The 139,273-nt window shown below is 53.3% G+C and overlaps 1 protein-coding gene across 1 annotated transcript; it reads left to right on the top strand.

The window, feature by feature from the left end:
- The first annotated feature begins 75,742 nt into the window (after positions 1-75,742).
- RXRA (retinoid X receptor alpha) lies at positions 75,743-119,523 on the top strand. The gene is made up of 9 exons (XM_054393301.1): positions 75,743-75,967; positions 81,734-81,884; positions 83,634-83,813; positions 97,869-98,038; positions 102,937-103,066; positions 108,908-109,040; positions 110,788-110,879; positions 112,496-112,601; positions 119,376-119,523. The coding sequence occupies exons 1-9, from the start codon at positions 75,758-75,760 to the stop codon at positions 119,521-119,523; spliced, it is 1,320 nt and encodes a 439-aa protein (XP_054249276.1). The 5' UTR covers positions 75,743-75,757.
- Positions 119,524-139,273: the final 19,750 nt, after the last annotated feature.

The raw sequence follows: 139,273 nt of genomic DNA, 5'->3' as shown, positions 1-139,273 counted from the left end.
TCAAGCAGTAGCTCAGTGTGAGCTGGGGAGGGGGGGAGGAGCTGTCCCTTCTCTGAGCCCCTGTGGGGTTCCCAGCCTGTGCCCAAGATCTGGACAGCAAGGATGAGTTGCTCCAGCAGGAAAACCTGCTGGAGATGGGGAAAACCTGCAGTAGAATGATCTGTCTGGCCTGGAAAACCAGAGGCAGGAGAGGTGGGCAATGGGGTGGGAGCCCTCCACATGCCTGGACTTGCCACCTCTCAGCAGTGGATCCTCTCATGGACTGCAGAGTTTGTGAGATACTATCTGTGTCTCCTTGAAGTGAACAATAAGTGATCCACAGATCACTGACATTAATGAGTTTGTGCTTAAAACAACAACAACTACAAAACCCCAAACCGTGACCCTGTGCTTGATGGGACAGGTGTGTGATGGAGCTCTTGCCACAGCCCCAGGGCTTAAGAATGACTCCCTGAGCTCTTCAAATGAACCTTGAACTCAGGCTTTAGAATTAGAGATGAGGCTTTGTACCCTGCTTTGGTGGCTGGGGAGGAAAGCAAAGCTGACATCAGGGGGTACCTGCTCGCTGCACAGCCTGGTAGGCAGCAGCAGGGTCTGTATCCCAGGGATGTGCTGGGCTTCTGGGTGAGGATTTTGGAGAGACCATCAGTGGTCTTGGTGTTGGAGAAGCATGTTGTGAGCCTGGAGCATCCTTGTGTGCAGGGAGCCTTTGGGGCACTTGGCATCTGACAGTGTGTGGTCATGTCTCAGTGTCACCTCTTGTTCCCCTGGCTGACAGTAGGAAGCTGAGGCTAAAACTTTGGAGGTCATTTGGGATGTCACAGCTGGGATTTAATGCCCTGACCCTTGGGGAGGGCTTTGGCAGAGCCTACCTCCCTCTGGTTGTGTTTGGAGGGAGGGAATGCCTCCTGAAACTCTTGGAGAGAAAGAGGAGCAGGGGATTAGCTCAGGGCACTTGTGAAGGAGAGCAGCCAGCAGGGCCCTGTCATGAGAGCAGGTGTCAAGGAATGAGGAGCAGATTCCTCAGTGGGTATCTCACCAGGAGGGAAAGCCCTGCCTGCTGGCTGACCCCAAAGTGGCCACTGCTGCCTGCTGAGGGGCTGGGGAGGGACCAGTGCTGAGTCCCTGCTCCCATTCATCCCAACAGAAATGAGCTGATGTGGAGGGTGAGGCAATGTGTCCTGTCCTCATAGAATCATGGAGTTGTTTGGGTTGGAAAAGTCCTCTAAGATCATCAACCATCGACCCAATGCCACCATGGCCATTAAACCATGTCCCAAAGTGCCATGGCCACAGGTGTTTCTTGAACACCTCCAGGGATGGGGACTCCACCACCTCCCTGGGCAGCCTGTTCCAATGCCTGATCGTTGTTTCAGTGAAGAAATTGTTCCTAATACCCAACCTGAACCTCTCCTGGTGCAACCTGAGGGCACTTCCTCTCCTGTCCCTATCCTGCTGCTCCAGCCAGCATAAAGGAACTGGCCCTAAGGTGCTTGGCTTCACAGAATCCCAGCATGGAGTGGGGTTAGAAGGGACTTCTGAAGACCATCTGTCAACCCCTAAAGCAGCACACCTCTGAGGGGAAGGGAAACTGAGGCACAGGGCTGATGTTGTGTCTTTGTTTTGAATGAGTGCTGAGCACATGCATGGTGGCTCCAGGTCCCTTCTCCACCTTCTCCTACCTGCAGCCCCTGGGTTGGTGCCAGGAGCACACAGCGAGTTTGGGGAGTGGGGAGGGTCCTTTGGCTGTCCCTAGCTCGGTCCCCCTGGCTGCAAACATCTTCCCAGCAAACATGAAATCTGCTGAGCAGATGGAAAAACAGAAAAAAAAAAAAGGAGAAGGAGGGGGGAAAAAAAAGAAAAACCCAACCCAATAATATGAGGAAGAAATGTTGGTGTGTCCTGGGTGGATTAGTCGAGACTCCTCGCTGGATTCCTCCGAAGGGAGGTGCTCGTGCTGGAAGCTGGCCACCAGCTGGGCCTGCCACATTTTTCCTGGATTCTCTTACCATTTGGGGACTGAACTTTGGTCTGGAAAAAAAAAAAAGAAAAGAAAAGAAAAAGAAATGTGTTTTTTAACTTGGTTGTGTCTGAAGCTTGGGCTCAGCGTTGGATTGCTTGGCCTTCTTCTGACCCGAGGTGAATGTGCTGGGAGGTGAGGACCCATCTGAGCCTTCAGATCAGATCTGGAGGAGGACAAAAGAGAAGGAAAACTTCATTCTGATGAAAAAGAAATAGTTTGAGGAGGTGCCTCCAGCTTGGCTGTCATGTACACAAGCTGGAGCGTGGAGCAATGGCAGTGGGGCGTCAGGAGAAGAGCAGCAGTGATGGAGGCGTTGGTGAGGTTGAGAGAGTGAAGGGGAAAAAGGAAATGGAATAAAGAGAAGGGAAAAGGGTTGAAGAGAAGGGAAAAGGGTTGAAGAGAAGGGAAAAGGGTTGAAGAGAAGGGAAAAGGGTTGAAGAGAAGGGAAAAGGGCTGAAGAGAAGGGAAAAGGGCTGAAGAGAAGGGAAAAGGGTTAAAGAGAAGGGACAAGGGTTAAAGAGAAGGGACAAGGGCTGAAGAGAAGGGACAAGGGTGAAGAGAAGGGACAAGGGCTGAAGAGAAGGGAAAAGGGCTGAAGAGAAGGGAAAAGGGCTGAAGAGAAGGGAAAAGGGTTAAAGAGAAGGGACAAGGGTTAAAGAGAAGGGACAAGGGCTGAAGAGAAGGGACAAGGGCTGAAGAGAAGGGACAAGGGCTGAAGAGAAGGGAAAAGGGCTGAAGAGAAGGGAAAAGGGTTGAAGAGAAGGGAAAAGGGTTGAAGAGAAGGGAAAAGGGTTGAAGAGAAGGGAAAAGGGTTGAAGAGAAGGGAAAAGGGTTGAAGAGAAGGGAAAAGGGCTGAAGAGAAGGGAAAAGGGTTGAAGAGAAGGGAAAAGGGCTGAAGAGAAGGGAAAAGGGCTAAAGAGAAGGGAAAAGGGCTGAAGAGAAGGGAAAAGGGTTGAAGAGAAGGGAAAAGGGTTGAAGAGAAGGGAAAAGGGCTGAAGAGAAGGGAAAAGGGCTGAAGAGAAGGGAAAAGGGCTGAAGAGAAGGGAAAAGGGCTGAAGAGAAGGGAAAAGGGTTGAAGAGAAGGGAAAAGGGCTGAAGAGAAGGGAAAGGGGCTGAAGAGAAGGGAAAAGGGTTGAAGAGAAGGGAAAAGGGCTGAAGAGAAGGGAAAAGGGTTAAAGAGAAGGGAAAAGGGCTGAAGAGAAGGGAAAAGGGTTAAAGAGAAGGGAAAAGGGTTAAAGAGAAGGGAAAAGGGCTGAAGAGAAGGGAAAAGGGTTGAAGAGAAGGGAAAAGGGTTAAAGAGAAGGGAAAAGGGTTGAAGAGAAGGGAAAAGGGCTGAAGAGAAGGGAAAAGGGTTGAAGAGAAAGGACAAGGGTTAAAGAGAAGGGAAAAGGGCTGAAGAGAAGGGACAAGGGTTGAAGAGAAGGGAAAAGGGCTGAAGAGAAGGGAAAAGGGCTGAAGAGAAGGGAAAAGGGCTGAAGAGAAGGGAAAAGGGTTGAAGAGAAGGGAAAAGGGCTGAAGAGAAGGGAAAAGGGCTGAAGAGAAGGGAAAAGGGCTGAAGAGAAGGGAAAAGGGCTGAAGAGAAGGGAAAAGGGCTGAAGAGATGGGAAAAGGGCTGAAGAGATGGGAAAAGGGTTGAAGAGAAGGGAAAAGGGCTGAAGAGAAGGGAAAAGGGTGAAGAGAAGGGAAAAGGGTTGAAGAGAAGGGTAAAGGGCTGAAGAGAAGGGAAAAGGGCTGAAGAGAAGGGAAAAGGGCTGAAGAGATGGGAAAAGGGCTGAAGAGATGGGAAAAGGGCTGAAGAGAAGGGAAAAGGGTTGAAGAGAAGGGAAAAGGGTTGAAGAGTAGGGAAAAGGGTTGAAGAGAAGGGAAAAGGGTTGAAGAGTAGGGAAAAGGGTTGAAGAGAAGGGAAAAGGGTTGAAGAGTAGGGAAAAGGGTTGAAGAGAAGGGAAAAGGGTTGAAGAGAAGGGAAAAGGGTTGAAGAGAAGGGAGAGGAGCTAAAGAGAAGGGAGAGGGGCTAAATAGAAGGGAGAGGGGCTAAATAGAAGGGAGAGGGGCTAAATAGAAGGGAGAGGGGCTAAATAGAAGGGAGAGGGGCTAAATAGAAGGGAGAGGGGCTAAATTAAAAGCCTTGTAGCCTCCAACATGCAGGACTGATGGACCTAGATACATGATTCCCTTGGACGCAGCCACTGAAGGGTGTGATATTTGTCTCTCCTGGCATTTGTTCCCCTGCCAGCCATGGAACTCGGCCACTCAACCTGGCCCAAGCTGCTCCTGCACCCAAGCCTGGCTCAGCTGGGTAGAGGCCATGAGGTGGCTGCCGAGGACTCCCAGCTCCACGGGGGCTGGCGATGGGTGGCAGGTCCTTTTGTTTAGGGTAGGCTTGGTGGACGCAGCATGGCTCTGGGGGGTTGTGAGCTGGTTTGCCTTGCTCAGGGATGGAGCTTGCCCAAGCCAGCAGGACAATCTGGGCTGTGTTTTGATAATTAAACCAAAATAAACCAAAGCCCTGCGCCGCGTTGTTTACAACCGGAGGAGATTGGAGCTGGACATTGTTTCCTCGGAGAGTTTCTTTTCCCTTTGTGGCTCACACAGCAGTTTGTTGTTGTTGGCTGCTCCCAAGGCTGTGGTGTCGTGTGCTGGGGCTGCCCAGGGAGCTGGCGTGGGGTGGCTGGGCTTGGGCTGTGCCTGTGGTGCCAGTGAGGGGTTTGTGCCTGGAAGGGTGGCTGAGGAGGGAAGCTGTGCAATGGGGAGGTGGTGGCTGTGGGGTGATTTATGTTGAGTTATGGAATGGTTTGGGTGGGAAGGGAATCTTTAAAGCTCAGCTAGTCCAACCCCCCTGCAGTCAGCAGGGACAGCTGCAGCTAGAGCAGGTTGCTCAGAGCCACTGACAGCCTGACCTGGGATGGTTGCAGGGATGGGGCAGCTCCCACCTCTCTGGGCAACCTGGGCCAGGCTCTCACCACCCTCAGCATCCAAAATTTCTTCCGTGTTCCTAGTCTAAACCTCCCTCTTTTAGTTTCAAACCATCACCCCTTGTCCTATCACAACAGCTAAAACCTGTCCCCAGCTTTCTGCTCAGCCTCTTTAAGCACAGAAAGGCCACCAGAAGGTCTCCCCAGAGCCTTCTCTTCTCCAGGCTGAACAACCCCAACTCTGTCAGCTTGGCCTTACAGCAGAGAGGTTCCAGCCCTCCCAGCATTGCTGTGGCCTCCTCCATGGATGTGATTGAGTCCCAGCATTGGCTTTTGAAGATCCAGCTGGGCCATCTAATCTAGACCATGCTTGTCCTAGGAAAGCTTGGAGCAGGCAATTCCAGCCTGGAATTGTGTGGTGTCTGTGCTCACCGTGTTGGCAGGTTCTTGCTGTGCTGCTTCCTGGCTGGGGATGCTGTGGGAGAGGGCTGTGTGCTGGTGGGGGGGATGTCATGGGGGAAGGTGAGTCCCTCCCCTCCCAGCAAGCTGCAGGCAGGCAGGTTTGCATGGGAAGCATATGGCAGGTGACCCAGGGCTGGATGGGTGTTTGCTTCCACTTCCCCAGCTCCTGCTGAGCCTGTGCAGCTCCTGCACACGCAGCTGGGCACTGCTCAGTGCTGTGACTGGACCCTCATGGAGGACAAACCCCAAAGCCACCCCCGGGGCTGAGCAGGGTGCTGGTGGCACAGCTCAGCTGTGCAGAGACACCCTGCAGAGCATCAGCAGTGCTGCTTGAGCACACACCAGCCCCTGGGACCTAGCAGGGACACGGCTTAAAACTGGGCTTAGCAGGTCAAGAGGTAGCTAATGAGTTAATTACAATGAATTAACTCCAGGGCACTGCACTTTGCAGTTAACTAATTGTTTTGCTGTGTGTGAAGTCCCTCCAATTACCCCACCTCCCAGACTCAGGGTGCTGAGGCGTGAAGCAGCTGTTGCACCCCAAGGTCAAGGGATGTTAGCATCAGGGCTGTGACTAGAGCTGGGGCCTAATTCTGCTCCTGTGGATGTGGTGAGCAGCCACTTGGGGTTTCAGGATCAGATCCCACCACAAGCTCTTAGCTGCAGCTCTGGGGAGCAAACTGCACTCCACAGAGTTTGGAGCCTGAGCATCTCTTAGCCTGCTCTGTCCCCACGGGTGGCTGCAGGGGATGCAGCTGAAGCTGTGATGCTCCTGGCAGCCACCACCCACACTGGCAATCTTCTGCCTGTTGGCTTTTTTACTGTGGTCCTCAGAAGCAGCAGTAGCCTCTGAGAAGCATCATGGTGAGGGGTTTGCAGAGGGAGAGGGGCTGGGGGTCAGGAGGTGGGCAGCAGGGTTTGTGCAGGACGAGGGGGAATGGCTTTGAGCTGGCAGAGGCTAGACTTAGATTGACTGTTAGGAAGAAATTATTTCCAGGGAGGGTGGAGAGGCACTGGAACAGGTTGCCCAGGGAGGTTGTGGATGCCCCCTCCCTGGAGGTGTTTAAGGCCAGGCTGGAATAGGTCTTGAGCAACCTGGGCTGGTGGGAGGTGTCCCTGCCCATGGCAGGGGGGTTGGAACTGGATGAGCTTTAAGGTTCCTTCCAACCCAACCCATTCCATGGTTCTAGGTACAGCTCTTTTTAATTCCCTCAGGACAGAATGGTTTGGCCCTGGTGTGTTTACTGTTTGTTGCCTGAGAAGTTTGTAGAACTTCTGCAAGCAGCAACTTATTTTGTCAGCTTTATGGGAAAGGCAAAGGATTTAAATCTCAAGAGGCCCATTGTGTGAGCAGGGCTAATTTTAGGTCTCTGATCTTAAAATAGAAGAAAGGAAAAGGGAAAAAAAGGAAATAATGAGGTGTCTTCCCCTGGGCCAAGGGAAAACAGGTGACTGGTGCTGGCTGACTACCTGTGAGGTGTCCCCAAGGAAGAGATGTGGCTGCTGCTGGCCAAAATCAACACAGGAGGTGGATGGGGCTGGGAAAGGGCACAGCAGAGAGACACAAGGATTAACCCCCTGGCACCCATGGAGACAAGGGGTAGTGCAGTGCTTAGATGGATGCTGGGGGATCCATGGTGCTGAGCAAGCAGCTGGTTGCAGCTACCCAACCTGATGACTTGGTGCTGGTCCAGGTCCTCCTGGGGAATGATTCCCAGCCAGGCTGGGCAAGTCTGGTGTCCACAGACTCCTGTGGTTGTGTCAGCCTGTGCAGGAGGTGATCCAGGTTCCACCTCAGCCTCCTTCCCCCTTAACATTAAAGAGACAGTGGAGAAGTGTCCTGGTGAGGGGCTGGCTGCCATTGTAGGGCAGGGGTAGTCATCCTGTGAGCAAACATTCTAGCTTGGGATTTTCTACCCAGTTGTGCAGTGCCAAAACCCAATCCAGCAGCCTCCAAAAACCAGCTGTCCCTGAGGATTCTTTGTTCCTCTTGCCAGAAGGGTTGATGAGGTGGTAGGTTCAGGTGACTCAGCCCAGTGTGACCTGACGGTGACAGCTTGCAGGGCGTCTCGAAAACATCCTCTGAGCTTTTCAGCACTTTGTCATCTCTTTTCTCCCTTCTCCCCTGGAAACCTCTTGCAAAGGTGTTGACAAACTCCAAGGATGAGCGAGGTTAGAATGGTAGAATGGCTTGAGTTGGAGGGGACCTTAAAGATCATCCAGTTCCAACCCCCTGCCATGGGCAGGGACACCTCCCACCAGGCCAGGTTGCTCAAAGCCTTCTCCAGCCTGGTCTTAAACACTTCCAGGGATGAGGTGTCCTGGGGTGCATTTAGAAGAGTGTGACCAGGTCAAGGGAGGTTCTCCTCCCTCTCTACTCTCCCTTGGTGAGGCCACATTCGTAGTATTGAGTACGGTTCTGGGATCCCCAGCTGAGGACAGACAGGGAACTACTGGAGAGAGTCCAGTGGTGGTTCTAAAGATGCTACAGCATCCCTGTGAGGAGGAAAGGCTGAGAGCCCTGGGGCTGTTGAGCCCGGAGAAGAGCAGCCTGAGAGGGGATCTCAAAGCCTCATCCAGCCTGGTCTTAAACAATTCCAGGAGTGAGGCATCAACAACTTGAGCTGTAGCACAGGAACTGCATGGTCCCCCCACAAGCACCCACCAACCCCTCCTGCTGCTACCAAGGCTTCTCCTCACCCAGGAGAACTTGGCTGGCTTGGAGGGGATGGAAACCTGCTCCTAAAGACTGGGAGGGAATAATTCTGGACTCTGCAAGCTACGTTTGGGACTGCTGGAAGCAGCAAAAATGCAAGGCATGTGTTCAGGCAGAGCTTCAGGGCTCTGGTTGTGTATTTTGGAGGCGAAAAAGAAATACTAAAATAAATAATATATCCACATACATATATATATATATATATATATATACACACAGGGCTGTTTTCTTTTGGTTAAAACCTCTCTTGTGATTCCCCTCTCTCTTTTGGCTCCCTCTCTGAAGCTCAGCAGCTCCTGCAGTAGGTGGGTGTTTGTGCTTGGGAGATGTTTTTCCATATGCTTCCCATAGCTCCGCTCGCAGGGTTTTTTTTTTTTTGCGCATGGGATGGGAGAGAGAGAGAGGTAGGCTGCTTTCAGATCATCTGATAACATCAAATTAGCTCCACTTTACATAAATTGAGACATTCAGACACTTTTAGACCTGGGGAGGGTTTGCTGGGAGGGTAGGGGGGAGAGGAGGAGGGGTTGGTTCCTGTCCTTCTTCCCCCTTGTGCTCAGGGTGGGAGCTGGAGCCTGCATCTCTTCCATGCATTGCTTGGCTATTTTCTCCTGTAATCCTTTGCCTGCAGAGGGTGAATTCCAACCCCGTGGTGGGGAATTTAGGTCAAAGGTGCTTTTAGTTCAGTGCGACAGGATGAAATTAGGGCTTTTTTTTTTTTTTTGGTGGTTGCTTGTGTGCTGTGTTTTGGGCTTTTTTTTTTCTGTTCGTTTGTTTTGTTTGTTTGTTTCTCGGAGGGATGTGCCTGGGTAGGGCTGTGCTGGGAGCTTGGCACAGAGATGGTCACATCCCGGTGGTCTCAAGCTGCTTTTGCCCACAGCAGGGTTGGGGTTTCAGTTGGGAAGGTCAGAATTGGTCCAGAGTTGGTCTTAGAACCAGGGATAAGTTTCTGACCCTGCCTGGAAGGGAGAGGGGTGGGCATAGCTGGCAGAGCTCCCAAGTGTGGGGCATCCCCCCCTGAGTGCACCCCTGGTCTGGGAGGACTCTTATCCCTTGGGAAAATAGAGAGCATCCTGCTGGTTGTGAGATAGGAGGTTTCCACTGACATCCCTGTGGTCCTGGGGAAGTGTGGGGAGGTTCATTCCTGCTCCTCCATTGCCCCAGCTCTGCTGAGAAGTGCTGGTGGGCTGCTCCCCCCCATCCAGCACCACCCATGCTGGGTGTAGGATCCCCTGGAAGTTTCCTCTGATCCCACTCATGCCATGGGTCAGGGTGGGCTTGGCAAGGTGCTGGGCTTTGCAGAGCGTGCTGAGCCCTTTGCAGGATGGATGCTCCAGCCTGAAGGCTCGTGGTCCTGGAGCAGGAGGTGGCAGCAGGGAAGCAGAGGGGAGGGATGGATGTGTGATTTGAGGAGCAGCTGCTGCCTGCTCCCTTCCTGCTACCCCTTTGCTTGTCCTCTGAGCTGATGGCCCAGCCCTTAGCATCACTTCCAGCCAGCTTCTGGTCCCCTCTGTGGCTGCTCCATCGCTTGAGGCAGCATCGTGCTGGCTGTGCTCTGGGCTGAGAAACAGTCAGGAGTGGAGGGGAGGCACAGGGAAATCCAGCCTTGGCTGGGGCAGAGCCAGGAGGAGGACAGCATTTGGGGTTGTGGTTAAGGACCTCATCCTCTGGGACCTCTTCATTGAGAGGGGATGGTCGTAGTTGTGCCAAAAATCAGCTGTTGTGGTACTGGGGCAATAATCTGCTCTGGGTCATCTCTGCAGGGTAGAATCATGGAATTGTTTTAGTTAGAAAAGACCTTTAAGATCATCAAGTTCATTCTCTTAGCTCTCCCAAGTCTGGTGCTGAACCATGTCCCTCAGCTCCACAGCTCTGTGTTGTTTAAACACCTCCAAGGATGGGGATTCAACCACCACCCCGGGCAACCTGTTCCAGTGGCTGAGAACCCTTTCAGTCAAGAAGTTCCTTCTCATACCCAACCTAAACCTCCCCTGCTGCACCTTGAGGCCACTGAGGATGAAAGCATCCCTGCAACCCTGCACCTTCTTGCAGCATGGCAGGGATGCAGGGGATGTGCCAGGGGGCATCTAGTGCCAGGGCACTCAGTGCTGCAGCAGCTCTGCTCGGTTCCACCCCTTTGAAAGCGTGGGGGCTGAGCCAGCAGAGTGGAGATGAAAACATCTCCCTGCTGCTCAGACCTCTGGGCTGGCTAATAATAACCTTCCCTGGGGCTGCTGGCAGTCTTCATTCATGAGTGTTTGCAGAGTGCCTTCAGGTCAGCCAGGCAGTGCTGGCTCACCCTTGCCACCAGCCATTGCCCACTCAGGGAGCGTGGCCTGGTGGGGCTGGCACCCACTGAGTCACAGGGGGGGTGAGCCTGGCTGGGCTGGTGCTGGCTCCCATTCTCATCCACCTCAGAGCTTGCTTGTTGGGTGAGAGCAGGGGAAGAAGGAAGGGGCAGGTGTGTGTGGTGCATTTGCAGGTCCTCCCTGCAAATAGCTCTCCCCCAGGAAAGACTTTTTAAGTTGTCATCTGCTGGCTCAGCCAAGCTGCTGCAACCTCTTAAAACCTGCTTGTTTTCCCATCCCTGACATTAATGCAAGGTCTAAAAGAAGAGCTGCAGTTTCCAGACATGGTTTGGTTTGTTTTTTTTTTTTTCCTTTTAGCTATTAGTGATAGGCAAGGAGTTAACCATTCAAGCTGAAATTAATTGTGCTGTGCTGTGTTGAGGTTTGGTGGTTTTGGTTGTTTTTTGTGTGTGTTGTTGTTTGGTTGTTTGTTTGTTTTTCTTTTTTTTTTCCCTTGTGTGTTTTGGTTGGGGTTTGGGTTTTTTTTTTTTGTCTTTTTTTTTTTAATTTTTATCTTATTGATGCATAATGTATGATGAGAAAAAGTGAAAGAAGAAAAAAAGAAATAATTAAAGTCTGAAGAGCGCTGCATGGATTCATTCATTATGAAATCTGGGTCAGCAGCCGGAGAAGGAAAACAAGGAGGGGAAAAGGGAGGGGGGGGGGCGGGGGGGGAAGTTGATGCTGCTGGAGTGGAAAAACAGGACTTCAGAAGCGCTGCAGGCATCAGAGGAATTCAGGAAAGGCCCTTTTCAGGCAGCTTGGGAAATCCAAAGTCGCATCGTGACTGCCCCCCGAGGAGCAGGGGAGGTGCTGAGGGGCGGAGGAGCAGGGCTCTGCACCTCGCTGCTGAGGGGATTCCCTCTCCTCTCCCTGCTCTTGCCTGATGAAGGGTGGGGGCAGGTGGTGCTGTGCTGAGCCAGCAGATCTGTGTGGAGGTGACTGAGGGGAGAGCCAGGAGAGGGGGGAAAGGGGGAGCTGGGTGTTTACAGAGCTGGGGCTTGATGGCAGTGTGTTTGCAAAAGGCTCTGCCTGCAGTCAGCATCCCTGGTGTTGCCAGTATCCCTGTGCCATGGATATCCCTGTGCCAAGAGCATCCCTGTGTTGCCAGTATCCCTGTGTCATGAGCATCCCTGTGCAGTGAATGTCCCTGTGGCATGAGCACCCCTGTGCTGTCAGCATCTTTGTGCCATCAGCAGCCCTCTGCTGCCACTATCCCTGTGCCATGAGCATCCTGTTCCTGCCAGCATCCCTGTGCCATGGACATGCGTGTGCCATGAGCATCCCAGGGCTGCCAACATCCCTGTGCCCTGAGCATCCCCATGCTGCAAACTGGTCCACCTGGAAGCTTTCCAGTCCTGGTTCACTGAGGAGCTGGCTCCGTGCAGGTCTCTCAGGTGGGCAGGTGAGCTTTGTGGACAGGCAGATGTTAGACTGTGACCATGGCCAGTTTAGAACCTGCTTTGCTCACTGGGCTGTCCTGGGGAGCAAGCAGCTCCCAGATGCCCTGTCAGCACTAACCAGCCAGGCACACACCCAGGAGCCCCCTTTTTTGGTGGTGGCAGCAGGGTGCAGGTCTCCAAGCAGAAGAGCTTGGAGAGTTGCAGAGGTAGGTTTGCAGGCAGCGATGGGGATCAGAGGTTGGACAAGGCACAGGCTGTGGTTATCCTCCTGCATTGCCATGGGCAAGTCACTTGATTTTTGGTCCTTGTCTAGGACACAACTAATTGACTTGCAAAGAGTGTGGTTGAAACTTGGAGTCTTCCCATTGGCAGGAAGCACAGAGGATTCAAACTGTGCTTTTGTCCTGATTTTATTGTGGGGGGTGGAGGGAGTGGGGAGAGTGCAGTGCTTTGGGAATTTAATAGCAAAATGGAAACTCTCCTCTTTCCTCTTGCTCTGGCCACAGGAACTGCAGCCCAGATTGATCAGACTTTGCAAAGAGTCAGCATTCATCCCTGGGAAATGCTTCCATCATAGGAGCATTCATCCCTGGGCAATAATTTTCTGACCCAGGCAGATTAAGTGCTCTTCAGAGTAAGGACTCTCCATCCCCAGTGCCCAGCAGAACAGAGATGTGATCCCACTGGGAGCTTTTGGGCTTTCCCTTCAAGCAAATATTAATTCTAGCAAAGGGGTGGGGGTGTGGGGGGTGGGAGGGGTAGAATTCCCCTCTTGTTTTACCCCACTAAAGAGCCACATAAACCTCAGATGCTTGCAGCACTAAACCAGGATTCAGACACACGCAGAGGCAGCTGCTCTGGGGGAAACCCTCCGGTCTTGCTGATGCACACAGAGGTTTATCTTCCTCTGAAGATACATTTCCTGCTCTCTCACAGATCTCCTTGTATCATGTGGAGACCATAAATAAATTGATGTTGAATTTAGATGCTTGTGTTGTAGCAGCAGAGGATGATATAATCTCGCACGCAGCAGACATGGCAGGATGGGGATGGGTTTAAGGATGGATATAAATGTCTATTGATCTCCTGGCTGCTGTGGTGCATACAGATCTGCCTCTCCTTCCCCAGCCAGCTTCCCCAGGGCTGCTCCAGCTTCCTGGAGGGCTGTGGTGGTTGCTCAAATGGGATGGTCTATCCCTGTGGAGAAGAGCAGCAGGTTGGAGCTGGTGGAGTTTCTCTAAGGTCCTAATCAGTGGGGCTGCAGGAATCAGGATCCAGGGGTTCTGCCTGGATGCCCACAGCAGGGGCTGATGAAAGCTGTGGAAGTTGCATGAGTGGGATGATTTATCCCTGTGGAGAAGAGCAGCAGGTTGGAGCTGGTGGGGTTCTTTCAAGGTCCAAATCAGGGGGGGTGCAGGGATCAGTGTGTCCAGAGATGTCCATGCTGGGGGCTGGTGAGAGCTGTGATGCTTGCATGAGTGGGATGATCTATCCCTGTGCTGAAAAGCAGCAAGTTGGAGCTGGTGGGGTTCCTCTAAGCTCCAAATCAGTGGGGCTGCAGGGATCAGTGTGTCCAGGAATGCTCATGCTGGGGCCCAGAAAGGGCTGTGGTGGTTGCTCAAATGGGATGATCTCTCCCTGTGGAGAAGAACAGCAGGTTGGAACTGATGGGGTCCTCCAAGGTCCAGATCAGTGGGGCTGCAGGGAGCAGTGTGTCCAGGGATGTCCATGCTAGGGACTGGTGAGAGCACTGATGGTTTCATGAGTGGGATGATCTATCCCTGTGGAGAAGAATAGCAGGTTGGAGCTGGAGGTGTTCCTCCAAGCTCCAAATCAGCGGGGCTGCAGGGAGCAGTGCATTCAGAGCTGCCCATGCTGAGGGCTGGTGAGAGCTGTGATGGTTGCATGAGTAGGATGATTTATGCTTGTGGAGAAGAGCAGCAGGTTGGAGCTGGTGGGGTTCCCCTAAGCTCCAAATCAGTGGGGCTGCAGGGAGCAGTGTGTCTAGGGGTGTCCATGCCAGGAGCTTCTGCTGTTTGCCTTCATGGTCCTCCTTCCCCAAGCAGCAGCATCACTGTGATGCCTGTCACACTTTCTCTCCAAGCATCTGCTTTCTCTCCCACTTCCCTCCTCCAAAGGCCAGCCCTGATTTATTTCCAGGCTCCATCAAAGGGTAATGCTTTGGGGTGGGGAGTGCTGGGCAGAAATGGTTAAAGTGGAGATGCTGGGATGTTTTCCCACATGGTGAATGGTGGGGAAACACAGAACACGTATTGAATTGGAGGGAAGTAATAATGCTCCTAATTTTCCTGTGTGATTTAATAAAAATGTAAATTGACTCCGGGTGGATGACTCACTATGGAGGGTGGTGTCGATCAAGATGAATTGGTGGCTGTGCAAAACCAGTTGGGCTTTGTTCCTTCCCCTCCAAGGGCGACTGGAATGGCTTTGTGGTGGTGGGGAAGTGGTGGCCTGGCTGCCAGACTGATACCCCTGCCAGACTGATACCCCTGCCAGACTGATACCCCTGCCAGTTACCCACCCCTGCCAGTTACCCCTGCCAGTTACCCCTCCCAGATAGATACCCCTGCCAGATACCCCTCCCAGACTGATACCCCTGCCAGTTACCCCTCCCAGACTGATACCCCTGCCAGATACCCCTCCCAGATAGATACCCCTGCCAGATACCCCTCCCAGACTGATACCCCTGCCAGTTACCCCTCCCAGATTGATACCCCTGTCAGATACCTATACTATCAGTTACCCCAGGCAGATACTCCTAGCAGTTACCTCTCCTACCAGTTACCTCTCCTACCAGTTACCTCTCCTACCACTTACCTCTCCTACCACTTACCTCCCCTACCACTTACCTCCCCTACCACTTACCTCCCCTACCACTTACCTCTCCTACCACTTACCTCTCCTACCACTTACCTCTCCTACCACTTACCTCTCCTACCACTTACCTCTCCTACCACTTACCTCTCCTACCACTTACCCCAGCCAGATACTCTTAGCAGATACCTTTACTATCAGTTACTCCATCCAGATACTCCTAGCAGATACCTTTACTATCAGTTACCCCAGCCAGATAACTCCTACCAGATACCTCCCCTACCAGATTCCTCTGCCAGATACCCTCCCCAGCATTTTGGGCCAGGAGGACATGGAGAGGAGTGTTGTGTGGGCAAACTCTTGTGGCATCATCCAGTCTCTTGGCATATGCCCCCAAGCATTGGAAGCAGGGGCCCAGTGAGGAGGCAGGTCTCAGGGCAGGAAGGAGGTTGGGGCAGGATTTGGCCCTGATAGAGGAGGGTCTTCATCCACCCACTGCTGCTGGGGTGAGTGCAAGTGTGCCAGGATGCTGCACTCTGACCTGGGTTCAGCTCTGGACACTAATAGATTACAAATAACAATAATAAATGACAGGAGATGGGATAATCTACCTACTGTAATGTTGTATTAGCATGGCTGTTAGTTATATATTAATGTATAATTGTGTTACAGGAGCTACATATGCATGGGCCTCATGCTTCAGGGCCCCAGCCAGCCTTTAACTCTCTGTGGTTCACAAAGAATCAGGGAATGGGTTGGGCTGGAAGGGACCCTGAAGATCTATCCTCATTCCAACCCCACTGCCATGGGCAGGGATGTCTCCCACCAGCCCAGGTTGCTCAGGGCTTCATCTAACCTGGCCTTGAACGCCTCCAGGGAGGGGAGATCCACCACCTCCATGGGTAACCTGTTCCAGTGTCTCCCCACCCTCACTGGAAAGAATTTCTTCCTACTTTCCAGTCTACATCTCCCTTCTTCCAGCTTCCATCCATTCCTTCTCATCCTGTGACTCCAAGCCCTTGTAAAAAGCCCCTCTCCAGCTCCCCTGTAGCTCCCTTCAGGTACTGGAAGGCTGCTATAAGATCTCACCAGAGCCTTCTCTCCTCCAGGCTGAACAGCCCCAACTCTCCCAGCCTGTCCCCATAGGAGAGGTGCTCCAGCCCTCTGATCATCGTCATGGCCCTCCTTTGGACCTGCTCCAGTATTTCCATGTCCTTCCTGTGTGGGGGGCACCAGGAGTGGACACAGTGCTGCAGGTGGGGTCTCACCAGAGCAGAGCAGAGCAGAGCAGAGGGGCAGCATCACCTCCTTCCTCCTGCTGGTCACATGACATTTGATGCAGCCCAGGACACAGTTGGCTTCTGGGGTGCCAGTGACCATTGCCAGGTCATGCTGAGTTTTTCATCAACTGACCCCTCCCCCCCCCTACACCCCTAAGTCCTTCTCCCCAAGACCACTCTCAAGCCACTCCTTGCCCAGCCTATATGTGTGCTTGGGATTTGTGCAGGACCTGGAATGGGGCAAGAAACTTCATCCAGGGCAGGTTATACCCACTGCCAGCATTGGTGCCATCCTCTGCTGAGGCATCTTTTGTGTTTTTCCAGGATCACTTCTACCTGGTGCCCTGCTGCCCACCCCTGCTGGGGGTAACTCACATCCCTAGCTCCCTGAAACACAGATGGAGAGAAGTGGTCCCAGAGGAGGAACAGGGATGGAAAGGCTGCTGGTGGGTGGAAGGGATCTGCACGTTTTGCAACAGCAGGTTGCAAGGAGAAGGGGAGGACAAACCCCCTGCAGCCCCCTTTTCATCCACTCAGCTTCACACCTGAGCAGTGCCAGGGAGGGCTGTGGCGTGCAGTGCTCTGATTGCTCCCCAGCAGATACTTGGCATGACCAAGACCCAGTTCTGTCGAAAGTAATGAAGTGAGAGCCCTTCCCTTCAGTTATTTTTAATGTGCTGAACCCTGCAACAGCTCTGCTCAGGCTCTGGTGAAGCCAGGAGAGCTGCCTTTTGTCTGCAGAGCCTGCAGGTCGTTTGTTTGGGGGTGAATGACTCGTTAGGGTGTGAGGTTGGATGGACTCTGCTGCCTTTGGGTTTGGGCTCTCCCCAGTTTGAGATGCTGGCAGCAGTTGGATGCTTTAACAGTTGTGTGCAGGGAGATGTTAGGTTATGGTTGTACTCAATGTTAAGGTCGTTTCCATGCAGGTGATTCCATGATTCTATGATGCTATGATTCCATGAGTCCATGATTTCATGATTCTATGATTCCATGATTTAGTGATTCTATGATTCTATAATTCCATGATTCTATGATGCTATGATTCCATGATTTAATGATTCTATGAGTCTATAATTCCATGATTCCGTGATTCTATGATGCTAAGATTCTATAATTCCTTGATTCCATGATTTTGTGCTGCTATGATTCCATAATGCTATGATTCTATAATTCCATGCTTCTATGATTCCATGATTTTATGTTGCTGTGATTCCATGATTTTGTGATGCTATGATGCTTTAATTCCATGATTCCATTATTTTGTGATGCTATGATTCCATGCTTCTATGATTCCATGATTTTGTGATGCTATGATGCTTTAATTCCCTGATTCTATGAATAACCTGGGGATGGATGCTTTCCCCCACTGCTGTGACTGGGATTGAGGGTCTGTGGATCCAGCCTGGTGCCTGTGCTGGGGCTGATGCCTGGAGCAGCAGGCAATGAGGGCCTTCCCCCCTTCTGGGAGGGTTTTCCAGCTGAGGAGAAGGATCTGGGGGCTCTGTCCATGCCTTGCCAGGGGCTTTTAACAGCTCCAGCCCCACTCTCTCTGCTTTTCCTGGGGATGTTAATATGCTCTTCACTGGTCCCCATCCTTTGCCCAGCATCCAGTGTGAGGGATGGGAGATGAGAATTCCTGCCCTGCTCCTTATCCCATCCCAGCCTTCCCTGCTGTTTCATTTTTGATCCCTCTCTGCCCTCTTCTCCTGCGAGCGCGAGCAGCAGAGGCAGGAAGCGCAGCCTGCTGCCAGATGGCTCGAAATGTAGCATCTGTAATACTTGATCAGAAGAAATTACAGCCCAGTCCCTCTCCCTGATTAAACAGCCTGGCCACATCCTCTGTCTGCCAGCTGGGCAGCCTCACCCTCAGCCACGGCAGGGGAAGTGACTGCAGCTGGGGGCATGGGATGCAGGGGGAGGCTCGGGTAGGGAAGGGGTTGGAGGGAGCCCTCCTGCAGTGGGATGTGTGTGCCTTGGGCATTCTCTCACCTCCCTGAGCATGTTCTGTGTGGTGGCAGCTCCTGCATTTTGCTTTCTTGTGGGTGTCAGTGTGGTTGAGACCCCATCTCAGGTGACATTCAAGGTCGGACTCGATGTGGCCCTGGGCAGCCTGATGTAGTTGGAGGTGTCCCTGCTGACTGCAGGGGGGTTGGACAAGATGACCTTTGGGGGTCCCTTCCGACCCAGGGCAATCTGTGAATCTGTGAATCCATGGGGTGAGGATCCCTCCCTTGGAGAGTAGGGAAAAGGAGCAGAGGAGTTGGATGTTTGCTCCTCACTCCAAGAAGGACATTGAGGGGCTGGAGTGTGTCTGGAGAAGGGCAGCGAGGCTGGTGAGGAGAGTCTTGGACACAAGTCCTATGAGGAGCAGCTGAGGGAGCCGGCCTGAAGAAGAGAAGACTGAGGGGAGACCTTCTGGCTCCCTGCAGCTCCCTGAAAGGATGTTGGAGTGAGGTGAGGGTTGGGCTCTTATCCCAAGGAACAAGTGATAGGACAAGAGAAAATGCTCTGAAGTTGCACCAGAGGATGGACACTAGGAACAATTTCTTCCCCAGAAGGGTCATCAGGCACTGGAACAGGCTGCCCAGAGGGGTGGTAGAGTCATCATCCCTGGAGGGGTTTAAAAGACATTTGGATGAGGAGCTTGAGGACATGGTCTAAGAGTGTGCAGGGAGATGTTAGATTGTGGTTGGACTCCATGAGAGCTGATTCTGGGATTCCCCCTTCCTTGTTGGCTTTCCAAATCTTTTCCCCTTTAAAAAAACTTAACAGAGTGATGCCAAAGCACCCTGTGGGCTGATGACATTTTGCTTTTGGAAGCTGCTGTTGTGAAAAATCAGAGTGTGAGGGGCACCATGGGACATATCATCCCCCCCCACACACACCTCCCAGTTCAGCTCAACCCACGGCTGGGAGATGCTGTAAAAGGACCTCGGAAAAGTAGCCAGGCAAGAAGGGAAACTGAGGCAGGGTGGAGGGGCTGTCTCTGAGATCCAAAAGGTCATCAGAAAAAGCTAGGGAGAGGCAGAGCCAGAATTTAAGCCTCTGAGCAACCTGTCCTCTGGCTCACCCGGCCTCGTGCTTGTTCTGAGCTCCGTGGCCAAAGCGGTGCTGCTGCTGTCAGTGGGCTTGGCGGAGGGACGGACTCCTCTCGGAGTTCACTCTGGCTGGCTGGGGAAGTGCAGGCGTGGAGTAATGCCACTAATTTCCACTAATGCTGGTGGAAAAATCTCTCCCTGGCACGAGCAGGGACTGGTTTCTCAGGCTGCTGGGTGGGAGGGGGGGAAGAGGGGAACATGCTGCCTTGCAGAGGAATTTGCATCCAGGCGTAGGAAGCTGTTTTCTTCCCTGCTTTGCTGCCCTGGTACTTGAAGTGATGACCAGATTGGGGTCTTTTTTGGGTTTTTTTTTGTTCCTACGTGGAAACCAGGAGGAATCTGTGCTCTTAAGTGCATGGAATTAGCTGGAGGCTGGAGGAGGTTTGTGTATGAAACACCTTAAATAGAGGGAGAGAGATTTGAGCATCTGTGTGTGAGAGGGAGAGATCTGGCATCTGAACGTGGCCAGACACGGGATGCTTTTGGCTGGTGCCTGAGCTGTGCTGCACCCCTCGTGCCGCATCCCTGTGCCTCCCCATCAAGACTCTAGGGACTAATCCAGCTGGTGCTGGCACCTGGCACGGGGATGCTCAGCCCTGGTCATCCCTCTGCCCTTGGGAGGGAATGATAGAATCGTTAAGGTTGGAAAAGACCTCTAAGATCAACAAGTCCGTGACCACTAGACCATGTCCTGATGTGCCACACCTAGAATCATAGAATGGTCTGGATTGGAAAGGCCCTCCAAAGGTCATCTAGTCCAACCCCCTCTGGAGTAAGCAGGGACATCTGCTTGCATTTGAAACACCTCCAGGGATGGGGACTCCACCACTTCCCTGGGCAGCCTATTCCAAGGCCTGACCACTCTTGCAGCAAAGAAATTGTTCCTCATGTCTAACCTAAACCTCCCTTGGTGCAGCTTGAAGCCATTTCTTCTTCTCCTGTTATTAGCTTGAAGAAGAGGCCAAGACTGATCTCACTATGGGCCAAATGCTTGGCCCAAGAAGGGGACCAAAAAAAGCACCTTTTCCACTCAAATCAAGTGAGGTTACCCAGTGATGGGGTTGAGGCCCCATCCCTGGAGGCATTCAAGATCAGACTGGATATAACCCTGGACAGCTTGCTCTAGTTGGAGATGTCCCTGCTGACTGCAGGGGGGTTGGAAAAGATGCCCTTTGAGGGTCCCTTCCAACCTGATGCAATCTGTGACTCTGTCAGGTTTAGCCAAAAGGATGCAGGTAGAGGAGCAGTGACTTGAGCAGGGCTTGGGGGACGACTCACGGTCCCCTGGATCTCAGCAAAGGTAGCAGCCACAGGCTCCTGCATGGGAGAAGGATGAAGAAGCAGCTTCCCAGAGTGCTGAAACCTTCCTTCTTCTGGAGGAGGGGAACTGTACACCTGGAGAAACATTATCCCTTTCCTTGCCCATAAATATTTCAGGAGGAGATTAAAAATTGAAGCCCGAAATGAGCCCTGCCTTCGGCAGCAACCGCCTGGGTTTCAAGTTCTGCTTTAAGTATTTTTCTTTCTAATGTAGCTGTGTCAATTAGAAAATGACATTGCTATTTAAAATGCTGTTCCGTGGCCCTCTTTAATTAAGGCAGCGATATAATACCAATCTGCTCTCATTAATGAATTTTTAACAATCAAAAAAAAAAAAAAAAAGAAAAAGGGAGAAGCCGAATGACGCAGAGTTGGATTTGCAGCGCGCCTGTTTCCTCCCAGAGCCTCCTGGCTGCTGAGTTAAAGGAGCCCTGGCTGGGTTAGGAGGAAGGATGCTCCTCCTTAGGTGGCTTCATATCAAGTTGAGTGGCTGGAGGAGTGTCTTGAGTGCCCTGTGGTGGGGATTGAAAAAGGTTTTAGCCTTCTGTTGACAACCCGGAGGGAGAAAGCCCTTCTAATGGTGACACAGATTACAGAAGCATAGAATGCATTGGGTTGGGAGGGAGCCTTGAAGGTCATCCTGTCCAACCTCCCCTGCAGGGAGCAGGGACGTCTTTAATCAGATCAGGTTGCTCAGGGCCCCATCAAGCCTGACCTTGAATGTCTCCAGGGATGGAGCCTCCACCACCTCTTTGGGTAGCCTGTTCCAGTGTCTCACCACCCTGATAGTAAAGAACTTCCTCCTAATGTCCGACCTAAATCTCCCCTCTTCTAGTTTCTAACCACTGCCCCTTGGGTGGTGGCCTGGGGGTTGGAACTCGATGATCTTGGAGGTCCTTTCCAACCCAAACCAGTCTATGATTCCTGCATTCTATGATTCCTGATGTCCTGGGCATCCAGAGATGCTCCTGAGGACTGCACAGCCATGGACCCAGCTGAGCCCCACGTGTTGCTTTGTAAGAGTGTCAAAAGTTTTGCTTTGAAAGTTTTTTTGTCAAGCTGAATCACAGAATCACAGAATGGGAGAGGTTGGAAGGGACCTCTGGAGATCATTGAGTCCAACCTCCCCCTGCCAAGGCAGGACTACCTAAAGAAAATCACAGCACAGGACCATATCCAGGCAGGTTTTGAAGGTGTCCAGAGAAGGAGACTCCACCACCTCTCTGGGCAGCCTGCTCCAGTGAAATGCCCCGCTCAGAGGGGCTGGGATTCCCTCCACCTGTCACAGCTGGGTGAGTGGGCTGAGCTTTCCTGACTGGGATTTTTGTTGCCATAAGGAAGAGGATTGAAGCCTGGAAACCATCTTGTGGGTGATGGGAGGAAGTGGGAATGTCTAGGAAAACAGAGAGAAAATAGCAGCAGCAACAATGTGCTGTTGGCCAAGCCCCTGGCACGAGTTGGTGCAAATCCTCCTGGCAGATGGGTAAAGGGCTGACAGAGTTGTGTTTATCCTTCCTGGCATCCATGTGCCCAGCACCCCTGGCATGCTGGGCTCCTGGCCAGCATGAGCAGTGACCAATGGCCCTGGGGAGTGGGCAACCATCCCAAGAGCTCCATCCATCCCCTTCGTGCTGGGAGAAGAACGTATCCATAGCATGGAAAAAAAAACCCAAACAAACCAAAACCCTTGAAAAATAATAGCAAAGGGAACGGATTCTCTTCTGCTGTGATGATTTTGAGAGGAGGAGAGAGAAGCAAAGGCAGCTTTGAGCTCCTGCCCAGGAATAGCCAAGAGATCTGCTTGGAGCCTTGCAGCCCACGGGCAGTAATTTGGGAGCTGAATCATCTGCATTTTTCCTGCTCTTCAGACAGCATCAGGAAGAAGCATCCCCAGGGTGTCAGAGGCACATTTTAAAGTGTTGACAATGGATCTGATTAAGGAAAAAAACCCCAACAAAAACCATCTCAAAGGGACAGCTACTGCTGACAGCCTTGAAGTCTGGACTCTCGTTGCTCATCTCCTCTTCAGACACCTCTCAGGGATGTGCGTGACTGTGGTGGTGTTAGCAGACAGACAGAGAGATGAGGTAGAGGAGAGTGAGGTTCCTACTCACTCAGCTGTGTGCACACATGCTAGGAGCTCTGCTGCTGGCCAGGGCAGTGGCACTGATGGGCTTCATCAGGCTCCATCAGTGTCCCATGAGCCATGTGGAGGGCAGGGTCCCCCCTTTTGTAGGGTCCTTTTTTTTTGCAGGGTCCCTCCTTTTGCAGGGTCCCCCTTTTGCAGGGTCCCCCTTTTGCAGGGTCCTCTTTTTTGCAGGGTCCCCCTTTTGCAGGGTCCTCTTTTTTGCAGGGTCCCCCTTTTGTAGGGTCCTCTTTTTTCCAGGGTCCTCTTTTTTGCAGGGTCTCCCTTTTGTAGGGTCCTCTTTTTTTGCAGGGTCGTCTCTTTTGCAGGGTCCCCCCTTTTGCATGGTTTCCTGCTGCTTCTTCTGCCCTGGCAGGCATAGCTGATCTGTGAGCTCATGCTGCTGGGTACCATGGTGAGAAGTGGCTTCTTCTGGGGTTAGTTGTGCTTCAAGCCCAGGGGTTGACTTGGCATTGCTGTGCATTACCCTAAGTGGCAGCACAGAGGGGATCTGCTCAATGCTCAGCAAGAGATAAAGGGTGGGGGGCAAGGGGATGGTGCCAGACTGTTGTCAGTGGTGCCATGGGACAGGCCAAGGGACAATGCGGACAAACTGGAATCCAGGAGGTTCCATCTGAAGAGGAGGAGAAACTTCTTTGGTGTGAGGGTGCTGGATGCCTGGAGCAGGCTGCCCAGAGAGGTTGTGGAGTTTCCTTGTGTGGAGAGCTTCCAACCCCCCCTGGGCATTGTGCTCCTGGGCAAGCTGCTGTGGGTGCCCTGCTTGAGCAGGGGGGGTTGGACTGGATGATCTCCAGAGGTCCCTTCCAACCCACACCATGCTGGGATTCTGTGACATTTGGTTCCACCTTGCCTCTCCTATGGGATGCAGCAGTGTGGTGGTGGTGGTGGGGGGATGCAGAGCGGTTGGAGCCAGCCCTCGACTGTGGGGTGATGAAAACTGATGTGCAAATTACCAAGGGTAGGGAGATGGAGCCCTGGGGTGGTGCAGTCTTGGGGGGAGGTGTGTGTTTGATTCACCTTGTGAGCAGGGTGGCCCTGATGCTGCTGGGCTGTTTGTGGGGGGCTGGAAGGGCTCAGCTGGATGCTAGCCTGGGTTCAGCAGAGCGCAGGGAAGCAGGTGGAGCGTGTGGCTGGCTGCATGCTCAGCCCCTCTGGCCATCATCAACCCTGCTCAGGTGTTTGGTCAGTTTGACCCCCAGCCAGCACAGGGGGGGTCAGGCAGCGGTCACCCCAACCGTGGCCTCACAGGGTTGGTGGCCCCATGGCCCCCTGCTGCCAGCGTGGCGGTGAGGGGCAGGTGTCCCCAGCCAGGGCTTTCCCTGCAGCAGTGGCATTGAAGCAGCCTTCAGAAGCAGTTAATGTAAGCTGGAGCACAACCCAGACCAGGGTGCTGGGGTCCAGGCAGCCAGCTGAGAACCTGCCTGCAGATGGGGCAGCACCAGGCCAGTTGAACCTGCCCTTGGCCGGGCAGCGGTGCTGGGGTGCTGCTGCTGCCTGCTTCGGGGGTGGTGCAGCCCTGCAAGTGCTTGGTGACTCATTGCTTCCATGGGAGATGAAGCAGGAGGATGGGGGTTGGCTGTGCTGCTCCTCAGGGAGCTGAGCTGATGCAGGGCTGGGCAGTGCTGCAAAAAGCAGGGCTCTGGCTGCTCCCCAAGAAGCGCTGGAGAGAAAAATGCCTTTTGCCACCCAGTTTGGTACCAGGCGTTTGCTGCAGGGCTTCCTCTGTCGTTTTGGGTAGAGTCATGGAACTGTGGCATCCTTTGGGTTGGAAGAGACCTTTCAGGTCATTGAGTCCAGCCATTAACCCAGCACTGCCAGGTCACCAGCCTGGGCTCTCCTGCTGCTCTGCATCCTCATACCTTTCTCTGAGACTCCAGTGCTCCTCCTGCCATTGTCCTTCCCTGACAGTCCACCTCCTCCTCAACCTTCTCACACCCCCTCTCTCCCAGCCAGGGAGTTTCATTAATGTACTAATTAGGGTGTCTGCACCATGTCCTTGGGAAGGTGACTTGGCTCTGTGCTAACAGTCACTGTCACAACAAACACCAGGTCCCACGTGCTGCTCATGCATCAAGCCCAGACAACCACTGCAGGGCTTTGGCCAGCACCAGCACCAGCAGCATCCTCCTGCCCATCCCATAGTACTGGAGCTGCTCCCAGCAGCATCCTCTGTCCCTGTCCCACCTGGTCCTGCCTTGCTTGATGGTCTCCAGTGCAATGCATAGGTGTTCAAGAAAGGTGTGGACATAGCACTTTGGAACATGCTTTAATGGCCATGGTGGTGTTAGGTTGATGTTGGACCTCAGAGGTCTCTTCCAACAGAAACAATTCCATGATTCCCCTTCAAAATTCCATGTTCCATATAAAACAGTCCTGTGCTGGCCAAACAGCCCCCAGATGGGACTCAGCACTTGCTTTGAGCTGGGAAGAGGCATTGCAGCTGAACAGGAAAAAAAACCCCAAAACCCAAACCCCACATTTTTCCTACTTCTTTGTACTGTGTAAGAATCTGCAGCTCTGGAGTTTGGCCTTAACCCCATCATTGCCATGTGCTCACTTTTCCCAGCCCCTCTTTCATAGAACCACATAATTGTTTTGGTTGGAGAAGCCCTCTAAGATCATCCAGTCCAACCATCAACCCCACATCCCCATGGCCACTAGTCCCCAAGTGCCATGGCCACACATTTCTTCAACACCTCCAGGGGTGGTGACTCCACCATCCTTGGGCAGCCTGTGCCAATGCCTGACCACTCTTGCAGGGAAGAATACTGGGTTGGGTTTTTTCTTTCGTTTTGCCAGGAAGTGAGGACCCACATCCCTGGGAAGCTCCAGACAAGATCACTCTTTGCCTGGGTGGCGCTTTCCGTGTCTGAGCAGCACGTTCTTGTGTTGTCAGGGAACAGAAGATGGGATAATTAAATTGCCCTTTTCCCAGCAAAATGTCCCCGTCTGGGCATGGCAGCAGCGGGGCTGGCTGTGGCCTGCTGCCAGTCACACGTGGCTCAGTGCTGGTGGAAAGTGTGAAAAGCACCAGGGAGGTGCTGATTAAAGGGGAGGGGGGAGGGTTTGGATGGATATTTGTTGTCCCTCGGAAGGAGAGGCACAGCCGGCTGTGGGAGGGATGCTGCAGAGAGATCCGGGATGCTCCCGCCCGTAATTCCCATCCTTTAAGCTGCTGGAGAGCAGCAGGGGCTGCTGAAGGGCTTGGGGTGAGGATAATCAAGATATTCTTGGCCTTAAGCCTCTCAAGTGTTGCATGTCTTAAAAAGGGCTCCGGCTGTCGAGCCGGACACCGGCGGGTGGGAGGGGGCTGGGGCTGTCACGGCATCGCCGGGGCTGGCCTGATGGTGGAGGCTCCCTTGTTACCAGGAGTCCCATGGAGAAGGCAAGGGGTGATGGGGACAAGTTACTGCTGGGAAGATTCCTATTGGAATCCAGAGGAAAATTGTTCCCCATGGGAACAGTTGGAGTCTGGAATCATCGCCCTAGGGAAGCAGTGGATTTTCCTATGCTGGATAGGTTTAGGAGTCAGCTTGCCAGGGTGCTGGGCCAGCTCGTTTCAACTCTGCTGTGACCTGGAAAGGTTGGACCAGGTGATCCCTTTGATTCCTGGGGCAGGGGGCAGTGGAACTGGCTGAACTGAGGCTTTTCCCCCTGGCAGCAAGAACAGAATCATGGAATTGTAGAATCATAAAATGGTTTGGGTTGGAAGGGACCTTAAATGTCATCTAATTCCACTCCCCCACCACCATGGGCAGGGACACCTCCCACTAGTCCAGGTTGCTCAAGGCATGTCAGGTACCTTCAGTGCAGTTCTGATTATTTATGTAGAGGCTCAGTTAAAGGTGCTCATGGGTCTGTGGGATGGATGGGTGCAGCTTTGCTGGCTTCTGGCACCCTCCAGCAGCAGAGAGCTGGCAGGGAAATGGTCCCAGCACTGGGAATCCATCCCAGCACAGCTGCTGGGGAGTAATGGGGTTGTCTCATCACCTCATCCCATGTCTGCCTGGCTCTCCTGCCAGCCCTGTTCCCTTTTGGACTGGTGGGATGCTCCCTCCTTGGTGCAGGACAGGGCTATTTAGTGACCCAGCTCTAACGAGCTCATGGCAGCCTGATGCAAAGGCAGAACATATTTATGCTGTTTGCCCCCTTTCCTCATCTACTTTCTTCTCTTCTTTCCTCCTCCTCCAGCCTCTGCCACCCCAGGTCCTCAGATCCATCAGTGTTATTGCTTTGCCTTCAGCTATAACCCTGCTAGTTGGCTTCCCAGAGCTGGCTCTTGCTGGCTGTTGTCACCCCTTCCCTCCCCACTCCTGAAATATTAACGCCACAAATCACAAGTGACAGCCGCTGGGCTGGGGCCCCCCTGTGGCTCACACACCTCCCAGGAGGGGGTGGCAGAGGAGGGATGGCACACGTGGTGGGCTTGTGCTTCTTCTCAGGGGCTGTGCTTTGCTCCCAGGTCAGAGGAGAAGGAGTGAACTCCTCATTTGATGATGAGGAAGGTCAAAGGTTGGGGCTTTTGATGCCCAGCCCGCTTGGGATGCAAGCTCCTTCCCATCCCTCCTCGTGTCCCGCTCTGGTGTCCCTGCACGTGGTGTTTTTCCTTTCCTCATCCACCCACATCCTGCATGGCCATGACCTCTCCTCCAGGAACCCAGGGACAAGCTTTGAGGTGCAGAGCTGGGCTGGGAGGGAGTTGTGCTCCCCTGGGAACATGAGTGCACCCCAACCTTCTCTGCATGGGACCATGGTGGGCAGTGGTGGGGAGCTGAGGTGCTCAGGTTGTGTGGCTGCTCTGGCTCTGGGAGGTGGTGAGGTTGCTCACATGGGGATGAGCCAGGAGCAGCAGATGCAGAGGGGATTATAGGCTTCTTTGCACGCCTGTGTGCATGTACACAGCAGGGTGGGCAGGGCTGGGGACCACAGAGCATGCAGGAGCATCACCACCACCCCACCAGCCCCTCCACCCTCTGCAGAGTGGGGATAGAAGCAAATGGAGAAGCAGAGGAGAGATGTGGGCATGGGGCTGGTCTGTCCAAAGCTGGTTTGGGGCAGCACTGAGGGACACAACTCTTCTTGCTGGGCTTGGCAGCACTCCTTCATGGGGCTGCAGCCACCCAAGGGTGAGTTTTGCAGAGCAGAGGGAAAGGGCAGGGATGTGGGGCAGCTGCTTGGACCCTGGTAGGGTCTCCCCATGCCTCAGTTTCCCCCAGCAATGAAACAGGAATGGGATGGCTGTGTCTGGCTGGAAGGGTGTCTGCTCATGCTGGATGCATCCTTGAGCACCAGATCTTTCTGAATTACATCCTTCTGAGGCAAGCAGCATCCTGGTTCCTCCTGTTCCCCCAAACCTGCTGAGAGGTGGGAGAGCAGGAGCTGAACCACCTCTTTGGCTTTTGCAGTGGAAAGCATAGAACCAGGGAATCATTTTGGTTGAGAGAGACCATTCAGATCACTGAGCCCAACCCTTAACCCAGCACTGCCAGCTCACCCCTGAACCATGGCCCTCAGCACCACATCTCCATGGCTTTTCAGCCCTTCCAGGGATGGGGACTCCACCACTGCCCTGGGCAGCAGGGAAGAGGAGAGGTGGAATCTGAAGGGACCAGCAGTGCTGTGCAGGGTGAATCCTGAGGTGGCTTTGCTGCTCTCTCACCTTCCCCCAGCCATGCATGGAGGTTTATTTGTGCATGCAGAGAGCTCTGCTGAAGCCACCCCCCTGAGGACAGACTTTGGGAAGGGCTGTGGCACGCAACAGTCACTGCTGTCCCCGGGAGCAGCCATCTCCAGCTCTGCAGATGACCTTCCCTCTCCGCTGACCTTCATGCCCATCAGCCTCAGCTTTGCTGCCTTTCAACATCCTCAGGATGCCAGTGGTGGCAGCGGCTGGGGTGTGAGGCTGATCCCGTGGGATGCTGCCAGGGCGCTGGGGGGGGCTCAGCCAGGGTGAGTGGTCTGTGGGCAGAGCTGGAGGGAGCTGGGGTGGGTGCACTGGGCTGGCTAATGCAAGGACGTCAGCTCAGCTAGCAGAGGTTAAAAGGGGAGTGGTGTGATCTGTGGGGGAGAATCATTAATGATGACCTTTGCTGGTGGCACTGCTCTTTAGCTTCCCCCTTGCCCCATCCCCACCCACCTGCTTCTCTAAGCAGAGGGAGGAAACCACTCCAGGGGAAGAAGGGGAGGATGGGGGGGAGGGTATCTGTGCCAGAGCTGCCTGCTAAGGAACAGCCATTCCCTGTGTCCTGTTCCTTAAGGAAATAAAGATTTCACTGGTGTGGACAGTAGGTATGGATTAGGTGTCCCCAGAGGTCTTGGAGAGGGCTGGTGCTCACCATGGGGAGGGGGCTGCTGTGCCTCCTGGTGCACAGGGCAGGTTGTAGGTGGCAGTGTGAAGATCACAGAATGGTTTGGACTGGAAGGGACCTTAAAGATCATCTAGTTCCAACCTCCCTGCCATAGGCAGGGACACCTCCCACTAGACCAGGTTTGCTCAAGATCCTTGGATGCATGGGATGGCTGCTTCCCAGGATCTCCCTACCAGCTTCCTTCAGCTCTAAAGACCTCCTGGGAGATGTTTTTGATGTTACCAACTGCCATGAAAGCCACAACCACTGCATGGTCACCAAAGAGCTGTTTTGGTAGACAATGAGGGGGTTTGCCTTCTTTACCCTATTCCATCCTGACTTCATGCCACGACGTGGGATGGGCATCACCTGGGCAAGAGCTGCAGAAATGAGCATGGAGCATACAGGAAGCCCCTCAGCTGCCACCCAGGCATCACTGGAGGGGTTTGGGCCCAAAGCACCACCAGCTGCTCATCTGGAAGGAGCCTGAAGCATCGCCGGAGTGGAAGCATGCCCCAGCCTCTTCATGGTCCCTTGAGCCATCCCATTCCCACAGATGTCCAGGGAATACTGGCAATGCTAAAAGGAAATGGGTGGCAAACCAGCAACACTGAGGTCTCCCCAGTGCTGCCCCCAAGGCATGTGGCACATCCTGAAGTGACACTTGGATTTTGGAAGCCTGGAACACACCAAGCTGCTGGACGGATGGATGGCTGAGCTCCCCATCAGCTGGATTACAAATGGGAATGGCCATCAGCCCATCTGGGATGCCCCACTTTCCATGAGCTGCCAACGTGGAGGCATTTGTAGGGCTCCTGACTCAACTCATTGGTGCTTCACTGCTGTGGTCTCTGCCCCATGTCACCACAGAGTCACAGAATGGGTTGGTTTGGAAGGGACCTTCAAGATCATCCAGTTCCAACCCTTTTGCCATGGGCAGGGACACCTCCCACCAGCCCAGGTTGCTCAAGGCCTCATCCAAGCTGGCCTTGAAGACCTCCAGGGAGGGGACATCCACAACCTCCCTGGGCAACCTGTCCCAGTGGCTGTGCCTGGGCCAGCTCCATTTCTGCCCCACGTGCCAGCTGACCTGAACCCTGGAGTGATGCTCCAAGAATCCCTCCTGATTCCCTGTGGTTGTTCACCTCTTTGGACACGCTCCAAAACCCACCAACAGTCCTGGAAGCCGTTCTCAGTTGGCTCCATCTGAGAATAGAAAGTGCTGGAATGCTGCAGGAAATGCTGTTTTTCCAAGATATTTGCCTGGGCCAGAATTGGGGGGGGAAAAAATTCCCTGATTTTTGGTGACAAGCCAGTTTGCTCCTCCTGGGCTCAGTGAAGTTCATCTCACCCAGGAACCAGCCAGTGTTTGGGCACCAAATGAGAGTGAGTGGCCCTGAGGGAGTGGCTCAGCATGGCCATGGCTGCTACCATGCCCTAGCCCCAGCCCCTTCCTGGGGTGCAGGAGGACTGTGGGATGAGTTTTGTTCATCTCAAACTTTGCCTTGGGCACCTGTGTGCTACCTACAGCAACCTCGCGGGGTCCCTGGGAGGCACAGAGAGGTGGATTTTGGCTGCTGGGGACCTGGCACACTGGGAGGAATGTGTGTGGTGAACATGGCAGCCAGCTTGGGGTGCATGGGGGAACCCCACACTTGTTTGCTGCAGCCAGACCAGGGCTTTGCTCTGCAGACTGGACTGATGCTGGGTTTGTTTCTGCATGTGAGCACAGATGTTGTGGGGCATGGCTGACTTGGAGGTAAATTCCCTGCTGCTTGCTTCATCTCCAGCTCTGGGTCCTTTCCTTGGCTCACAGCAAACATCCCTTTTTATCCCACTTCAAGTCCATTATCCCCAGTTTATAACTGGACTCCCATGGGGACTGGCTGTGCAAATACAGCAGTGAGGGAAACAGCCTTGGCTGCAAGATCCCTGCTGGGAGCAGTGGCTGTGCTGCTGGTGCTTCATGCTTCTGCCCAGTGGCTTTGCTGTTCACCAGGGCAGCTGGATGTGCTGGGGAGTGTCACCCCTTTGCCCAGGGCACCCCCAAATGGCTTTGTTCTCCTGAAGACAGATGGAAGTCGTGTTATGCAACGTTCATAGGTGTAATGTAGGTATTTATATCCATTGCATAAGGGCTGCATGGTGAAACTGATGTTGCTGGGTGATCTGCAGCCTGGCTCCTGAATGGCAGGCTGGTGGAGGACCAAAAAACCACTTGCTGGTGTGACCTGGTCTGACTGGAGAAGAGGAAGCTGAGGGGAGACCTCATTGCTCTCTATAGCTCCCTGAAGGGAGGTTGGAGCAAGGTGGGGATTGGTCTCTTGTCCCCAGTATCAGTTAATAGAAGGACAGGAAGTGGCCTCAAGATGCACCAGGAAAGGTTTAGGTTGGACATGAGGAAAGTTTTCTTTGCTGCAAGAGTGGTCAGGGATTGGAACAGGCTGCCCAGGGAGGTGGTGGAGTCCCCATCCTTAGAGGCATTCAGAAGACATGTGGCCATGGCACTTTGGGGCATGGTTGGATGGCCATGGTGGTGTTGGGTTGACAGTTGGGTTTGATGGGCTTAGAGATCTTTTCCAGCTGCAACCATTCTCTGAGTCAATGACCTGGCACTTGCAGTGCTGTGACCTGCTGCCTGCTGAGGTTTGGGCTGTCTGTGGGCAGGTGGGCTGTGCTCACTTGAGGGGACATCTGTGTTGTCCCAGCATGTCCAGCAGATACAGGATGTATGTCTGGAGACTGGGGGGTTGCTGAAGACCCTCTCCAGATTGCCCACCTGGGTGAGAGTGCACAAGGGTTTCTATGGTGACTTCCCCATTGCCCCCTCCCTCCCTTGATGAAGAGAATCCTTTCCCCAAGTCCACACTGCAGCTCCCTGCTGAGCAACCCAGAAGCTGAGAGAGAGGCAGGTGCAGGGGTGCTCCCCATAGCACCCTACATGAGGTGACTCTTGTAGCACCTGGCACTGGGGTACCTCCTATGAAGCACCCTAGAGAGGCAGCTGCAGAGGGATGGGAGCAGATGGGTGCCCATCATGGGTGTGGGGCAAGGACAGGGAGAACCCTCTGCTTTTGGCTTTGCCTTCTCTTGGTGGTTGGGCTTGATGGTCTTGGAGGTCTTGTCCAACCTGAGTGATTCTGTGATGCCATCTTCTATGGTTGTATGATTCTGTGGTTCTGTGTTCTATGATTCTGATTCTGTGAGTCTATCTTCTATGATTCTGTGGTTCTGGGTCCTATGATTCTGGTTCTATGAGTCTGTTTCCTATGATTCTGTGGTTCTGTGTTCTATCATTCTGATTCTGTGAGTCTTTCTTCTATGATTCTATGGTTCTGGGTTCTATGATTCTATGGTTCTGTTTTCTATGATTCTATGTTCTGTGATTCTGTGTTCTATGGTTCTGACTCCGTGAGTCTTTCTTCTGTGGTTCTATGATTCTGTGATACTATCTCCTGTGATTCCATGAGTCTGCCTTCTATGATTCCATGAGTCTGCCTTCTATGATTCCATGAGTCTGCCTTCTATGATTCCATGAGTCTACCTTCTATGATTCTATGATTTTATGAGCCTGTTTTCTGTGATCCTATATTCCTATATTCCATGATTCCCCCTTAACTGGGGTTGCAGACAGGACTACAGCAGCATCATTGCTGCTTGAGGAGGAAGATGTTGCAAAAGCAAAACAGGGACCAGCAGCAGCCACCACCCTTCTCCTCTGCCTGATAGCTGTGCAGGGAACCTGGCAAGGTGGCCAATGCCTTCCCTATTCGAGAAGGAGACAAAATAATAATAATCTTCACTCCAAGAAACTCTGGGAGCTGCTGGGAGCTTATTCATCAGGGTAAAGCAAAAGGCTCTGTCGCCTGCTTCTCCTCGGCGGCTGTTTGTCGCAGGCTCCCACGAGGGGATGGAGAAAACGTTGCACGTGTTGGGTACAGCCATCGACCCTCACAGAGTATAAATGAAGGGCTTGTAGATGCAAGAGCTCCTGAAATAAAGCACCCATGAGACACCCAGGCACACACAGACAAAAGAGAGAGCAGCTCCGTGTCGGCCCCGGCACGCTGCCGTTCCCTGGCTAGCCCTGCGTCCCGGCCGGCTCTGGCTCCCGTTCAGGAATTCCACATTATCTCCCAGCCTTTCCAGCTTCCTCAGCAGGGAACAGCTCTGCTTCTGTCTTCCTGCAGCCACATCTGGAAAGTGTTAGGCCGGGGTGTCAGCCGTCAGAGCCGGGTGGCTGGCATCTGCTCCCCAACTCCTGCCGCGCTGCCTGCAGCCCTGCCAGCTTCCAGCTGCCTGCCCCGGGGGGGTGGGGGAGGGAAGGCAGGGGGGGCTACAGGGATGAATTTTATCTGTCGTGGCATTTGGGGGAGTTTTGAAGGAGCTTTTGGAGCTGCTGTGGGGATGGAAGAGAAAGATGGAACTTGCAAGGGTTGATGATGGAATTCCAGACTGGTTTGGGTGGGAAAGAAGGTTTAAAGCCCACCCAGTCCAAGCCCCTGCAGCCAAGCAGGGGCATCTGCAGCTGGAGAAGGTTGGTCAGAGCCCCAAACAACCTGATCTGGAGTGTTCCAGGGATGGGGCATCTCCCACCTCTCTGGACACCCTGGGACAGGCTCTCACCACCCTCAGTGTCAAAAATGTCTTCCTTCTCTCTGGTCTGTGTCTCCCTCCTTTCATTTCAAACCATCATCCCTTGTCCCATCACTGCACTCCCTGGTGAAGAGTCCCTCTCCACCTTTTTTATCAGCTTCTTTAAGCACTGAGAAGCCACCAGAAGGTCTCCCTGGAGCCTTCTCTCCTCCAGGCTGAACAACCCCAAGTCTCCCAGCCTGGCCTCACAGCAGAGGGCTTCCATCCTCCCAGCACTGCTGTGGCCTCCTCTGGGTCTGCTCCAACAGGTCCCTGTCTGTGCTGTGCTGAGGACTCCAGAGCTGCCCCAGCACTGCAAGGGGAGGGGTGGGGGGTTGGGTGTGTCTCAGCAGAACAAGGGGGAGTCTCAGCAGAGCACGGCAGAGGGCAGAATCCTCTCCCTGCCCCTGCTGCCCACACTGCTGGGTCTGAGCTGTGAGCACATGGTGCTGCCTCATCTCCAGCTTTTCATCCCCCAGCACCCCAAGTCATTCTCCACAGGGCTGCTGTGATTCCATCATCATTGATCTCGGCAGGCAGGAGCTGCTGCAGGCAGGGATGCTCCACTGTGGTCCTCAGCTCTGCTGGGAGGCAGCAAGGAGAGATGAGATGTAAAATGCTCCTCTTTGCACGCTCTGCAGGCACTCCCTGCCAGCTCAGCGGGAGCCTTTGGCTCCTGGCTCCATTTCTGGGCTGGCAAAACCTTCAACCCTGGGCAGCAAGGTGCCCAGGGGTGTGGTACTGCATCTGCTAAATGCTGGGGGTTAAAGAAGGGAGCTCAGGGGAGGGTGGAAGATGTGTGGTTCCCTAGTGCTGCTGGAAGTGTCTGCACCAAGAGCTGTGGCTGTGCCTCCTTGTAGTGACTGTGGGTTTATCTCACTGGGATTTCTTCATGCTGGTAAATATTCCAGCTCCATGCCTGTGTCATGGAGTGGGGTGGCCAGCAGGAGTGGGGAAGGAGTGATTGTCCCCCTGTGCTCAGCACTGATGAGGCCATATCTCAAAATTCTGGGTTCAGTTTTGGGTCCCTCACTCCAACAGTGAGGGGCTGGAGAGTGCCCAAAGAAGAAGGGCAACGAGATGAGGAAAAATTTCATTGCTGCAAGAGTGGTCAGCAGCCCTCCGGAACAGGCTGCCCAGGGAGGTGGTGGAGTCCCCATCCCTGGAGGTGTGGACATGGTTTAGTGGTCATGGTGGTCTTAGTTGAAGGTTGGGCTCAATGATCTTAGAGGTCTTTTCCACCTGAAGTGATTCTCTGATTGTTTGATTCCGTGTCTAGGAGGAAAGGCTTTGCATTCTGTGATTCCATAAGGGGGTAGCTGGGTGTGTAAAGGAGCTGTCAGCACCAGGAGAAATCCCCACTGCTTGTGGGGCACTCCCAGAGGTGCTCAGCCAGCTGCTTGCAGCAGGGCAGATGAAAACCCAAGAGCTGCCTGCAGCACCCTGGTGTTTGTGGGTGCCCTCCTCGGTGCAGGATGTGCCTTGGGGTACCCCAGCCCCTCTCTGTGGCTGTGATGGGGGCCAGCACGCAGGGAGCAAGTGGTTTGGGGATGGATGTGCCCTTCAGAGCAAAGGACAAGGAGAAAGCTGGGCTCTTGGTTGTGAAATGGGGGTAATGACAGTGACCTGGAAGCAGGCGTGCGTGCCGTGATGTGCAGTACACCAGAGGGTCTTTAGCTGGGGGGGAATGGTGGAACTGGTTAAATGTACCCTGACAGGAAGCAGGGAGGGCTCCCTGCAGTTGACTTTTGCCTTTTTGCCCCCTTTTTAAAATTTTTTCTTTTTTTTTTTTTTTTTCAAGGGGCTCTTACTTTTAAGCTTCCAGGTCCACCGGGATGGGATTTGAACATTCAAGGAAAGAAAAAAAAAAAAAAAGGAAAGAAAGAAAAGGAAAACCAAAACAAACCAGGAGGGGGTTTTATAGACCCTCCAGACTCATCTGGCTCCAAACTGATCCCAGATGCAGCTCCACTGTCAATAGTGTCACACGAGGGATCAATCCCCTTCATTGTTTTACGTGGCCTCCACAGCATCATCAGCTAATTAAAGCTAATGGGTCCCAGAGCAGCACTGGCAGCGGCTGATCCTATCAGCCCCGGCAGCCCTTTTAGCTTGACTGGGCCACTCCAGAGCTGGATCCTGCTCTTCAGCCCCTGTCAAAAGCCTGTATTGACTTGGGGGATCAGGCTCCAGATCAATGGGAGCTGTTGTTAAACAAACATCGCCGGATTAATGTCAGCTCCGCAGGGGGAGGAGGTCGATGGCTGCTAATCGAAAGGGGTGGGAGGGGAGGAAGGGGACTCGGTGACAGCAGTGACAAGGGATGGAGGGGGAGAGGCTGAGCTGTTAAAACGCTCCTGGTGTCTGTGGCAGTGCCTCAGAGTTTGTCAGTCTTGGGTTTGTCATCGCCTTGGGTGGGAGGCTCTGCTGGAGAGCAGCCCAGCAGTGTCCCCAAAGGCTCTCAAGGTGCCTAACTCATGTCGTGTGGTGCCTCAGGGTGGGCTGGGGCTTTGGGCAGCCTGACCTAGTTGGAGGTGTCCCTGCTGAGTGCAGGGGCTGGGGGAGGTTGGACAAGATGACCTTTGAGGGTCCCTTCCAACCCAATGCAATCTGTGAGTCTGTGAGGTGCTTAATTCCCTTTGCTTTGTGCCTCAAGGGTTGTGAGGTGGTCTTGGGCTGCAGGGACCCCCCTCCCCCCCCCAGTCATTTTTGCATGCTGGCCTTGGTGTGTGAGCATCTCCCCTGTTTCCCAGGCTCAGATGTGTCATCACCCTGGGTAGGAGGCTCTGCTGGAGTGGTGCCTCAGGGTCCTAAATCCTTTGCTTTGTGCCTCAAGAAAGGTTTGGGCTGTCCCCAGAGGGGAGAGGGACTCCTGTGTCCTCTCTACATGCTGGCCTTGGCATAGAGCATCAACCCCACTGCAGTGGAACACCAAATCTTGGGTTCCTGCTTTCCCTTTTCTCGTGGCTCCATTGTCCTTTGGCTGGCTCAGGAATTCCCAGGGATACAGGTTGGGAAGGTTTCTATTCCCACAGCTGAACCACCCTGTGCTGCAGCTGGTCTGTTTTGAACTCTCTTCTCTTTTTTCCTTCTTTTATTTTTTCTTAATTTATTTTTTCCTCATTTCTGTGTTGCCAGGGAGGGGGAGAAGGGATGGAGAGGACAACTGGCAAAACCCCACCCATCACTTGGTCTGGTCCCACCACAGAGCAGGCAGGATGAGGAATCTCTCTTTTGAAGAGTTATTTTTGAAATCTCTCCCATGATTACTCCATGGTTGAAGCCTCACAGCCCTGCTTGGATTTCACAGCCCTGGGTCTTAGATTTCTTCGGTTGCAGCATCAGGGCAGCACACAGCTCAGCTGGCAAATGAGCTGTTCTCTGCCCTCTGCAAGGCAGATTGAGAGGCCTCCTGCCCATGCAGACATGAGGCTGGCTGGCTCCATGTTCCTAGTGATGGGGGGGGTCCCTGTTCCCCATGAAAATGGGCAGCCAGCTTGGCTCAGAAGCAGCAAAGGGACCCTGGCATTCCCAGCTCTCCTGCTCCTTGAGGGTCCTGGTACCTACTTGGGCAAATAGAGCCCTGTGGATTTAACCAGGGACCTTGGGCTCTGCCCAAAGACTCCATGAAAATCAAATGCCCTAAGATGAACTTTTTTTTTCCTGCTTGTCCTGGCAAGGTGGAATCCATCTGGGGGAATCCTCAGGGATTTGCAACCTGTTGCTGTCTCTTTGGTTCCCTTTGCAGCCCCAAGCCCAGCTGGTGGCACTGGGAGGCAACATCCAGCCTGGTGAAAGGGAGAACTGGAGGAGAGGAGCAGGCTCCCAGCACTTCCCTGCCCCATAAAGCAAGTTGATAATTAAATCCTGCAGCTTTTATATGAATTCCAGGGCATTTTCCTTGGGCTGCAGCCCTCTGTACCCCACCCTCCCTCACCTCTCCCTTTTGCTCTCCACAGCTTAGGGTTTTTTTCTTGCTTGGTGTTAGGTGCATGTGGTGCTCCAGGGTGCAAAGAGCTGCAGTGCCTGGTTGCAGCAGTGCAGCCCCACTCTGTGCAGCTTTCTGCTGGTCTCCAGGGCCTCATCCTGCACCAGCAGCACCCTGCAGCCCAGCTCTGGGCTGCTTTCCCATCGTGCAGAGCCTGCACATGCCTGGCTGACTCTGCACCTCCCTGGCTGCTGCCAGCCTGAGCTTGTCAGGAGGAAATACCAGCCAAGTGTGCCAATCTTTGTGTCCACTCCTCTCCTGCAGCAGTGTGGGATGAGGCCATCAGATGCCCCCTCACCAGCCCCATTTGCAGCTATTTCTTCCTTCTCTTTCCCAATTCTTACCAGGTTGGGGCTGTGTTGGGGTGCAGAGCTCAGCCCCACATTTAGACCACAGGTGGTCTCACAGCTCCCTGGTTGTTCAGGAAGGTGTTGGCTGCATCTCCCCATGGCTCTTGCTACCTCATCTTCCTCCTTCTCTTCCTCTATGAGGTGCTCAGGAGTGCAGCACTGGTCCCCCTGGACCTGTGTCTCCTGGATCAGCTTCTCGTAGAGGTGGACCCTCCCAGGCTGTGTCCTTTTGTTGAGCTCTGGGGTTTGGGATCTGGAGTAGCATTTCCAAACGTGCTGGTAGGTTGTAGACATATCTTGAAGCCCCTGAGCTGATGGAGGATGCCTCAGTGCTGGGAGCCTTCCTTTCCAAAGAACTTTCCCCACAGAGGACACCAAGAATCTCTGGATTCAGCACAGAGGAGCAGATGTTGCTCAGAAAGTCTTTATCCCAGGTAGCAGGGCTGGGGAGGGTCTATCCTGTGGGAATCTCCCTTGGCTTTGGGCCCTGCATTCCCTCCATGACTCCACGAAGCGAAAAAGCTCAATGAAGGCTCCCTCCCCACCACTGCTTTTTCATCCCCTTCATCCCCTGCATCTGCTTGTGCTGGGATGTCTCCTGAGCAGGCTGTTCCTGCTGAGGCTGGTGGGAAGCTTTGAGGCTGGGAGGAGGCGGCAGGGAGCCTGCTGGAGCTGTTAGCAGCTGACATCTGGGCGCTCGACAGAGCCTGTGGTGTCAGCACAGCTGAAGGCAGGGGAGGTGGGAAGCCCCAGACACCTGCAGTTTGCTTAATAAATATTTATTTGGAGGTGACAAGTCTTCTTCTGGCTGAAGCCAAGTGAGCAGAAGGAAGATTGGGAGGGAGTGACAGGGTGTGCTTTTTTTTTTTCCCCCCCCTTTTCCTCTGAGGGTTTACCGTGGGGATGGCGAAACCGGCGGCTGGTCGCCCGAAGGATGTTGAAATGCATTTCCCAACGTGGGCTGGGTGACGTCAGGGGACACAGGGAAATGTCCCCCCATCTCCCCTTGGTGAGCAAATGCCAAGCATGAGGCACCCTGGTCCTGCAGGGCAGTGATAATTCAGCTGGGGGATGGGGTTGGCCCCTGCCCCAGGGTGAGGTGTGATGGCAGGGGTGGGGAGCTGGGCAGGGTGCAGCAAAGCTGTGGGCAGTGTCTGATGTGGGTGAGGAGAAGGCTGAAGTCTAATTGTTCCCCAGAAAAGAGAAGTGAAGGGAGGAGGGGAGGTGACCCAGCCTGGGATGTGGGTGGTGGGTGCTGTCTCAGTGTCTCAGGACTCCAGTGGATCATCAAATCACAGAATGGTAGGGGTTGGAAGGGACTTCCAAGTCCAAAGCAGGATCACCTAGGGCAGGCCACACAGGACATGTGTCCAGATGGGTCTTGAAAGCCTCTAAAGAAGGAGACTCCACAACCTCTCTGGGCAGCCTGCCCCAGGGCTCCAGCACCCTTGCACCAACGAAGTTTTTCTTCCTCTTGAGGTGAACCTCCTGGGGTCCAGTTTGTATCCATTACCCTTTGTCCTATCACAGGACATCATGGAAAAGAGCCTGGCCCTTTCTTGACAGCCACCCCTCAGATGTTTAGAAACATTGATGAGATCTTCTCTCAGTCTTCTCTTGGTGCTTGGACCCAGGCACTAACTCCATCCAAAGCTGGCCCAGTCCTCCTGGGGAAACAGGAGAAGGTGCTTTGATTTCTCCCCTGGTCCCTCTGTGGGTGATTTGGGGAGGGGAAACTTCCTGTATTGGCACTCTGGGGACTTTTGGGGTCATCTGGGGACTTTCTCTGTGTACGGTAAACATCCAGTGGGGTTTCCCTGGCTGTTGGGGGTGCTGAGTGCTGTAGGCAGCAGGGATGAGCTGATCTGCTGGGGGTCTGCTAAACCCTCCCTGCTCCGTGGTGGGCTCAGCTCAGCCTTGGTCAGCAGCTCTTCCTCTGCTCTCTTGTTCCTCTTAGCATGCCAGCATCTAACCCTGATACCCATCTCTGTGGTTAAAGCTCACTAGAGAGGAGGTGTGGAGTGGTGCTGGGCTGTGGGAAGCCCAGGGTGGGCTGAGGGCTGGTGGCTTGAGAACCTTCCCTGTCCTGAAGCTGCTGTTGCTGAGCTTTGTCTTGCAAACCTGCTCGTGGTACCTCCAGCTGCAGAGGACAAGCTGGGCAGCTCTGTGCCAATGACTCAGTATCTTCTGGCTTTGCAGGAAGCTGCTGCTGGAGCTGCTGGTGTGTGTGTGGGCTGGGCCACATCCTGCAGCAGCTCAGCCCCACGCCACGCTGGAGCAGCGGCTCTGGATTCAGCAGGATGTGGGAGTCAAACTCCCTGGGATCTGTGTGGCACATCGGGATGCTGTGGCTGGCATGCTGCTCCTGGGCAGCTCTAGCTTAGGGTCAGCTTAAGCAACAAGAGGTTTTGGTCTTGGTTTTGTTTGTGTGAAGAGGTTTCTAGCAGAGGACAAGACAGGCAGGGCTGTGCTGGGCATGGGAGCTGTTTGCAAGGCAGCTTGTCTGGCTGTCTTCATCCTCTCTGTGCCCCGAGGAGCTCTGTGGCTTGGCTCTGATTCTGTCTCAGTTGTCTCTCTCTTTCCAGATTTCAAAACCTGGTGGAAAGCCCAGGTGGAGGGATGGTGTTGTGAGATATGTCCCCATTGTGAGATCTTCCCTGGGGCTGGTGGCCCTCACTCTGCAGACACTGCAGGCCTTCTTCAGCCAAAGGCTTGATGTGAGCCTTCCTGAGCCAGAGCTCTTGGCTCTGTGAGCCATAGAATCACAGAATTAGAGAGTGAGTTGGGTTGGAAGGGACCTTTAAAGGTCACCTAGTCCAAACCCCCTGCACTCAGCAGGGACATCTGCAACTAGAGCAGGTTGCTCAGAGCCCCAAATGACCTGACCTGCAATGGTTGCAGGGATGGAGCATCTCCCACCTCTCTGGGCAACCTGGGGCAGAGTCTCTTAGCACTAAAAATTTATTTTCTCTAGTCTAAATCTCCCTCTTTTAGTTTAAACCATCACCCCTTGTCCTGTCACAGGAGTCCATGCCAAATAGTCTGTTCCCAGCTTTCTTATCATAGAATCTTAGGAAGCATAGGGTTGGAAGGGAGCCTTGAGTGTCTTGTCCAGCTTACCAGCCCCTCTAAGCACTGAAAGGACACCAGAAGCTCTCCCTGGAGCCTTCTCTTTTCCAGCCTGAACACCCCCAACTCTCTCAGCCTTTTCCAAGGTGCTGCAGCCAGCAGCATCCTGCCTGTTTGTGCAGCTTTCTTTCCACTGCTGGAGGCTTCCAGCCTTCACGTCCCCTGCTTCTGTAGAGTGAGGAACCCCCCTCTGCTCCACCACCACTTGCTCATCCTCGCTGTGGCTGCACATGGGAACGGGTCCAGTGAAACCAAAGCTTGGGAAATGCTCTGCCCTGGGTGCCAGAGGAGCTTTTACCCCTCCCAGGAGCAGCTGAGCTCAGCCGGGGAGCTCAGCCGTGTGCGAGGGAGCACAGAGGCTCTGTCACGCCGATGGGGACAAGGGGGGGTGTGTGGTGGTGGTGGCAGTGGCAGAGCTGGCAGTGACAAGAGGCGGGGAGGGAGCCTGCAACCTGGGAGATTAATAATAGAAAACGCTGGCATCCGTTTTAGATTAGCGAGAGAAAGCTCAGTCCCCAGCTCGCCCAGCATGTAACTTTAATGCCGAGATAATGAGCAATGATATTTATTTGTAAAAGATCTGCAGATATCACTGCCCAGGGAGCAGCCAGGAGCTGTCAGAGCCCGTCCTGGCCCTGCTGTGCTTGCTGGGAGCTGTAACCCAAGAGCTCTGCTCCCACCGGCTCGCTTTTCACGCTCCGGCTGGGCCCCGCTCACAGCCCTGCCCAAGATTTGCTGCTCCTGCCTTGGCTTGGGGGTGGTGGGGAGGGTGCAGAAAAGGTGGTGAGGGGACCAAAACATCTCTCTGGTGAGGAAGGACTGGGAGAATTGGGGCTTTCTTTTATGTCTGGGAGAGAGACGAGGGGGGAATCTCTCATCAGTGCCGGAAAACTGCGAGGGGAATCTTATCAGTGCTAGAAGACTGAGGGGGGGTCTCGTCAGACTCAGGGGGGATCTGATTGATACTGATCAATACTTCAAGGGTGGGTGTCAGGAGGATGGGAGCAGGCTTTTTTCATCGGTGCCCAGGGACAGGACAAGGAGTAACAGGCACAAACTTGACATCAGAAATTCCATCTAAACACGAGGAGGAATTTCTTTAGTTTAAGGGGAGCCCTGGAGCAGGCTGCCCAGGGAGGTGGTGGAGTCTCCATCTCTGGAGACATTCCAAACCTACCTGGGCCTGTTCCTGTGTGCCCTTCCCTAGGTGACCCTGCCTTGGCGTGAGGGTTGGGCTGGATGACTTCCAGAGGTGCCTTCCAACCCCTACCATTCCATTATTCTGTGGTGAAGAGATGTTTGTCTTGCAGGATGGGCTAGAAACATCCCCCAGCAACTGCAGGTGAGGCTGCTGGGATGGGGGTTAAACCCATCTCTGAGCCTTTCCTTGACTGCTGTCCCCTCTCTTGGCACTGAGGTGTACCCAGGGAGGGCTGGCAGGAAGGATGTGGGATGTGGGGAGGAGGTGGCACTGCATTAACCAAGCCTGCAAGGAGGGTAGGGAAGAGCGTGTGAATAGGCTGAGCCAGTGCTGGCTGAGGTTTTTGGGGCTGTCCCAGGGAGTTTGGGGGCTGACAGCTTTTCCTGTGGCAGGGCTTGCCTTCTCCTGGCTGGGTCCAGGATGGACATTAGGGGCAGTGATAGCTTCTGCTCTGGAGAAGCTGTTTGGTCTTGTGGGCATCTGGGCTCCTTCAGACCCCTCGGTCTGTGGAAGCAGTTGGATCTCCTGGGCATCTGGGCTCCTTCAGACCTCCCAGTTTGGAGACAGGGCTGCTCCTGCTCCCCTTTCTCTGCCTGGTTTGGCCCAAGAGGGCTGAAGGATGGACCCCCCACCGTGCCCAGCGCTGTGTTGTGTAACTGTGCAGGAGGCAGGCTTAGGCTGTATTTGGCAGGTGGGTGTCCCTTCCTTATTAAGCCATCTCCTGGGTAATTACTGGGTTAAGGCCTGATGAGATAATGCTTCATTATTTTTATGCTATTGGGGGATTAGGAGCAGTGGGATTTCTCAAAGGCTTTATCTCCACTAAGGTCCTTGGGCTGCCAGGCACGTTTGCAGGTGGGGAAGAGGACCTGGGCTCTGCCCAGCACCGCTTCCCTTCTTGGGGGGGTTACGTGCCAGAGGCTGGGGGTGGTGGAGGTGAGTGATGGGGAGTCCAGCACAGGGTGGGGGCTGCTCCAACCCAAGCTCCAGCAGACACTGGAGGGGTTTTGTGGTGAGGAATCTCCTTTTGATGCTCTTGCAGCCCCATTCATCACCGTGCTGGGGCTGCGTGCCAGCAGCGGGGGAGGAGGTGACAGTCACAAATAAACAGGGAGGTGGTGGTGTGTGCTAAGGCAGGGAGCAGGGAGCAGAGAGCATCCTCGAGGGGGAGGGGGGGGTTTCTCCCATGATTTATGGTCCAGATGACATGGAGCTATCAGCATGGTCTTTAGAAGCTGTTTACTAACAGTGTCTTCTGCTTGCCGTGGGGGTGCACAGGGCAAAACATCAACCCATGCAGCCCTCCTGCATCACCACCAGCTTCCTCACTTTGAGGGGGATGGAGCCCTGGAGCAAGCTGCCCAGAGAGGTTGTGGAGTCTCCTTCTCTGGAGACTTTCAAAACCCACCTGGATGCTTTCCTGTGTGACCTGTCCTAGGTGATCCTGCTTTGGGGTGGGGGGGGGGGTGTGTTGGACTTGGTGATCTCCAGAGGTCCCTTGCCAACTCCTAACATTCTATGATTGATTCCAGGCTGCCCATGCCCTTCCCAGAAGCTTCAATCCCTCTGGGAGTGCTTTTATGAATGAGTTTGGCTCGTTGGAAGCAGGAATAGAGTCAAATGTGCTCAGTGGGGGGCTCCTGCCCTCCCCTGGCACCCCGGCACAGCCAGCCCTGGAGCCGGAGGGCCGGAGCTGGCACCGGAGCAGGGAAGCAGGCGGGCTGGCCACGGGCCAGGCTGTGCACTTGATCCAAACACAGCTGGAGCTGATCTGATGAAGTGAGAGGTTAAGAAGAGAGCATCTGTTATCTAAAGGGGACACACAGTGGGAAACTGTAAGCTCTTTATTCCCCCCCCCACCCCCCCGCCTTTTTCCCTGCTCTGTTCAGTGCATCATCCCTGAGTTGATTTCTGTGATTTATGGAGGGAGGCTGTGCTTCCGGGGCTGTAATTAAGTGCCACTGTGTGAGCTTTTGATAGCAAGTGAATGATATAATGGCCTGCACGTTGGCCTGCTGCTCAAGTGCTTTAGGATCTAGAGAGCATCAGGAGGGAGTTCTTCAACCCACCAGGGAGCTGTGGTGCTGCTGGGGCTGAGTCATGGCGTGGCTGCACTGGAGGAAGCATGCAGGCTGCTGGTGGCAGGATGAGAGGGAATGGATGGATTGAAGCTGGAGGAGGGCAGGTTTAGACTGGAGATTAAGAAGAAATTCTTGGCAGTGAGGGTGGGGAGACATTGGAACAGGTTGCCCAGGGTGGTAGTGGATGCCCTCTCCCTGGGGGTGTTCAGGGTCAGGTTGGACAAAGCCTTGAGCACTCAGGGAGGTGTTCCTGTCCTTGGCAGGGGGATTTGAGCTAGATGATCTTTCAGGTCCCTTCCAAACCATTCTCTGAATCTGTGAGACACTTGGCACTGCAGTGGAAGCTTGGTTCAGGAGGGTGTCCACCACCAAGTCTGAGAAGGGACTTCAGATTGGATGTTAGGAAGAAGTTCTTCACCATGAGGGTGGTGAGAGACTGGCACAGGTTGCCCAGGGAGGTGGTGGAAGCCTCATCCCTGGAGGATTTTGCAGCCAGGCTGGATGTGGCTGTGAGCAACCTGCTGTAGTGTGAGGTGTCCCTGCCCATGGCAGGGGGTTGGAACTGGCTGAGCCTTGAAGTCCCTTCCAATCCTAACAATTCTATGATTCTATATCCTCACATAAAACCATCACAGCCTCTTTACAAGCTGCTGGAGACTAACTTAGGTGTCCACTGTCCCAGATGCCCTCATTCTGTACCAGTCTCAGGTGCTGATGGAGGTGGACAGGGGATCACAGTCCCCCTCAGGTGAGGCTCCCACTGTGGTGCCATCCCTGCCCTGGGATGTTTGTAGGATAGAGAGGACTTGAGCAAGATGCAGCATCACAGACTGGTTTAGGTTGGAAGGGGTCTTTGAAGCTCATCAAGTCCAGCCCCCTGCAGCCAGCAAGGACATCCCCAGCTAGAGCAGGCTGCTCAGAGCCCATACAATCTGACCTGGAATGGTTGCAGGGATGGGGCATCTCCCACCTCTCTGGGCAACCTGGGCCAGAGTTTCACCACCCTCAGTGTCAAAAATGTCTCCTTCTCTCTGGTCTGAATCTCCCTCTTTTAGTTCAAACCATCACCCCTTGTCCTGTCACAGCAGGTCCTGCTAAAATCTGTCCCCGTCTTTCTTCTTGGCCCCTTGAGCACTGAAAGGCCACCAGAAGGTCTCCCCAGAGCCTTCTCTTCTCCAGCCTGAACACCCCCAACTCTCTCAGCCTTTTCCAAGGTGCTGGAGCCAGCAGCATCCTGCCTGCTGGGCAGGTTTCTCTCCATGCTGGAGGAGTTTGCTGGCTGCCTGCTGGTGCGGGGCCAGGGGCTGGGCAGTGCTGGCCAGCAGCATCTCCTGCTGCCTCAGCCAGCTCCTGGAAGGAGGCCAGTCCTCCCAGCCACGTGCAGCTGGAGGTGCCACCAGCATTTCTCTGGAGCCATGTCAGCCTCTGCACCCTCCTGCAATCCCTTGCACGTCACCTCCACCCCTGCAAGGTGCTGCCCTCCCTGCACGAGCAGAGGCTCCCAGGCAGGGGTGGCCTTTCTAGGCAGAGGTGTAAAACAGGATTGTAAAGCCAAGGGGAAGGTCTTCTGCTCTGTACCAGTAGCCTTGGGCAACTGGTCCAGTTTGCATTCCCACTGGGCATCATCACGTGCCAGGCTACCCACTGAAGGGTCTCTGATGGTGCTGGCAACTCTGTCCCTGTCTCTGTTGGTGCCCCAGACCATGCTGGCAGCTGGTGGTCACTGCTGATGTCTCTGACTTTCCCAGAATTACAGAATGGTAGGAGCTGGAAGGGACCTCTGGAAATCATCTAACCCTGGGGCTCAATTCTCTCTGTTCCCAGGCTGGCTGTGGAACCTCTCTTTGTGCCCCAGCAGTGCTGCTCCAACACCCTGCTCACCCACAACTGGTTTTGTTGTTTTATTTTTTTTTTTTTTTTTAGGCAGAAATCAAATTCCTTTTACTGTAAAGGACCTTTTTTTTTTTTTTTTTTTTTTTTTTTTTTTTTTTTTGCTAGATAAACAGGATTATTTTAGTTAGCTTGGCCAACAGCCACAGGAAGAGCAAGCTCAGGGTCTGGAGCAGTGTTTCATACGTGCACATTGACTTGCTGCTGGCTGGAGGAGGGAGGAAGAGGAGGAGGAAGAGGTGAAAAAAAAGAAAACAACCCATCCAACTCCTAACCCTACATGTAAATAAACTTCAAAATCGTAATAATAACGAAAAAAAAAAAAAAGTGACAGAGATTATTTGCTGCTTAATGAACTAAAATGTCCAACCTCCCACCCAGCAGCAAGGTTGTTTATAAACTCCAGAGCAGGCTTTATTTTAATGGGCAGTAAATCCCATTCATCCCCAGCCCTGGCAGGCAGGAGCATGCAGGATGAATAGGCTGGAGGCAGCCTCCTCTCTCCTACCCCTCCCCACTTCAACCAGCTTCACTGAGTATTTTTGACCCCCCCTCCCCTCCCCTCCTTCTTCCACATTGCCCATATTTGCTGTTTTTCTCCCTAATCCTCTCTGGGGTGCTGATAAGGAGGTTATCTGGCCAGGAAGAGAGGAGGAATCTGTCCCTGTGCCTCTCTGCATTTCACATCCGCTCTGCTTTGTTTATTCACTTGAAAAATGCCTCCCCCCCCCCCCAGCCCAACCAACCAATTCCCTCCCCCCCTGCCCATTTCTGTCTCTGGGTGGCAGCTGGAGAGTGGCCCCAGATAATCACAGCCTTATTTTTTATTTATTCCTCTTAAATAAAGCCTCCTGTAGCCTGCAGGCAGATTGTGGGCAGTTGCCCTCGTCCTGCTTCCCTGCTCCTTGCTCTGCAAACAGGGATGTGGGTGATGGTGATGGGAGAAGAACTTCAGTGCTAGGGGCAGATCCCCCCACCAAGGATCCTTCTCACATGGGACAGGGTGGCTCTGATGGGGAACAGTCATAGGATCATGGAATGGTTTAGGTTGGAAGGGATCTTAAAGGTCATCCAGTTCCAACCCCTCTGCTATGGACAGGGACACCTCCCAGTAGACCAAGTTGCTCAAGGCCACATCCAGCCTGGCTTTGAGTCTCTCCAAGCATGGCAGGACCAGCAGCTGAGTGATGACAGGCACAAAATATCCATTGATAGTCTGTCTTGGGTAGAGGATGGCAGAAAATAGATCGAGTGCTCATGGAAATAATAGATAATAGAAAGAAACTCTTTACAGGGAGGGTGGGGAGACACTGGAACAGGTTGCCCAGGGAGGTTGTGGATGTCCCCTCCCTGGAGGTATTCAAGGCCAGGCTGGATGAGGCCTTGAGCAGCCTGGGCTGGTGGGAGGTGTCCCTGCCCATGGCAGGGGGGTTGGAACTGGATGGTCTTGAAGGTCCCTTCCAGCCCAAACCATTCTATGAACCTACGAAATGAGAGTGTCCAAAGTGGAGGAGGAGATGCCTGGGAGAGGTTTTGCTACTTTGGATCAGAAGAGACAATGAGAAGTTGTTCTGAGCTAAAAAAGAAGTTTGGGAGCTGGTGAGACCTTGCATGGCACAGGGCTGTTAGCAAGCAGGCAGCCTGGGAGGGGTTCCTGAGCCACTGGGATGTGCTGGAAACTTCTACCCCATCTTGGAAGAAATGAACATGGTCAAGGTCTGGTGGGAATTTGGGCTGTGCCTGGCTTTCCCTTGGGATAAAACCTTGCAAACTTCTGCCCAGAACCCAGGTGGTGATGTAGTTCTAAGGCAAGAAAGAAAATAGTGAAGTTCTCTGTTCCTCTTGGAGTTGGATATCCATAATCTGCCATTAATCAAACTGGGACGATAAGATCCTTACTCAGGCCTAATCAGTGCATAATGGATTATCTACAGGAACTAATAAAAGGTAATTATCTGTGCTTTGCAAGCTCCAATTACTGTACTTCTATGATCAATTAATTCTTGTAACAGTTTCACAGGTGCACTTCGTGTGACAGCATTGTGCTGACTGCAAGGCAGAGCCTCGCTGCCTGAGGATGCCAGCAGGGATCTGGTGGGCAGCAGATGCTGGCACAGCTGCCTCAGTGCAGCCCAGACTGCACTTGGTATCTTGGGGTGCATTCAGAAAGCGTGGACAGCAAGTCAAGGGAGATCTCTTCCATGGCTACATAGCCCTAGTGAGGACACATCTGGAGTACTGGGTCCAGTTGTGGGCTCCACAGCTCAAGAGGGACAGGCAACTGCTGGAGAGAGTTCACTGGAGGCTACAAAGCTGCTGAGGGGCCTGGAGCATGATCTGTGAGGAGGAAAGGCTGAGAGCCCTGGGGCTGGTTAGCCTGGAGAAGGGGAAGATCCATGGGGGATCTGAGCAATGCTCAGCAAGAGCTAAAGGGTGGGGGCCAAGAGGATGAGGTCAGACTCTGCTTAGTGGTGTCCAGTGACAGGACAAGGGGCAAGGGCACAAACTGGAACCCAGGAGGTTCCATCTGAACAAGAGGAGAAACTTCTTTGTCATGGGGGTGCTGGAGGCCTGGAGCAGGCTGCTCAGAGAGGTTGTGAAGTCTTCTCTGGAGAGCTTCCAACCCCTTCAGGCCACTGTGGGTGCCCTGCTTGAGCAGAGGGGTTGGACAGGATGATCCCCAGAGATCCCTTGCAACCCGTGCTGGAATTCTGTGCTTCTGCACTGGGAAAATCCACCCCAGCTGATCTTTGCAGGCTTTCAGCCATGCATGGTGGTCCTGCCACCAGCCCAAGCCCTTCTGCCCCATGCTGTTTCCCTCCCCAGGGTTCGGCAGCCGCTTGGCCCCCGTCCGTCACCGCCTGCCCTGTGTGCCGGGGGACGTTGCTCCTGCCTCAGCATCACCTCAGGAAGCCTCCCTGCCCCCTTCCCATGCCCCAGCAAGCAAAGGCAGCTGGCTCCAGTCATCTCCTGCTGCTTGGCCTCGTGTCCCTCTCGCTGACTTGCTGAGTTCTTGGAGGGCTGTAAAGGAGGAGGAAATGTTCCAGGGATGCCTGCACAGCTTTAGGGACGGCTCAGAACGACAATAAACTTGAGACACTTTGCATCTCCACTTGGGGCCCAGCATTGTCCTGGTAATTTGAAGCAGATTGAGTCAAGGCTTGTGGCAAATGGCAGATCTTGAATGTTAGGAAGAAGTTTTTCACTGTGAGGGTAGTGAGAGACTGGCACAGGTTGCCCAGGGAGGTGGTGGAAGCCTCATGCCTGGAGGTTTTTGCAGCCAGGCTGGATGTGGTTGTGAGCAACCTGCTGTAGTGTGAGGTGCTCCCTGCCCATGGCAGGGGGGTTGGAACTGGCTGAGCTTTGAGGTCCCTTCCAACCCTAACAATCTTATGATTCTATGATTCTAACTAGGGGCTCTGGCTGGGGATGGAGGAGGAGAGGTGGAGGAGATTGAAGGAAGGCATCTGGTTGGAGCTGCAGAGCCAAAACTTCCCAGGCTGACCCTGGATACCTCTTCACAGTGGTGCAGCCTTGACTCATGGCTCAGGCTGTGCTTCTTCCTTCTCTTTTGGGGGATTTTGTTAATCTTCTGGAGCTCAGTAATCCAGTGTCACCTCCTAGTGTCTTCAAGACTGCACCATGTCATGTTTTGGGTGAAGCTGCTCTCTTGGATTCTGATCCTAGAGCCAGGTCCTGCCCATGAGGTGGCCTTAAGTGGTCAGGGGGATGTTATCTCCTGCCTGCAAGGTTTGGATGGAGGACCAAACCCCTCCCTACAAGTGCAAAAGCATAGCCCTTGGGAGCTGAGGCCCAAGGATGTTTGAGGAGAGTATCCGATGGGTTGAATTAAGTTCTCTCAAGCTCTTCCTTGTTTGGCTGGGTTGGTGGAGAGGAGCAGAGCTGTGCCTCCAAGGAGACTGAGACACTCAATCTCCATCCTTGCTCTTACCTGGCTTTTTCTTGGTACAAAAAAGTGGGAAAGCAAAGGATAAAGAGGACTAAGGTGGTGCAGGGGAGTAGCTTTCTCTTGGGAGACTTGGAGCATGATGTTTCCAAAGGGACATGACACCTAGAAAGGATCACCTGGAACAATTTGGTTTGATTTCAGCCTTTGCAGAGAGCTTCATGTCACTGCAAAGGAGCAGAAACAAAAACTGGTTTCAATACCAAACTGGTTCTGAGAATTCCCATTGTCTCCCTCCTTCTCCTCCAACACGAACTGAATTCATCTCTTTAAGGCCTTTTTCTGCACACAGGCTTGGGTTTGTTGACATTTTTAGTTAACAAGGGGGGAAAAAGCACAGCCACAAAAATGAAAAAGAAATACAAAACAAGCTCTCCAAGCCTTTCTGCTCAAAAAAAGAAACTCCCCTCCCTGCTTGCTCAGCCACCAGGACACAACCATTGCTTTGTTCCCAGCACGCCTGACGTTGTTCCCAGCTTGCTCTGAGCTGCTTTGCCAGCTTGGGACCATCCCAGATGGGGCTGGAGGGGAAGGGGCTGTGCCTTCCTCTCTGCTGTTGCATGAGCTCTGGGGCATGGTGGCATCAATGGTGCCTGAGGGGCATTTGGGGGAGGAGGACACCTTGGTGAGTTTGCTCTGCGTGGTGGCCACAGCTGCCTGGCTTGGTGTAAGTTCTGCACCTGGGTGAGTTTGGACATGGCTGCAGCTTTGTCAGGTTGAGGGATGGAGAGGTGGATGCAGACAGGCAAGGCTTCACTCCTCCATCATTTGCAGGGGAAACTGAGGCAGGAGGCAGCTTTGATGCCAAAGCTGAGGGCACAAAGTGATGCTGAGGACAAGAACCAGCTCCAAGCACAGCCCCGGCACAGCCTCCTCCTCTCCCTATCACTGCCCTGGCAGGAGCATCCTCAGCCCCGTGCTGTCCTTCTGTGCCAATCTCCAGCAGTCTGTGCTTCCCCGTGCCCAACAGCTGCCAGCTGGCTCCTGGCCTCGTCCACCACTTCCTTTGGTTTTGTTTTCCAAGCCTTGGCCACCAGGTCCAGCCCCACCAACGCACGGCAGGGAGGAAGCTCTTGGTGCTGCTGAGAGATGCTGTCACGCACAGCCCTCCACCACCCAGCACCCAGGCACTTCCAGAGCTGCTTTTTTCTCCTCCTTCTTTTCTTTCTTTTGTTTCTTTTCCTCCTTTTTTCAATTTTTGTCCCCCCTCCTTTTCCCAAGCAAGCCACCACAGGCTCCTTCAAACCTTCCCCTTGAAGATCATTCTCCCACTTGTCTACAGCAATGCTGCAACTCCTGTTGTCCCATCCCAGCCTTCAGAGCCTGCTTTCTTTTCTTTGGCTCAGCTTCTGGATGGCAGGGCCCAAGTCTGGGCATGCCAATTCCCTTTCAATACATTTTCATCCTTTTGATTCCACCTTTTTTTTTTTTTTATTTCCCCTGGCAACCCAGAGCTGGATCCCAGAGGCGGTGCAGATGTGACTCACTGCCTCGCAGTGCATGGCTCTGGGATTTGCTGGATACTGATGGGATTTGGAGCTCAGCACCCACCTTCTGCCTGCCCCAGGTTGATTTACAGCCTTCTGGGACAACTCCTCTTGCACTAAGCTCCAGAATTGGCTTGATGATGAGGTAGCAGAGTCAAGGGGATGATGCTGATCAGGGAGCTCTGGTTCCTGATGCTGATGTTGGGTTCACCTGTGGGTTTCTGGCTGTGCAGGAGAGCAGGGATGCCAGGTCCCAGCTTCTCTGACCTATGGACCTATAGACCTCCTGAAAGCCAGTGCCAGGTTCTGACCTGTAGAGGTACAGCCCCCCAGCTCCTTCAGCATCTTTGCAGCTTCCACCATGTAATGTGGTGTGGGTGACCCTGCTCTGGCAGGGGGGGTTGGACTAGATGATCTTTCAAGGTCCCTTCCAGCCCCTGAAATTCTGTGATTCTGTGACTCTTTCCAGCAGTTCCCTTTCTCTCTAGAACTGGGGTGTCCAGAGCTGCACCCAGTACTCATCAGGGCAGAGTAGAGGGGCAGGAGAACCTCCCTCGACCTGCTGGCCACACTCTTCTTAGTGCACCCCAGGAGATCGTTTGCCTCCTTGTCCATGGGAGGCTGCTGGCTGCAGCAGGTGTGGAGTAAGAGCAGCACAGAGCACATCTGGAAGTGCCACCCTTGGTGACGTAGTCCTGCTGCTGAATCTTTGCTTGGCAGCAGGAGGAGGCCAGGGACTGTTTGTCTGGATTCCACAGGCTGTGGTTTTGGCAAAGCCTGGCTTAGCAAGGCTGGGACACAGATAGCCACACGTCATGGACCATCTCTGCCTTTTGTTTACTCCCTTTGTTTTAAGTTGGGACTCAAACCTCTTCCCTGTGGCTAGATCCTCCCAGCTGAGTGACTTTGAGCAGGGAGAAGTTGCTGAAGGCAGGGAAAGGCTGCTGGACGTGGTGTAAAGTGAGAGTAACCACTCTCCCCACAAGTGCTTCCCAACCTCTGGTAGCAAATCCATGGATGTTCTCTGCTCACCTCTCTCCATCCAGCCCCTTCTTAGTGCACTTCTGCTCCATCCAAAGTTATTTTTTGTTACTACTGCTTGCTATTTAAGTAGTGCCAGAGGTGTAAACAGCACTTGGCAGACACAAGGCAAGAAATGACCTTGCCCAGAGGAGTTTTTGTTGTCATTTGGAAGGTTGTGGTAGAAGTAATTAAGGCTGAGAGGGAATAGGCAGCACTGCAGTCCAGCAAGGCAAAAGGATCAGCTTTGAGTGGTCCTCCTGCTAGCATCTGACTGAAACCAGGGCTGCTGGTCTTGAGTGAGGTGGGTGGCAGGAGAAGTGTTCACCACACCAGGTGAAGCCATTTCTCCCTCAGGTGGGAGCAGGTCTGGAGGAGGCCATGAAGATGATCCAAGGGTTGGAGCACCTCTGCTGGGAGGCCAGGCTGAGAGAGTTGGGGTTGTTCAGCTTGGAGAAGAGAAGGCTCCAGGGAGATCTTGGAGCAGCCTTGCAGTACCTGAAGAGATGGAGAGGGACTTATTACAAAGGCCTGGAGTGGCAGGGTGAGGGGCAATGGTTGCAAGCTGGAAGAAGCTCAATTTAGATGAGACATTAGGAGGAAATTCCTCCCCATGAGGGTGATGAGGTGCTGGAATAAGTTGCCCAGAGAAGTGTTCAAAGCCAGGTTAGATGGGGCCTCGAGTGACCTCATCTAGGAGGAGGCATCCCTTGCCTATGGCCAGGGGGTTGGAACTGGATGATCTTTAAGGTCCCTTCCAACCCAAAGCAGTCTCTGATTCTGTACAGCTCTTCTGACACTGGTGAGATCTCAGAGCTTCAGAAAGGGAAGAGAAAAACAATCAAGGACTTGTGGCACCCGGTGATGCACTGACCCAATTGTGCACTGCTGTGTGAGGGGAGAGAAATTCCTTCCTGACCCTTCCACTCATCAGCCCATGCCCTGAAGCATGAGATTTGATTTTCTTTATCTGGCTTTCCATAATTGCAGATCTCATGTTTGGTACTCTCCATATCCCACCCCTCGGAAGCAGCAGCTGCTGCATTTAACTCAATGGACCTTCTCCTCTGGGAGCTTGATCCTGATTCTTTCCTGGGAAGTGCCTGGAAGGAGGGAAGGAGCCATCAGGCTCCCCAGTATTTGGGAATCTTCCCCTGGTATGTGGTGGCTGCTGGTTGCTTAGATGGAGAGGGCAAGAGTCCCCCCACCACATGATGTCAGGTTCTCCTCACTGCCCTGCACAGGGCTTGCTCCAACCAGCCTGAGAGGTCTGGAGTTTAATGTAGACATTTGTGGAGTCACTCAGGAGTCACTCTGCTTCCTGGAATTCTCTGTTGTGAGGGTGCTGGAGGCCTGGAGCAGGCTGTTCAGAGAGGTTGTGGAGTCTCCTTGTGTGTGTGGAGAGCTTCCAACCCCCCCCCTGGCCATTGTGATCCTGAGCAAGCTGCTGTGTGTGCCCTGCTTGAGCAGTGGGGTTGGGCTGGATGATCTCCAGAGGTCCTTTTCAACCATGCTGGGATTCTGTGACTTTGGTGTACCAACCCCATGGGACCCAGCCTCAGCCCTGTCTCAGCTACCAGAACATCTTCCTTTTTGCTCTGACCATTTTGGCTTGAGAAAGGAACAGGAGGGTGCTGCAGAACCCAGGGAAGCCCTGATGGACCCAGACTGAGCTGTGCCTGCTCCTCAGCTCAGTCCTGGCTGCTCCCCTGCCAAACCCTTGGCAATTCTGTCTGCCAGCCGGGAACGAGGCGGTGGAGCCTGTCCTGAAAGAGTTAAAGGCTCTGGCCCCTTGCAGCCTGGGGAAGTGGAATTAGTCACAGCCTTCAGGAGAAGTGCTGGCCAGGTTATAAAAATGACAAATGAGCACAAATCAATAATGAAGTTAGTGTTTGCTGGGAATTCCAGACCCCAGCACAGCAGCACGGGATCTCTAGGATGAGCTGCACATACCCACACCCCTGGCCTGGCCCTTTCTCCTTCCTCTCATCTTTGGCTCTCCCCTGGCACCCTTTGGCTCTGCAGGCTGGCACCAAGCACAGATACAGGCTGGGGGATGAGCGGATGGAGAGCAGCCCTGCAAGGAAGGAATCTGGGGTGGAGGATTCTACATCTCTGCTCTGCTCTGGTGAGACCCCACCTGGAGTACTGTGCCCAGCTTTGGAGCCCCCAGCACAAGAAGGGCATGGATCTGCTGGAGAAGGTCCAGAGGTGGCCACAAAGATGATCAGAGGGGCTGGAACATCTCTCCTACAGGGACAGGCTGAGTTGGGTCTGTTCAAACTGGAGAAGAGAAGGCTCCAGGGAGACCTTATAGTGGCCTTCCAGTGTCTGAAGGGGATACAAGAAAGCTGGGGAGAGGTTTTTTTGCAAGGGCTTTGTGGTGCTAGGACAAGGGACAATGGTTTGAAACTAGAGCAGGGGAGATTTAGATTGGGCAGTAGGAAGTTCTCTACTATGAGGATGGTGAGACATGGGAACAGGTTGCTCAGAGAAGTTGTGGATGTCCCCTGGTTTGAGACCAGACTGGATGAGGCTTTGAGCAGCTTGGTGTAGTGGAAGGTGTCCTTGACCATGTCAGGGGGGTTGGAAGTAGGTGAGCTTGAAGATCCCTTCCTACCCAACCCATTCTGTGATTCTGGGAGTTTTGGTGGTTTTCATGGCAGAGCTTGCTGCTGGTGCAGCAGGAAACACCAAGGAGGCAGCTCTGGGATATCAGAGATCAGGAATTGCAGATGGTGCCCTGGGGAGGCTGAGTGATGAATCACCAGGACACAGGGCAGCATTTCCACAGCACTGAGGTAGCCTTGGAGGCCACATTTCCTTTTCCAAAGGGACTTGGGCATGTCTGGAAAGGAAACAGACTTCTAATGAGGTGGCTTGAAAATCTTTAGCCTTGCTGGGTACAAGGACATTAATCAGCCTGTATTGAAAGACCTGCTCTGCAGAAATGACTTTATGATGATTGTTATTATTGTTATTTATTGGTTAGGTATGAATGAGCTGAATCCTTTCCTAGCCTGGACCCTGTTCAGAATGTGACCCAATGTTCCCAGTGCTGCTCCTTGCCCCCAGTGTCAGCTTTTTTCTGTGCACCCAGAAACCTCCTTAGGATGAATGGACATCAGGAGGAGGTTCTTTACAATGAGGGTGGTGGAACAGGTTGCCCAGAGAGGTGGTGGAGATCCCATCCCTGGAGACATTCAGGGGCAGACTTGATGGAGAACTGAGCAAGCTGCTCTAGTTTGAGATGTCCCTGCTGACTGCAGGGGGGTTGGCCTAGAAGAGCTTTAAAGGTTGCTTCCAACTCAAACCAGTCTGGGATTCTGTGACTGGGGCTGAGCTGGGGTTGCTGGGTGCTGGTGTGCAGAGGGGACAATGGCTGAGGGAGCCCTGTGTTTGCACATTTCAGGGATGATGGCTTTCCCAGTCTTTCACACATTTCAGCCCTCCAAGGGCTCCTTGGCTCCTTTACTTGACCTCTGGGTGCCTGGGCTGGGCATCCTGCTCTCTCCTTTGGGATGCAGTTTCTCTCAAGGCAATGCCCAGTGCTTGGAGCTCCATTCCCCAGCCTGGTCCCATCCCCTGGCTCCATTCTAGCCATGGCCACCATGCATAGCTTGGGCAGTGGGTGTGAAAGCACTGAGACCAATCCATGGCAGATCTTTCCCTCTGTGGTGGTCTGGATGATGCCAGCAGGTCATGAAGAGCACAGGAGGAACCCTTGATGCTGTGTGTCAGTAGGACCAAGGATGCAAGCAGGTTTTCCACCACTGTTTGTCACCTTTGCATATATGGAGACTTCAGGTGCTGCTTTTGCCTTCAGAAGCTTCCTTAGATGCATTAGGCACTTTCTGTCATGGCAAGTAACCCTGAGGAGAGGGAGCTCTCAGAGAGCAAGTGCAAGGGGTTAATGGAGGCTGAGGGTGATGGATACCTGTGAAGAGCTGGTCAGGGAGAATCACCTTCCTTCAAGGAAATCAATACTCTGGGATGCTTATGCTGCTCCTTTTCAAGGGGTTGTCTTCATCACCACTTTCCCAGTGGAGTCAGTGTGGGTGAGCTCATTCCTCTTCCCCCCTCAGCTGACCTTGCAGTGTGGATAAGCTCATACCATGCTTCGGGCCAGCTCTGCAGTGCTGCAGGGTGCTGGATCCAGAGCACAGTTCAAAGCAGAAGATCCAACTCCAAACACCCCAAGGATTTAAAAAACCCCACAGCAAACCAACTCCAACCCTCCAGGCTGCATCCTTGGAAGGAACAAAGCAATGCTTGGGCAAGAAGGTTTCCCAGTCCCTCTTGGCCACCAGCTGAGGTTGCCTTCTGCAGCAAAAAGGTGCCTGGTGCCCTCTTTGAATATGGTAGACCTCAGGAGCTCAATGGGTGGGCTCAACCTGCTCCCACAGGCAGCTGTCAGCATGCCTTGGAGTGCTCTGGCATGTCCCTGTGGCACAGTCAGGCTCTTGCCATGACTGCAGCTTCATTGCCACCAGAGCTGCATCTGTGCAAGGTGATCTCCCTGCCTTGGATCCTAAACCTCTGTGAGCGTTAGGCTGGATATTAGGAGTAGTTTCTTTCCTGCATGAGTAGTCAGGCATTGGAACAGGCTGCTCAGAGAGGTGGTGGAGACACCATCCCTGGAGGTGTTGAAGAAATGTGTGGCCATGGCACTTGGGGACATGGTTTAGTGGCCGTGGTGGTGGTGGGTTGATGGTTGGACTCCAGGATCTTTGTGGTCTTTTCCAACCAAAACAGTTCTGTGAATCTAAGAGCTCAGCCCCATGTCCCTGAGCCTGTGGTGGCACAGATCCTGCCCCCACACTCCTGAGATGCCTTCCAAGGAGAGTTAATCATTTGCTGGCCCAGCGCTGCTGGGGTGTATCTGAATTCCTCAGTGTCCTGCACCAGGTTGTTGTGCTCTCGCCCCAAGCTGCTCCACCAAGTGTTTTGCAACAACAAGAAAGAAAACCCAAGCCACATCAAAGCAGTCGAGTTTCAGATTTCATTGCAACCCCAAATTCAGGTTTGCCAAGAGTTGCAGTTAAGTTTTGTGAACCTTTCCCATGAACTTTGGGCAAGGGCCGTGCTTTAGCCTGGTTTGGATGGAACCCCCGCTGCAACTCTGTCACTTTGGAGCAACTCTTGAGGTTTGGAAAGTCAAAGGCTTTTGAAAGGAAGGAAGAAAGGAACCCAAAAGCATGTCAAGAGCTGGGGACAGTGTTTGCAGGGAGCCCTGTGCATGTACATCTGGGACCAAGGTGTAATCCCATGGGGACCCAGGACCTAGGCCCCCAGGTTGCCTGCTCCTGATAGTGCTTTGAACCCATTTGGCAGCACCACCACTAACCAACCCTTAAAGCTGGGTCAGTGATGGTGCTCTGAGCATTGCCATGGTCCTCATGGGAGCATCTCCTGCCATCTGGAGCACCTCTGCTATGAGGACAGGCTGAGGGAGCTGGGGTTGTTCAGCCTGGAGAAGAGGAGGCTCTGGGGAGACCTAATAGCAGCCTACCAGTAGCTGAAGTGGGCTACAGGAAGGATGGAGAGAGACTGTTTGCAAAGGCCTGCAGGGACAGGACGAGGGGCAATGGCTTCAAACTAGAGCAGAGAAGATTTAGACTGGATGTTAGGAACAGGTTGTTCACCATGAGGGTAGTGGAACACTGGAACAGGTTACCTGGGGAGGTGGTTGGGGCTCCATCCCTGGAGATACTCAAAGTGAAGCTTGACAGGGGCTGATCTAGTGGAGGATGCTCCTGCTGACTGCAGAGGGGATTGGACTGGATGAGCTTTGGAGGTCCCTTCCAACCCAGCCCATTCTATGACTCCCCTTGGACTGCTTTGCTTAGCACAGTGGTCGGTGAGCCTGGTCCTTGCTCTTGGCGTTGCTGTAGGAGTAACTCTGTGGAAGTCAGCAGCGTGCAAATAAATCTCCTGAGCTAACAGAAAAAAAACAGAAAAACAAACCAAAAAGAAAAAATCCAAGGTGGGGTGGGGCTGTGGCTGATTGGGAACCACTCCTGGTGCACAGCAAGCCCTGCCCCTGGCTGCTCTGTGTGATTGCCTCCCCCCGCTGGTTGCTTTTTCGGCTTTCCTTTCTCCAGCAATTTCCTGAAATAACGTTAGGGAAATGTGAAAATCTTGAACTTTTGAACCTCCCCAGAGGACGGCGTGCAAGGAGGGAGTGGGGGGTGGGGGGGAGGGTGTGTGGATGCAGGAGGGGAGGGGACACCCCAGCCTTCTGCTTGCCAGTTTGTTTTGGCTATGGGACTTGGGGATAGGGAGGAAAAGGGCTCAGCAGCCCCCCGGCTGGCTGAAGAGACAGAGCAGTGCTGCCCCTTACTAATTAATGACTTTCTCATCAGTGGGTCACGGAGACGAGGGAGGCAGAGGAAGTTTTCTTTTGCTTGCAGATGCTGGGGAGAAAGGGAGTGCCTGGGCTGGGTGGTGAGGGCAGGGGGTGACACTCGGGGGTGATGGATGGAGCCGTGGGTTTTGGGCTGGGCTCTGGACACAGGCAGCTCAAGGCCGGTGAGGAAGAGAGAAGGGAAAGAGGGAAGGGGGGATGGGGGCTGTGGGGGGAATAGGCTGAGCCTGGAAAGTACTTTTCCCTCTGATGAACTTCAGAGAAGTATAAATCACTGCCAGGCTGCAGCTGTGGAGCATGTGACGCTGGCAAATTAATGGTCCTTTGGAAACTGCCGGCCGTCGGCCACGGCGCTCCCCTGCTCCCCTCTTAAAGGCACAGCTGGGGGCCAAGCCAGCCCCAGGCCTGGGAATCAGGGGGACAGGGATGGGCTGGGGGAGCCTCAGGTGTCCCTCAGCCCCTGGGTGAGGTGAGGCTGAGGGAGGGAGCAGACACAAGGGGCTCCTTGCAGTGCTCTCAATGGTGCAACACAATTTGTGGTGCACACTAAGGTGTGGTGCGAAGCTCTCCATGGTGCCAGGCTCTCTGTGGTGCAAAACTCTCCATGATGCCAGGCTCTCCATCGTGCCAGGCTCTCTATGGTGCCAGGCTTTCTGTGGAGCAAAGCTCTTCATGGTGCCAGGCTGTCCATGGTGCCAGGCTCTCTATGGTGCAAAGCTCTCCATGGTTTGTTTAAAGCTCTCCCTGGTTCAAAACTCTGGTGCAAAGCTCTCCATGGTGCAAAGCTCTCTGGTGCAAAGCTCTCCATGGTGCAAAGCCTGCCATAGTGCAAAGCTCTCCATGGGGCTAAGCTCTCCATGGGGCCAAGCTCTCCACAGTGCAAAGCTCTCTGGTGCAAAGCCTGCCATAGTGGGGAGTTCTCCATAGTGTAAAGCTCTCCATGGTGGACATAAGCAAAAGCTATTTGACTTTGAGGGTGCTGGAGCAGGCTGCCCAGAGAGGTTGTGGAATCTGCACATCTGGAGAGATTCCAAACCCACCTGGACATGGCTGTCCTGGGCAAGCTGCTGTGGGTTCCCCCTGCTTTAGCAGGAAGGTTTGGCTAGAGGATCTCCAGAGGTCCCTTGCAATCCCCACACCACCTTGCTCCTCTTCCTCACTCTACACTCTTAAAAGCAGCAACGGAGGAAGATGGGAATCCAGCGCTGCAAGTTCTGCCCAGTGCTGCTGGAATGCAGGAGGGGGAGGGAGTTGAGCCACCTGCAGAATGGTTAAAAATTACTAAATACTTCCCTAATATAATTAGGTTTCCATGCAAGCAATTGCCTTAATTGCCAGAGGGACGTGGGGCAGTGGTGGAGGGGAACCAGGCTGGGCTCTCCCGGCGCTGCTGCTCTGGTTGGTGTTTCACAACCAAAATGCTCCATCAATGCTCAGCTCAGGCTGCACCTAGGGCCTCCTGGGGGGGAAGATGTCCCCAGTGAAGCCTGAGTAACGATTTGGCCCAGGCTGAGCAAGAAGGAAATCAAAGGGTTTAAAAAATAATTAAGGCTGAGAGCCCTGGGGCTGGTGAGCCTGGAGAAGAGCAGCCTCAGAGGGGAGCTGAGCAATGCTCAGCAAGAGATAAAGGGTGGGGGGCAAGAAGCTGAGGCCAGGCTCTTGTCAGTGGAGTCCAGTTACAGGAGCAACTGGCACAAACTGGAACCCAGGAGGTTCCATCTCAGCATGAGGAGAAACTTCTTTGGTGTGAGGGTGCTGGAGGCCTGGAGCAGGCTGCCCAGAGAGGTTGTGGAGTATCCTTGTGTGGAGAGCTTCCAACACCCCCTGGCCATTGTGACCCTGGGCAAGCTGCTGTGGGTGCCCTGCTTTAGCAGGGGGGGTTGGCCTGGATGATCTCCAGAGATCCCTTCCAACTCCCAGCATGCTGGGATGCTATGGAAAGTGTTTTGCAAACTCATTGGTGCTGGAGGCAAGCGTTGATGGGGGTTCAGCAGGATCAGTGTCAACCCCCTTGGTTGGGTTTGCTGGGAGACGAGGTTGGAGGCCACCCAACCATGCTGGGGTTTAATTCACTGTTTATATTCTAATTGCTGTTGGAGCTGGGAAAGTTGGGATTAAAAATCCCAGGGCCCACTCTGTGATTTACAGGGTAAAGGAGATAAGTGGGGATGTAAAGAGAGTGGAATATGTAACTGAGAGGAACGTGTAATGTGAGCAGGGATCCGACCAGGGAGATCTAATCAGAGGTGTGAGGAGAAGCTGGGGTTTATTAATGAAATGTCTCATCTGTTTGTCAGCTGAAGAGGAACAGCCTTTCCCCAGCAGCTGGGGGTGGAGGGGGGACACTGGGATTGCACTCAGCCTTTAAACCAGAGCAGGGCAGATTTAAGTTGGACATTAGGGTGGAGTTCTTTACTGTGAGACATTGGAATGGGTTGCCCAGGGAAGCTGTGGATGTCCCCTCCCTGGAAATGTTTGAGACCAGGCTGGATGAGGCTTTGAACCACTTGGGCTAGTGGGAGGTGTCCCTGTCTATGGCAGGGGGGGTTGGAACTGCCTGATCTTGAAGGTCCCTTCCAATCCAAACCCACTCACTCACTGGTAGCCCTGCCCCAGCGTTGCCATTAAGCCACCTTCATCCATTGGGGTTCCTCAGGCATGAGGATGATGCTGGTGGTGTCTGAAGGGTTAACCTGAGGCTGCATGCAGACTTTGGCAGTATGGGAAGAGGAGAACATTTTTGGAAGGGTCTTTCACCTTCCCAGGCCCTGGTAGTTATCTGTGGGCTGACAGAACTCTTGGAACACAGAGCCCTGCTGGACGTTGACCCATCCCTGCCGAGCTCAATTAGCCCAGGCTATCTGATTGGACTTGGTGCAGCCTAATTAGCTTTGGACTTGAACCAGGAGCTGAAACCCAAAGGCAGCTTGCAGGCAGGCCATCCTTTGCTGCAGCCTGCCTAGAGAGGTGGAAAAGGCTTTCCCAAGGTTTTCCCAAGCCGCCCCAGGAAGGGGCAGCAATCCACCGACCCTCCTGCCCATCCTTTTGGCCACACAGCTGGTGTCAAGGGGGCTTAGACCTTCATCCTGCCCAGCTTGTGTCACTGAACCATGTCATGTGAGACTGGAGGCAGCTTCTTTCTCTTGGAAAGTGGTCATGTTGTCCTAGTTTCCAGAGGGAACTTGTTTCCAGAGGGCAGAAATTTGCTTCCATTTGCTTCCACTGAGCTGCTCTGGAACCATTCATGTTGGGCAGGAATTTGCTTCCATTTGCTTCCACTAGAGGTGACCTGGCTCTGGCAGCTCCTTTCCCTATCTTGCCACTTGAGTAGTGACCCAGTTCTCAGGATCCTTCTCCTGGACCTCCAGCTTTGGTGCACCAAGTAGGTGGTTTGTCCCTGGGGCAAGTGACTCACTCTGGAGCTTGCTGCAGTTATTGGTGGAGATGTGGAGGAGCTGAGAGGGGAAGGGATTGCTGATTTGGGACCCCAAGATCTATCTGGGTTTCCAGCTCTGTGAGTGTTAAAGCCCAAAAATGCTGGTGGGAAGGGACCTCCAGGGCTCTGTTGACCAAGCTGCCACCAAGCACAGGCTGGAAGGTGGACATTTCTCCAAGGAGGCTTGGAAAATGGTGTTGCCATGGGCTTCCCTTGCACAGCTGCCAGCAGCAAAGCCTGCAGGAGGGATGGATGCTCCTGAGATGTTTTCTGACAGATGGTGTCCCCAGCAGAAGAAGGACACAGAGCTGTGGAGTGAGGCCAGAGGAGGGCACAAAGATGATCCAAGGGCTGGAGCAGCTCTGCTGTGAGCACAGGCTGAGGGAGCTGGGGGTGTGCAGCCTGGAGAGGAGAAGGCTCCAGGGGGACCTCAGAGCTGCCTGCTAGGACCTGAAGGGATCCTGCAGTAAGGCTGCAGAGGGGCTTGTCATGAGGGTATCTAGAGACAGACCAAGGGGGAATGGTTTGAAGCTGAGGCAGAGCAGGGTTAGAGTGGAGCTGAGGAAGAAATTCTTCAGTACCAGGGTAGTGAAAAGCTGGATCAGGTTGCCCAGGGAGGCTGTGGCTGCCTCCTGCCTGGGGGTGTTCAAGGCCAGGTTGGATGAGGTCTTGAGCAGCTGAGTCTAGCTGAGAGTTGTCCCTGCCCATGGTGGGGAGGTTGGAGGAGATGCTCTCTAAGGTCCCTTCCAGCCTAAGCCATTCTAGGGTTCTGTGACACCTCATGCCCAAGCCAGGCTTACAGGATCTCAGCTGAGAGATGGGAAGACCTTGCTGTCATCCAGCACCCCCTAAAACCTGTCATAACTGCTTGTCTGGAAAACTCCAGCTTCTGAGAGACCACTTAGGGGTGTTGCCTTTTGCTGGCCATGGTGGCAGCAGAGCTTTGGGGTGCTGGGATGCCAGCTGCAGGCTGGCAGCAAGCAGCAGCAGCAGCCCCTTTTGGATCAATTAAAGGCCATTATGGCAAGTGAATGACTGTAATTATCTCCAATCTGGATTAATGTACTTGCAGGGCACTGGAATAGAATCCCTCTGGCTTGTAGGATTCTGTTCCTGGAAACCAGATGTAGAAGGAGATCCATGGCTGTATCCTCCCCCCTCTCACCTCCTGCTGCCATCTCAGACCCCCAAGGATGGAGCTTGCCCCTCAGACAGATCTTGCCCATCATGGAGAACCTTTGAAAGTGATGTGGGCTGGTGGTGACTCTCAGTGCTGCTGGGAGCAGAAGAGCAGCTGGGAAGTGTGGGGGTGCCACCACTCCTGCCAGCACCTCCAGTCCATCCCTGCAATTAGTAAAACAAGGATAATGGAGAACTTGTCCCAGCATCCTGGAGCTCTGCACCTCTAGGACCCATCAGTGAGGGGGAACATGGAGTTTAGAGCTGGTGGCAAGGAGAGCAGGGAGCTGCTCCTGCTCCTCAGGATCTGGCTCATTCCAGATCTCCTGGAGGGAGACCAAAGGGCACTGCTGGGTCCCTTTGTCAGCTGCGGGGAGCTGCACTCTTTTGGTTGCTTCTGCCTCTGCCTGCTTTAGGGCTGAAGGTAGCAGCTTCCCCAGGAGGGAAGCTTGCTTAGCTCCACCTTTGAGACCCATCTCCTGTCCAGTCTCCACATCTGTCTCTTCCAATGTTTGGAGAGGGTTAGGTTGGAGATGAGGAAAAATTTCTTTGCTGCAAGGGTGGTTAGGGATTGGAAGAGGCTGCCCAGGGAGGTGGTGGAGTTCCCATCCCTGGAGGTGTTCCAGAAATGTGTGGCCATGGCACTTAGGGCCATGGTTTAGTGGCCATGGTGGTGTTGGGTTGATGTTTGGACTGGATGATCTTAGAGATCTTTTAGCAGCCAAATCAATTCTCTGATTCTATGATCCTCCCACCCAGAGCCCAGCATGCTGATGGGACCCAGGTGCTGGGGGAGGGAGGGGGGAGCAGGTGGGATATGCTGGGTCAGTGTGTGATTTGGGCTCACCAGAAGCCTGGCACATGCCACCTGTGTGGCTCATTTCCATGAGGTCCTGGGGGAGCTCCACTGTGAGGTGAAACTTCTCCTTCTGCCAGAGAGAGTCTAATGCTTTCGAGCTGCTCTTGTGCCTGGCTGGATCCTGCTTGGTTTTTGCATAGCTCAGAGCCTAGCACCCCCTCAAGGGCAATTAGCTCACTTCCAGTTTGCCCATAAGCACATAAAACTGCAATTGGCTGTAATTAAAAGGCCATAATGAGCTGCAGCAACCTGTGGGACCACTGCGCTTCTGCTCTCACCCTGCTCCTGTTGGAGAAGAGGATGGAGCCAGGGAGGCTGCGAAGGTCAGCGCTTGCTGGGAGGTTGAGGGGCTCTGAGCACAGCTCCTCAGCTCCCAGGATGGTGAGACACTGGCACAGGTTGCCCAGGGAGGTGGTGGAAGCCTCATCCCTGGAGGTTTTTAAGGGCAGGCTGGATGTGGCTGTGAGCAACCTGCTGTAGTGTGAGGTGTCCCTGCCTGTGGCAGGGGGGTTGGAAGTGGCTGATCCCTGAGGTCCCTTCCAACTCTGACAGTTCTCTGATTCTATGATTCTGGGGGATGGGTGGATGTGGGGAAGCAGCCAGGTGCCACCACTGCCATGTGCCCATGCTGATGATGCCCCTCAGGGAAAGCTGAGGAGACCCCTGGGTGTGACCCTCTGCAGAACAAGGGAGCATTGTCCCCTCTGCTGCCATCTTCTGCTGCTGATTCAGCTTCAGCGATGTTCTTTGGAGGCAGGAAGGGTGCCAGCAGGGACAAGTCCCCTCTTGGCATGGCCAGGTTTGCTCCTGGCTATGTTTGGGTCAGGTTAATGGCAGGGGATGATCACATGGAGGGTGGCTCAGTCTTTGTGCTTTGCAGTGTGGTCTGGGTCCCTCCAACCTCTCTTTTCATAGAATCATAAAATCATCAAGGTTGGAGAAGACCTCCAAGATCATCCAGTCCAACCATCAACCCAACACCACCATGGCCATTAAACCATGTCCCAAAGTGCCATGGCCACAGGTTTCTTGGAACACCTCCAGGGATGGGGACTCCACCACCTCCCTGGGCAGCCTGTTCCACTCTTGTAATAAAAAGTAATTTTTCCTAATACCCAACCTAAACTCCATCTTTAAGGGTGCAATGGGTCACCTCTGAAGATGGAGAGATACAACCCCAAGCAGGGTTTGCCCAGGGGCTGCTAACATTGTCCTGTTCAGGGCAGAGAGCTGGGCTGGGGACAGCTGCCCCCATCCCCACTGGCAATGATTTGGGTTGGAAGGGACCTTAAAGATCATGCCATGGGCAGGGACACCTCCCACTAGACCAGGTTGCTCCAAACCTCATCCAGCCTGGTCTTAAACACATCCACAACACCTCTGGGCAACCCATTCCAGTGTCTTACCACCCTCATAGTAAAAAAAAAAAACAACTATGACAGGCACCCCGAAAGCAGAAGGAGAAGGACAAGAACCCCTCCCCACCCACACACACTTTGGGGGGCTGCTTCTGACCATAACGACCCAAGCTCAAAGGAGCCCCTGCTTTGAGTCCTTCAAGCAGTCCCTGGGCTGGCAGCAGCCTCTTAACACTGCACCTCTTATTGCCTGTTCCTGCAGTGGGTTCCCAGCCAGTAAATTCGGGGCAGTGGCGGAGCTGCTGACAGCAGAACAGAGCACATTGTACCGGCAAGGACAGCGCTGGCCCTTGAGGGCTGAAATCCGAGCCTGTAATTTCTCAGCACTGTTGTGACATCTTTGCACAAGCGTGTGATTGAGTCACATTTGCTTTATCAGCAAAATCCTTGTTTGCCTGGGTGCACCCTTCCCCCCCCTACACCCCCTCCCTCCTCACCACTTTCCTCCCCATCCACCCACCCGTCCCTGCTGCCAGGCTCGGGGAAGAGGGGGTTAGGGGGAGAGCTGAGCTGGGCTGCCCACTCCCCTCCCCCTGGGCTTTTGCTTTGCCTTTTCCTTCTCTCCCAGGGGCTCCTCACACTTTCCATATGTCACAGCTCAGCTGCTTGCTCATGCTTCCTGCTTTTTGCCTTCTCCCCACACCGCCCCAGCTCCTGCCGTGGGGAGCTCGGAGCTCGCCCCACAGTTCTTGGAAACCAGAAGAAGATGGGTGGAGGGTTCTCCGTGGGTAGAGGGTGCTCCATGGGTGTGAGGTCCTCCATGGGTGGAGCAGTGGATGGTGATGGGGGGTTTCCATGGGGCAGGAAGCTGGAAGTGCTGGAGGAAGAGATGTTTAGAAGCGTTTCCTCCAGTGACAGGCAGCAGAGCCATGGGGAGAGTGCCTTCTGGAAAATTCCTCTTCTGAATCCTTCCTCCTTGGAGATGGGAAGAGCCCCTGCAGGCTTCCAGCTCTGCCCGTGGCTGTCCAGCAGTGGGCTCCTGAGAGGGTGGGATGAGGGGTTTTAAGGCAAAAAAAAATGAGATAAAGTGAGCTTCCATGCTGGAGCTGAGCGTGCTTGGTCAGCCCAGATGGGAGGTCTGTGCCTTTCCAGCACACACATGGCCACAGTGGGGCTGCCTCTCCTCCTCCATGCTAGCTCTGAAGCATCAGGCAGACAAATCCCATTTTTTGGTGTCTGTGGGGTCACCAGACCTCTGGGCATCCAGGCTGTAGCAGATGATGGGGTGAGTGTCTCCCAAAGGTGCCCTCGGGGGGCTTAAGCTGGGCTGCCATAAAATGGGAGCAGTGATGAGCAAGTTGCCTGGAGGGAGACCCCCAAATGCCACCCAGCACTTGCCATCCTCAGCCCATGGTTGTAGGCATAGAGTTGTCCTTCTCCTTCACCTCTGGGGAGGTCTAATGTTACCTGCAAAGTTGTGTCTGAAGGAGAGAGAAGAAGATAGAACAGGAGAGAGAGGGAGAAGGGGCATTGGAGCTGCAGGGTTGGAGGTGTCTCAGTTCTGCCCCAGGGATAGGGAAGCTGCCAGCTCCATGGGGAGGTTTGGAGTGGGTACCAGGGTGGATACCACTTTGGAGAGCCTTCATCCACCCCGTGCCATGGCTCAGTGGTGGGTTGCTTTTGCACTTCTTCATCTTCTGGGAAGAGAGCAGAGATTTCCCTGAGCTGCAGTGATAGGAACATGGCTTGGGGGAAGGAGAGGCTGGTGTGCAAAGTGCCATGGCAAAGCTGCTGCTGGGCACTGATACCATGCCAGAACCCATCACCCCTGCAAGGTGACATGCTGATTGATGACCTACAAGGGACTGGGATGGCAGCAAGCACAGAGATGCTTCCAAATTTCCTCCATCCCAGGAAAGCCCCTGGAAGGGGACCCCAACGCTGGTCTTGCAGCCCCAAAATGCACCTCTGCTCCTGGCTGGCTTTGGCAGTGGCTGTGCCAAGAACTCTTGCCATCAGATTTCAGCTGGCTGGGGCAGGAGGGGGAGGGGGGGAGCTGGGGCTGAGAGGCTGTGTGGCTTTGAGGTTTTAGCTTGGTCAAAGTGAAACCTGGCAGGAGGAGGAACCCACCCAGAGCAGACAGCAGTTTCTCACCACCCCCGAGCTGCTCAAACCACTGCGGCGTCACCCAGGGGAAAGTGAAGTGCTGAGCGTGGCTGAAGGAACTTTCCCAAGCCTTGGAGCAAGTTCCTGAAGAGAAGCTGCAACTGGTGATTTTTAAATGTTTCCCCCCCCTCCCAACAGACCTATTTCTGTGTGCTGTGCCCTGTGCAGACTTTGGAGGGAGGGCAGAGAAGGATGTTCTTAGGTTTGCCTTTATACTCAGGTCTAGAAATGGGGAAAGAAAACCAATTCAAGTGACTTTTTTGGGGCCCTGATCTAGTTGGAGATGCATCTCCTCATTGCAGGGTGTTTGGACAAGGTGATCTCTGAAGGTTCCTTCCAACCTATGATTCTGTGGTCTTCTGTCCATGGCATGCCTCTTCCATGTGCCTGGCAGCCACCAGGAGATTGGTTGCCTCTCTTCCTCTCCTGTAAATGCAGTTTAATGTGTTTGGGCCACAAGATGATTCTTGTTTCTTGGCCCCACAGGTGATTTTTTTTTTGGAGTGACAGCCAGATTGCACCATGCAGATCATCTCCCTGAGCTGGCCCAAGTCTGGCACTGTCAGGTCCTTCAGCATTGGAAGGGCAGCAAGCAGGTCTTGCTCCATCCTTGCTCCAGTTCTCAGCTGTGTAAATTGAGAGCAAACTTACTCAAGACTGTCGGCCAAGGGCTATTTAAATTCTTCTGCTGTAAACATTCTGTTCACTCCAGTTTTTGATGAGGGACAAAAGTGAGGACCTGACCTCTTGTGGTCACTGTGTTCCCATGGCAATTTTCACCTGAAAACTTCAGTCCAGCCCCCATCTCCTGCCCAGATTTGCTGCTCCCAGGATCCCACTTCCTAGGTGGGTGCAGGCTGTTTGCCACCAGTGCTGTGTTGGCTGTACTGGTGGAGGCAAAGGGAAAGGAGGAGGAAAGCTTCATCAGTTGAGGTTCCTTGGATGGGAAGCACAGGAGGAGATTTCTGTCCTGCTTTTGAGGAATGAGAGTAACTGGCAGGTGACTCTTGAGTTTGTTTAGGGGAACTCACCACCAGCAGAGGCACTGAAAGAAGGAGAAATGTTCTCAGCACTCCATGGCTCGTTTTGGGTGTCAGAGGTTTAGACCTGGTCAATACCAAGATGACAGACTGAGAGCAGAGGAGGAGGAGGAGGAGGAGGAGGTTTCTGAAAGCCTGGTTTGAGCTGTTGGTCTCCATCCCCTCCAAATGTGGCCCCACAGCCTGAATGCAGAGGACTGGCTTAAGGAAAGGGAGGGGCAACCCAAATTTAGAATTTCCTGCTGTTTCATACCCAGAATTGATTTGCTTTCTGATTAAGAAGGAAGAGGTGCTGAGAAAAGGGGGGGGGGGGGGGGGGGGGGGGAAGAAAAAAAAGGCCAAAAGAGGAAAAAAAAGAGAAACAGAAATGAGGGGGTGCAAGCAGCTTCCCAAACCTCAGCAGGCACCAGGTCTGGGTGCATGGTGGGGCTTTCACCATGACAGCTCCCCAGAGCCCCATAGACCCCTTCTGATGCCCCTGGGATGGGCCGTAGGGTTGTCTCCTGGGTCTGCAACCCTCCTCAGCAGCAGAAGAACACAGCTCTGGGCACTCTGTGCCTAGAGATGTGTGGAGAGGTTTTTTTTTTGACTTGCCCTCTCTCAGAAGCAGGCTGTGGAGCCAGCAAGCTCTGCTGAGTAAACTCCCTGGATATCTGAGGGCAGGTTTTCCAGCAGAGCTGGGTCACTGTAGTTTTACTGGCAAAGCCTCTTAAACATAAATGAAGATTATACTGCTGAAAGCTGTTGCTGGTACAGTTTATTCTGGTACAAATGAGCTATCCTGGGGAACAAAAAAGAAAATAAAATAGAAAGAAAGAAAATAATGATAATAAATAAATGAGGAAAAAAAAAAGGCAGCAGCAGTTCTGTGCTGTTGTAATTGTTTCTGCTCTGGGACATTTTGTGGTGGAGAAATGTTAAAATCACAACCCCTCTTGATATTGCCCTGTCAGCAAAAGCTCTTCTTAGCTGCTGGGCAGCTTGCAGATGTACCCTGGCCAAGCAGCAACACTTCCAGAGTCCTGTGCACTGTGGGTGTTAAAATGCAACTGGGAATAGTATGGTGAGGGCTGGGGGGAGGGGGTGGAGTTGGATGCTTTCAGCAAGAGCAGCTCCCAGGGGGTCCAGCCTGCCCATCCAAGCTGCATCCAGACATGGATCATAGAATTGTTTTGGTTGGAAAAGCCACAGAATCACAGAATTATACCAGGTTGGAAAAGACCTTCAAGATCATCAAGTCCAACCTATCACCAGGATCATCAAGTCCAACCATCAACCATCTTTGCAGTGAGGGTGCTGGAGTCCTGGAGCAGGCTGCCCAGAGAGGTTGTGGAGTCTCCTCTGCAGAGCTTTCAGCTCCACCTGGCCATTGTGCTCCTGGGCAAGCTGCTGTGGGTGCCCTGCTCTAGCAGGGAGGTTGGACTGGATGATGCCCAGAGGTCCCTTCCAACCCTCCCCATTCTGTGGTTCCCTCCATGCCTGTGGTCTTGCAAGGCCAGGTACCTGCTAAGGGAAAGGGCAGCAGTGAGCAACCTGCCAGAAAAAACAGGACCCAGGCTTTTTATCTGGAGACCAGATCATCACCCACTGGCTCTGGTCTTCATGTGATGGTTTCAGCCCTGGTGTGTTCCTCAGCTGTGGAGCTGAGCTGAAGGCAGGGAACCAGCTCCCTGCTGCCACACAACTCAAGATTGCTTGAGATGGATCATGTGGCCCTGCCTTAAATGTCTTATTTTTTTAAGGGTGGAGGTGGGGGTGGAAATTCCCATCCAAATCTTGTGGCTGGCTGGTTTAGAGTTGAGAGCAAGAGATGGGGGGAGGGAGGGGAAGAAAAAGGAAAAAGCTTCATTGCAAATTCTTTAGCTGCTGAAGAGCTCTTGTTTCCCATCCCCTGGCTGCCATGGGGCATCTGATGAGCTAGATGGAGGTTGTTGTGCTTAAACAAAGGATACACAGAGAAAATAGCTGCAATTTATGGGTGGGGCAGGAGGGGAAATGCTTTGAGAACTCCTTTTGGTGGTTGTTTTTTGTTTGGTGTTTTGTTTTTTTTTTATTTAGAAGCAGGCCTGGAGTTTATTTTGGTCAAGAGAGAGTCACACACAGAGCAGCTTTGCACGGCAGAGCTAGGCAGGAGGAAGGGACAGGCTGACACTGCCTGAGCTCAGCAGGCAGCTGGGAGAATCCCTCCTGTGTTTGCCTGCACTCAAGAGATTTGTTTGGGTTGGAAAACAGCTCCAGGCCAACCATCAACCCAGCACCACCATGGCCATTAAACCATGTCCTGAAGTGCTATGTCATAGAATCACAGAGTGGCTCAGCTCGACAGGAACCTCAGAGATCTCCTTCAACCTCCCCACCATGGGCAGGGACACCTCTGAACTAGACTCAGCTGCTCAAGGCTTCATCCAGCCTGGCCTTGAACAGCCCCAGGGAGGAGGCAGCCACAGCCTCCCTGGGTAACCTGTTCCAGAGTCACCACCCTTGGACTGAAGAACTTCTTCCTCAGCTCCACTCTAACCCTGCTCTGCCTCAGCTTCAAACCTTTCCTCCTTGTCCTTGTCCTGGTCTCTAGACACCCTCAGGAGAAGCCCCTCTGCAGCCTTCCTGGAGGATCTGTTCAGCTATTGGAATGCCCAACTGGTATCCATAAGTTTTGGGGCTTATTTTTCTTTCTTTTAAGGGCATCTCATCAATCTTGGCTTTTTTTCGTTATTTTAAATTTATCTCTCTCGTTTGTTTTTTTTTTTTTTTTTGTCTCTCCTTTACAATTCCAAAGTCCTTCAGGATGTTTGTGATGAGAGCAGAGGGTGGGCTTCTTATTTCAAGCTCTGGATCTCTCTCTCTCCACCTTGAGTCCTTAGATCTAGGTCTAATGAACCTGAAGCAAACCTGCTTTAGGAGGGGGAGGTTGGACTGGATGCTCCCCAGAGGTCCCTTCCAACCTCCACCATGCTGGGATTCTGGGATTCTGTTTCCCACTCTTACAGCAGGATTTAAAGCAGTGGAGGAGGAAATGTTTGGATGAGGAGTGGAAACATCCCAGTGTCTGGAGGGGTTGCTTTGAACCAGACTTGGGAGTCATGATGCTCTGAAGGAGTTCAGGTCTGGTTCAGGTTTCAGAGTGTTTGGCCAAGGGGTTTTGGGTGGAAACACAGCCAAATGTGTCTGTGCCTGCACACACTTCTCCCCCATGGGCTTGTTCAGGGCAGGGTTCCTCCTCCCCTCGCCTCTTTTCCTCTTTGTTGTTGTTGCCTGAGTTATTTTCCCCAGACCAGCCCTTACCACACACACCCAGTTCCTCACTGGGTGCCGGGGATGGTGTCTGCTGGGAAAGCAAAGTGTGTAAACAGGATGGGTGAGGGGAGCTGGCTGGGGTGCTGGGGATGGGGAGCTGCTGTGGTACCCAGGGGATGGGGCTGTGGGGAGAGGTGCCAGCCCCACACGTGCTTTGCTTTCTGATGTGCTTGAGTAGACTTGGGCTGGCTGCCAGTGACCTGCCTGTGACCTCTCCTGCCTTAAAGGGTCAGGATCTTTTGAAAGGAAGGACTGTGCTGGCAGGTCAAGTGCCTGTTTCCCCTGGTCAGGGATCCACTGCATCCTTGGAAGAGCTCCATCCATCACCTTGGCTAACAGGGCCTTTCTTGGAGGCCCTTCAGGGAAGGGCTGGCTGGGACCCTGGACCCAGAGAGAGTGGCTGCAGAATGAGCTCCTCCCTGTCTCCTGGGACCTGGCATGATGGTGGGAACAGAGCCCACATCCCAGCACCCAGCCCTGCTCCCCCTCCCAGCCCTTTCATTCACCCAGAGAGCCAGGAAGCACCATCCTGGTGTGCCAGACCCCAGGAGCAGAGCCCAGAGCCATTAGGAATTTCTGGGGGTTCCTTTTGTGTCACCTGTGTGTCACTCAACCATGGGTGAGGTGGTGGCCAGTGGCTGTTTGCTATCAACATCCTGTGAGAGCTGATGTGAGGTCAGGCCCTGTGGAGAAGGAAGGCCAGACCCTGGGGACAAGGATGGCCAGACCCTGGGGACAGGGAGAGCCAGAGCCTGGGGACAAGGATGGCCAAACCCTGGGGACAGGGAGAGCCAGACCCTGGGGACAAGGATGGCCAGACCCTGGGGACAGGGAGAGCCAGAGCCTGGGGACAAGGATGGTCAAACCCTGGGGACAGGGAGAGCCAGACCCTGGGGACAGGGAGAGCCAGAGCCTGGGGACAAGGATGGTCAAACCCTGGGGACAGGGAGAGCCAGACCCTGGGGACAGGGAGAGCCAGAGCCTGGGGACAAGGATGGCCAAACCCTGGGGACAGGGAGAGCCAGACCCTAGGGACAGGGAGAGCCAGACCCTGGGGACAAGGATGGCCTGACCCTGGGGACAGGGAGAGCCAGACCCTGGGGACAGGGAGAGCCAGACCCTGAGGACAAGGATGGCCAAACCCTGGGGACAGGGAGAGCCAGACCCTGGGGACAAGGATGGCCAAACCCTGGGGACAGGCATGGCCAGACCCTGAGGACAGGGATGGCCAGACCCTGGGGACATGGGTGGCCAGAATCTAAAGGGACATGGATGGCCAGCCCTTGGGATGGAGATGGACAAACCCTAGAGGCAGGGATGTCCAGACCCTGAGGAGATGGATGGCCAGGCCTTGGGAATGGGGATTGCCAGACCCTGGGGATGGAGATGGAGAATCCCTAGAGACAGGGATGGCCAGACCCCAGGGGCAGGGATTCTGTCCTCTGCCATGGGCACAGTGACACCTGCCAGGGCCAGCAGTGCCAGCACACAGGCTCATTTCAGCCTCCACAGTGGAACCTGGCTGGAGCACAGGGTCTGAGCACATGGGACAAGACACCCATGGCTGGCAGTGCTCCAGCCCTGCAGCCTAATCTCCTTTTTTGCTTCTTCTCCTCCTCCTGGTGGGATACTGGGAGCAGCATGGGGATTCTGGGTGCAGTGTTGGAAATTTGGGTGCAGGAATGGAAGGCTGGGAGCTCTGATGGGACCCTGGGTGCAGTGTTGGAAATTTGGGTGCAGGAATGGAAGGCTGGGAGCTCTGATGGGACCCTGGGTGCAGTGTTGGAAATTTGGGTGCAGGAATGGGAGGCTGGGAGCTCTGATGGGACTTGTGCAGTAATGGGACTCTGCGTGCAGCAGTGGGATATTGGGAGCTGTGATGGGACCCTGGGTGCTGCAGTGGGATACTGGGAGCTGTGATGTGACTCTGGGTGCAGCAATGGGATGTTGGGAGCTGTGATGTGACTCTGGGTGCAGCAATGGGATGTTGGGAACTGTGATGGGACCCTGGGTGCAGCAGTGGGAGGTGGACTGCATGGCTTTGTAAGAGGAGCATCTCTACCTTGCTGGACCTTTGCTTCCTTGAGCTGGGGATTCCTTGGTGGATCTCTAGGGAGAACATTCTTGGGGCTGGGCTTGCTGTGGGTTCAGCAAGCACCTTTCCCACCATGTAACATTCATATGCTGATGGCTCCAAAGTCCTGTGGAGAGAGCTGACCCCTTGCAGGTGACTGAAGACAGCATTTTCCAGAAATTAGATAACTTTGGGGTCTGTAGCCAAAAGCAGTGGCTCCCAAACCCCAGCATGACCAGCCCCTGGGCCAAGCAGCCATACTGGTGCCTCCCCCTCTCTGGCCCTGTGTTTGCTGGTGTAAACTGGGAGGTCCTGGTGGGTGTTGGGGTGAGGGATGGTGATGGTAGGGCCCCTGCCCATGCTGCCTTCCGTCAGCTTCTCCTCACAGCCCAGGGGCCAGGAGCCAGCCCCTTCCTCACTGGGGATTGTTTTGCAAGCAGCGTGACAGGATGAGGAGGAAATGTGCCAGGAATGGCTCCAATGGCTCCATGTCTCCTCTCAGGAGAAGCAGAGGCTATTTTTAACCCCCCCTTCCCGCCTCCCCCACCCCTCCTCCTGCTCCCCAGGGACCATTGCTGCTGCTGCTGCCTGCTGAGAGCTGCTCCTTGCTCCCTGGGCAACTTCAGTCACCTTCCTCCTCACCAGCACACACAAACCTTCCCCACCACAGGCTGTGTGCCCTGGGTGGAGACACAAACCACTCATGCAGATGCACAGAGGTGGTCCCACCACCAAACTGCTCTGCAGCTGGGATCAGACTGATTTATCCTGCAGCATGGAGGGTATCTTGTCTGCTGCCATGGTAGGCTTGCTGCCCACCATGCTTCAGCTGGAGCAGCCATGCTGCTTAGGGCTGGGGTACAGCAGATAAGAGAGGTGGAGGAGGGCAGGGATCATAGAATCACAGAATGGTTTGAGTTGGAAGAGACTTTCAAGATCATCCAGTTCCAAACCCCTGGCCATGGGCAGGGACACCTCCTGCTAGACGGAGCTGCTCAAAGCCCCATCCAGCCTGGTCCTAAACACTTCCAGGGATGAGGTGTCCCCAACTTATCTGGGGAGTGCGTGGCTCTCAAGGTGGAAGTGCTCTCAGCACCTGTCCTAAAGCCTCTGTAGATGCCCCAACAGAAGGTGGTTTGGAAAGAGGGAGGCTGCCTTGGGACTTTGGAGGGCAGGTCGAGAGCAGCAGCCCCTCGGCAGGGCGAGGAGCGGAGGCTGCTGTGATGAGATGTCAGAACCTAAGCCCCAGGTGGGAGTCTCAACCCTGTTTCTCTCTTTCCTCTCTTACAGATTTCTCCAGCCAAGTGAATTCCACGTCCCTGAACTCCCCCACGGGCAGGGGGCCCATGGCCACCCCATCCCTGCACCCTCCCCTCGGGCCGGGCATCGGCTCCTCGCTGGGCTCCCCGGGCCAGCTCCACTCGCCCATCAGCACCCTGAGCTCGCCCATCAACGGCATGGGACCCCCCTTCTCCGTCATCAGCTCCCCCATGGGCCCCCACTCAATGTCTGTCCCCTCCACCCCCAGCCTGGGATTCGGCACCAGCAGCCCACAGGTAAGGGGGAGGTGGTGGGGACGTTGCTGCTGCCTGTTTAGCCCTTGGAGAAGCCAACCTCCCTGGGGTACCTGACCCAGAACCAGCTCTGGTCTCTGTGCTGCCAGCCCTGGCAAGCTCAGGGAGATCAAACTTCATCTCAGGCACTGAAGGGAGGCAAAAAGCAGAAGCTTGATCTTAGAAAGAAGCTCTTCACAGAAAGAGAGATTGCCCATTGGAATGGACTGCCCAGGGAGGTGGTGGGGTTGGGGTCCCTGGAGGGGTTTGAGACTGGATGAGGCACTTAGTGCCATGGTCTAGTTGATTAGTTAGGGGTAGGTGGTTGGTTGAACTTGATGATCTTGGAGGTCTCTTCCAACCTGGGTGATTCTGTGAAGCCCAAGGAGAAAACTAAGCCAGAGGCATCCTGCTGCTCTGGCCAGAGCTGGATGGCTTCAGCCACCTTTGGGGCTGCCCTGGATGGGCTACAAGGGACCAGCACAGCCTGGGTACAGCCATCCATCACCTCCCATCACTTGTCACCTCCGATCTTGCCCTGCCCGTCCCCAAGCTGGGGGTGAAGGGAGAGCATGAGAGCACTGAAAGGGTCACTTGGGGGCTTCTGTGGCAATGACAATGTCCAAAGCCACCCTAGGACTGCCTCCACACTGTGCTGCTGCTCACCTGAGCAGTCCCATCCCCTCCCTGGGAAGCAGCACAACCTCTCTGGGGGCAGCTCATGGTCCCTAGGGCACACACCGAGGGGTCCCCTGTCCCTTTTTTTTTCTGGCAGGGGAAGGGCTGATGTTCTCTGGCTGAAGACTATGGGGGGGGGAAAAAAAAAAGCTCCAACTAGGGAGAGATAAGCTGGGGTTAAAAATAGCAGGCTTGGGGCTCACTGGCCAGCCCCTGCCACCTGTTGCTGGCTGCTCCCAGGGTATGTTTAGTAAAAGGGCAGCTTAAGGAATTGGGCACCACCTGCCACTGGCTGGGGCTTTATTTATTCCCAGCCCTCCCTGGGAGTCCAGCACCTGCCAGCACCTTTATTTTTAAATATTGGCCTGATTTATTTCCAGAGATAACAGTTTTGGTTGTTGGGGTTTCTTTTTTTCCTTATCTACTCAGGGGCTGGGGAGGGCTGGGCTGGGCTGGTTGCCATCCCTCAAGCAGCATCTCCAGGTCCATGCTGGCCAGAGCTTTATTTGTCTTCTGATGGGCTTTGTCCATGCAGAATGCACCCTATGACCCCCACAGCTGTGTGGGAACCTGCAGCCTGGTGCTGCTGGGTCCAGCTGGGTCCCACTCCCTGGTGCTGAAGATGAGGGAGGTGGCCATGCCACCCCCTCCCATCCCATGGCCAAGGGAAGGGGAACTGAAAGAGCCCCTGGGAACGAGCAGCCAGAGCAAAATTAGCAACCAGAGCACCAGAGTGGTGGGGAAGGAGTGGGAAGGGGCCACATGAAGCACCACAGGAGTGAGCCACAAGCAGGGGAGAAAATGGGGAAGGGGTGATGCACCCCCAGCCTCCAGGAGGGCTTGGCTGTATAGGAGCCAAGGGAACTGAAATGAAATGCAGCCATGGGGCAGAAAGGGGAATTGAGAGCATGGTCAGATGGTGCTGGGGAGCGAGCTGGCAGCTCCAAGCCTCTCATCCCTTTGCTCAGGGACTTGTCTTAAGTGGTTTTCCTAGAGGTGACAGTTAGGAGGTCTTCAGCCTAATGGCTGCTGCCATCTGTTCCCTGTCTGGGTGCATTAGGTCCTTGTCCTCATCCCTGCAGAGATGCCTACCTGGGCTCGCTGAGGAGCACGGGAGGAGGAGGAGGAGGAGGGTGGTGCAGGCAGTGGGGAGGATGCTCAGAGGGGAGCACAGCCCCCACTCTTGACACTGCACCAGTGGGCAAAGCTCTGGGGGTAATGAGGCATGAGGCCCCCGTGGCTGGGCAGGGGTGGCACTGATGGAAGGTGGTTTGAATCAGCTGGCAGATGCCACTTGCCATCAGGCCATGCCTCATCACCTCTGGAGAGCCAGCAGAGCAGAAGGGCACGGGGCATGCCAGGTGTGCTGGGGTCTCCTCAGTCCCAGCTCCTGCCAGCACAGGGGTGGGAAACAGCCAGCAGATTCCTGAAAGCTGGAGCACTGCCCCTCTCCTGTTGGGTCCAGCAGAGGTGAGGAGCCAGCAACTCTTGGTGCCAGTGCTGGAGGATGCTCAAAGCACTCCCACTGCCCTCCCCCCAGCACTGTGTGCACTTTCCAGGACCTTGCATGGTGTCCAAAAAGCAGCCCCAAAATCACCTCAAAATCAGGATGTATCCTAGGGTGTATCCTCCTGGAGGAGGGGATCCTGGTGCTGAGCTGGGCAGGGAGTGAGGAGGGTGTGTGACAGGAGCTGGGTGAAATCACCTCAAAATCAGGATGTATCCCGGGGTGTATCCCCCTGGAGGAGGGGATCCTGGTGCTGAGGTGAGCAGGGAGTGAGGGGGGTGGGTGTGTGTGTGGCAGGAGCTGGCTGAAAGTGGGGGTGGTTTGCAGTGCTGAGCAAGGTCCCAGGCAAACCAGGAGGCTAACCCCAGCAGCTCTGCTGCTCTCTGGGGTTTAACACAGATCTGAACCTCCTTACCTAAAAGTATAAGGAGAACGGGGGGGGGCAAAAAGCAGGATTTTTCAGTCAGATCTGAAAGGGAGGGCTCCATGTGGCTCACAGGGCTGCCTTGGCTCAGCTGCCCCAGGCATTGCTGGCAGCAGCTCGGGGTGCCCGGGGCGAGCGGGCAGAGATCAGAGGCAGGATTAGGTTGTTCCAGAGCTGTTGTCCTCTCGTAGGGTGCCTGGGGGACCCAGGAAGGGGTTGAGGTTGGGATTTTTTTAGGTTGTTTTTTTTTTTGATAGCAGGAGGAATAAAGCTTTGCGTGTCAGAAGGGACAGGATTCAATCCCTGGTGCAATGAACCGAGCTGGGAAGGGAGAGGAGCCGAGGAGCCCTGGGGAAGCAGACAACTGGTTCCTCCCTCATCCCTGCTGCCTTGCTGAGTTGTCCTGTCCTGGAGCAGAAGTGCTGTGCCAAGGGGGGGTTGGGGAGTGGGGGCTGCTGCCTCCCCTTCTGCCTCCTCCCTCCTGCACGTGCTGCCAGTTTGGCTGGGTGGCCGCCAGCCAGCAGGGGAAGGGGCAGGGCAGGCGCCAGGGCGGTGTGGGAACCGTGGGTGCACGTGGTCCTGCCGCTGAGATTTGGGGCTGGGGATGTGTGAGAGGAACCAAGGACTTCCCCCAGCCCAGCCCAGGGCTGACTCAGCTCTGACTGGGGCATCCTGCTGATGCATGTGGCCAGGGAGGGTGGTGGGACCCCCGACACTCATGAGCTGGTGCAGGGAGAGGGTGACCCTGTCCTGCTCTGCCCATTGAGAAGGGCAACAAAGCTGGAGAATGGTCTGGAGAACTCCTGTGGGGAGCAGCTGAGGGAACTGAGGTTGTTTAGTCTGGAAAAGAGGAGGCAGAGAGGAGACCTTCTGGCTCTCTACAACTACCTGAAAGGAGGATGGAGTGAGGTGGGGCTTGGTCTCTTCTTCCAAGGAACAAGTGATAGGAGAGGAAATGGCCTCAAGTTGCACCAGGGGAGGTTTAGGTTGGAGATGAGGAAAAATTTCTTTGCTGCAAGAGTGGTCAGGGATTGGCACAGGCTGCCCAGGGAGGTGGTGGAGTCCCCAGCTCAAGGAACCTGTGGCCATGGCACTTGGGGCCATGGTTTAGTGGCCACGGTGGTGCTGGGTTGCTGGTTGGACTGGATGATCCTGGAGGTCTTTTCCAACCCAAATGATTGTATGATTCTGTGATATTCTTGGGAGGCTGCTTGTGTGGCTTCTGTGGGCTGCTGGGACTGGAGGAAGTAGTGGGGAAAGGCTCATCACCTTCAGCAGGCAGCTGCTGGCTTCTGCCCTCGCTCCCATGTGGCAGCACCTGGTGACACCATTGCCACCATCTGCACCTGGGAAATGGTCCCAGGAAATGTACTGGGAGGAACTGCTGGAGCTGGTGACCCTGAAGCCATGGAAGGATGAGCTGCAGCAGTGCTGACAGCCCCTGGAGCCCTTCTCTCCCCACAGGCAGAAGCTCTGTGCCTGGGGACCCACAGATTCCAAAGAGAGCTGCTCCTGCCTGGGGAACTGCTCCTCCCTTCCCTCTCTGCTCTATCACAACCTAAGCAAACAGCAGCTGAAGCCCAGGAGCATATCCCTGGGTGGCACTGGGTTCCTGGCTGCCTTTCATTCATCAGCTGGCACAGGCAGGGAGGGAGAGGGAGGCAGATCCATCCCATTTCTCCAGGGTGGGTTTACCTTGTTCTGTTCTGCAGTTGTTAGTCATCAGCCTGCCAAATATTCCCCAGCAGCCTGCAGACTGTGAAGGCAGAGGAGCTGCTGTGCTGCTCTAATTGACAGATCACAAGCCCTGGGACTTCCCTGAATTAATTTGTGACAAGTGCAATTGCTGAGAGTGTCTCTGTGAGAGGATAGAAACACAACAAACCAAGGCACAAATCCTGTGCATCCAACCTGCTTTTAGCAGTTGGCAGGGATGGAGGCTCTGAGCTAGTCCCTGCCAGGCTGGTTCCCAGGAGGTCACAGCCAGCACTGCATCCATCCTGAGCTGGCCAAACACAGCTCCTCCATCCACTCTCAGACCTCCTGGGCTGGGCAGGGTTGCTGTGAGCTTGTCTCCTTTATCAGTCCCTTATCAATCTTCTGTTTTTATACCTCAGTTTCTCCCTGTAGATTTGGAATAGAGTTGGAACAGGCTGCCCAGGGAGGTAGTGGAGTCCCCATCCCTGGAGGTGCTCAGAAATGTGTGGCCATGGCACCTGGGGACACAGTTTAGTGGTGCTGGGTTGACAGTTGGACAGCTGGATCTCAGAGGGCTGTTCCAACCTCAAGGATTCCATCATTCTGTGACTAGCAGCCCTACCTTGCTGCATGGGGTGATGTGGGAATCATCTCAGGAATCCTTCCCTCAGTACCAGCTCCACAGGGCCATGCCAGCTCCCAGCTTCCACCCAATTCTCCACTTTCTTCACCGTCTCTTGGGGACTAAGCTCACCAGGGAGGGAAGGAGAGGTGTGTGGACAGGCTGCTGGGAGGAAGGCTGGAGGTTCCAGCCAAGCCAGCTCTGGAAAGCCAGGCCCTGTTGCATCTGGGATCTATTTATTTGCTGTGAAGCTTTCCTTTGGCGAGCTGATGCTGAAAGGATGTCTGTGAATTGCAGAGCTAAAGGCACAGTGGCCTGCTCCTCATCATCAGTGTGAGTGCTTGCTCCCAGCCAGCAGCTCTCCCATGAACCATCCCTGCAAATCATCTCCCTGGTGGCTTGAAGCCAAGGTGCTTTGTGAGCATGGGCAGGGGTCTGGCAGTGCAGGAGGAACTCACTTACCCTTCAATCATGCAGAAACATCCTTCCTGGGGTGGGCAGGATCAGCCCTGCCTGGCTGCTGGCAGTGCACAAGGGACTGGCTGCATCCTTGCTCCTTCTGCCCTGGTGCCAGCAGCAAGAGCTGTTGGCAGCAGGCTGCCAGCTCAGAGCTGCACCAGCTTTTATGCCAGGGCAGAGGATGAGAGCTTGTGCCTTTAGCCTCTGGAGTCATGTGCCCAAATCACCCTCTTGGTTCAGCTTTGTGAGTGGATGTTTTAAGTGACACTTGGCCCCTGCTTGGCCCTCCTGCCCCATGTCTGGGTGCAGGGGTAAGCCCTGCTATGGGGCACACCCATGTGCCCTGCCTCCTTGCTGAGCACTCTGCTTCTCTCTTGACAGCTCAACTCGCCCATGAACCCTGTCAGCAGCTCAGAAGACATCAAGCCACCCCTGGGACTCAATGGAGTCCTCAAAGTGCCAGCACATCCCTCAGGAACGATGGCCTCCTTCACCAAGCACATATGTGCCATCTGTGGGGACAGATCTTCAGGTAAGGCTGAAGGCAGAGCCCAGGAGGGGCTCACAGCAGCAAGCTTGGGCTCTGCTCAGGTGTGGATGCCCTGGGAGAGCATGGGGAGGGTTTGCATGGCTCCCTGCACACTGCAAGCACAAGCAGGGACAATCCACCTGGGGAGAAGCTGCCCACATCCTCAGAGGAGGAGATGAAAAGTCCCTTACTGATCAGTCTCCCCCAGCCCATCTGGTCTGGGGCAGGCTCTGAGCTGAGCCAAGAGACCCCAGGTGTCTGCTTAGCAGTGGTGTTAGATCCACAGCCTGTCTGAAGACAAGACATCAGTGAGTGTGTCACTCACTCCATCCTTTGATCCATAGTGATGTTGTCACACGGTGCCAGAGAAAAAGCTGTGCTTCATGTGGAGTCTCTCCACTCCTGGGAGATAAAGGTGTGCTGATTCCCTCTATTCCCAGGCTGGTCTAAAAGCTTTCTGCTCCAGAAGTGCTCTGCTTGTCTAGTTTGTGAAGTCTTTAGGGACACCTTCTGCTCCAGAGGTGCTCTGCTTGTCTAGTTTGTGAAGTCTTTAGGGACACTTTCTGCTCCCACTGGGCTCTGGGACTGGAAGAGGAGGGTGGCTGCATGGTGCAGAGCAGGCTGGGTCCTGATGTGAGGACTCTGAATGGGTCAAAGAGGGTACAGGACCTCCCCTGTTTCACTGCTGCTGTGCACCATCACTGATACAGGGCTGTAAATGATGAAGGCTTTTCCTGGGTATAAGGCAGGTCATAGCCCATGGAGGATGTCCTGGTTTTATGGAAGTCAAGTCAAGGTGAAGCTGCTGCTCTGGCTCCTGCTCTGAGAAACACTCAAACACTAGAATATGCTCCCCAGGGAGGTGGTTGAATCCCCAGGGAGATGTTTAAGAGGCAGAGCTGTGGTGCTGAGGGCCATGGTTGAGTACCAGCCTTGACAGAGTTAGGGAATGGTTTGACTCAATGATCTGAAAAGCCTTTTCCAACACAAAAAGATTCTCTGATTTCCATAGCCCTCTGCTTCCCTGCCTTTCATAGGGATCTTGGCAAGTCCTGATGCTCTTTGTGATGAGGTGGAGCAAGAGGGGGGAGCTGGTAGCACTTGGGACCCTCAGTGATCTGAAAGGCCCTTTCCAACCCAAAACAATTCTGATTCCATAGTCCTCTGCTTCCCTCCATCTCCCTTTCAGCTCATGGAGCTGCTGGGAAGACCTGATTGTCTTTGTGATGAGGTGGAGCAAAGAGGGGGGAGCTGGGACCTGCAGTGACCTGAAAAGCCTTTTCCACCCCAAAACAATTCTCTGATTCCATAACTCTCTGCTTCCCTCCCTCTCCCTTTCATCTTGAAGAGCTTCTGTCAAATCCTGATGGTCTTTGTGATGAGGTGGAGCAAAGAGGGGGGAGCTGGGACCCTCAGTAATCTGAAAGATCTTTTCCAACCCAAAACTATTCTGATTCCATAACCCTCTGCTTCCCTCCGTCTCCCTTTCATCTTGAAGAGCTTCTGTCGAGTCCTGATGGTCTTTGTGATGAGGTGGAGCAAAGAGGGGGGAGCTGGGACCTGCAGTGACCTGAAAGGCCTTTTCCAACCCAAAACAGTTCTCCGATTCCACAACCCTCTGCTTCCCTCCCTCTCCCTTTCATCTCGCAGAGCTTCTGTCGAGTCCTGGTGGTCTCTGTGATGAGGTGGAGCAAAGAGGGGGGAGCTGGTAGCACTTGGGCCCCTCAGTGAAGGTTTCCCCCCCTCCTGCAGGTAAACACTACGGGGTGTACAGCTGCGAGGGCTGCAAAGGCTTCTTCAAGCGCACGGTGCGGAAGGACCTGACCTACACCTGCCGGGACAACAAGGACTGCCTGATCGACAAGCGCCAGCGCAACCGCTGCCAGTACTGCCGCTACCAGAAGTGTCTTGCCATGGGCATGAAGAGGGAAGGTAAGGCACAGGGTGCCTGCCCCAGCACCCCTGGCTGCTGCTGACTGCAGCGTTCTGCCCGTTGGGCTGCGTCGCACCCGCGCGGCGCCACGGGCTGGGGACGGCCAGGTGGAAAGGGATCTGGGGGCGACTGGTTGGCAGTAGGCTTGAAGGGGAGCCAGCAGTGTGCCCAGCTGGCCAAGAAGGCCAATGGCATCCTGGCCTGGATCAGGAAGAGTGTGGCCAGCAGGAGCAGGGAAGTCGTTCTGCCCCTGTGCTCAGCACTGGTTTGGCCATGCTTTGAGTGCGGTGTCCAGTTCTGGGCCCCTCGACTCAAGGAAGATGTTGAGATGCTGGAATGTGTCCAGAGAAGGGCAACAAGGCTGGGGAGGGGTCTGGAGCACAAGCTCCATGAGGAGCAGCTGAGGGAGCTGGGGGTGTTCAGCCTGGAGAAGAGGAGGCTCAGGGCAGACCTTATTGCTGCCTACAACTACCTGAAGGGAGGTTGTAGCCAGGTGGGGGTCAGTCTCTTCTCCCAGGCAACCAGCACCAGAACAAGAGGACTATCTCAAGCTATGCAGGGGGAAGTTTAAGCTTGATCTTAGAAAGAAGTTCTTCACAGACAGAGAGATTGCCCTTGGGATGGGCTGCCCAGGGAGGTGGTGGGGTGGTCGTCCTGGAGGGGTTTAAGCAAAGCCTGGATGAGGCACTCAGTGCCATGGTCTAGAGTTGGGTGATTAGTTTGACTTGATGATCTTGGAGGTCTCTTCCAAGCTGGTTGATTCTGTGTGATTCTGCTGCAGGGACCTCTCCTTCCTTTGGAGGCTCCTCTCTCAGACACCCAAGCCAGCGTGAGCCTCACCAGAGGCACTGCAGATGTGTTGTGTCTTGCTTGTCATTTGCTTTTGCGCCACAGCCAGGGCCTCTGCTGGCCTCCAAGACCCATGGAGGGTGGGGAGAGGTTGGCCAGAGAGGTTGGAGATGCCTCATCCCTGGAACTATTCCAGGGCAGCTTGTTTGGGGCTCTGAGCAATGTGCTCTAGTTGTGAGGATGGTGAAGGAACTTGAACATCTCTCTTGTGAGAAACATCTGGGGGAGTTGGGGCTGGTTAGTCCTGAGAGGAGAAGGATGAGAGGGAACCTTATCAATGGCTGTAAATATCTGAGGGGTCAGGCTCTTTTTGGTGGTGCCCAGTGATAGGACAAGGAACAATGGGTACAAGCTGGAACACCTCAACATGAGGAAAAACTTCTTTGCTGTGAGGATGCTGGAGCCCTGGAGCAGGCTGCCCAGAGAGGTTGTGGAGTCTCCTTCTCTGGAGACTTTCAAAACCTGCCTGGATGCTTTCCTGTGTGACCTGCCCTAGGTGACCCTGCTCTGGACTGGATGATCTCTGGAGGTCCCCTCCAACCCCTACCATTCTGTGATTCTGTGACTCTAGTTGCAGGTGTCCTTGCTCACTGCAGAGGGCTTGGACTTGGTGACCTTTCCAAGTCCCTTCCAACCCAAAATATTCTGTGATTGTACGAAAGCAGCTCTTAAGTCCCAGAATAGTCCCTGGGTGATGGATGGCTGCACGTTAGTAAATGGACCAGTGCCCAGAGGCACTGAGCCCAGCACTGGGGAGCAGGGATGGGCTGTGGAAGCAGAGAATGCTCCTGAGGTCGTTCACTGCCCTGCAACTTGCACTCCCAGTTTGGCACCAGCTGCCACGTGCTGGGAGCAGCGGTGACAAATACATTGAGCTCTTCCCTTTCTTTTCAGAGCTCCATCAAGCAGAGGGGTGAAAGCTGGTGTGGCTGAGTGCAATTTTGGGTGACAGGAGGGGTCAGGAAACCTGGAGAATTCTCATTCTTCCTGTCAGAGTCCACTCCTTGGGCACGAGTGCCAGGCACTGGCTGCTGTGACTCAGGAGCATTCTCTAGTTGCAGCATTACTGAAGGATTTTGCTCTCATTGAGGAGGAGAAAGAAGTTCAATCTCCTAAAAGATCTCTCTCTCTCCTTACTGGAATTCAAATGTAGGAGCCAAAACTCCCTGGCAGTGCCTCTGTTAAGGACTCTTTTTAAATGCTGACTGTGTCAGTTCTGAACTGCTGGCAGAGCAGGCTTTTACTAGATGTGAGGTGAAAATGACCCCCCTGGTGCTGCTCAGTTCTCTGCTGCCTTCTCCTCTTACATCTTCAGAGCCACACTTGGCTCCCTGACCAGCTGATAGACCAAATCCCTCAACCAAGTGGCTGTGGTTGTGGTGAGCAGCTCCAGCCTGGGCCTCTTTGAAGAGCACTTGGTCTTGTCTGGAGCGTGGATTGAACAGGGCAGTGCTGGAGTGTTGAGCAGCCCCTGCCATGCTGGGGTCACCTAAGGACCCAAGGTGTGGTCTTGGGTCTTCCAATGTCAAAGCCATCTCTGCTGGATGTGTGGGGAAGCTGCAGGGGTGTGGAGAGACTGCAGTGGGCTGGAAGGGTGAGAGCACCCAGGGGACCTTCTTGTCCCTGCAGAGCTGAACCCCAGGGTGCTTTGAAATGAAGCTTTCTGGCCCAAGGCAGGATGGGTTGCACAGGAGGCAGCAGCTGTGCCAGGTGTGGCTATAGGTAGAAACCTAGTTGGAGGGAGCAGCTGGTTAGAAGGAGTGGAAAAGATGACAGCATTGTTCTTGGTAGGAAAGGAACATCTCCAGGAAAGCTTGAGGTGCTCATGGCCCCTTCCCCACACTCACCCAGAACAATACCCCTGGCAGAGGGTTTTTCTGTGACAAAGTGAAGATGGTCCTTGGAATCATCACCACAGAGCAGCTGCAAGGTCTCTCAACTCCTCATCCTCTGCACTCTCCTCTCTCCTGCCTTTCTTGTCCTGTTTGTAGCATTTTCAGCTTGGTGGGGAAGACAAACCCTCTCGTGTTAAATGGAGAGGATGAGATGCTGAGAATGAGAGGCATGGTGCAGGGTGGTGCTTTGTGTGGCACTGCCCTGGATGCTTTGCAGAAGGGCAGAGCCATGGAGTATGCTGGATCTCACAGGAGATGGGCAGCAGGGGGAGGAAAGTCTGATCTCCAGCCACTGGGGAGACTCCAGTGGCTAAAAAGCCACCAAGAAGTCTCCAAGGAGCATTTGCTTCCCAGGGGAGAAACATAGGTGTGGGTAGAAGTGGAGCATCCCATCTCCTGTCACCTCCAGAGCCCTACACCACCAACTCTGGAGACCCACTTTGCTTTCAGCCCCCTTCAAACACCTCAGCCAGGGCCTGTAGGGAAGGCACCACCAGCAGCAATGCTCTTAAGTGTGCTGCCACCCTGCCATCAGGGTACCTGCTGCATGCCAGCCGCCAGTGGTGATTGCCTGGGCAGCACCATTAAAATTAGAGGCCCATTAATTAATTTCTAAGTGGTGGTGGAACTCCCCAGGGAGCACAGACAGTGTGAGGACTCTATTAATTCATCTTGATTAACGTTAGCACAATGAGTGCCAAATGAATTCATAACGATCAGCCAATTATTTCCAAGTGTGACAGATGGGATCTTTGTCACTCCAGAAGAGCTCTCAAGTGCTGCTTGCTGATCCTCTGATGCTGGCACTGCGTGAGGACAGCTCTGGAGAAGGGCACAAAGCTGCTGCAGTGGCAGTCAGTAGGTGTTTGGGGTGTGATCCCCAGGTAGTGCCTCCCCAGGTCCCCAGATAAAGGCTCTCTCTTGTTATAAACCTAAACCATCTCATGACAAGTTTGGAGATGTCCATCTCATGGCAGGGTGGAGATGTCCATCTCCTGGCAGGTTGGAGATGTCCATCTCATGGCAGGTTTGGAGATGTCCATCTCATGGCAGGTTGGAGATGTCCATCTCATGGCAGGTTTGGAGATGTCCATCTCATGGCAGGGTGGAGATGTCCATCTCCTGGCAGGTTGGAGAGGTCTTAGTGTTGTCCTAGACCTGGCAGTGAGGTTGGATCTCGCTGAGCTTTGATTTTTGAGCAGCTCTTGGGTTTTAGCCACCTGATTTGGCAGATGAAAGTCTCCTTGGCAAGTTGGAGATGTCCATCTCATGACAGGTTGGAGATGTCCATCTCATGGCAGGTTTGGAGATGTCCATCTCCTGGCAGGTTTGGAGATGTCCATCTCATGACAGGTTGGAGATGTCCATCTCGTGGCAGGTTGGGAGATGTCCATCTCATGGCAGGGTGGAGATGTCCATCTCATGACAGGTTGGAGATGTCCATCTCATGACAGGTTGGAGATGTCCATCTCGTGGCAGGTTTGGAGATGTCCATCTCATGACAGGTTGGAGATGTCCATCTCGTGGCAGGTTGGGAGATGTCCATCTCATGGCAGGGTGGAGATGTCCATCTCATGACAGGTTTGGAGATGTCCATCTCATGACAGGTTGGAGATGTCCATCTCCTGGCAGGTTGGAGAGGTCTTAGTGTTGTCCTAGACCTGGCAGTGAGGTTGGATCTCGCTGAGCTTTGATTTTTGAGCAGCTCTTGGGTTTCACATGTGTTAGCCACCTGATTTGGCAGATGAAGGTCTCCTTCCCATTGCATCCATCCCAGTTCACTGCTGCTGCCCATCCACATTGCCAGCCAGGAGCTTTGTCCTTGTCCTTACACCAGTCTTGCTACTTTGGAGAAGGATTTGGGGCTCAGTCCTGCTTTGCTAACTCTTTTTGCTTGAATACTCACAACACAGCTGCTTTTTTATCCTCTAGTGTCAACTTCTTGCATCTTTTAAGGAGCTGAGGCAGGGCAATGGGCCTCATTTCCCTGAAAAATATCTTGCTCTGGAGACTTAATTTAAAGCCACATAAAACCACAGCAGATTCCTGCTGGGGAAGGATCTCTCCTGTAGCCCACAAGTCTTTGTATGTCATGGAAGTGCAGTGAAACCCTCTAAACTGGAGCTCTGGTGAGAGAGTAGCTGTTAAAGGCATCCTGTGTGGTGCTGAGCAGTGCTGTGACCTGCAGAGTGATGCTGGGAAGAAGGAGGATGAGAGCCACCTTCATAGCCAGCCAGAAGGGTGAAAAGAAAGAGTCTCTGAGCTAGAAGGGTGAAAAGAAAGAGTCTCTGAGCTAGAAGGTGAAAGAAAGGTCTGAGCTAAAAGGTGAAAGAAGAGTCTCTGAGCTAGAAGGTGAAAAGAAGAGTCTGAGCTAGAGGTGAAAAGAAAGAGTCTCTGAGCTAGAAGGGTGAAAAGAAAGAGTCTCTGAGCTAAAAGGGTGAAAAGAAAGAGTCTCTGAGCTAGAAGGGTGAAAAGAAAGAGTCTCTGAGCTAAAAGGGTGAAAAGAAAGAGTCTCTGAGCCAGGATGGTCAAAAGAAAGAGCTCTTACCCACTTAAGAAGGTGATTTAGAGGAGTAAACTCAATGGGACTTCTTGGGCAGCTGATGGAGCTCTGGAAGAGCCCTGCATGGGCAACCTCTTCCATGCCTGACCAACCTCTTCCATGCCTGACCAGTCTTTCTGGAAAAATTTCTTCACAGAAACAGTGGTCAGGGATTGGAACAGGCTGCCCAGGGAGGTGGTGGAGTCCCATCCCTGGAGGGGTTCAAGAAACCTGTAGCCATGACACTTGGGGACAGGGTTTGATGGCCATGGTGGGGTTAGGTTGATGGTTGGACTTGATGGTCTTAGAGGTGTTTAGGTTGATGGTTGGACTCAATGATCTTAGAGGTCTTTAGGTCAATGGTTGGCCTCAATGGTTGGCCTCAATAATCTTAGAGGTCTTTTCCAACCCAAACAGTTCTATGACTCTGTGCTGAACACAACAAAATGAAGATCACCATCAGGGATCTTGACTACTGCAGGCATGGCTTGCACCCAGAAGCACAACTCCCTGGGCTTGATCTGTTCCTCATTAAGGTCCAAGGTGTCTGTGCCCCAGCAGCTGGGTGTTTGAGAGATTTCATAGAATCATAGAATCAGTCAGGGTTGGAAGGGACCACAAGGATCATCTAGTTCCAACCCCCCTGCCATTTCACCTCAACATGAGGAGAAACTTCTTTCCAGTGAGGGTGACAGAGCCCTGGAGCAGGCTGCCCAGGGGGGTTGTGGAGTCTCCTTCTCTGGAGACTTTCCAACCCCACCTGGATGCATTCCTGTGCAGACTCCCCTCAGTGATGCTCCTCTGGCAGGGGGCTTGGACCTGATGGGATGGACCTCTGGAGGTCCCTTCCAGCCTCTAATGCACCGTGATGCTCTGAAAGGGAGATAAAGTGGAAACTGCTGTTGGGGTTTGGGAGGCAGAGGGTCTGGGGGATGAAGGCAGCTGGCCTGCAGTGCTGTTACCCGGGGCTCACCCCGGGGTGAAGGGGGGACTGCAGCCGCGGTGGCCTGGCCCTGCAGCACGTCGCTGTCTGGCGTGAGGAGGTCCCAGCCCCGGCAGCGCTGCTGGCAGGCTGGGAGGATCGCAGAGCGAGCAGGAAATTCCAGCAGGAGCCCTTTCTCATGCTCCCAGCGGCCGCCCTTGGCCGGCTCACAGGGAGCAGACGTTGGGAACGCAGCAGCCTGGCCCCGCTCTGGCTCCAGCCTCTCCGGCCCCCAGCGCTGCCTCCGGACGTCAGCGCTTCCAGGCTGGCTCCAGGGGACCTACTCTTCCCTGCAGTGTCCTGTGGTAGGGACAACAGACACAAACTGCAACCCTGGAGGTTCCACCTCAACGTTGCTTAGCCTGCAGAAGAGGAGGCTCAGGGGAGACCTTATTGCTGCCTACAGCTGCCTGAAGGGAGGTTGCAACCAGGTGGGGGTTGGTCTCTTCTCCCAGGCAACCAGTGACAGGAGGAGAGGACACAGTCTCAAGCTGTGCCAGGGGAGGTTTGGGCTGGATGTTAGGAAGAAATTCTTCCCAGAAAGAGAGATTGGCATTGGAATGGGCTGCCCAGGGAGGTAGTGGAGTCACTATCCCTGGAAGGGTTTAAAATAAGGCTGGATGAGGAACTTAGTGCCATGGGTCAGTTGATTAGGGCTGCTGGTTGATTGGGGGTGCTCGTGGATGAGAAGCTCAACATGAGCCACCAGTGTGCACTTGCAGCCCAGAAAGCCAACCACAGCCTGGGCTGCAGCAAGAGAACCTTAGCCAGCAGGGCAAGGGAGGTGATTCTCCTCCTCTACTGCACTCTGGTGAGACCCCACCTGGAGTGCTGCATCCAGTTCTGGAGCCTCTATTACAAGAGGGATATGGACATGCTGGAAGGTGTCCAGAGAAGGGCCACCAGGATGAGCAGAGGGCTGGAGCTGCTCTGCCATGAGGAGAGACTGAGAGAGTTGGGGCTGTTCAGTCTGGAGAAGAGAAGGCTCTGAGGTGACCTTCTTGTGGCCTTCCAGGATCTGAAGGGGGCTCCAAGAAAGCTGGGGAGGGACTTTTTAGGCTATCAGGTAGTGATAGGACTGGGGGGAACAGAGCAAAACTAGAAATGGGGAGATTCAGATTGGATGTCAGGAAGAAATTCTTCCCCATGAGGGTAGTGAGACACTGGCAGAGGTTGCCCAGGGAGGTGGTGGAAGCCTCATCCCTGGAGGTTTTTGCAGCCAGGCTGGATGTGGCTGTGAGCAACCTGCTGTAGTGTGAGGTGTCCCTGCCCATGGCAGGGGGGTTGGAAATGGCTGATCCATGAGGTCCCTTCCAACCCTGACAATTCTATGATTCTGTGACTCAGACCTGCATATGAAGCCTTCAGATGTTGCACCATGAGCAAAGGCAAGGTGTCCAGTGCTGATGTGCACACCAGCAGGGGGTGGATCTGGCATTTTTGCACGTCATCCCTTGCACCTGGGCAGCTGAGGCTCATCTGCAATCCACAGCACAAGACATTTTAGCTCTTCAAGACAAAAGAGGTCACTGAGAACTGGTCTTGACAACCTGGAGCTCCATCCCTCACTGTACCACGGCCCTGGGGAGTTGCAGATGGGCTGGAGGAGCTTAAGATAAAAAAATGGCAGCAAGCAGCCTTGGGCAAGTACAGGCCAAATCAAGCAGAATAACACAAGAGCTTCTTCATCAGGTGCCATGGAAAACACAGGCTCCTGTCCTTGGCTTGGCTGAGACACCACTGAAGGAGGTGGGGCTGCCTCTCAGAGCTCTTTGACTACAACATCTTTCTTTATTTTTTTATATTTCCCTCCTCCTCAAGTGGATTTGCAAGCTTCAAAATGTTTCCCTTCTGTGAAGAAAATCAGAGTAGAAAACCTCTGGGCCACACAACTCTCCCTGAAGGAAAACAGAAGCTCTGGCACAGCCAGCAGCACAGAGGAAGATCATCTCTGCCTGGTGTCACGACAGCTTGGAGCTGCTCTGCCTGGCAGGAGAAGGATTTCTGGGTTGCAGCAAGCAAAAGGCCTGGCTCACCTCCTGCATCAAAGATGATCAAATGCTGTGCCACCCTCAGGACCAAATCAGCATTGGTGGGAACAGCATGGTCCAAAGAGTGGATTTCATCCAACACCTGCAGTCTGAGTGGTGAGGTGGAACAGGACAAGGATCATGGGCTTCTCTTGGTGGTTTGTCCAGATGATCCCATCTGCTGAGGCACTAATTGAGTGTGATAGGAGATAGGAGAGTCATGCTGGCCTTGCAGAGCCCTTGCCAGCCCTTCCTTCCTCCTGCTCTCCAGTTCTTCACCTCCTCATCACCATCTTGTTGCAGTAAGGTCAAAAGCCCCCATCTGAGCTTTGGAAAGGTCCTCATGGGTCATGCTGTCAAGTGCTTTGTTGTCACAGGCACTCTGTAGTTTCATCCTCCTCCCAAGGTCCCCTTGAACAGGAGCTGGATGTCTCCTCACCCATCCATCTGGCAGAAGGGCAGCAGTGCAGAGAAGGGCAGCAGTGATGGGCAAGAGAAGGGAGCCAGCAGCAGAACCAGGCCCCCTGATGTGGAACCATGGAACCAATTGCTCTGCTGTGTCCTTCCATGTGTAAGACAGGAGGGAGAAGCATCTTGTGGCCTCTCTAGGGTTGAGAATGTTTTGGGTTTGTGGTTTTTTTTTTTTTGGAATACACATTGTCTGTGCCCCAAGGGAGGACTTGGGTTGGAGGAGCAGTCCCAGAACCCCTCTGGTTTTGTGTCTTTAGCCCACAAAGAGAAAAATCCAGCAGAGGCAAGCAGACCCCAATGCTCTAATGATCTTTGTTTGTAAATTTTGCTGTATTACAGGGATGGAGCACCATCCATCCCGGCACACAAGACTTCTGGGAAGCCAAGAGGAACAAGGTATTCCCATTTCAATGTTACCAGGCAAGCTGCCATGCAGCTGCCATGTTTGTACTTCTCTCTCTCTTTTTTTTTTTAAGATAAATAATAATAATAATTAAAAAAAAGACACCAAATCCACAAGGAAACCCAGCTCCCAAATCAAATCTCTTTGAAAAAAGGGTTTGGTTTGGTTTTGGTTTTTTTGGTCACCTCCACCATGGCTTATTTGACTGATCCCCAGTGTGAGTGGGGAGTGGCCTCCAGGGACAAGGTCTGAGGTCTTTATCCTAGAATCCACTGGGTTGGAAGGGACCTTTAAAGCTCATCCAGTCCAGCCACCCCTAGAGTCAGCAGGGCCATGCCCACCTAGATCAGCTTACTCAGAGCCCCATCAAGCCTGACTTTGAATGTCTCCAGGGATGGTGCCTCAGTTCCAGTGTTCCACCACCCTCATAGTAAAGAACTTGTTCCTGATGTCCTGTTTCTAGGGAAGCTTTTCCTTCACACAAAGATCCCAGCTGATCTACTCAAATCCTTGCTCCTTCTTTCCTTCCCACTACCCCACCTGCTCTTTTCTCCTGGAAACGAGAACCACAGTCCCCATTTTTTTCTGAAATGGCCATGTGTCCCTCAGCATCTCCACTAAGAAGGACCTTGTCAGGTCCTCAGCAGGTCTGGGCACATCCTGATGGCAGCAAACTATAGACATCTACCACTGGGCTTCTGGCAGTGGAGAGCAGAGACCTGGAGGACTCTGCTAGGAAGCTCTTAGACACTTTTGCCTGCTTGTTGCACCACAGATGTCCTCTCAGCTCTGCTGAGCTTCTGAAGCACAGACTGCAAGTTTGGCTGCATCTGCAGGGAGGTCCAAGTCTTGGAACCCATCAGAGCACAAGAGTCTTGAATGCCAGCTGCAAATCCTTCTGCCACTGGGGACAACTTGGCAGCCCTGGAGCTGTGTCATGCTTCAGGGTGAATCTGAAACTAGGAAAGTGGAAACAACAGTTGTGAAATGAATTCAAGCCCTGGGTCCTGAGGAGTGCCACACCTGGGAGAAGGAGGTGACAGTGAGATGACCATCAGAAGGACATTCATAGGTGCATTGGCAACTGTACCCCAAGGCCAGGCACAGAGCTGTGGCAGGAGCAAACCAGTTCCTCACATGAGGAATGAAGCTGTTCCCACTTCATTCCTGGAGCTGCCCTTAGGGAGAGAAAACAGCAGCCACAACTGAGTCAACATCTAGAGGAGCTCCTGCCTTGCAGGCATCCATGAGAGATGCATCCAACAGCCAAGGCTGAACAGGTGTCCTGCATCCACAGGAGGAACAGGTCAGGTTCATAAACACCTGGTAGCCTGGGTCCTGGGAGCAGGCAGCAGCTGAGCTCCATGTAGTGAGCTTCTCACAGAGGCACACCTTGGTGAAGAGCTGGGCATGAGACAGCTGCTGAGGGGAAAGGGAGGATGATGATGTCTCTGAGTTCTGCACTGGGAAACAGTCACTGCTCCTGTGAAACCAGAGAGCCAGGGACAGGGCATGGATGGATGGATGGATGGAAGGATGGATGGATGGATGGAAGGAAGGATGGATGGCTGGATGGGTGGGTGGGTGGATGGAAGGAAGGATGGATGGATGGAAGGAAGGATGGATGGCTGGATGGGTGGGTGGGTGGATGGATGGATGGATGGAAGGATGGATGGGTGAATGGGTGGAAGGATGGATGGATGGCTGGATGTCATCCAATCTGTGGAGAGGATGGCAGTGATGCCAGGCTTGTCCTGGCTTTGGAGATGGCTGGTCTTGGAAACCTGGGGTGGCAGAGCAGGTAATGTTCTCCTAGTACTGGGGCCAGCTCTGGGCTCCCCAGTTCTAGAAGGACAGAGAACTAATGAAAAGAGTGAAGTGGAGGCTACAGAGATACTGAAGGGCCTGGAATATCTCTGTGAGGAGGAAAGGCTGAGAGCCATGGGGCTGTTCAGCCTGGAGAAGAGAAGACCCATAGGGGATCTGCTCAGTGCTCAGCAAAGGCTGAAGGGTGGGGGGCAAGAGGCCAGGGCCAGACTCTTGTCAGTGGTGGCCAGCAAAAGGACAAGGGGCAATGGGCACAAATTGGAAGCCAGGAGGTTCCAATTAAACATAAGGAAAAACTGCTTTGATGTGAGGGTGCTGGAGCCCTGGAGCAGGCTGCCCAGAGAGGTTGTGGAGTCTCCTTGTGTGGAGAGCTTCCAACCCCCCCTGGGCATTGTGCTCCTGGGCAAGCTGCTGTGAGTGCCCTGCTTGAGCAGGGGGATTGGACTGGATAATCTCCAGAGGTCACTTCCAACCCCCTCCATGCTGGAGTTGTGTGTTTTGTGGACTAACACAGCTTCCTGGAGGAATGGTCCCAGTGGCTGATCTCAGAGCAAGCAGCCACACTTTGCACCTTTATCCTTGACACCTGCTGTGGCTGTGCATCAGGCCCGTGGCATTTGAGTCATTTTCTAAGATTCCCATTTGTTGAGGGTCTGCCTTTCTCTTTGGCTTTTCTCTTATTTGGGAGGTGTTTAATCTCTTCTACTGCTCCCAAAGGAGTTTTGAGGCATCTGTGCTGTTGAAGAAGGGTTGGCATTAAGCAACAATTTTTTGGTTGGGTTTTTTTTTTTCTTTTTAATGATGGAGAAAGCAGGAGCAGGGGTGGGGTGGGGGGGGCAAGGGGAGAGATTTAAGGAGGATTTTTATGTTGGCTTGAAAAAGTGAAGAGGAGATTCCATAGCAGATGGACAAAAGCCACCACACAAAGCTGAGGTGTGACAGCAGCACTTTACCTGGTTCTGGCAGACCAAGCAGAAAAGGTTGAGGTGGTCCTCTGGAGCTTCTCTAGTCTGTGAACTTAAGAGCAGTTTGCAATACCAAACAAACCAAACCCTCCTGCTTTTGGAGCCTGAGCCCTGTGGACATGCAGCAGAAACTGAAGCTGCAGCAGGAGGGGAGGCTAGGTGGTGGAAACCAGCCCCAGGTGGTTGGTGTGCTGGGGTGGAGCTTGGGTGAATGGGATCAGTGTCCACACAGGAGTCATTTAGCATGGGGCTTAATTTCCTGGGGGTTTAAGAAGGAAGTTTTCTGTTCTAGGTTTTGTTTTCACCCTTGGCATAGAGCTGGTCCCACTGATTGCCTAAAAAAGGCTTCTTGTGTTACAGCCAGCTCTGGTTTCCCCCCAGCAGGACCTGTGCTCCTCTTAACAGCACACAACCAGCTTCATGTCCAGGTGAGGCTTTGGAGTGATGGCCAATAAATCTCAGGGCTTTCACCTTACTGAGTGCCTCACTTGGTCCTCAGCAGAGAGCTGGAGGTGTTCAGGAGTTGTCTTTCATGAGCAGTGATGGAAACTTACTGAGAGTGAGAGGAGACCTGAGAGGGAGTGACTGAGAGGAGACCTCATCACCTTCTACAACTACCTCAAAGGAGGTTGGAGGCAAGTGAGGGTCAGTCTCTTCTCAAGTGCAGCAAGTGGCAGGACAAGAAGGGCAACAAAGCAGGTGAAGGGTCTGGAGAACAGAGCTGGTGAGGAGCAGCTGAGGGAGCTGGGGTTGTTAGTCTGAAGAAGAGGCTGAGGAGAGACCTCCTGAAAGGAGGATGGAGTGAGGTTGGGATTGGTCTTTTCTCCCTAGTCTCAGGTGCTAGGAGAGGAAATGGCCTGAAATTGTGCCAGGGGAGGACTAGGTTGGAGATGAGGAAAAATTTCTTGGCTGCAAGAGTGGTCAGGGATTGGAACAGGCTGCCCAGGGAGGTGGTGGAGTTCCCATCCCTGGAGGTGGTCAAGAAACCTGTGGCCATGGCACTTGGGGCCATGCTTTAGTGGTGGTGGCTTAGCAGTAGTGGTGGAATTGTGAGTGGTTGGGCTTGATGATCTCAAAAGTCTCTTCCAATCTCAACATTTCCACTCTGGTTCTCTGGTTCTAACTGTGTTGCTTGGGCTGTTCTCAACCAGCCTGGGCTGAAACAATCCTGTGGGAAGCAGTGGTGTGTGGAAAAGTTTGTGATTTTAGGGTATGGCTGAGAAAGTCAGGGGTGTAACTGTCTGCACAAAGCTGCTTTCCAGGTGTGGGGGAAATCTGGTGCTGGTTTCAAAGGAGGATCATTCATACCAATATTAGCATCTAATAGGTGTTTTTCATCTCAGACATGAACTCATCAGCATGTGACATGCTCCTGGCTAGGTTCCTCCTGCCACACAGGCTTTGGGACAGGTCTCTCCTGTCTGTTTAGAAGCTGCCCAGAGACAAAGACAAGGATGGTGGTTTGCATAGAGTGTCTGCAGGCACATCCCTGCCCCAGCTCCTGTCCCACGGTACCACCGTCCTGCCCTGCAGCCTCCCAGCAGCCATCAGCATCACTGCTGGAGCAGGGAAGCAGATGCCCAGATGACCTCCATGGAAATTCAGCATTAAAGAGCCCCAGAAGATGGTTGAACTTTGGACTTAATGCTTTGAAGTGGCCAGGTTCTCTTTGTGCTGTCCCTTCACCCATCCATTTCCTTCTCCCCTGGTGTTGCCTCCTTTGCTTTTCATCGTTTGTCTTTAACCTTTCGGTTTCCAGGACCAAAGGGGAATTTCCCAAGAGAGGTCAGGTCTGAGTGGGAGCCTCCTTTGCCCTGCTCCCACAGGAGCACACATGGAGCAGCTCTCCCAGGCCAGGGCTTCTCAGTGGCTTCCCCAAACCTTCTTGGACTATCCAAGCTCAAGACCCCCTGACCATAGCGGTGGAAGGGTCAGGTTGGAGGAGAGACATCAGATGTGATCCTACAGGTCTGAGGATGCTTTAAGGCTTTCATGACTCCCTTCCATGGAGCAGCAGTGTCCCAGCTCAGCCTGTAACACCGTGGCCAGGAGCCCTGGAGTCACACTGTCCCTTCTCTGTCCACTTCCAGCTGTCCAAGAGGAGAGGCAGAGGGGGAAGGACCGCAACGAGAACGAGGTGGAGTCAACAAGCAGTGCCAACGAGGACATGCCTGTGGAGAAGATCTTGGAAGCTGAACTTGCAGTGGAGCCAAAGACAGAGACATACATTGAAGCAAACATGGGCTTGACTCCAAGCTCGGTAAGGGACCTCTGCCCCTTGGCCCCAACCCTCTCCTGGGCACCTGGGACAGAAGGGATGGTTCTGGGGACATCAGGGCTTGACCTGGCATGAATACAGCACTGAGCCTGGGACAGAGAGGGGTTCCTCTAGTGTGAGGTGTCCCTGCCCATGGCAGGGGGGTTGGAACTAGATGATCCTTGAGGTTCCTTCCAACCCTAACAGTTCTATGATTCTATGATTCATAGAATCCTGGAGTGGGCTGGGCTGGAAGGGACCTCCAAAGGTGATCTAGTCCAGCCTGCTCTGCAACTGTCTTATGGGAAAAGAGTAGAGCTCAGAAGTGCAACTTGTGCTGTAGCTGCCATGTGTTTTTACACATGTTTTTACACTAGAGCAGGGCAGGTTTAGGTTGGACATTAGGAAGAAGTTCTTTACTGTGAGGGTAGTGAGACACTGGAACAGGTTGTCCAGAGAAGTTGTGGACACCTTATCCCTGGAAGTGTTTAAGACCAGGCTGGATGAGGCTTTGAGCAACCTGGGCTAGTGGGAGGTGTCCCTGCCCATGGGGTTGGAACTAGATGGTCTTGAAGGTGCCTTCCAACTCAAGCCATGCTGTGATTCTGTATAAGCAAAACTCTCTGCCCTTGCTCCAGCACCAGCACTGCTGCTTTGCTGACTCACAGCCGCAGGGAAGGAGCAGATAGTGTGAGGTGGAATTAGAAAGGCTCCCAGAGATTTGCTTGCAGTTAACAGAAGATACCCTGCTCTGAAGAGCTCAGAGTCCAATCAAGCCAGTAAACAGACTGTGTGGCTGAAGTGCAGAGAGATAAGAGCTGTAAAACGTGGGTGTGACTTTTCAGAGGCAGAATGATGCAGCTGCTTGGCTCTGGCTCCAGGAAGAGAACACCTGGAGGAGTTTGCTGAGAAGTTTGCTTTCAAGTTCCTTTCCCATTTAAAGCTTGAGTTATGAGGGTGGTGAGAAACTGGCCCAGGTTGCCCTGAGAGTGGTAGGTGTCCCATTCACAGATTGCATTGGGTTGAAGGGACCCTTGAAGGTCATCTTGTCCAACCCTCCTGCAGTCAGCAGGGAACTCTCCAGCTAGATCAGGCTGCCCAGGGCCACATCAAGTCTGATCCTGAATGTCTCCAGGGACAGGGCCTCAACCACATCCCTGGGCTACCTGCTGCAGTATTTCACCACCTCATTGTAAACAACTTCCTCCTACGGTCCAACCTAAGTCTAGCTCAGTTTCAAACCGTGGCCCCTCATCCTGAAACCATCCCAGGCCAGGTTGTTTGTGGTATAGTTGAAGATGTCCCTGATTTAGGAGTGGGGTCCACAACATCCCTGGGCAACCTGTTCCAGTGTCTCAGCACCATGACTGTAAAGAATGTCCCTGCAAGTACTGCAGCTCTCCAGCAGCGTTTGGTGCAGGGACACAAACGAAGGGACCCCACAGAGCAGGCTAATAGGAAGCAGCTTGGTTTGTACCTGGTGTCTATTAGGGACTGCATTTGTCTGCCCTTCCATCACAGGGCTCTCTGGGGAGGGCTGGGAGGAGGGCAGCTCCTCTGTCTTCCCTCTCCTCATCCGGTGGCCTCGTCAGGGTGAGCTGCTGATCTCATACATCTGCTAAACCTGCTACAAATGTCACCTCATCCACAGGAGCTGCTTGACAATAATGGGGCATTTCAACAAGCCTCCTGCTTCTATTTAGATGCAGCACACATCCCTGTGCACAGTAATGCACGCTGAATTATGCAGGAACCAGCTTTCAATTTGCTCCAAGAGGCTGAGGAGATGCAGTGCCAGACGAAGCCATTTATTTCAGCTCGCTCTCTGGGGTTTGTTTCCCACTCAGCACAATGCTGGCTGCAGCTCCCCTCAAGTATTTTTAATCCTGAATCAGACGTCAGAGCCTCTCCCATCCCCTTGCTCACCACAGAATCACACAGTCCCAGCATGGTGAGGGTTGGAAGGGAGCTCTGGGGATCATCCAAGTCCAAAGCAGGATCACCTAGGGCAGGCCACACATGAACGTGTCCAGGTGGGTTTTGAAAGTCTCCAAAGGAGACTCCACAACTTCTCCTTGGCAGTGCTTGGGCAGTAAGATCATAGAATCATAGAATTGTTAGGGTTGGAAGGGAGCTCAAGGCTCAGCCAGTTCTAACCCCCTGCCATGGGCAGGGACACCTCACACCACAGCAGGTTGCTCACAGCCACCTCCAGCCTGGCTGCAAAAAACTCCAGGGATGAGGCTTCCACCACCTCCCTGGGCAACCTGTTCCAGTGTCTCCCCACCCTCATGGGTAAAAATTTCTTGCTAACATCCAATTTGAATCTCCCCATTTCTGTTTTGGGGGGCAGGAGGACGAGTTTGCCTCTGCCCAGGTGTGACGCTGAGCTCCAGCAGTGTAAGCACCACCTTGGATGGGCTCCTGGCCACTGAAAGGCAAAGCCTGTAACTGAGAGCTCTTATCCCTGTTAGCTCTTAATTGGCCTTTGAGCTGCTGGTTTCAAGTCACCGTTTTCTGGAAGATGTCTCCATGCTCTGGTTTTCCAGAAGGATCAGGTGCCTGTGTGTCCTTTCATCCTGTCACACTCCGGCACCGTGCCCTTGCTATTTACTGCAGGAGGGGATTTGCTTACCCCTGCACGGGGAGGGTTACTAGAAGCACTTTGCAGACCCCCCCTGGAAACAGACAGGGTTCCTTCAGCTGCAGGCATGATACTTTCAGCTGCCTCTCAAGCTCCCTTGATTAACTTCTGCCAGGAAGCACCGTGGTGGTTCCAGGAACTGCCATCTGAGGTGTAATTAAAAGCTGAGATCCTCGCTGGGGCTTTGTCTGAAGGCTGGGGACAGCTTGTGCTGCCTGCAGAGCAACACTGATCCAGCTGGGCTAGGGGACCTGGAGCAGGGCTTGCTGCATGAGGATAAGATCATAGGATCACAGGATGGCTCAGGTTGGAAGGGATCTAATGGTCATCCACTCCAACCTCCCTGCCATGGGCAGGGATTCCTCTCAGCTGGACTCAGCTGCTCAAGGCTTCATCCAACATGGCCTTGAACACCTCCAGGGAGGAGGCAGCCACAACCTCCTTGAACAACCTGTTCCAGAGTCTCAGCACTCTCATACTGAAGAACTCCTTCCTCAGCTCCAGTCTAACCCTGCTCTGCTTCAGCTTCAAACCATTCCCCCTTGGCCTGTCTCTAGACTTATGAAACATCCCTCTCCAATGGATGGTGACAACCTGCCCAGAAGCCACCCCTGATAAAAACTTTGTCAAAACCACCTAACTTTCCCCAGCTCCCCCTTTCATGGGGCTGTGCAGGCACTTGTTGCTTCCTGGGTCAGATTCTGCTGGAGCGTAAATTGTGTCCCACTCTATCCCCATCCTGCTTTACAGGAGCTGGGACACCAGGTTATCCACCTGACTGCTCCAGCTTGCTGACCAAACTGGGATGATTTGAAGTTGGTGATGTATCTACAGCCTGAGTTACACTGGTTCCTTCTCCCCCTTCCTGCAGAGACCTCTGAATGCTGATGTTCCCTGCTTTCCAGTAAACACTTCACCCTGCAGAGCTCCTCCTCACACCCTGATTAGCTTTTTCCTGTTGTCCAGAGGAAATCCTGTCTTATCTTCCTCTCTTGGAGAAAAGCCTGGTCCCTGCTCACATCTCCTTCCCCTGGGGAGACCCCCAGCTCCCTTGGGGTGAGACCTTCCTGTCCTTGCACCCTTTGAGGAGCTGCTGGGGTCGGGCAGAGCAAGGAAGGACAATCCCCAGAACGATGCTGCCTGCTCCTCAGCAGCACTGCTGAACATGAGCCCCCTCCCATCCATCTCTGCAGGCAACAGGTGAAAATACTCTGAAGGCCCCTGAGCTTGCCAGATGCTGGTTATTTTAAGCCTGGAGAACAGGAGACATTGATCACTGAGGCACAGAGTTTGTGTTTGCTGCCAGGGCACAGGGGAGGGGACTAGAAAGGGGCTGGGGCATGGCTGTGAGGGAGGTAGCAGCATGGTCCTCACCAGCCCAGCCTGGGAGAGAGGTCTGCAGCCAGCTTGTGGGGAGGAATGGCCTTGTCCTGCTGAAACTAAGCCTTGCAGGAGGAGGAGGAGGTCAGGCTGGTGTTGGTGTCTGCCCTGCTTCTGAATTCACACTTCTCCCTGCAATCCAGGGGTGAGGTAAATGCTCCTCCTCCCATTTGGAAACTGCTCTTTTAAGGACATGGAAGAAAGAGAATCGTGCAGTCGAAGCTGCTAGAGATCAGCAGGGATTATGGGGGGATATGTGGAGGGGCTCACAGATCCCTGTCCAGAGAGGTAAACCCTCTCCAAGAGGTAAATCCACTCCACACACTAGGACTAGCAAGGTCTGTCTTTGTCAGGGTTAGACAGGCTCTTCCAGTTCCTAATCACAAGCCCACTTGAGCTGTTAGCAGTTCCTTTAAACAGGGATTTGGTGTGTTTAGGCTGACTGTCCTCCTTGAGAGCAGATGGTTTTTGTTACTGGATAATATTTCAAAGGAAAGGGGTTTTTCCTCTCTTTTTTTTTTTTTTCCCCTTCTCATGCCCCCTCTGGTGCTGGTTGCTCGAGCTGGGAGATGCTGGCACGGGGACTGTGTGTGCAGCATGGGTCTGCAGGAGCTTGGCCATCCCTGGGCTGCTTCATCAGTCAGGGTGATGGATTTTGGGTCACAGCACTCCTGGGACCTGTTTTGAAAGCTGGTTAAAAAGCATTTAAACTCTATGGTGGAGAATCCAAGCCACCTTCTTTCCCTGTGACTGGTAATGGCCATTTCTGAGCTCCTTCCCTGCAGCAGGGAGGCAACAAACTCCTTCAGCTGCTCCTCCAGCCTCTCCTTCCTTCTCTACCTTCTCTGAGCCTTTTGATCTCTGTTTTTCTTTGCAGCCCAATGACCCAGTGACAAACATCTGCCAGGCAGCAGACAAACAGCTCTTCACCCTGGTGGAGTGGGCCAAGAGGATCCCTCATTTCTCTGAGCTGCCCCTGGATGACCAGGTCATCTTGCTCAGAGCAGGTGAGTGAGGACCAACCCCACGTGGGCTCCATCACTGTGCCATGGGAGTGCTCCATCTCACCACTGACAGGTACTCCACTTAGATTTAGGTCCCAGCAGCTTGAAAGCTGTTAACTGATTCTGAGTAACAGCCTCTGATAATTCAGTTGCTAAAGAGAGTTTAAAAAGCCCCAGGGGAGGTGTTGCTAAATGAGATCCAAAATGTTGCACCAGCTGCCAATCAGCTGAGAAGAACAAAAATACAATAAACCAAAATAAATGGCCCAGCCTTCATCTCTGATGAGTGAGGTGCTCAGGGATGTGTGCTGGGTGTTTGAAACCAAAGGAGCTCCACACTCTCTTCATCTCCCAGGCTGAGGCTGGAAAGACAAATGGGCTTGGGGGTCTCCATGAAATTTCATCACACTAGGAACGTTTGATCATAATTAAAACCAGAAAGGGGAGAGAAATACATTGCCCTCCCTCTCCCACCCACCAAGATGAAAATAAAATTTCTCTGGGCTTATTTGAAATTTCCTTGTGTGGCAGGAGGTCTGCAGGAGCAGATGCTTTGGGAAGTGGAAAAGCAGTTAGCTGTGAAAAGGATCTTCTTCCACCGAGTAAATTCAAGCCCCTGCTGCTGGCAGGTTGTGCACAGGGGCCAGGGAAGGCAAGAAATCAAGAGCAGGCTCAATAAAGGCATAGAATCATAGACTCACAGAATCATTTTGGTTGGAAAAGACCTTTAAGGTCATCAAATGCTACCAAGTTTGGTCCCTCAGCATCACATCTCTGCATGAAGCTCTTTGCATAGCTCCAGTCACCAGCTCAGTGCTTAAGAAGGTTTTGGCAGAGTTTTGCTCCCTTGAGCAGAGGGGGGACAGGTGGAAGTGGCTTCCCATGAAAGACAGACTGGGAGGAGAATTCACTAGCTGGTGGTGGCACCCAGCTCTCTGCTTGGCACCAACCTTGACTCCTTAAAGCAGTTAAGGGAATTCCAAAGGGAAATGATGCAGAAGTCTGGTGCAGAGTGGAAGGTGCAGCCTGAGAGCAGGGTGAGCTCCCTGGAGAAAAACATTCTGGCACCCACACCTGAGCAAGCCAGGGACTCTGAAGTCTCTGCTAGTTTCAAAAGCTCTTTTTTTTTTTTCTGCCCAAAATACCCTTTTGTAATGAATTCAAGAGTGGAAAACCCTGCAGGGTGTGTGCTCCTCCCTCTGCTCTCTTCTGACCTCAGGTTAAAGGCCTCTGTAGACAAGACAATGCTGATCCACCTTGGTGGCAGCAGTCCTGGCTTCTTGCTGTAGAGAGCATGAAGTTGGGCAGGAAGGTTGCTTCAAGAACCAAGTGCAAGGAATTCATGACAACACAGAACATAGGAACTGCCAGAACTCTTGCAGTCCAAGGTCTGCCTAGGGTTGCTTCAGGAGAAGGTGTAGGAGAAGGTTGGTTGAGGGTAGGAGGATGATGGAGTTGGTGTTTCCCCCTTCCCCCCACCCCCACAGCTGTCCTGCTGTTTAGTATCAACCTCTGCAACCATCTGCCTTGGTCCTACCCACAAACACCCAGCTCCTCTTGCAACCAATTCATGACCTCAGTGCTCAATGGGGGGACTAAATCTCACCTTTTACTGCTTTTCCTCTCTTATGTCACTGAAAGGAGGTTTTTTTTATAGTCAACATTGCACCTGGTGGCTACAGAATGGAGAATGGGAGAGGTTTATTCTTGCTGCAGACTTGGCCAAGTCCTATGCCCTCTTTGGATGGCTCCTGCTAACCCTTTGGTGAAGGTTCTCCTCTGGGTATGAGCATTGCCAGTGGTGGTTCAGGGCCCTCTCCTGGAAAACACAAAAAGGGTCTCTGGAGCTTCTTGGGAGCATGGATGAGCAGGGGAAGCATCTCTATAGAAATCTTTGAGGGCTTTCTGCAGGTGTCATAAGAAAGAACTGGATTTGGACAAAAAATCTGCCTTTTAGTGAAGTGGAAACAAAAGCCACAGCAACAGTTCAGGGTTTGCTTTTCTCTTTTAGAAGAAGGCTGATGAAAACTGAACTGGGAGCTTTTCTGACCTGATGTTCTCTCCTTTGTGCTTGTTCTTGTTGTGACCAGCTCCAAGTGGTTCCAGTGGGCTCCCTGCTCCAAGCCATCTCCACTGGGGCCTCAGATAACCTCCCCCAAGTCTTTTAAGCAGTGGCTTTATCTATTATTGAGTGGGGAGAGTGGCCTGCTGAGAACAGCTGCCCATGAAATATTGAAGTATTAAAATTTAGCTACGAGCATCAGTCAGGTTCAGTCATGCATCCTTGGAGGCAGAATTAAGTGGAGCACACAGCTTTGGAGGAGCAGGGCTGGGTAGGCTGGCAGCAGCTTGTCTCTAACCCTGAACCATTTAAAAATCTTCCTTCTCTGAGATTTTTTTGGAAGAGAAGGAAACCCAACATCTTTGTCCTGGGTTTTCTTGTTTCCAAGCTTTCTCTGGCTGAGACAGGACCAATCTGATGTTTTCTCAGGATCACAGAATGACAGAATGGTGTGGGGGGTTGGAAGGGACCTCTGGAGGTCATCCAGTCCACCCCCCTGCTCAAGCAGGGCACCCACAGCAACTTGGCCAGGAGCACAATGGCCAGGGGGGGTTGGAAGCTATGCAGAGAAGCAGACTCCACAACCTCTCTGAGCAGCCTGCTGCAGGCCTCCAGCACCCTCACACCAAACAAGTTCTTCCTTAAGGTCAAATGAAACCTCCTGGCTTCCAGTTTGTGCCCCTTGCCCCTTGTCCTGTCCCTGGGCACCACTGAGCAGAGTCTGGCCCCAGCCTCTTGCCCCCAACCCTTTATCTCTTGCTGAGCATTGCTCAGCTCCCCTCTGGGGCTGCTCTTCTGCAGGCTCTCAGCCCCAGGGCTCTCAGCCTTTGCTCCTCACAGAGATGCTCCAGGCCCCTCACCATCTTTGTAGCCTCTGATAGACTCTTTCCAGCAGTTCCCTGACTCTCGTGAACTGGGGAGCCCACAACTGGACCCAGTACTCCAGATGAGGACTCATTAGGGCAGAATAGAGGGGCTGGAGAACCTCCCTCAACCCTCAGTATCTCTGCAAAGGGTGCTGAGCACCACATCCCTGCAGCTGCAGTTCCTTCTAGAGGCCTGGGGGGCAAAGGTGGTAGTGAGAGGCATTAACATGATAGTCACTGCTGCCAGGTGCCTTCCCTACCCCAAAGCATCCTCACAGCCTGCAGCCACTGTGTTTGAGGAGGGTGTCCCAAGAGGCAAAGAAATCTGCTCTGCTTCTCCAGAGCTTGGGTTGAAGTGCAAAAACTCTTTGGGTAGACTTCTTTGATCTCCAGCTCAGATTTCCTGCTTCTGGTCATTGCTAATTTTTCCTGCTTGCCTCTTTATCTCATCAGCTCTTTGGGGATGCTCTGGTGAAGGCAGCAGGTGGAAACAGGTTCCCCATATCAGCCAAAACATCCCGTGGGAGTTGTTCAGCTGAAGGATGCTGATCAATCCTGCACTCCTTAGCTGGAGTAAGCCCAGCAGAGATGTTGGTAGCATCTGGGAACCTCACCACTTTATTGTGTGCGTGGCAAGCTGGATAGGGCCCCTCTGGGGCTGTGCAGAGTCATGGGTCTTGGGTGCCAGCTGAGAGTCAGAGCAGAGCTGTGAAAGCCATGGAGGGACATTGGGAACCAGCTCTGGGTTTGTGCAGGTTGGAGCTGCATGGAGAGGTTGTGTGTTGAGCTGCTGTGGGTCTGTGTGTGGCAGCTGGCAGGAGGCACCAACTGCACCTTTCTGTGGGTCTGGCTCTTGAGTGGTCCTCTACAAGCACAGAGCACAGTTGCTGCAGGCTCCTGGTGCAGTTCCATCTCTTCTCCTCCATCCTCCTTGCGTTTCAGAGTGTTGCAATCCCTCTGCAAGTGCCAGGTCTCGCCCAGTAAATAGCCAAATAAATGTTCCTGGGAGTGGGGTGGAAACATCCTGTGGCCACTTAGGAAAGAGTGAACTTTATTCCTTGTCAACATTTCTGGTGGCACAACCCATCCCTGCAAGAGCAGGTAAATACAGCACACGTGGACCTTGGATTTCTTCCAGTCAGGGAGCAAAAGACAAGCTTGTCTGGCAGGAGAGGGGGTGAAGGATGTTCTTGGTGGTGGTGGTGGTTGTTGTGTTGCTTTTCTCAGCCTGGGAAAAAGAAAACAGCATCAAATGTCCTGATGGTTCTGCACCTGGCCAAGCAGCCCTGTGTTCTGAAGACCAGAACCTTGGCAAGCTGGGTGAATCAGCCACATGATGGATGTTGTTGCAGGAGACCCCTCTTGTCTTGCTGAAAATGTTGCTCCTGGTTGAATGCCACCAAAATGTTCAGCTTTCAAATTTCCCAGCAGTTCTTCTTCTTATGGCTTTGGGCATGAGGGCAACAAAGCTGCTGAGGGGGCTGGAGAACAGGGCTGGAGAGGAGCAGCTGAGGGACTGAAGTCTGGAGAAGAGGAGGCTGAAGGGAGACCTCATTGCTCTGTACAACTACGTGAAAGGAGGATGGAGTGAGGTGGGGTTGGTCTCTTCTCCCTAGTATCAGGTGATAGAAGGAGAGGAAATGGCCTCAAGCTGTACCAGGGGAGGGTTAGGTTGGAGTTGAGGGAGAATTTCTTGGCTGCAAGAGTGGGCAGGGATTGGAACAAGCAGCCCAGGGAGGTAGTGGAGTCCCCATCCCTGGAGGTGTTCATGAAACCTGTGGCCATGGCACTTGGGGCCAGGGTTTAGTGGTCATGGAGGTGTTGGGTTGGACTCCATGATCTTAGAGGTCTTTTTCAGCCTTAATGATTCTATGATTATCCAACTCTACCAGGACCACTACTAAGCCATATCCTTGAGCACCACCAGAAGCAACAATCTGCAAGCAGGAGTTCCCATGCTCCCAGGTTACACAGAATAATGGTGAATGAACTTTTGTGCCTCGTTGTGGCCTGAGCCCAACTAGCTGATAGAAAGCGGTAATAGGTTTTTAATTGCTTGGAGGCAGGGAGTGGGAGGTCAGAGGGGGAATGTGGAGCTCCACACCCACTAGGAGGTTCATGGTGAGAGAAGCAGGACAGAGAGATCAGTCATCATTGAATGGCTTAGGTTGGAAGGGACCTCAGAGCTCATCTACTCCAACCTCCCCACCATGGGCAGGGACACCTCTCAACCAGAGTTGGCTGCTCAAGGCCTCATCTAACCTAGCCTTCAGCAGCCCAGGGAGATGTTTGCTCTGGTGCCTGCCAGGTGTATGGAGGAAACTGTTTCCCTTATTAATGTTATATTGGTAGTACATTTGTTCTTTACCATTTCTTTTGCCTTCCCTGACACCCAAGGAAGGTTTGGTTCCCTGCTCCCTTCCCTGACACCCAAGGAAAGGTTGACTCCCTGCTCCCTTCCCTGACACCCATGGAAGGGTTTGCTCCCTGCTCCCTTCCCTGACACCCAAGGAAAGGTTGGCTCCCTGCTCCCTGCCCTGACACCCATGGAAGGGTTGGCTCCCTGCTCCCTTCCCTGACACCCAAGGAAAGGTTGACTCCCTGCTCCCTTCCCTGACACCCATGGAAGGGTTGGCTCCCTGCTCCCTGCCCTGACACCCATAGAAGGGTTGGCTCCCTGCTCCCTTCCCTGACACCCATGGAAGGGTTGGCTCCCTGCTCCCTTCCCTGACACCCATGGAAGGGTTAGCCCCTTGCTCCCTTCCCACATCCAGCCACACTACTCAAGCACAGGTGGCTCTCGAGTGGCTTCCTCCTCTCTTTTTTAGCACCAGGGAGGTGACTCTGCTGATTCCCAAGCCTGCCTGAGCGTTCCATGGCTCTAACCTGCAACCTTGGTTGTTTTCTCCTCTCCAGGGTGGAACGAGCTCCTAATTGCCTCCTTCTCCCACCGCTCCATAGCCGTGAAAGATGGAATCCTCTTGGCCACCGGGCTCCACGTGCACCGGAACAGTGCCCACAGTGCTGGCGTCGGCGCCATCTTCGACAGGTGGGCAGGGGGAGGCTGCCTGGGTGGGTGGGTGGGAAGGGATGGGAAGGGATGGGTGGATGGATGGATGATAGATTAGTGGGTGAGTAGATGGATGATGGATGGATGATGGCTGAGTGGATGGATGGATGCATGGATGAGTAGATGGATGGATGGGGGATGGATTAGTGGATGAGTAGGTGGATGGTGGATGGATGATGGATAGTGGATGGATGATGGATGAATGGGTGATGGGTGGTGGATGGATGGATGGATGGATGGATGGATGGATGGATGAATGATGGGTGGTGTATGGATGGTGGTGGATGAGTAGATGGATGGATGGATGAATGGATGGATGGGTGATGGAGTAGTGGATGAGTAGATGGATGGTGGATGGATGATAGATGGATGATGGGTGGATGAATGGTGGATGGATGATGGGTGGTGGATGGATGGATGGAGGGATGGATGGATGAATGATGGGTGGTGGATGGATGGTGGTGGATGAGTAGATGGATGGATGGATGATGGATGGATGTTTGGTGGATGGATGGACAGATAGGTGGATGGATGATGGATGGATGGATGATAGATGGGTGGATGGATGGATGGGTGGATGGATGGATGATAGATGGATGGATGGACAGATGGATGGATGGATCATTGGATGAATGGATGGGAACACATCTCAAGCCACCTTGCCTAGACATCCCCATCTCCTGTCTCTACACTGATCTCTCTCCTATTCCCCACAATGCCCCCTAGTTGAGGTGTTGGATGGAGGAGCCTGGGCTGAGATGTGTCCATCACACCACCTGCATGGAAACATCCTGGCCCTTACTGCAGGACAATAATTCCCTCCTCTTAAACCTGCAGAAACCAAGAGCCCAAAATAACCAGGGAAAGGGCAAATCAAAGCCTCTTTTCATGGGGTCCAGATGCCTTCTGAAGTTACGAGGAGGCTGCTCCTTTGTTTCTTTTCATCTCTAATTGGACCGAGCTGTGATTTTATTTGCACAATGAAAAAGCACCAAAAATACCCAGCAGGGTCCACATGAGGATCCTGAGGGCTCTTTAATCTCCTGCTTTGGGAAAGGGGTTTTAAAAGCAGACATCCAGGGGCTTTTGACCCACAGTGTGGCTCCAGGCGCCGCTTAAATCTCTCCTTGCTCTCCCCCAGACTCGGCTCGAGATGGCTTTAGCTGAAACCAAATCACCTTTGGAGTTTGTTTGTTTGTTTCTTTGCTTGGAGAAGCAAATTGTTCTTTGGAGCTGGGTGACATCATTTGTTCCCTATGAGGTCATAAGTGCAGGATCTAAGGGGGACAGAAATGGAGCAATCAGTGGAAAAATATTTCAAGAGCAACACCTGCAGTAAGAGCAAAGGGAGTCATAAAAATTACCAGCAGAGGAAATTGCTTTTAGATACCTATTGGGTTGTGAGGGTTTTTTTTTTTATATATAGTATTCTTTATTTTTAGGCAGCTTTCTCAGGTGCCAAAAGCCTCTTGGTGAACACACAAAGCCAATTTTTTCTGCTCCCTGTTGTACCTCACAGGAACTATTGATGTTCCTAATGAGCTATTTTTGAGGCAGGAGGAAAAATGAGGACATATCCTCAAGCTGGGCTGAGCAAAGCAGTGTCCCATGACTTCCATCATCCCTGCACTGGAGCTCACACTGGGCCTCACACCTGGGTGGGGGGTTTTGGGGGGGGTTTCCCCCTTCAGCCTGCTGATGCCTGTGATTTCTGTGTCCTTTGCAGAGTACTGACAGAACTCGTGTCAAAAATGCGAGACATGCAGATGGACAAGACAGAGCTCGGCTGCCTGCGAGCCATTGTCCTCTTCAACCCTGGTACATGCTCTTGACCTCCTCTCCAGCCCTCTCTTGCCTGATGTTGTGTCCTTTTAGCTCCTTTGCTTGCCTAGAAAAGCTCCCTTGCAGACAACCAGAGGCACCCAACCCCTGAGGACAGGGCAAGAAGGAAGGGAGGCAAGAATGAAAGTCAGATTAGGTGCTGCTCACTGCATCTGCCACCTCACAGCATGTCCTTTGCAGGTCAAAGATGGAGCTGGGTCTGTGCCCAGGGTTGCTCTCCAAGCCTCCCTTTCCAGGGGCTGTTTTCCCCTCTGCAAAGTTTCATTCTCCAAGCAAGGCCCAGCCTTTGCCAGGTCTTGGCTGCCACCCCCTGAGGAGGTGGCAAATGCTGCTTGTGGAGCTGACTCCTGCTGATAGGCTGAGTTCTCTGCTGAGCTTGAGGGGCTTTGGTTTGCTCAGTGTACCAAATCTTCCTGCTTACAGTGCTTCAGCCAGCTCTGGAAAAAGAAAGCTCTGGTGCTTGAGGCAGTTGTCTCTGAATAGGAGCAAAAATCCATTTGGAAATCCCAGAATATGGCTTAGAGCAAACCTGGAGCCAGGACCTTGTTGTCCTCTCATTCCTGACCTCCACATCCAAGGACTTTTATTAACTGTGTTTCTGGGGGTTAAAAAACAGCCCTCTGCAGACCTGGAAAGGGTGAAAGGCATCAAACATGCTCATAAAATACACAAGAACTTTAATATTTTTTTTTGTCTGCAGCTTGCTTAGTTTTACAGACTCCAGGAGGTTTCACACCACTTGCATTCCCCTCTTGGCCCCAGCTGCCCAAGGGAAGAAGAAGGTTCAGTGCCAGGAGCTGTCTCTGCTGTTTCAAACAGCAAAGCCCTGCTGCAGCACTGCAGCAGGAGATAGACCACCACTCTTGAGGGGTTCCTCTAGATTTTAGAGCTGATCAATCCAGAGCAGAGCCAGCCAAGGTCAGACCTCCACATCTGCAGCCACCCTTTGCCTTCCCTGCTCTCACAGGAGCATGGTTTGTGCCCAAGCACAGCTCTTTCCCTGGCCTTTCCCACCAGACCCAGGCCAGGGCTTATTGCCTTTCCTTAGGTTTGTTTTTCTGCTTGGCTTTTATTCTCATCCCCACCCCTCACACACTTGTAATCAGCAGTAATTTATTGTGTGTAATTTGGGATTAGCCATTTATGGTAAAAGAAGGAGAATCTGGAGAAGTTCCTGTGGTGCCTGTGCTTGGAGATATTGATTGCTTGACTGCCCCTTCCACCCTAGCAAAACCAGATCATAGGGGATCTGCCACGGGGCTTTGCATTTAACCTGTGCTGGAGGGAGAAATCCCACAAGCCCAGCACCTGAGGGGAACTTAAACCCTTTAAATCAAGGTCTGTGACCACTGGAATGAGCCAAAACCGTTGAGGTTTGGGTGTGAGGTGGGGGATGATGGCTCTGTGAACCTCTCAGGAGGGGTTAGGTACCCTGCATCCACACCATGCCCTGCTTTGGTGGTGCTGGGAAGGGATGCAGAGGGCTGGTGGAGTACACAGGGAGGTCCTTGCCTGTTTGGAAAGCCTGTTGGGGGGAAGTTTGGGAGGAGGTTTTGTTTTTTTGGGTTGATGGTTCTTTTGTTGCCTTTCAGACTCCAAAGGTCTCTCCAACCCAGCTGAGGTGGAGGCTCTGCGGGAGAAGGTCTACGCATCACTAGAGGCATACTGCAAACACAAATACCCTGACCAGCCTGGCAGGTGAGGTCCTGCTCCTCTCTTGCAGCCCCCCAGCCCTGCAAAGCCCCCAGCAGCAGGTGCTGCAGCCTGGGAGCAAAGGGTGCTGCAGCCTGGGAGCAAAGGGTGCTGCAGCCTGGGAGCAAAGGGTGCTGCAGCCTGGAGCAAAGGGTGCTGCAGCCTGGGAGCAAAGAGTGCTGCAGCCTGGAGCAAAGGGTGCTGCAGCCTGGGAGCAAAGGGTGCTAGAGCCTGGGAGCAAAGGGTGCTGCAGCCTGGGAGCAAAGGGTGCTGCAGCCTGGAGCAAAGGGTGCTGCAGCCTGGGAGCAAAGAGTGCTGCAGCCTGGAGCAAAGGGTGCTGCAGCCTGGGAGCAAAGGGTGCTAGAGCCTGGGAGCAAAGGGTGCTGCAGCCTGGGAGCAAAGGGTGCTGCAGCCTGGGGGCAAAGGGTGCTAGAGCCTGGGAACAAAGGGTGCTGCAGCCTGGGAGCAAAGGGTGCTAGAGCCTGGGAGCAAAGGGTGCTGCAGCCTGTGAGCAAAGGGTGCTAGAGCCTGGGAGCAAAGGGTGCTAGAGCCTGGGAGCAAAGGGTGCTGCAGCCTGGGAGCAAAGGGTGCTGCAGCCTGGGAGCAAAGGGTGCTGCAGCCTGGGAGCAAAGGGTGCTAGAGCCTGGGAGCAAAGGGTGCTGCAGCCTGGGAACAAAGGGTGCTAGAGCCTGGGAGCAAAGGGTGCTGCAGCCTGGGAGCAAAGGGTGCTAGAGCCTGGGAGCAAAGGGTGCTGCAGCCTGGGAACAAAGGGTGCTAGAGCCTGGGAGCAAAGGGTGCTGCAGCCTGGGAGCAAAGGGTGCTGCAGCCTGGGAACAAAGGGAGCTGCAGCCTGGGAGCAAAGGGTGCTAGAGCCTGGGAGCAAAGGGTGCTGCAGCCTGTGAGCAAAGGGTGCTAGAGCCTGGGAGCAAAGGGTGCTAGAGCCTGGGAGCAAAGGGTGCTGCAGCCTGGGAGCAAAGGGTGCTAGAGCCTGGGAGCAAAGGGTGCTGCAGCCTGGGAGCAAAGGGTGCTAGAGCCTGGGAGCAAAGGGTGCTGCAGCCTGGGAACAAAGGGTGCTAGAGCCTGGGAGCAAAGGGTGCTGCAGCCTGGGAGCAAAGGGTGCTGCAGCCTGGGAACAAAGGGTGCTAGAGCCTGGGAGCAAAGGGTGCTGCAGCCTGGGAGCAAAGGGTGCTGCAGCCTGGGAACAAAGGGAGCTGCAGCCTGGGAGCAAAGGGTGCTGCAGCCTGGGAGCAAAGGGTGCTAGAGCCTGGGAGCAAAGGGTGCTGCAGCCTGGGAGCAAAGGGTGCTAGAGCCTGGGAGCAAAGGGTGCTGCAGCCTGGGAGCAAAGGGTGCTGCAGCCTGGGAACAAAGGGTGCTGCAGCCTGGGGCAAAGGGTGCTGCAGCCTGGGAGCAAAGGGTGCTGCAGCCTGGGAGCAAAGGGTGCTGCAGCCTGGGAGCAAAGGGTGCTAGAGCCTGGGAGCAAAGGGTGCTGCAGCCTGGGAGCAAAGGGTGCTGCAGCCTGGGGCAAAGGGTGCTGCAGCCTGGGAGCAAAGGGTGCTGCAGCCTGGGGGCAAAGGGTGCTAGAGCCTGGGAACAAAGGGTGCTGCAGCCTGGGAGCAAAGGGTGCTAGAGCCTGGGAGCAAAGGGTGCTGCAGCCTGGGAGCAAAGGGTGCTGCAGCCTGGGAGCAAAGGGTGCTAGAGCCTGGGAGCAAAGGGTGCTGCAGCCTGGGAGCAAAGGGTGCTAGAGCCTGGGAGCAAAGGGTGCTGCAGCCTGGGAACAAAGGGTGCTGCAGCCTGGGAGCAAAGGGTGCTGCAGCCTGGGAACAAAGGGTGCTAGAGCCTGGGAGCAAAGGGTGCTGCAGCCTGGGAGCAAAGGGTGCTGCAGCCTGGGAACAAAGGGAGCTGCAGCCTGGGAGCAAAGGGTGCTGCAGCCTGGGAGCAAAGGGTGCTAGAGCCTGGGAGCAAAGGGTGCTGCAGCCTGGGAGCAAAGGGTGCTAGAGCCTGGGAGCAAAGGGTGCTGCAGCCTGGGAGCAAAGGGTGCTGCAGCCTGGGAACAAAGGGTGCTAGAGCCTGGGAGCAAAGGGTGCTGCAGCCTGGGAGCAAAGGGTGCTGCAGCCTGGGAACAAAGGGAGCTGCAGCCTGGGAGCAAAGGGTGCTGCAGCCTGGGAGCAAAGGGTGCTGCAGCCTGGGAACAAAGGGAGCTGCAGCCTGGGAGCAAAGGGTGCTGCAGCCTGGGAACAAAGGGTGCTGCAGCCTGGGAACAAAGGGAACTGCAGCCTGGGAGCAAAGGGTGCTGCAGCCTGGGAACAAAGGGTGCTGCAGCCTGGGAGCAAAGGGTGCTGCAGCCTGGGAGCAAAGGGTGCTAGAGCCTGGGAGCAAAGGGTGCTGCAGCCTGGGAGCAAAGGGTGCTGCAGCCTGGGAACAAAGGGTGCTGCAGCCTGGGAGCAAAGGGTGCTAGAGCCTGGGAGCAAAGAGTGCTGCAGCCTGGGAGCAAAGGGTGCTGCAGCCTGGGAACAAAGGGTGCTGCAGCCTGGGAACAAAGGGTGCTGCAGCCTGGGAGCAAAGGGTGCTAGAGCCTGGGAGCAAAGAGTGCTGCAGCCTGGGAGCAAAGGGTGCTGCAGCCTGGGAGCAAAGCCCCAAGGAACCCCAAGGATCTCAGAGGAGCCCCGTATTCTCCTAAGGAGCCCTGAGGAGCCCCAAGGAGTCCTGAGGAACCCAAGGAGCCTTGAGGAGCTCCAAGGAGTCCCCAAAAGCCCCAGGGAGCCCCAAGGATCCCTAAGGAGCCCCAGGGAGTTCCAGTGAGCTCTGAGGAGCCCCCAAGGAGTCCTGAGGAGCCCTCAAGAACCTCAAGGAGCCCTGAGGAGCCCCAGGGAATCTTGAGGAACCCTGAGGAGCCCCAAGGAACCTCGAGGAGCCCTAAGGAGCCCTGAGGAGCCTTAAGGAAGCTCAAGGGGCCCTGAGGAGCCCCATCTCCCATGGGCACAGCAGTGGGATGAGCAGAGGGAGGAAGGGGTATCATTTCCCTTTGGTAACCAGGGAGAGCAAACCACAGCACAACCAAGACGCACACGGAGTTAATTTTCGGTGGCAGATGAGCATCATTGCTGGGAAGTGAAAGCCTCAATTGATGCTCTTTTCTCCCCTCCCCTCCTCCCCCAATCCAGCTGGGAATGGGAGGGGGGATTAGGAATGCTTCCCTGGACTGTTCCAGAGCTGAGTGGGCGCATTTTCCCAGTTACAGCCTGAAGCTGGCAACTGCCAGTTAAGTTACTGACAGCCATCTGAGCAGCCAAGCAAAGCACTGGGAACTGCTGCTGGTGCACACTGCTGCTGGGCTGGGAATGTTGGGAAAACCAGTCCCAGCAACTGGCATTTGCATCTCACCTGCATTCCCCAGGTTTGCATGTCTGGAGGGTTGAATTAAAAAAAAAAAAAAAATAAAAGGATTGTTTTAACAGCAGTGGATGGAGTGGGCACAGCACTTTGCCTCCTCCAAAGGGTTGTCAAGCCCTGGCCCAGGCTGCCCAGGGCAGTGGGTGAAGTCTCCGTCCCTGGAGGGGTGTCAAAGCTGTGGAGATGTGATTCTGAGGGACCTGGTTTAGTGGTGACCTGGCAGGGCTGGACTCAGTGGTCTTAAAGGTCTCTTCCAACCAAAATGGTTCTATGATTTTGTGATCATGTCCTCAAGATGTCATATTGGACTTATTCCCCCTCCCCCCCCCCCACTTTGGGTACCAATGTGCTGGGAGATGGAAAAAAAAGATGCTTCATTGAGGGGTTTCTTGGATGTTCGTGGTTGGCTTGTGGCAGGGTGAGGTAGGAGGAAGGTACCACTGGGGCTGAAGGTGCTGTTGGGGCTGAAGGTACTGTTAGGGTTGAAGGTACTGCTGGGGTTGAAGGTACTGCTGGGGTTGAAGGTACCACTGGGGCTGAAGGTGCTGTTGGGACTGAAGGTGCTGTTAGGGTTGAAGGTGCTGTTGGGGCTGAAGGTACTCTTAGGGTTGAAGGTACTGTTAGGGTTGAAGGTGCTGTTGGGGTTCAAGGTGCTAATGGGGCTGAAGGTGCTGTTAGGGTTGAAGGTACCACTGGGGCTGAAGGTGCTCTTGGGGCTGAAGGTACTGTTGGGGCTGAAGGTACTGTTGGGGTTGAAGGTGCTGTTGGGGTTGAAGGTGCTGTTGGGGTTGAAGGTACTGTTGGGGTTGAAGGTGCTGTTGGGGTTGAAGGTGCTGTTGGGGTTCAAGATGCTGTCGGGGCTGAAGGTGTTGTTGGGGTTGAAGATGCTCTTGGGGCTGAAGGTGCTGTTGGGGCTGAAGGTACTGTTGGGGTTGAAGGTGCTGTTGGGGTTGAAGGTGCTGTTGGGGTTGAAGGTGCTGTTGGGGTTGAAGGTGTTGTTGGGGTTGAAGGTGTTGTTGGGGTTGAAGGTGCTGTTGGGGTTGAAGGTGCTGTTGGGGTTGAAGGTGCTGTTGGGGTTGAAGGTACTGTTGGGGTTGAAGGTGTTGTTGGGGTTGAAGGTGTTGTTGGGGTTGAAGGTGCTGTTGGGGTTGAAGGTGTTGTTGGGGCTGAAGGTACTGTTGGGGTTGAAGGTGCTGTTGGGGTTGAAGGTGCTGTTGGGGTTGAAGGTGTTGTTGGGGTTGAAGGTGCTGTTGGGGTTCAAGATACTGTTGGGGCTGAAGGTGCTCTTGGGGCTGAAGGTGCTCTTGGGGCTTGAAGGTGCTGTTGGGGCTGAAGGTGCTCTTGGGGCTGAAGGTGTTGTTGGGGTTCAAGATGCTGTTGGGGCTGAAGGTGTTGTTGGGGTTCAAGATGCTGTTGGGGCTGAAGGTGCTGTTGGGGTTCAAGATGCTGTTGGGGCTGAAGGTGCTGTTGGGGTTCAAGATGCTGTTGGGGCTGAAGGTACTGTTGGGTTTGAAGGTACCATGGAGTTGAAGGCACCATAGGGTGTGTTTGACTTTGCAGTGAGGAGGGGAACACAGTGCAGAGAGCAGGGGTGGTGTGTGTGGACCTCAGAGCCCTTGGCAGGTGTCCTCCCCTGCTCCACGCTGCAGCCAGTGCTTGGCTTCCCCACCACTTCAGATGCCCTTTGGTGCATGACTTCAGCCTAGTCCCCAGCCACCCACAGCCTGAGAGCACCAAAGGGGAGTTTCTTTGCAGCAGTCAGGTGGCTGGGGGGAGGCATTCCTGGGAAAAGCCCAACCATGCTGCCCTGCCCCAGCCCCAGCTCCAGCTCCCCTGCAGGGTGCCTACGTGGCAGGCAGCAGCCGTGGGGCAACCAGGGGCTGTTTGCTCTCCTCCTGGCTGCAGCCCTGGCACGTTGTGCTGCAGGCTGGTTATCTCACAGTTAAACATATCCAAGGGCTGAAGCCATCATCTGGTTTGGTTTAAAGTGAAACTTCCTGAACGGGATGGTAGGACTGATTTGTTTTTCCTGGCTGGGCTCCCACCATTCTTGCCAGCTCAGCAGAAAAAAAAAAAATAAAACCAACAGGGAGAGAGAAGTGAGCATGCATGTGAAATATCTGTGTGCTTCTGGTGTCCCTCTCTCTCTCTTTGTGTTTTCCAGAGAGTTCCCTTCCCTTCTCCTTGGGCTCCTTCAGCCTTTGCTTATGTTCAAGCCCTGATTGTGCAGCACTAAAAACAAATAAACCTGCTCCTGATCATTAAAGGGCCTTTCCCCCACTTCAAAACATCTCACAGTGCCTGGGCTTGCTGCCTGCACCCTGGGGTGTGGGTAAGCAGGGTGAGGACACCACTGGGGGGCTTCCACAGCACCCTTGGAGGAGCTGCTGGCTTTCTTCTGGCTCCACAACCTCCTGGTGCTCTCAGAGTGCAGCACACAGCAGCCCTCTCCCAGCATGACTGGTTGGCCCATGGGCTTGTCTGCTTCCCCACAGCCAGCTGTCAGCAATCCCCAGCCCCCCTGGCTCTCCCCTGCCTGGCTGGGAAGCCATCATCCAGGGTGTGACCTGACAAGTGTCTCCATTGGGCAGGGGAGGCTGGAGAGAAAGAGCTTTTGTTCAGCTTGGGGCTCCTGAGAGCTCCCACGTTGGGCAAGCGGAAGGGGAGCACCCTGTGCCCCAGCTCATTTGTAGCACTTCTTCCAGCTTATGCATCTCCTTCCATTGGATCACCCCCAAAGTGCCTCCAGCCTGGCTGCCAGCTGGGTTTCTGCTGTACCACCAGCCCCCAGGGCTTAGCAGCCCAAGTGATGGCTGCTGGAGCTGCCTGAGAGGTGGCCAATGCCTGCAGGGAAGGGGCATGGCTGAGCCAAGGACAAGAGGAAATGGCCTCAAGGTGCACCAGAGCAGGTTTGATATGAGAAAGAACTTCTTGACTGTAAGGGTTCTCAAGGACTGGCACAGGCTGAATCCCCATCCCTGGGGATGTTTAAAAGCTGCAGAGCTGTGGTGCTGGGGGCCATGGCTTAGCAGAAGCCTTGGTAGAGTTAGAGAATGGTTGGACTGGGTGACCTTAAGGTCTTCTGCAACCAGAATCACAGAATGTTAGGGGCTGGAAGGGACCTCAAGAGATCATCCAGCCCAACCCCCCTGCCAGAGCAGGGTCACCTACACCAGGTCATACAGGAACACATCCAGGCAAGTCTTGAATATCAATGATGATTCTCTGCACAGCCCTGGGTCTAGCCCCACGACTTGAGCAGCAAAAGCTTTGTCTGAATCCAAGCCCTTCTGAGCAGGAGCAGCCACAGAAGCTCTGGAGGCCAGGGCAGGAGCAGGGCCCCGCAGGAGGGCTGTCTGACGGTGTCCTGCCTCTCTCCCCCCGCCCCAGGTTCGCCAAGCTGCTGCTGCGCCTCCCAGCCCTGCGGTCCATCGGCCTGAAATGCCTGGAGCACCTCTTCTTCTTCAAGCTAATAGGTGACACACCCATCGACACCTTCTTGATGGAAATGCTGGAAGCACCTCATCAAATGACTTAGAGAACTGCTGCTGGGTCAGTCCCTGCCCCGGGCTGGGGGGCGGAGGGGAGGGGGACTCACGGGAGGCCCCTTCCTCTGCTTTCCTCTGCTGCCACCCCCCAGCCCCAGCCCTCCTCCTTCTTCGTCCCAGTGCTGGAGGCACCATCTGATGAGGGGGACCCCCCGTGCCGTCCTGGCCTCCTCCTCACCTTCCCCCCCCCTTGTCTGTTTGCTGTCACTGCTGCATCTCAAGACCTGCTCGCTGGATCCCTGCGCTAGATGTAGGCAAGTGGGAGCGGAGTGAGCTCGCCCCCCACTGCCCCAGCCCTCACCCCTGCCCCAGCCTCCCTGCCCCCTGCCATCAGGTTTGGGGTGAGCTGCTGGCCGGGCTTGGCATCACCCCACATCTGCATCCCCCACCTTGTTGAGGAGGAGGGGGTGGGACACACACACACAGAGGGACAATGCCAGCCCTTGGTGGGCAGTGGGGTTTGGACAAGCTGATGGGGAGTGGTTGGAACTCGCTGGATTTGCAGCTGGCTATTTTCAGAGGATGGAGATTTTTTTTTTTTTTTTGAAACAGAGAAGAAAAAGGAAAAAAAAAAAAAGAGAGAAAAAAAAACACAGAAAAAGAAAAAAATCTATTTTTGGTTTCTAACTGTTCTCAGTAGTCTGGGGAGTTCCATCGTGGAGGGAGAGGCCACCACTCACAGCCCCTGCCCCACGAGTGAGTCACCCGTGGCTGTGCAGAGCCTTCTCCTTTTGCTTCAAAGCAGAGGATTTGGGATGGACCTGAATCCCAGCCCCCCACACTCCCCAAATAAGGAGGTGACTGGTGGCACAGGGAGCTGGGGCACTGCCTCACCCTCTGTGCAGAGCGTCCTGCGGGCAGCAGAGCCTGGAAGATCCTCTTCTGGACCCAGAGGGCAGCTGGGGCATCGCTGCTCTTCCCCAAGATGCCTTCTGCAGCCGGTGTGGAGCTGCCCACGTGGACACCAGCCAGCTGGAGCACTTGCTTTAAGGCTGCCAGGGACTCAACATGGCCCTTCCCCAGTCTGCAGGGTTTTACTGGGACCCTTCAGCACTGCATCCAGAGTCCCACCATGGTCCCACTCACGAGGCTTGGTTCCAGCTGCTTCTCCCAGAGCCTGCTTCTACTTCAAGCATTGGAGCAGTGGAAGTTGGTGTGTCAGCAACTGCTCCTTCCTGGTTGTTGGTCCTGACCTGGTTTAGTGAGGCTGGAGAAGCAGTTCCAGTTGATGGTCTCCACATCCACCTTGTGTGCACACAACAGCCCTGGGTACCAGCAGGGCCGGCAAGCCCTGCCCTCACGTGGGGGTTTCTGCTCACCCAGGAGCCTGCTCCTGTTGATTCAGCAGCTCCCCTGCAAAACACTGCAAGGCAACAATTAGTGGGAGTGCTTGGCCAGGCTGGTAATTATGGCTTTTAATTAGTGGTGAAGCAAGAACAGAGTTCTCCCTCCTGTAAATCTCCCCCACTGGGCAGGGATGTGGGGGCTGAGAGGTCCTGGCTGGGTGCGGGGATGTGGCAGCAGCCCCTGCCCATGTGGGCACATCCCTGCCCTACCCAGGATGCTGAGAGCACCCAAAGCACCTTGGCCTTAGCATGGTCCTTTCCTTGAGTCTTGGGGTGACAGCAGGGAGATGGACAAACCTTTGGGGATTAGGGACACAGTCCCAGGAATGTGCTCACACTCCATGGGATGGGATTCCCCAGGGAGAGGAAATCAGGGAGTGTTTTCCTTTCAGCCTCATCAGGTGTCTCCAGAGCCCTACCAAAATAAATAACTAAATAAAAGGAGTTGGAGAAACAGCAGAGCAAGGAGTGAGGCATGTGGGGAGGGCTTTGTCTCCCCTTGGCAGGAGGGACTGTCCTGAACACACCATGGGGTGGGTGCTTGGAGCCAAGAACGAGGTGCCTGCAGCTGCCTGGGGCCAAGGCTTTCCCCACCACTTCTTTGTCTTCTGTGCTTTCAAACAGCAAAGTATTAGGTCCTGAAGGTATTTCTCTCCTTGCTCCTCATGAGTGGGTTTGTAGCTGGCTCTTCAACCACCTCCTTTGTGCCTGGAGGCTGGTGGAGCCATGCCTGCCCTCTCCCACCTCACTTTCGGAGCGGAGACAGTTCTCACCAGCTCATTGTCACCCCACCTGGCAGCTCGCATGCCCATCCCCTGCACTTAAGCAGGCCACCTCACTGCTGCAGAAAGGACTCAGGATATCAGGTCAGAGCTTTCCCTGAGGCTGGCCTGAAGTGGCAAATCCTCAGAGGCAGGGAAATGTTTTGGCTGTGTTTCCCCAGCAGCCTGCACGCCGCCGAAAATATTATTAAACAGCTTCACCCTGCAAGATTTTGCCAAGAACACGAGGCAGGAGAAATGAAATCTGCAAAGGCTGCCAGTAAACATGAGCAGCCTGTTCCTTGCCAGCCTGGGGCTGGCACAGGAGGTGGGGGGCTTGCAGGGAGGTTGTTCTGCTCCCAGCAGCGTGGAGCTCAACCCAGAGCCAAAGTAGCCCACAAGAGAAGTGGAAGCCCCCTTGGGAAGGAGCCTGGAGGAGGGTGGGTTGTGGAAGAGTTGGTGGAGAGTGCACTAGAATAAATCTGATGTCCTCTGTTGAGTGGAACCACTTCTTCCTGATGGATGGCTTGGAAGAGGGTGTTTGGTGCTGGGTGTGGAGCTGTGGTGGCTTGGAAGGGCTGGGGGCTGGTCAGCTGCAGCCCTGGGCACTGATGGGCTGCAGTGCAGGAGATCCCATCCCATCCCATCCCATCCCATCCCATCCCGTCCTCTCCTCACCCCATCCCTTTCCTTTCACTCCTATCCATTTTGTGCAATGCTATGCCATCATCTCATGCCATGCCATGCCCTTCCCATTCCATTCCATCCACCTCATGCCATCCCATCACCCCATCCTGTCTCCTCCCATCTCATCCCATCCATCCCATGCCAGCTCATCTCCTAAAACCCTGCTAAAAGTCAAATGCCACAAACAAAGGGGAGGGGGGGATGTCCCCAGCCAGCAGCGTGGTGCAGAGGGGAAGACTCTCAGGTCTCCCAGTCAGGACACTTGGTCTCCATGCCTCAGTTTCCCTGCTGGATCCTCAATCCATGCCCTGAGCTGAGGAAGGATTTGGTGAAAGGCTGAACTTTGTCCTGGGCTTTTCTGCTTTGGGCAGGTGTTGAGGGAACCTCCACTTCGCTGTAGCTCAGCAGGACTCTTGCTTTCAGTAAAGCTCTTCTGCTCTCCCCTGGGAGCCACGCTGGGCATTCCAGGATGCCAGCAGCCCCTAGAGCCCACACCTCCCAACATCACCAGCCCAACCCTCCTCCTCTGAAGGGGAAAACAAAACAAAACAAAACAAAAAACAAAAACAAAAACAAACAAAAAAAAGCTTTTGTGCATCCAGTCACATCTGCCACAGCAGCCTTAAAGCAATGTGTGCATGAGTTTGAGTCTTTCAGTTGTTATTCTTCTACACTTTGGGCTTTATTTTATTTATTTTATTTTATTTTATTTTATTTTATTTTATTTTATTTTATTTTATTTCTTTTTATTTCTTTTCATTTCTTTTTATTTTATTTTATTTTATTTCATGTTTTCATTTATTTTTTTCATTTTATTTTATTATTTTATTTCATGTTTTCATTTATTTTATTTTTTTCATTTTATTTTATTTTATTTTATTTTATTTGACTTTATTTTATGGTGGGGTTTGGGGTTTTGTTTGGGGGGTTTTTGTTGTTTGGGTTTTTTTTTTTTCTTTGTCCTCAAATACTTCTCAATATGCTTGTTTGAAGAGGTGAGGTAAAACAGAGGGAGGGTGAAAAACACAAGAAAAAGAGAGGCACATTTATTTGTTAGAGAGGTAGGGCTTTGATTTAACCAGGTCTTAGTACTCCTGGTTTGATTAGGGTGATTAATTTTTTTATTATTATTATTATTATTATTTCTTTTTATTCCTTTTCTTTAATTTTTGTTTTGTTTTGTGTTTTAATTGGTGGGACAATCTTTAATTTTCTAAAGATAGCACAAACATCAGCTTTTCAGCCACCTGCCTGCCACCCTGGATGCTCCCCTCTGCCTTCTCACCTGTGTAGCATCTCTCACCCAAGCTCCAACTTGGCCCTGGCTGAACCCAACGTGGTGCTCCCATGTGGGACACCTCTGGAGGATGCTGGAAGTTTCTTGAGCTGATTAATGCTGCCAGGTGGAGCTCTGGGCAAAGGACCTTCATCTCCCCAGTACCCATGTGTGTAAGGAGCTCACGCCAAGCTTCCTGAGCATCCATCCACACCCAAGAGCTGAGCACTGCTGCCAGGTGGGAGCCAAATTGTGGAGCTATGAGCAAAAGACCTTCATTTATCCATCACCTATGGGTGTAAGGAGCTCACACCATCCCCTGAGCTCCCTGGTGGCTTCCCCAGCATCCTCCCATCACCTGTGGGTGTAAGGAGCTCACACATCCGCTCCAGGCTTCACAGCATCTCACACCATGGTGTAAGGAGCTCCACCTCCTGAGCTCCCTGGTGGCTTCCCCAGCATCCTCCCATCACCTAGGGTGTAAGGAGCTCACACCATCCCCTGAGCTCCCTGGTGGCTTCCCCAGCATCCTCCCATCACCTATGGGTGTAAGGAGCTCACACCATCCCCTGAGCTCCCTGGTGGCTTCACCAGCATCCTCCCATCACCTGTGGGTGTAAGGAGCTCGCAGCATCCCCTGAGCTCCACCCATGGGTGGAGCTTCCCTAGGGCTTCCCAGCATCCTCCCATCACCTATGGGTGTAAGGAGCTCACACCATCCCCTGAGCTCCCTGGTGGCTTCACCAGCATCCTCCCATCACCTATGGGTGTAAGGAGCTCACACCATCCCCTGAGCTCCCTGGTGGCTTCACCAGCATCCTCCCATCACCTATGGGTGTAAGGAGCTCACACCATCCCCTGAGCTCCCTGGTGGCTTCACCAGCATCCTCCCATCACCTATGGGTGTAAGGAGCTCACACCATCCCCTGAGCTCCCTGGTGGCTTCCCCAGCATCCTCCCATCACCTATGGGTGTAAGGAGCTCGCAGCATCCCCTGAGCTCCCTGGTGGCTTCCCCAGCATCCTCCCCTCACCTATGGGTGTAAGGAGCTCGCAGCATCCCCTGAGCTCCCTGGTGGCTTCACCAGCATCTCCCCATCCTCACCACCCCCACCTTGCCCCACAGTTCACGGGGGACCAAGAGCTGGAGCATCACTGGTGGGGTTCAGCTCCTGGGCACGAAAAGGGTCGAAGATTGGTGGCTCAAGAGCTGATGCTGTCCCCATCAGCAGCGAGCATGCAGGGTCTGGTTTCAGTTGCTGTGTGTGTGTATAGCTGTATGTACTGTAGATATATGCACTGTATAAATACCCTCACTCACATATACAGAGATTATAACCAGAGCAAGTACAGACTTCTTGTGAGCTTCTTTTTGGGTTCAATCATTCTTTTGTCTTTTGTTTGTTTCTTTCATTTCCCTCCCCCCCCCCCTTCCTCTATCTTTATTTTGTTGTTGCTGTTGTTGTTGCTTCTTGTGAGTTCATCGTATCCCAACCCCTTTCCAAACTGGCAGATGCCAAACCTGGACCTTTAGTCCTCAAAACAAAGGAACTGCATCTATTTTAAGATGCCTTTTTAGTTTGCTTTTTTATTGGCTTGGTTTGTTGTTTATTTGAATTTGGTGTTCTTCTTGTATTTTCTTGTTACTTTTTCTCCTTTTCCTTTTTTTTTTTTTTTCTTTTTTTTCTTTTTTTTTTTCTTTTTTTTTTCTTTTTCTTTTCTTTTTTTTTTTTTCTTTTTTTTTTTTTTTTTTCCTTTTTTTTTCTTTTTTTTCTTCTTTTCTTTTTTCTTTTTTTTTTCCTTTTTTTTCTTTTTTTTTCTTTTTTTTTTTTTCTTCTTTTTTTCTTTTTTTTTCTTTCTTTTCTTCTTTTTTTTCTTCTCTTCTTTCTTGTTTTTTTCTTTTTTTTCTTTTTTTTTTCTTTTTTTTTTCTTTTTTTTTCTTTTTTTTTTTCTTTTTTTTTCTTTTTTTTTCTTTTTTTTTTTTTTTCTTTTTTTTCTTCTTTTTTTTCTTTTTTTTCTTTTTTTTCTTTTTCTTTTTTCCTTCTTTTTCTTTTCTTTTTTTTCTTTTTTCTTCTTTTTTTTTCTTTCTTTTCTTCTTTTTCCTTTTCTTTTTCTCTTTTTTTTCTGTTCTATTTTTTCTCCTCTTTTTTTCTTCCTTTTTTTTTTCCTTCCCTTTATTTTTATTCTCATATTTTTGTTGTTTATTTGGGGATTTTTTTCTCATTTTGTTTTTTTTTTTCCCTTTTTTTTCTTCTTGTTGTTTTTGGGGGTTTGTTTGTTTGTTTTGAGCAGCAGGTGGTTTTGAGTAAAAAAAAATAAATATATAAATAGCTTTAGCAATTCCCAATACCTAGCAATGGATGCCTTGGCTATGGGATGCATAGATTACAAACACACACACACACACACAAAAACAAATGCATTAAAATTTAGAATGACAGAGTGATAAAAAAAAAAAAAAAATAAAAAAGAGAAAAAAAGAAAAAATATCTAAAGCATCAATAAAGTTAAAAATCTATTTTTGTACAAATGTAATTTTATCCCTTCTGTATCCTTGGATATTTTTTTTTCCTTTCTGGATTTGTTTTGTTTCTTCTACAGAGATTGTTATAAACTTTCTCTATTATTTGGGTTTCATTTTTTCTTTTTTTTTTTGGTTTTTTTTTTTTTTGTTGTTGTTTTTTCTCTTTCTCTCTGGAAAAATTCAGCCACAGGGTCAGGGATCTGGAGAAGAGGGAGAGACTTTTGACTGCTTTTTAAAGGCTTTATATAAAACCTCTTTCAAAATCATATTTTTTTGGAATGAACTTTTTAATTTGGTTTGGGTTTGGATTGTTGTTTTTTTTTTCCTCCCCCTCAACTTCCATAAAAAACCTTTTTTGGGTTTGTTTTTTTTTTGGTGGGGGAAGAGAGGGAAGTGGGGGTAAGGAAGAGGAGGAGGGAGGGGGTGGGATGGTTTGGGAGGGTGGGGGGGTGTCTTTTTGTCACATATATCTGGCATTCCTGCAGGTCTGTTTTACTGTGAAATCACTACCCTCTAATTATTATTCACTTTAAAAAAAATGGAGAAAAAGAAAAAAAAAAGAGAGAGAATGAGAGAATTGCTGCTGGAAACGCCAGGACTTTGATGAGCAATTGTATCAGAATTGTGGGGGGGAAAAATAATGAAAAAGAAAAAAAAAGAAAAAAAGAAAAAAGAAAAAAACTAAAAGAAAAAGAAAAAGAAAAAAAATGAGAGGAAAAAAAAAAAGAAGAAAATATATGAGCATTTTAAAATATAACCCAGGCCAAGTCCTCGTTTGTTCTTTACTGCTGTGTCTTGAGTTATTCGTAGAAGCATCAGAGAATGGTTTGGGTTGGAAAGGACCTTCAGGGTCAGCCAGTTCCAACCCCCCCTGCCATGGGCAGGGACACCTCCCACCAGCCCAGGTTGCTCAGAGCCTCATCTGACCTGGTCTTGAACACCTCCAGGGAGGAGGCAGCCACAGCCTCCCTGGGCAACCTGTGCCAGTGTCTCCCCACCCTTATGCAAAGAATTTTCTCCTCATCTCCAGGCTCAATCTGCCCTCTTCCAGCTCAAAGCCATTGTCCCTCATCCTGGCACTCCAAACCCTTGTCAGAAGTCCCTCCCCATCTCTCCTGTAGCCCCCTGGAAGGCTGCTCTAAGGTCTCTCTGGAGCCTTCTCCAGGCTGAACAGCCCCAACTCTCCCAGCCTGTCCCCACAGGGGAGCTTCTCCAGCCCTCTGGATCCTCTGGATCTACTCCAGCAGTTCCATGTCCTTCAATTCATCCCTGTTGGGGAGTCTCCACATCCCCAGATGGTCCCCATTCCCAAGGAACCATCACTCATCCTCATCACGAGGCCAAGCTGGAGTAAACCCAGCCTGGGTGTAAATCAGGAGCAGGATCAGGACTTGGGGAACCTCAAGACTCAGCAAAGCAGATTTTTTTTTTCCCTCTTCCCTCAGGAATTTCTCTGGGATGAATTTCAGATCACTGGGACATCTCCAGCCACACCCTGCTGCAGACACCGTCACTCCCCTGGGGTCCCCCTCCCTCCTCTTTGCCTTCCAACAAGCAAGAGACATGGGGATGCCCTGCATGGCCAGAGCCCCAGAGGGACATGCTGGCAGGGGGTGTGGTGACCCTTCCCTGTCTGGGTGTCAGTGGGGTGACTGAGCCCACCCCAGGCACCTGGCAGGGCTGTAGGCAGGGATGGTCCTTGTGACATTGTGGTACCCAGTGGGTAGGAGGCAGAGCATCAGGGGCACCTCCTGAGAAGATGAGGCCATGGAGGCTGGGCAGCAGCCTCAGCCTGGTGATGCTGGTGCATTGGTGAGCTCCTGGGGAGCCCAATGGGCTGTTTTGCAACCCCCTCATCCTGGAGTCCCATGGGTGTGCATGGAGCAGGAGCATGGCTGCAGGGGAGGTGCTGGGAGCCTCAGCGCAGCCAGTTCAGGATCAGGAGCCGTTCTTTCAAGAGCTGGCCTTAGCTTAACCTGGATTTGTTGCCAGGTACAAACAAGATCGAACTTGCTCTTGGGTTTACAGAGGAGATAAATCCTCCCCCAGTGGCCTCAGAGCCGGGCAAATAGAGCAGGAAAAGCAGAGTTTCAATTTGGTTAGCGACGATCCAGCTCTTGGCTGCTTGGCCACAATAGTTTTTCATTTGGGAAGCCCTGGCAGGTGGCTGCTAGAGGCCAAAGGGATGTGGAGTTGTTTTTTGTTTTTTTTTTTTAATACATCTCAGCAGCAACCTGCTGCTCCCCAAAAGTGAGGCTGGCCCCGTTGCCACCCCCCACCCCCCCTTGCTCAGCTTAAGGACACCCCAGGGACTGGGAGCTGGCTGATGGCTCCCCCTGGCAGAGGGTGGCTCTGTGTCTTGTTAACCTCCAGGCAGCAGTTTGTGTTTAGAGAGTAAATATTGACCTCCCTTCCTGAGGGCTGGTTGTTGGGTTTGGGGGGTTTTTGTGTTTTGTTTTGTTTTGTTTTGTTTTATTTTCTTCTCTTTTCCCCATCTCCCAGGCTGGAAGGAGCCAGGATCCATGGGGCAGCTCACTTGGGATGCTTGTCCTGGCCCTAGGGGCTGGCTGGGTTCCTGCTGCTCACTGGCTCCAAACTCACTCTTGGCTCCTTTATTTGCTTCTATATTGTATAAAATTGGGGTTGTTTCTATATTTAAAGTTCCTAAAAACAGCAAGAAATCAAAGCCAAGCTGGCTACTGAACAGTTTCACTTTTTCTCTTGTGAGTGATTTCTGCTGTGACTGCTGCTGTCCCCCCACCAAGAAGATGTGGGAGCCCTTCCCAGCCCCTCAAACCCAGCTGTGGGGCAGGGCTCCGCTCCCCTTCCTCTGCTGCCAGAAAGGGAGGAGGAGGAGGTTTGTACTTTGGCCAACTCGTTGCTGTTTCCCCAGCTTCTGCAGGGATCAAAGTGCCTGTTTTGACTCCTGTCCTGATTCCCTGATAGCAGAGGGTGGCTGTAAGGCAATGAAACATCTCACACGCAATGCCTTGGGGCTTTTGTTGTGTCTCCGGGCTGGGCGTGCGCAGGATTTGCCCTTGGCCTGGGAGCAGCACGGAGACATGGAGCTCAGGGGTGGCACATGCAGAGGGGTCCAGAGATCCCTGGTTTATCAGGAGCTTCCTGACACCAGATTTCCTTAAAGCCAGAGCTTTTGGATGTGTGGAGTCAGGAGGGGACTTCATCTTCCCCTGCAAAATGGGAAGGGAAGGGAAGGGAAGGGAAGGGAAGGGAAGGGAAGGGAAGGGAAGGGAAGGGAAGGGAAGGGAAGGGAAGGGAAGGGAAGGGAAGGGAAGGGAAGGGAAGGGAAGGGAAGGGAAGGGAAGGGAAGGGAAGGGAAGGGAAGGGAAGGGAAGGGAAGGGAATAATTACAGTTGAAAAGACCTCTAAGATCATCCAGCCCAACCACCAACCCATCACCACCACAGCCATCAAACCATGTCCCAAAGTGCCATGGCCACGCATTTATTGAACTCCTCCACGGGCAGTGACTCCACCACCTCCCTGGGCAGCCTGTTCCAATGCCTGACCATTCTTGCAGGGAAGATTTTTTTTTTCCTAATCTCCAACCTAAACAACCCCTGGTGCAACTTGAGGTCATTTGCTCTCATCCTCACCACCAAGAGATCGAGGGTGTTGGTCATTCCTGGTCCTCCATGTGCTTGAGGGGACACAGAGTGGAAGAGGCTGTGTTGGGGAGGGGTTGCAGAGCATCCTCAGGGAAGTGCATCTTGCTTGGTGGCACCAGGCTGGCCATTTCATTCCCGTGCTGACAGAGATGGAGTGAGGTGTCAGCAGACTGTTTTGAAACCCTTAGGAGAAGGGCTGTGATCCTGGGCCTCTCCAGGCCTTGGGTTTGCACTGAGGAGGGGCTCTACAAATAAATACAGACAGATGAGCTCTTTCACTGGTGATTTGTCACTTCATAATTGCCAAAGAAAAGCAGGTTAGTTTTCTCCTCCTGACCTCTCTCAAGTAGCCTTTTCACCCCAGCTGGCCCCAGGGGCTGGGGTCAGGGCAGCCTTTCAGCCCCCCCCTCTGGGGACCACAAAGGGCACCTTGGCCTTCAGCATCACATTTTCCAAGTGACATCTCCCCATGGCATCACCAAGCCCTAGAGGCAGCCACCCCCAGGGGCGCCCCAGGCTGCCTCCACTGCCTTGCCCATGGGTGGGTGAAAATAGGACCAGCTGTGGGCACTGGGCTGGCTGCTCAGCCAGCTTGGAGGACCTGACTTTCAAAGTCAGACAAAATTTGGGGCTGCAAGGAGTGAGGACACTCCTGAGGACCCAGCTGACCACCTTTCCTTGCCCCAGTGCTCCCCTCTCCATCCCCAGCTCCCCAGGGCAATGGGTGCTGCAGCTCCAGATATTATCCTGGTGGGACTTTGAGCTGGAGATCCCGGGGTGGTTCATCTGCTGGGAGAGAGCGTGGAGGGCAGGAGGCTGAAGAGCAGAGGCTGCTTTTAGAGCAGGCTGCGGACCAGCAGCTCCAGGAGCCGGGATAATCCCCGACCCGGGGCCGGGGGGGACACGACAGTGCCTGGGGCAGCCCCGAGGGTCCGGCGTGGCCGTCCGAGCAAAGAGCAAAGTGCTGCTGCCACCTCCCGACCGCAGAGAGCCCTGCCCGGGGTCCTCTCCTTGCCCAGGCTCTCCCTTCCACTGCGGCACTCCATCTGCCCTTGCCTGACCCCATCTCTCCCTGCCCGACTCCTTCTCCCCCTGCCCGACTCCTTCTCCAACTGCCCAGCTCCACCTCCCCTTGCCTGAGTCCTTCTCCTTCTCCTCTGGTCCTTCTCCCCCTCCCCGGCTCAATGACCCTCTGCCAGGCTTCATCTTTCCCTCCCTGTCTCCATCTCACCCTCCTTGGGTCCTTTTCCCCCTTTCCAGCTTCATCTCTCCCTCCCTGTCTCCATCTCACCCTCCTTGGGTCCCTTTTCTCCTTTCCAGATCCATCTTCCCTTCCCTAGTTCCATCTCCCCCTCCCTGGGTCTCTCTTCCCCTCCCAGGCTCCATCTCCCCATGCCCAACTCCATCTGCCCCTCCCTGAGTCCTTCTCCCCCTTCTCAGCTCCATCTCCCCTTGTCTGGAGCCCCCAGGGCTGGGAAAGAAAAAAAAAAAAAAAGAAGAAAGGTGTTTTGGTTTCTTGCTCACTTTTGACAGCCTCCTGGAAGGCTGTGAAGTCCATGAAGCAAAGCTCTGCCTCCCTCTTATGCTCCCTGGAGCTGTGCATGGACCTGAAGCCTTTCCCCTAGCCTGACTGCTGAGCAGCTTTCTGTCCCTGAAAGATGCTTCCCTGTTAGTCACTTTCATTTCCTTCCCTCCTCCTTGTCCCGGCTCTGAAATTCCTCTCTGGACTCTGAAATTCCAATCCTGACTCTGAAATGTCTGTCTTGGCTCTGAAATTTCTGTGTTGGCTCTGAAATTTCTGTGTTGGCTCTGAAATTCCTGTCTTGACTCTAAAATTTCTGTCTTGGCTCTGAAAGTTCTGTCCTGACTCTGAAAGTTCTGTCCTGACTCTGAAAGTGTTGTCTTGACACTAAAAATTCTACCCTGACTCTGAGATATTTGTGTTGACCCTGGAAGTTCTGTCTTGACCCTGAAAGTTGTATCTTAACTCTGAAATTTCTGTCTTGACTCTGAAAGCTCTATCCTGACCAGGACATTTTTGTCCTGGCTCTGGAAGTTTTATCTTGACTCTGAAACTTCTCTCCTGACTCTCAAAGTTCTGTGTTGACTCTCAAGGTTCTGTCCTGACTCTCAAAATTCTGTCTTGACCCTGAAATTTCTGTCCTGACCCTGAAATTTCTGTCCTGACCCTGAAATGTCTGTCCTGACCCTGACATTTCTGTCCTGACTCTGACATTCCCATCCTGACTCTGAACTTTCCTGCTGTACCCAGGTGCCCCAATCAACAGCTCACCACCTAAACCTGAATTCCTTCCACTCCTTCCTTTTACTTTTTTCTTCCCCCTTCAGGAAACACAAGCCCTGCTTTCTCCTTGCAGCGTGACAAAGGGTTAACAAGATGCTTAAAGCAAAGCATTGCCTAAACCCCAGGATCTTTCCTAGCCAAAGAGCTTGGGATCCCAAGGCACAGGCAAGAAATCCTAGCCACAAAAATTTCACCTCTCTCTCTCTCTCTCTCTCTCTCTCTCTCTCTCTCTCTCTCTCCCTTCCACCACTGGCAGTGAAACCTTGTTTGGCTTCACAGGCAAGATTTTCCATCCCATGCTCCAAGGAGACTCAATTCCACTAAGCCCACATCTTGTTTTTCTACTGACAAAGTGAGGTATGATTCTTGGCTGGCTGCTTTGCCTTTTTTTTTTTTTTTTTTTCTTGGTTTTTATTTTTTTTCCTCCCCCTGCTTTGTGGAAGACTAAATGAAAAGATGCTTTTAAAGCTCATTCACTCAACACTCAACCCCAAACCCAAGGGGAAAGTCAGATGGAAATTCACTAAAGTTATCAGGAGGGTTCTTCTTTTTTCTGTTGTTTTTTGTTTTTGTTTTTTTTTTTTTGTTGTTGCTTTCTTTTTTTCTTGTAGGTTATTAGGCTGGAGAAAATGAAATGAAGATGCAAGGCTTTGCTAGGAGACTGGGAAAGGTAGAGCAGCCCAAAGAGTGAAACAGCCAAGTCATTTAATTTATTTTCTTACAAAAAGCTTCTGTTTGAGTCATTGTGAGTCCTGAGGACATAGCTCTTGGTGCTCATTTTGTTCTGGGCCTTTTAATTTAGAACATGAAAGCTTCCTACCTTGTAATAAACACAGCCACATCCTTCACCGTGGTGGAGGCTGCCTTGGGTGAGCTCACCAGGCAGGGAGAGGACAGCAGAAGAAGGAAGGGGAACTGCTTGGCTCAAGGTTAGCCAAGAGAGGCAGGAGCAGAGTGAGGAGAGTGCTTCCACCCAGCCCTGTCCACCCACTGCCCCTTCCCACCACCCTCCTGCCTTGGCTGCTTGTGAGCTCTGCAGCCTGGAGCCTGTTCTTGGGGCTCCCTGTCCCTTTCTGGGAGCTCAAGGAGTTGCTTTCCACTTAGAATCACAGAATCATGGAACAGGAAGGACCTTTCCAGCTCATGCAGTCCAACCCCACTGCAGTCAGCAGGGACATCTACAACTACAGCAGGTTGCTCAGAGCCTCAAACAATCTGACCTGGAATGGTTCCAGGGATGGGGCAGCTCCCACCTTTGTGGGCAGCTTGGGCCAGGGTCTCACCACCCTCAATTTCTTTCTTGTCTCTAATCTAAACCTCCCCCTTTTAGTTTAAACTCATCACCCCTTGACCTGCCACAACAAGTCTTGCTAAAATTCTGTCCCCAGCTTTCTCATCATCCCCTTTGAGCACTGAAAGGCCACCAGAAGCTTTCCCCAGAGCCTTCTCTTCTCCAGGCTGAACAACTTCAAGCCCCTCAGCCTGTCCTCACAGCTTCCAGCCCTTGGATCATTGCTGTGCCCCTCTCTGGACCTGCTCTAACAGTCCTGGTTATGATAGGAAAGGAGCAGGGATATGGAACTGTCACCATCACAGGAGGGTGGTGGGGTCCTAAGGACATGATGCCACTAGAAGGGGCTGGAGGGCTTCATGTAGATGGCAGGGAAGGTGACCTCCAGTGTCCTGATAGAGCCTGGGAGAAGATTAAGCCATACACTGCAGACAGAGGTGACCTCAGCCCCTGCAGTGTCCCAACCAGCCCAGCAGGAGGGAAAAGCCTTTCCTCACCTCTGGACTGGGAATCAAAGGGATTCTGGCCACAATGTGCTACAGGATGAGCAGAGAGGGATGGCACTGTCCCCTCCCCAGGTCTCTCACCACCAATCAGTCATCAGCCAGGGCCCATCATCCCTACCCATCCCTACTTCATCCCTGTCCCAGCACTGCTCCGTCTCCCTGCTCCATCCCTGATTCATCCTTGCTCCACCCCTGACTCATTCTTGCTCCATCCCTGCCCATTTCTGCTCATCCTTGGTCCATCCCTACCCCATTCCTGCCCCATACTTGCTTCATCTCTGCTCCATCCCTCTCCCACCCTTGCTTCATCCCTGCTCCACTTCTGCCTCATCCTTGTATCATCCCTGCCCCATCCCTGCCTCATCCTAGTTTTGTCCCTGCTCCATCCCTGCCCCATACTTGTCTCATCTCTGCTTCATCCCTTTTCCATTCCTTTTCCACCCCTGCTCCATCCCTGCCCATGCTTGCCTCATCTTTGCTCCCTCCCTGCCCCATACTTGCCTCGTCTCTGCTCCATCCCTTTTCCATTCCTTTTCCATCCCTGCCCCATCCCTGCCTCATCTTTGCTCCATCCCTTCTCCATCCCAGCCCCATACTTCCCTCATCTCTGCTCCATCCCTTTTCCATCCCAGCTCCATACTTCCCTCACCTCTGCTCCTTCTCTTTTCCATCCTTGTTTCATCCCTGCCCCATTCTTGTTTCATCCCTGCCCCATCCCTGCCCCATTCTTGTTTCATCCCTGCTCCATCCCTGCCCCATCCTTGCCTCATCTCTGCTCCATCCCTTTTCCATCCCAGCTCCATACTTCCCTCATCTCTGCTCCTTCTCTCTTCCATCCTTGCTTAATCCCTGCCCCATTCCTGCCACACCCTTGTTTCATCCCTGCTCCATCCCTGCCCCATCCTTGCCTCATCTCTGCTCCATCCCTTTTCCATCCCTCTGCTCCATCCCTGCCCACGCACTGAGCCCGAGTGAGGAGGCTGAGGGGGCCGGGCTGGGAGGGCTGCTCCTGTGTGTCCCGTCCCGGTGTGCTGCCTGAGCAGCCACAGCAGGCTGTGGGCTCCTGGGCGATCCGAAGACATGACCTAATCCCCTGAAACCGGATCCTCCTGTCAGCCTCCTGGTGGATGAGAAAAGCTTGCTCTGGCCTGTCTGTTCCAAAAACCTTTCCCTCCTCATGGCAAAGAGCTCTGCTCTGCACAATTTCCTGCGGTCTGCAGGGTGGAGGTGGGTCCCCAAAGACCCCGTGGGTTAACCCCTGCCTGGAACAGTCTGCTCTGAGAAATCTTTCTGTTTCTGTTTTTTTTTTTTTGGGGGTGGGGAACCATTGTCTTTTCTCCCCTCCTTTCTCTGCTGGAAATTCTCACCTTGTCTACTCCAAGCTCTCTGCCTTGCCCCCTTGGGAGAGGCTGGTGGACAGGAGATGCCTTCAAGCACATCACAGGTGCTCACCATGAGTTGCAGGCTCTCTTTCAAAGCCACCACAGCTCAGCTCAGCTCAGCCAGATTTTAGCTCTGACCTTACACAGCACCTTGCCCCCCACCCCAAGCACCAACCAGGCTGTCCTGGTGACAGCAGAGGCAGCTGGGTGGCTCTCAGGGGCTGATTGGTGGTGGCAGGCAAGGGATGAGCCACAGGAAACCTTCCCCTTGTGTAGAGCCATTTGCAGCTTCCAGCCAGCTGTGGATTCACTGCTGTCTAATCACACAGCAGCACAGAATGCATTGAGTTGAAGGGAGCCTTGAAGGTCATCCTGCCCAACCCTCCCTGCAGGCAGCAGGGACAGCTCCAACCAGAGCAGGTTGCTCAGGGCCCCATCAAATCTGACCTTGAATGTCTCCAGGCATGGAGCCTCAACCACATCTCTGGGCAACCTGTTCCAGTAGGAATTAATTACTATATTCATTAGTACCATGGGATGCTCCCACACAATGGAAGTTTGTCCTGGTGGGAGAGGGTGAAATAAGGCCAGCTGCTGTGTCCCTCCTGAGCCACCTGGTCCCTGCAGGGACTCTGGCAGGAGAAGGGATGGGTGGCATTTAGGAAAGTGCCCTGGCTGGCTTGGTGGGATGCACACAGCCCCTTTCAGCAGCCTTGCTGGGGGCTGGGGGCTCACCAAACATCTGAGCAGCAAAGAAGGCGGCCAGCAGGAGAGAAAATGTGTGGCTAGCTCTTTGCTGTTGTCACTCCAACCATTGTACCTTAAGAAGCAATAAAGTTGAAAGCCAATAATGAGCAGCCAGCCATAATTTTTTTTTTTTTTTGAGGGGGGGTGGGTGTGGGTATGTGTAGTGAAGGCTGCAATTTACTCTGCCAGGGCTGCAGGGAGTCCATCTGAGGCTGGTGCTATTGACAGGATGTCTATAGGGGTTGTTCCTTACAGTACTTACATGTGCTCAGGGCAGCTGAGGATGACATTTTTCAGATCTGGAAATATACAGCCAGCAGCAAACTTGCAGCAGCACAGAGGGGAAGAGAAGGATTTCAACCCAGAATGGTTTGAGCTTGAAGAAAAGTTTGTAGAAAAGGTTTGAAAGGGCTTCCAGGCTGTGCTGTGCAACCTGCTCTGGCAGAGGGGTTGGGCTGGATGACCTTTGGAGGTCCCTTCCAAACCAGACCATTCTCTATGGAGAAGAGAAGGCTCCAAGGAGACCTTCTTGTGGCCTTCCAGTATCTGAAGGGGGCTACAAGAAAGCTGGGCAGGGACTTTGTAGGGTGTCAGGGATAGGACTGGGGGGGAATGGAGCAAATCTAGAAATGGGGAGATTCAGATTGGATGTTGGGAAGAAATTCTTCCCCATGAGGGTGGGGAGACACTGGCACAGGTTGCCCAGGGAGGTGGTGGAAGACTCCTGGAGGTTTTTGTATCCAGGCTGGATGTGGCTGTGAGCAACCTGCTGTAGTGTGAGGTGTCCCTGCCCATGCAGGGGGGTTGGAACTGGCTGAGCCTTGAGGTCCCTTCCAACCCTGACAATTAAATGATTCTATCATCTTCAAGTTCCCTTCCAACCTGAACCATTCCATGAATCTCTGACTCTCCAGAGGTCTTTTCCAACCCCTATCATGCTGGGATAATGGAATTCTGTGGGAAAAGTGTTCCCTGGGCTGCTGCTGGCTGCAGAGTATCACTGGGGCTGTTGGGTTTTGACCACTGGTGCTCTGCTGAGGGACTTTGCCCAGGGTGAGACTCATATCTTCCCAGGGATGGGTATTAGGAGCCATGATGTTGAAGTCAGGGAAGTCAGAGACAGATTAAAGACAGGAATGAAAGGAAATGGCCTCAAGTCATGCCAGAGGAGGTTTAGGTTGGAGATGAGGAAGAATTTCTTGGCTGCAAGAGTGGTCAGGGATTGGAAGAGGCTGCCCAGGGAGGTGGTGAAGTCCCCAGCCCTGGAGGTGCTCAAGATACACAGAATTATAGCATCACAGAATGCATTGGGTTGGAAGGGTCCCTCAAAGGTCATCTTGTCCAACCCCCCTCCCCCCACCCCCAGCCCAGTGATCAAGGACAGCTTTAACTAGACCAGGCACTAGACATGGCACTTTAGGACGTGGTTTAGTGGGCATGGTGGTGTTTGATAGAATCATAGAATCAGTCAGGGTTGGAAAGGACCACAAGGATCATCCAGCTCCAACCCCCCTGCCCTGGGCAGGGACACCTCACACTAGAAGACTCCTCACACTAGAATGGTTTTGGACTTGATGATCTTAGAGGTCTTTCCCAACCTTAATGATTCTTTTATCCTGTGGTTCTTTTGTGTAGCCCTAGGTTGTAGCCACTAAACCCAGCTGTGCCTCTGTGGAGAGCCCTGGCTGGGGTTTCTGGGCTGCTGAGGAGCATCATTCCCCAGGCAGATGCCATTGCTGTGTGTGAGCAGAGCACAGGGCTAATCCTGCTCCATGGCTCTCACTGCCATGGATCTGCAGTCTTTGCTGGACCAGGGCAGCCTGTGGCCAAGGGTGAACCCAGCTCTGGTGGGAGCAGGCAAGACAACTTTGCTCAGGTTCTCATGCAGTCTCTGTGTCATCCCTGTGGACAGAGTGGGGATGAGGTCTTTAACCTCAAAGGAAGCTGATTTGGATTCCCATTTTCTTCTGCCCAGAATAAGCAGAAACCTTGCTGATGGCAACCCTTCCCCTGGGAGCAGGGGGGCTTGATCCTACAAACCTGAGGACCTCAGTGATTGGGACCTGTCTAGCCCTTTTCACCAGGAGTTTCAAATCCTCCCTTCTCTTCAAGCCATCCTCTTGTGGGGGAGGGAGGAGGTGGTTTCAGGAAGCACAAGCAGTGACTAATCTCTCTCCTGCCTCTGCCAAGGGAGAGCAACCAGCCACAGGAGCATCCCCGCTGCTGGCAAGAGCTGTGGGATGTCAGCAGGGTTGTGATTTATGGCAATCAATCCATCAGCCTTATTTATAGCAGCAGCACTAGGGGAGATTTCACACAACAAGATTGGCTTCTTCTATGGTCTTGTTCCTGCCAAAAGAGTCTCTGGGCCTCCCAGCCTTCCCAGGAAGGGCTTTGCTTGGCTTCTGCCATGCCCATGTGGGGAGGTTCCACTCCTACCCCAATCCTACTCACTTTTCCCCTCCTCACCTCTATCATTACAGCAGTTTCTCACAGCCAGGCTTTTTCAGGCCAGTGGGAAAAGGGCAAGGACTGCTGAGATGGGAGGGGAGATGTTTGCTTCTGTCCTGCAGCAGCAGGTAGAAGCAGAGTGCTCTCCTTCCTAGGAAGAGTGGGAGCTCCATGTCTCTATCAACAATGTCACCTCCACCTCTGGGAAATGCCCATCCTTGACCCCTCCAAATCTTCTCCCACTTGCCAGCTGTTGGTTTTGGTCCCTTTTCCATCCTGCTGGTAGTTTGCTCCTTTGTCCTGCTGCTCCTGGATGTCTCAGTGTCCACCAGTCCCTGTGGGCTGCTGCTGGTTTCCAGGACCTCAGGATCTCCCAGTCATCTGGGAAACTGCTTTCCTCTGGAAAGCAGAGAAGGTTTCTAATCTGCTTTGCAGAAAAAAAAGAAAGGCTTTCAAAACTATGACTCAGGCACAGCCCTGAAGATCCAGAAAACATATGGCAAATACAAGGCATGAGCTCACAGGAATGAGCCTGGAACCCCCTGGGTGACAGAAGGTGTTGCAGTCACCTGGGGACTGCAAGCATTTTCTCTCTGATTAGCTGGGAATGGGCACCCTGGGGTCCCCCTCCCCCCCCTTTTTCCCCCTCTGTTGTAATCCCTGGTGACAGTGACAGAAAGTGTTGCAACCTCTGTTTAAATCCAAACCTGCTCCCAGCAGTTGGGGCAGCCCTGTTCCTGCACCCTGAGGAATGGAGCCTGCAGCAGCCAAATCACTTACCTCGAAAATGCAAACCTTATGGGAAACCAATCAATAATTTTGGGAGCTGGAGGTGG

This window comes from Indicator indicator, chromosome 28 (genome assembly GCF_027791375.1).
Source record: "Indicator indicator isolate 239-I01 chromosome 28, UM_Iind_1.1, whole genome shotgun sequence".
NCBI classification, from domain to species: Eukaryota; Metazoa; Chordata; class Aves; order Piciformes; family Indicatoridae; genus Indicator; species Indicator indicator.
This window is presented reverse-complemented; position numbering and strand designations above follow the sequence as displayed.

Excerpts from the sequence above, each read along its gene's own strand:
- RXRA (XM_054393301.1), top strand. The coding sequence starts at position 75,758 with ATGGCCACCCCATCCCTGCACCCTCCCCTCGGGCCGGGCATCGGCTCC. Across the intron at positions 110,880-112,495 it reads CATTGTCCTCTTCAACCCTG|ACTCCAAAGGTCTCTCCAAC; the intron begins GTACATGCTCTT and ends GTTGCCTTTCAG. Across the intron at positions 112,602-119,375 it reads TACCCTGACCAGCCTGGCAG|GTTCGCCAAGCTGCTGCTGC; the intron begins GTGAGGTCCTGC and ends CCCCCGCCCCAG.